Source organism: Copidosoma floridanum, unplaced genomic scaffold, assembly GCF_036245765.1.
Source record: "Copidosoma floridanum isolate Cflo_tuat_1 unplaced genomic scaffold, Cflo_Japanese_pri ptg000019l, whole genome shotgun sequence".
In the NCBI taxonomy this organism is placed as follows: domain Eukaryota; kingdom Metazoa; phylum Arthropoda; class Insecta; order Hymenoptera; family Encyrtidae; genus Copidosoma; species Copidosoma floridanum.
In genome coordinates, this window is record NW_028321896.1 from 14,499,674 (window position 1) to 14,642,398 (window position 142,725).

Genomic DNA, 142,725 nt, shown 5'->3' on the forward strand with positions numbered 1-142,725 from the left:
CGTCGCACTACGCGATCCAATTGAGCATTCGTTTCCTCACGCGCGGGGTGTGCATAACACCCCGTCACCACCTCGATCCTATACATGCAATACCCCGCAACGTACCACACGAGCTAATGCCGTTGCAGTTAACAACGTTCCTGCAGCAATGTACTCTCGGGAAATGAGCTCCCGTGACGAGTTTGGCGTCGGTGAAAAAGTACGCGCCAACGCGAACTATGCGAAGCCGAGTGGGATAACAAGATAAAATGTTTATGGGTTCCGGGAGCTTCTTCGGCTGATGCTAATAATACAACCCGACCGTTTCAGCGCTCGGCTCGAGATGATCGATTTTTCACCGCTTGGACGTATATACATATACATATGGTTTTCATCCTCGAACATTAGCCTAATTAATACTGGTCGAGTGTGTACTCAGGGGCGGGGGGAGTAAGTCTTGTACAAGCCGGCGAGAGCCTCAACCTCTGACGCTTCGAAACTATGGAGTGGTGCAGGCTAATTGAAGTTGGAAAGGGTGCGGGCACGTTGGTGGTACGTAAGTACACGATCGATGATGGGATTCTTAAGTGTGTAATATTACATGATTTCAAAGTGTTGGTAAGGAAGGAATATCCATTTGATCGTCCATCGATTGATGTTAAAATGATCGAGGAGTCGTGGAGACGGGGTGTATTATTTTCTACTTTTAGTCCAATTGTTTCCATCCTGTGTCAATGAATCCATATGGACACGTGCGATTAATCCCATTGAACGTACATACATGTATACATTTCAAAAATATGGGTGGAATATTACAATATTATTGGGCTGAACGAAGAATTTTTCACTTGATACATCGTAGTATATTTTTTGTTCATCCGAAAGCATAGAAAGCATTTGTGTTGTAGTTGAAAAATTTTTTACCGTCGTTTGCTCGCATAATGCAGGCAATCACATTAAAGGTGGATGAGATACAGCTCACTTTCGAACAGAGAAAATGTATACGATGAAAACGGGTAGACGTATGCGGCGAAGAATGTAATTTGCAAATGGTCGCGTAACGTCGACGTTGTGATGTAACTCTGTTAATATTAAAAAAAAAGGGCAGTACGCTATGTTTATTTATTTTTTTTCTTGCACTTTTTATGGAAAACAAACAAACCATGTCATTACAATCGAGTTGTTATTTATACGATGGATTTTTTAAGTCACCAAGTTGTTGTAGATGTTTGTTTTTAAGAGAAAAAAAAAATTAATGATCGGAGTCTCGTATTATTTGCTCCGATGTTTTTCAAACAGAGACAGAATACAAGTACGCGCAACGACAATGATTGACCGTACCTTGAAGGTGTTTGTCGAAGGTTTTGGTGCGCAATATATGCACAGCATTGTGTAAAACAACGTTTTGTACTTGAACATTCTGTAGTTGGCGCTAAAACGCAACTAACCATTTCATCTATTTTAATCTTTGATCAGCTTTCCAATATCAAACAGTTGAATCCATTTTCATCAGTTGGCCAAACGCGGCTAAAAACAACAGTAGTAAGTCAGCAGTGCACGAGAAGCCAAAAGCTCCGATCGATTTATCGCTCGACTAACGTTATCAGCGTTCATCGTAAGCTCTCTTTTGTAAACTCAAAGTTGATTCCGTACCGAAGTGCAAAAAAAGGGCTCAACAAGCGAAAATAATACCTGTACCTCGAGCCACGGGCCTCACTTCGCATTCGAATGGAAAGTCATCCCGGAGGGATCGCATACCAACGTAAAGGGCTGCACAGGAAGAGGAAAGAGACACACGTATACATAGCGCGTGATGCGCTCGAACGCCAAAGATATGCTTTTGAAAGACAGTCGCGCCGACAAGTAGAGCTTTTTTTTTTTTTTTTTTCAAACGACAGCTTTACACTTGACTTGTCGGTAAATTTCGGTGAAAAAATGATTTCTATAAATGTTTGAGGACTCGACGCGGGATGCATTTTTTTCTCTCCTTTTTTCTCCTTGTCAGATGCCAAGTACAATTTTACTGAATATATACTTTACACGCAAATCAGTGTACAGAACAGTGAAGAAAAAAAAAAAAAAAAGGTATTTGCGAGCACAGATTTTTATGGCACCGATGACGTTGAGGCCGGCTATAAAAGTTACACGACGCAAAAGCTAATAAAAATCTCCAACCTTAACGTACATACATGTATAGGAAACTAAGCGTACAATCGATGGGTGAGCGTAAAAACACACGGAATCATTGTTAATCGAATGACGCGCGAAGGTGGTTTGTTTGCGGGTACTATGTATACGTATACCATCGATCGTCGAGCCATTGAATTGGTTCTCGAATTGCGCGCCAGTCCCGGGCAGTACTTATCCGTTATGTATGTACATACATATACAGACGCGCTGGCCTAGAGTTTGTTATGACATACGTGTATACACACGGACGCTCCGGCTCTTTTATTGAACACGCGATCCACGCCCCGAGCTCGCAATTTTTTTTTTTCCTTCCCCTTTTACGATGATTTGAAAGCTCGCGGCGACTAAACGAGGACTGTTCAATTTTACCTCGTCTTGTTCGTTTGTTTCATTTTTCGTTTGTCCGTCCGTTTACTTGTTTGATTGTGCCCTAAGCTGGAATTCTACCTTTTTTTTTTTTTTTTTTTTTTTTTTTCAATACACGCTTATTGTTTCTAGTACAATTGCGAAAGTAAATTTACTTTGAGTGCTTGGTAAATTTAGTTCCACCTTAGTAGGCAAATTTTCAAAAATTATTAACTTTTTTGTATGTAAACTTTCAAAGTATAGTTCACCCAGTATAGGTGTAGGGGATTAGTAGCGCAGATAAACATGCGTCGTATATGTAAGAAAGGGGCGCGAGACCGACTTACTCGTGGTCGTCCAAACAATGATAGTAATAGAGCTACAGGGCTACGATAAATAGGGGTGGATTTTGCACGCGACGTAGGCGCTACACTGAGACCACAGATGCAGCACAGACCTGTGCTACACGTATTGTATGCGTATGATGTGTTACATATAAGGTACACCAAAAAACAAATAGCGAGGGAGGGAGGGAGGAAACGCGTGCGGTAAGCTAAAAGAGAGGAGGGCTCGTCGGGAGGCTGGTCTCGGCTCTCCGCTGAGGTCGAGTTGAGGGCCCGTGTCACGTAGATGCGACTGTATCCAACCCCCCGCGCGCACAGAGCAAAGTCTTCCGTTCCGTAAAATAAGTACAGCAGGACGAGGGGCTGCCTTTCCTCGAAAGAGGGATACACGTATGTATGCAGGACGATGAAAGGGAGACTGGCGCGGGACGATCGATGTGCCTGCTCGGGAGGAGGCGACCTGACCCCTCTCGGTTATCCCCCCCCCCTCCCTTCTCTCTCGCGAGAGCATTTGACGTCACGGCCGCGTTTACGTCACGAGTTCTCGTGTCGACGTAGTCCGTGTCGTCATCATCGATGCTTATAACCGCGAAGTAGGTTGGCCCGACGAGGTGAAGCGGGAGGGGCGAGCGGTGCTAGTGCGTCATTCTCTCGTGACCCCCCCATCACGGGCACAAGAATTCGATAAACGCAAATTTACAATGTATACAAGTATGTATACGCATCGTTGGAAAAATGCACTATGCATCAGTCGTCGGACAAAAGTTCAACGTCAGCTTCGTACAAGTAAATACGTATATGTTATAATATTTGGGTTTACGTGTGGATGAAACGTATCCAATTGATCTTCATCGGCGACCTATTAAGTTTGACAGTAATGCTTTCTGACGAAAAAAAAACAAAAAACGCTTATTTAGTATAGTTGGAGAATCTCAGATGGTGTCCGAACAATCTCGTCTGTTTCTACTTAGAGATTGTGACTCATCTATTCTGTACCAATCGAAATGAATCATTCTTTTCTTTTTCACTATGCAGTTAAAAGGTATCTGTCTAATTTACTGTATTATTATGAGGGATACATGCTGAAGCTGAAATTTTAACCATACTTTATCTAAATTTCCATTTGTGAGAATGTCTGAACAATCTTGTCTGTTTCTACTCTATCTAAATTTACATTTGCGAGAATGTCTTAAAAATTTCGTCTGTTTCTACTTAAACGATGTAACATCCACACTGTACACATAGAAACGTATTATTTTGAGCAATGTATACTAATGGTGAGATTTTTGACCATACTCTATCTAAATTTCCATTTGCGAGAATGTCCAAACAACCTCGTCTGTTTCTACTTAGACATTGTGCACATCTATTCTGTACCCATCGAAAGGAATCATTTTTTTCTCTTTCACTATGCAGCTACAAGATGTCTCTTTTTAATTTACTGCATTATTTTGAGGAATACATACCAAAGCTGGGGTTTTTAGCCATACTCTATCTAAATTTCCATTTAAAAGAATGTCCGAACAATCTCGTCTGTTTCTATTTAAACGATGTAACATACCTACACTTTATACATCGAAACGAAAGTATTTATTCTTTTTTTCTATTTCGCATCTTGAAAGTCTGCTGATCAGAGTTTTATTTGTACGATTTGTATTCAATTATTATTTTGTAAAATAAAGTTTTGTTGAAGAAAAGAAAAAAAAAAAAAAAAACGTCGCGTGCGACATTGAGCAGTGGCACGCGCGTTACATGGAAACATTACATAAATAGCTCGATCGATCCTTGTTGTTCTCTTTTCAAGGAAAAATGTAATCTTGCGACCCACGTTACCCAACCATCGTATTACCCGTATGACAAAAAAAATCGGGTCCCGAAGACGAAATAATTCTCTTCTTTCGCGTATTCGAAGGACATCCTTCTATCTTTCTTTGAGTTCTGTACTATTTCGAAAAAACTTATGGGCACGAATGAACTGCGAGCGAAAACAGCTCAAGAGGCGAAGAAAAAAAAACCCTCCAATCGACTCTTCTACCCTCGAGCACAGGGCTTCTTTGTGTGATCATCTCCGACGCTTTTTTTTTTTTTTTTTTTTTTAATTTCTTTTCCCTACGGAATCTTAATTAAAATCTCGGCGCTTTCTCCGTTGGCGCGACCAATCGGGTTTTTTAATCGAGTTCAGGCTCTGTTCCTCTCCAATTAACAACTCACAGGTTTCATTAGGCTATTTTGCTTAAACACCTACTTTTCGCTTGAGAAAGAAAAAAATCGCATTGTTACCCCTGTGTACGAAAAAAAAAAAAAAATTCGAGCTTTGTGATTACAACATACGCCAGCTTTTCGTCTTTTTTAGTGACGATCAAAACAACAAGACTATAGAGCTTCGATGCTCCTCGTTCTCAGATTCGCACGCTGCTGTTGGTGCACGAGTATAGAAAAAAGGCATCCCCAACATTTTTAAAAGTCAAGTGCACACTGTTGGGTACGGGATTTATCGTTCAAACATGATGAATGGCCTGGTTAAAAAAAAAGTTTTTTTTTTTTTTCTCACAAACTTTGCCACGACTTTCCAAAGAACTTGATCCGTTTCTTCTCTCCGAGTAGTATAAATTAACTACGTCCCCTTAACTACAACCCAAAACCGAGCCATCGATACGCATTTCCCCGGAAACACCTTCCCCCCGCAATGGTGTACAATCGACCTGAAACAGCGCTAAAACAGCTGCTGTGCTTGCACCTACTTCCCGGTCCTCTTTATTCTTGTTTCCTCTCGCGGATATTCACGTGTAGTACATACCAAGTTCGCGACTTTCCCCCTCCTCCTTTAATTTCTTTGTAATATTTTCGAGCCCCTTTAGTGCTGGTGGGCTTTTTTTGTCGAGGTGCCTCTGGCCTTTTAGTCCAAATAATAGAGGGGCGACGACGATAGTGGAACAACTCGGTGGCTTTTACATCCAACCAATTCTTGTGTATAGTCTCGACGTGAACCATACATTACACGATTACGCTAAAAAAAAAATTTCGTCAATCCACATAAATGTTAATTTTTTAAAAATCTTTTGGTTGTTTATTTGAACCAATCAAATATCATTTTACAAAGAAATCATTCATTTGATTCATCAAATAGTTATTTCATTCAAATAAATATTTTTTTCTGTTTGTACATTCAGATAAACGTTCATTTGGATTGACGGAATTTCGTGTTTCAGTGTGCACACGTACCGGCATCTCTCGAGTATTTATGCGGAGTATATGTAGATGCAATGCATTGCAAAACGTCTCGCTATTCACCACGAAACAATGCGTTTGCTTCAAGCGTCGCATCAAGAGCTGATGGGCCTCCATCGACACGCTATCATGAAATGTACAATCCTGTTCAATGTAGTAGGCAACAATCGCGCCCTTTCTGTCGATCGAATAAATCTTTGGTCCACCTCGTTTCTCTTCCCCCCTATTTTTTATCATTGATTGCGAGGTCGAATCTATTGTAATTACGATACTTTAAAAGGGGCGATTTAAATTCCACAAATGGTTTCAACGACAAAAGACAAACGCCACTAATTTTTCCAAAAAAGTTTAAGGTTCAGCGGAAAAATTATGTTCACGTCACACACGAGTAACTCCATCAGCCCACTTGAGCTGGCCGCGCTGTAATTTTTCAAAAAAAACTCCCCACTCAGCCAACCACTATCATCATTGGAGAATCCAAAATGAATGGAAAAAAAGGCCGAGTCATGCGTCACATGGATGATAATCGGTGATTAAGTGCCATCAAAAAATCTCTGCAGACCCACGTATATCTATAATAAACAGCTAATTTGTACGTCCATCGTTCCGGTTCTCGTAGCAATACATGACACCGAGCACGCGTAAGTACACAATAAAAATCACAAGTTATTTGAATGAGGGAGGGTCTCATCGGCCAGACTGTTTTATTATCCACGTTCCGAGAGGATTAGGGTGACGATAGTCAGGTTTCGCATTATCTCTCCGTAGCCCCGGCGTTTTCCTTCGTCTCGGCCGCGCGCGTGTGTTGCTTATCGGGGCCGTGGCCGTAATTGAGTACCAGACGGCCAGTAGATGACGATCGATCGAGTGTCCCTTACGCCTCTCCCCCACCTTCCTTCCTTCTTTTACTACTGTTTTGCTCTTTTTTTTTTTTTCTTCTGCAAATTGGGATACTCTAATTTTTCACGCTTTCCACCCGCACCCAAGCGAGGGAAGACGAGAAACGATACTGATTACTCGTCCGATTTGACAGATGTACCCCGCGTGAATGATACCGAGAAAAACAAAAGGGCCGAACGAAAACAGTAGCTTCCCCCCCCCAACCGTCGCTGTTTTCGGTCGTAACAAACGCTTTTGGAGCAGTGACACTTTTTTTGAGGTACATATTTTGGAAGATCTCCAACCGATTTTTGAATCTATGAGTGAAAAAAAAAAAAAAAAAAAAAAACAAGACACGTATTTTTTTTCCATAAACGTTCGTTTTTATCTTTTAACTCTTTTGTTCGGTAAAAAAAGCTCGCAAGCTCTCGCATATCCATCGTTGAGCGATACTCGTTGCGCGTACGAGGCTTAAAATAATTTTTGACGTGAGTTTCGTTTGAATTTACACGCTGCTGAATAAAATCGGTCGATTTCAACGAATTGTGTGACCAGAGAAATATATATTATGTATCAAGGACCAACATTAGGATGTTATTGATGGAAAAGGTTGACGGCTTCAAAGAAAAAGAATACAGGATAAGTAGATTTAAAAGCAACAGATCGTTCAAAGGACACGAACAATGGGGCTAGTCGCGCAGCCTTTTACGTAGACACGTTTTGAAAACAATCTGTTGATTTAATTAATACCTTATTTGAGATGACAGTAATTTTTTTTTTTTTTTTCATTTTCAAGAGCTCTACATATTCTACATTGCACGAAAAATCGACTTGGGCCCTTTAATATCGCGGAGCTGTTCGATCTTTCATAAAAAAAAAAAAAAAAAAATCCTAAATTGTACATTGCAAAAGAAACTCGATTTATAGTACCGTATAATTTGGTTTTTAAAAAAAAGCACAGACAATCGCTCGAACGAAAATACAAAAAGCGCGCGCTAAACTTAACGGTCAGGCAAACGAGGCGGCTACTGACGGTCAATCTAGCCGAGAAATATACATCGAAGGAATACACGTAAGAATTACTGCTGCGTAGAAGACAAACCAAGCTCTACATCGATTCTTCTCAAAAATCGTATGACGAACATTTATGCCACAAAAGAAGTTAAAATATATACAAGTATGAGTCCATTGTTTACACGAAGCACAACACGAACCTATATCTATTTATGTATACGTGCACATATATATTTATATATATGTATATATGAAACCATTCACCATTGCTCGTACGTCGGCTGCTGCTGGATGCTTCTTCTGCTGTGCTCCGAAATCCGAAATCTCGAATCTCCTTAAACAATATATATAGTCGCACAAAAATACACACCCTAGCACGAGTAATACATAAACCCCGGAAGACCGATCCACTCTGTTATCGATGTACCTGCAATTATTTACCTAAATTTCAGTCAAGCGAATGTCATTGTTTCACTCAATTATTCGCAGAGACAAACGTCACGACCGCGCATGGACAATTACAAAGCACGCGCGAGGGTTGAGGAGCACCAATTTTCGTTTCACTGACATAAAAATGTAACAAGGTTGTACATCTCGCGATCACCAAGAGCTTTTTGTTCTTTTAACGTCGGTGCACTACATTACACGAAACGACACCGAGATTCTAACGATACTCGTGCACCCGCTGTACTCCCTCCGTTTCGCTGTCAGCAGCATATCTTACAGGTGTATATTACATGTATGTATATACGATGTATTACGTGTATGTGCTCCGGTAGGAGCAAAAATGTTGCTGGCGAAGTAATTACCGAGGAAACATGCCGTGCTCCGCTCTCTCGCGGTCCGTAAGTATAGGTATGATATGTATGTGTGTGTACTTTTCGGATCCACCCGCGGGGAGGAGCACATTTTTACCCATACATAGATATATTTTGAGTGCCAGCACTGCCAGCCAACATCTCTCTCTCTTTTTCTCGCCACCCCCTTTTTCTCCGTCTTGCTCCCACATGCTGGTTATAATTTTGTACCGCTTCCCGGGATTCTTTTTCGGAGCTGTATACCAAAACCAAAGTGTATTGTATTATACACATGTATGCCAGCTGGTGGTGGTCGTTGTTGTAATACATACGAAATTGTAAACCGCGCGGGTTGAAAGCTCGTTCGGTACGGCAGCTTTCTACCCTCGTTCCTCGAATCAGGGGGTTGGCGGGGTTTGTAGGGGAAATTTGAATTTTGACAGATTCGACGAATCCCGTTGTTTTCTGGAAAGAAATTTAAGTGGTCATCACTTTGGAGCTACTGTCAGAAGCAACTAATGGCTCATTTTACATTAAACACAAAACATAATACGTAACTACGAAATTTGTACTAAAAAAAAAAATACAAAGTTTATTGCGTTAATGTATACAGTACGTTTTCAATTGAGCTTTTGAGCTATTGCTTTCATGACAAGTTTTAAGACGTGTTACTTCTCCAAAGTCTCTTCATCAAAGTTGAAAGTTGTCCCTCCATTTAAACAAATTATTTTCTTTTTCGTCTTCTTTTTGAAAGTCGTCGTTGCTCTTAGCAGTTAGTTTTTATTAACCATTTACACTACAAGCAAAATTTTCATGATGAATGTATTAATATAACAATATACAGGGTGTAGCCATAATTATTCTGGAAAACTACACACTGCGCGATTAAGCTTACCAAGATGAACCTAAAAGCACTCGTAGATTCCGAGATATGGTCAATTAAAAATTGACGAATTTTATGGTAAAAATAGGCTAAGAGAGTTTTTTCAGTATTTTTCCTAATGTGACTTTCAATTGATAGCTTTTTTGTTTGTCTTGATGAGCTTAATCGCGTAGTGTGTAGTTTTCCAGGGACCGTTTTCGATACATCCCGAACAATTTTTATAAAGAATATATTCTCTTTTGTTTTATAAATATCAACGTTTTAAAAAATTTTTTTTATTATTACTTCCGTGATGTAGATAAATATTCATTTGGTATTCGTAAATAAGAAACAATATGTATTTGATTTACCTGTTACTTATGTTTGGTCGCCAACGATTTATATTCACCTTCTCCATCAATTTTCCTACTATCATCTGTAACATCATCTGTACAAGAGGTACAGCAACCTTCATTTAATACTCGTATTCGCGTATTCGGATGGCAGAATATTCGAATGAGAAGTTTGGCAACAAGAATTTTCTTTTTTCATAGATACAAGCTGATACTTGTCAATATTTCTTCTCAAACTGCAATTGACATGGAAATTCATTAAATGTTGTTGAATATCTGAAATGAGTAGTTTAATTTTAAAAGTTGCTGCTGCCACACACATTTTTAAGCTTGGTGAAAATTTACTGGTGTAGCAATTTTTTTTCACAAGATTTCGTCCACTTTTGGTTTTTTCAATAGAATCATTGTCAAAATGCAAGCTGCACAAGTACGAAAACTTATTCTCTTTTATATCAAAGTGCTGTTTTATACTCTTCAACCAAAGTTTTTTACTTTTTCGTCAGACGGCAACCTAATAAGAATACTCACAAAACTTAATACATGCCTCGAATGTTCTCAATGTCATAATTATAAATATACTTACCGCAATCACACGAAGTATTTTATTAAATGTCGAACTCATATACATTTTAAATCTACGTTAAAAAAAAAAAAAAAAATACAAATCACCCGCTTAAAAAATCCACACGTGATAAAAGCGAGCCATCTATATATACAGCGGCTTTATCACGTGACCCATCTAAAATTATGACACTTAACCTCAAAATTTATTTTCATTTACACTCACTTGAAATAACTCAAACAGCGTCCTTCTTCATCATCGTCTTGTATCCAATAGTTCGGTCTTATGCAATTTTTTCCCATTTTCAACAATTAAACTAAAATCTCGTAATTAATGTATAACAATAACATCAAGCATCACAATGTACACAAGTACACACGGTGATCTTAAAGACATGACACTTTTTCTGCTTATTGAAAGGCTTTTCAAATAGATAAAATTATATAAAAAATCCTATAAGTACATAACTTCTGTATGAAAAATTAAACAAAAAAACAAATATCTGATGTTATGCGATGCAAAAAACTGTCACTTTTTTTCGTCTGCAGCTCATCTCTTCCGGCTCTCGCGCGCACATCTTGCGCACACTAGGACGAGGCGCGGGTTTTTTCAAAATAGTTTAATTTGCTCACAGATTACAGAAGATATTCTATTCAAGGCATCATGTTATTATGCAAAAGGATAGTGGCAAAAATAGAGCCCAATTAAATAATTTCGTTTTTTTTTTATTATTAGTTTTAAAAACCATTGAGTATTTGTTTTTAACACTGTCGCAATAGTCGATGATTCGCGCCTTAATGTTAGAAAATTGATTGGGAGGTTGTGTATTTTGTGGATCTTCAAGATTAAACTGATAAAAATTGCAACAAATGAACTTGGTATTTCCTTTATTATCGGTACATTTAAAAAAAGTACAAAAAACTCGAGTTTCAAATGCTGAAAACGTTCGCAGCAAGTGTCGTCGTTCGTTATGCCGGAAGGCCATGCACATAATATGTATATAAATAGCATGCGATAAAAAAAAATGTAAATGGTAAAACGTATTGGGGTGACATCGTCACACCATACACATACTCGCGACATTTTATGACAGTAGGTATACAATATGATGTAGTGTAAGTATACGAGAATATTGAGAAAAATTGGCACTATGACGGAGGAATAAAGTCGTCATGATCATCATATAATTACGTTATATTATAATATCACCTGCGTAAATATACTAGAAATAGAAAGTAAAATAAATATTACATGTAAAAACGATTTTCACAGAAAATATCATACCGATGATAGCGTATAAGTTAAAGGCGTCGTATAAACGCGTTTATTATCTCAAAAAGGACAACTGGAGTCGCGTCTCGTCCTGCGGGGTCAAATTACCCATGTTGACGACCCCAGCGATCACCGTGCATATCTCGTTGACGTACGGCAAGATCCTCCACGTGATTTTGCTTTGTACTACCTTGAAGGTCCTGAATCGGCGTAAGGCGCGTTGAACGTGGAGTCGAGCGGTGCACACGTTCTTCGCGAGCTCCAAATCACTCGCGTCTATGATCCCGTCCTTGTCGAGCCTCGGCAGCTTTATCAAGCTTATGTTGCGCTCGGCGCACTCCACCTCGATGTCCAAGCTCCCGTCGGTCATTATCGCTTCTCTGCCCGGGTCCAAGCACCCCAGTATGTTGGTCTGCGTGAATATCGAGCCATTCGATCTTTGGCCCTTGAACACGTTGCTCTTGAATATTATCGAGCCCCCAGGGGACACGCCCAGCACGAGCTTGACCGTCTCGCATCCACCCTTTCCATGACTAGTATCAATCTCACTGTTGGCATCGTTACCCAAGCTCCGGCACTTTGGACACCTCAGCTTGTCAATGTCCATCTCCATGCAGCTCAGCAGGGCCCTGGTCTGCTTGAAAGCCTGAAACTGGACGGGCAGGCCTTTGCTCAGCTCCTCGGCTCTCGGCCAATTGATCGTTTTCTCCATTAATACTGCTAAGGTGCGCGTCATCGTGAAAAAACAATTGGCGAGGACCTGCTGCCTGAGCCCGAACAGCCTGGCCAGACAGCCAAACGACAGATTGGTCCGCAGCTTACAGAGACACATGACCACCCGGTCCCTGGCGCCCTCGAATCGCTTGAACGCCAAGTGGTTGCCCTCGTACAGCCCGACGAGCTTTGTCAGCTTGTCGAGGCTCTCAAAGCTCGTCAGACCCGTGAACGCCTCGAGTTCCCTGTCGCTGGCCAACAGGTCCATCAAGTGGACGGACTCGCCGCGGAGCGTCCTCTCGCAGATCTCCAGGCCCTTCCTCACGAGTATCGAGTGCTCGATCGCGTCCGTGGGTTCGACGCTCTGGAGCTCGAGCAGCGTCTGCGCGGCCAGGGTCTCCGGGTTCTTGGTCCTCACTAACTCCCCGTCCAGCCGGTCCACCTCCTCGATCTTGCAGTGCTGGCCGCACTCGGAGCACAGGCTCAACGCTGCGACGCCTTGCTTCAGGGGAACTACGATCTCCGGCTTGGCTTTCCGGTGGATGATGAAGTTCCTGCCGCTGCCGTTTCGCTTGATCACCATGTTCACGCGCTCGGACTTTTTCACGACCACCTTGCCGTGGCCGCTGTCGTCTTGGTCGCTGCCGGTCCTTTTGGCCGCGCTTGTCTCGTCCTTTGCCTCACCGGGCCGATGATCCGTGGAGCGCCCGACACTCGGTGGGTCGGCCGCGTTGCCGTTCTGCTGGTTGTGGTTGTCCTCGAACAGGTCGAGGTTGTTGTCGAGGTCCTCGTTCAGCTGCTGGGCGATGACGATGCTGCTGTCCAGGTAGTTGTCGGGCAGGTCCTTGGAATCCTCGGTGAAGTTCTCGATGAAGTTTATCAGGTCGTTGGCGTTGCTGGCCGTGTAGATGATCGTGTCTGCTTTCTCATGGGTGGTGATCCTGGACAAAATTTTAAGAGGGCGGTTTTAATGAACGAAACCACGACAATAACAACAGTTAGGGACAATTTGTGCTTTCGTCGGTTGGCCGGCGAAGGTAATGTTATACTTTGGCTCCTGAATCTTGAGCTTTTCCTTCGCGTCGTTGCTTCGCGGTTGGGCCGATCTGTGGATGTTCGATGATATGTTTAGCGATGGAACGGCTTGAGACTTTAAGATCGGCTTGTTCGTTTCTGGACCTGTTTCGATCGGTAACACATCAATAATTACTTTTATGGTATTTCTGTTACACGCGACACACGTTTTAAAAGTGAATAAATAATGATTTCGTTCGCACAATACTACGGATATTGGCCATACCTATCAAGTAATCGTTGGGCTGAAAATGCATGCTGCAGACGGACATGTAAGGTTTTACTTTTTCGTTCAGGCCACAAATGTCCATCCACTGTTGCCTGATTTTGTTGTTTTGCGGGAAGTAATGGTAGAACCTGTCGTCGTTTGGTTTTTCCATGCAGTGCGGTATGTAGCATTTTCTTCTGATACCTGTAAACATTTTTTTTTCTTTTTTATACTTTTGGGCAAGTTATATTCAGAATGAAAAAAAAAAAAAAAAAAAACAACTGAGTTCTACCAATAATATGGTTTACATAATTTTTCATACACTAACAGACTTTTTTTTTGCAATATAATTTTTTTGCTAAAATGGTAGCCTCTTATTTACGTTGAAAAAATAATTTATAAATAAAGAAAAGAGTCAAAGCGCTGTGCAAAAAATTATTGTACTAACCTGACGGAAAAAAAAACTTTTCTCAATAATGTATGGTGAAAAGTGATGAATAAATAATTTTTTTCAGCAAAAAAATGCACATTAATCATTTAAAAAAAAAATTTCCTGACAAGCGTTTTAAATCCATAAAATAATTGTACATTGAGAGCCAAAGGTAATATAATTAAAACATCACACTGACGGATATAGATTTATAAGTAGTTGATATAACGTTAGTCACCATTTTCCGGAAAAGTAGCAGGGACGGGGACCTCCTCTTCCTTGTCGTGAACCATTGATCTCAAAATATTCGCTATTTCATTATGAAACGGGTCGTTGATTCTTTTTCTCTTGACACCGGCAACTAAAAAAAAAAAAAAAAAAAAAAATCACAAACTTGATTCACACCGAATACGACGATTTTCAAAAAAACCACATTTATTTTCAACACAACGAACTCAACTGGTTGGTAATTTACATGGCACCAATTTCGGAATGTCCTTGGGTAGATTTTGACTAGGTGTAGTTCCTTTTTTGAGTCTTTGTACTTTGGCATCTAAATCTGAAATGGGACGAATTACAATTGCCATTGGAAACACACATTAAATATTTGATAGGACAGAAAAGAAAAAAAAAAAAAAAAAAACAACGCAACACTCAATTGACGTGCGAACCGGCGTTTAATCTCGTTAAAAGTACAAATTCGGCATAAATACCTGAAACGTAGTCCTCCTGCTTGAAATGCCTGCTGCATACAAACATGTGCACCGTTATGTCCTTTGTGATCTTGCAGGCGCTTTTCCATCTGACCTTCGCCTCGTCATCCTTGGGAAAGCGGTGAAAAATTAGGGGCTCGGCGTCGCTGCACTTACACTCGGGCACGCTACAGTAGCGCTTCTTTTTTCGCTCACTTTCCCCCATTTTTCCGCCGAGCATCTACCTTTTGCCGAATTTTCGCTGATTTGAAAATTATATTTTCGCTCACGATGCTGGCTGGTGTTGAAATTTTGACGTTGGAGCCCCGCCCGGCTGTGTTTACGTTCGCGTTCCTCTGGATGCAATATTGTGTAGGTATATATATATATATATATATAGGGTGGGCAGAGCTCTCCCCCTCTCTCTCTCGCTCTCTATTCCTGCGTCTCTTTTGTGATGCTGCAGGCAGCTGGCACGACGGGGAAGGGGTTGATTATATATATATATACCCACCTTTTATTCTTTTTTTTTTTTTTTTTTTTTTTTTTTTTTTGTAATAAATGTACCCCCTCAACTATACGTTGGCACGCAGGCGCTATTGTCGTGTAATACCCGCGAAATCGCAAAATACGTTTTCGTTCCGGTTAGCGGTACTTGTAGAATTTTATCTTATTATTCAAAAAAGGTGTGTTAACGTAAAAATCACGTGATTTCGTTGTTCCCTAGTTTTGTGAGAGAAAAACGAAGGAAATAAAAAAATCGGTTGACGAGTTTTGCGAAGACGATAAATTAAGTAACGTAAAGTAGAATCATTAAATGGGTTTGGGTTTCCATCATTCAACATACAATACTCCAACAAATATTAAATGTAATTATAAAAAAATATTAAAAGTAGCAGAACTAAAATATTTCATTTAACGTAAGTCAAGCGTTTATTCGATTCATACTTCAATTAACAATTCAATTCAATTCTTAATAACCTTTTAATTCAGAATTTTTATATAACTGTTACATTTCTTATTAAAAAAAATATTGTAAGTGCAAAAAATTAAAAAATTAGTGTTTCAATAAGTGCAACAGGATAAGTACGTATAAGTAATTGATAAAAAAAAAAAAAATTTGAAGTGAGGTTTGAACCAAAAACGCAAAACAATAGGTGACGTGCGAGCTTTTAACTCTGACCACGCCACCGTCTATGTGTAGGATCCGAAATAGTTCAATAAGCTTAAGTAGAACGTGTAGCCATGTACTGCGTGTAGTGCCCGTTTCCGAAATTATCCCGTACGTTTTAGTGGGAAACTACCCTGAACCGACTTGTTATTGAAATTAAACTTAACAGTAAGTTAATTATGGAATAATTTGCATGCTCCAGACTTCGATTTAAACACAGAAAATGCATGTTTCGAACACTTTCCTTCAAAAACATTATAGTGAGCTTTATTAAGGTATTAAAAACGTAATTAGTTGCACGTTTTCTGTCTTCAAAATCTATAAGTTATGTATGCTTAAAGCACAAATTACTTTGAACATTATGATTGTTTAAATTACTGTTTTTTTTTCTGTATTTTAATGCATTATATTAGTAATAAGTAATTTCTTTTTTTACAACACCAGCATATGTTCTTGTATTAATCGGAAAATTATATTTTTAACAGTAACACTTAAGTTTTTGTTTTGTTATTTGTTTAAGAGACTAGTTGTTATTCTTGCTGTTTAGGGGTAATAACAACAATCGCTTAACGATATCACCGGCGTCTCCTGGAGTTTTCGTAAAATTCGTTGTATAATCGTTCCAAACTCGTTACCCGGGGTTTCTTTAGGGTTACTTAACACAAATATTGCGACAAAAATCGTCCCCAAGGTACCTGGTGCCCAGAGTGAAACGTATCACCGTCGTCTCCTGGAGTTCTCAGGAAATTTATCAGATAATTGGTCCAAACTCATTGTTCGGGGTTTTTGGGATGACTGAACACACATATCACGACAGAATTCATCTTAAAGATACCTGGTGCCAAGGGTGAAAGGTATTAACGTCGTCTCCTGGAATTTTCAGGAAATTCGTATTATAATCGGTCCAGACTTATGGATAGGGGGTTTTTGGGGTTACTGAATACAACTGTGGCAACAAAAGTTGTCCCCGAGGTACCTGGTGCCCAGGGCGAAAGGCACTAACGTCATCTCCTGGAGTTTTCAGAATATTCGTTCTATAATCGGTCCAGACTCATGGGTAGGGGGTTTTTGGGGTTACTGAATACAACTATGGCAACAAAAGTTGTCCCCGAGGTACCTGGTGCCCAGGGCGAAAGCCACTAACGTCATCTCCTGGAGTTTTCAGAATATTCGTTCTATAATCGGTCCGGGACTCATGGGTAGGGGGTTTTTGGGGTCACTGAACACGAATTTCGCAACAAAAGTTGTCCCCGAGGTACCTGGTGCCCAGGGCGAAAGGCACTAACGTCATCTCCTGGAGTTTTCAGAATATTCGTTCTATAATCGGTCCGGGACTCATGGGTAGGGGGTTTTTGGGGTCACTGAACACGAATTTCGCAACAAAAGCTGTCCCCGAGGTACCTGGTGCCAAGGGTGAACATTTCACACCTCATCTCCTGGAGTTTTTGGAGAAATCTATTAACAATTTAAAACAATGTAGATTCTGATGGTGCAGTAGTAGTCAAGTATCTACGAACCAACTGCAGTACGCATTTGATGTATTAGAACAAGTTTCGCAGGTTACGCTTATACGCGTACCGATGTGGTACATCATATTAGCGATTCCACTGCTTACTGAGTGTGGTAAAGAGTACTTAGTACTCAAGGGAAGAGGGTTTAATGTTTAATTATATTGTGTGGGCCGATCCTTGCGGTACTGCAATGCATGGCCGACCCGTGGCAGGACCGGAGCAAGCCCCAGACGTCCCGCCTGTTTTCAAAAATCAGTTCGATATTCTGGTCCCCCAATGGGGGACGTATCAGATATCAAGCTGATAAGAACAGATTAGACGTTTATTTAAGTTAAAGACTTCCTGTCATGGACAGGTACAGTTGTTATTTGTATGTTGTGTCAGTGTGTAGGTGTAAACTTTATACATATATATAATGATTATAGTATCACGTATATTTTCAGTCTTTTGCTTCATTATTATTATTATCACTTTTCATTCTTTCCCCTTTCTCTTTCTTTTTTCGTTATAGTATAGTAAAATATAATAAGTATAAATAGATAAAATAAATATATTAAAATATTACGATGTTAGGATATTAAAATATTAAATATAGCGTTTACACTAATTGCACTTTTCTTACTTAAATTTAAATCACAGCACTTGACACTTATCCTTGCTTTGGTATACAGTATAATTTGAACCTGTTATTAGGTTGTGTTTAGTTCGTCACTTGTTATTATTTATAAAACTATTTTAGAATATCGCTAGGCCTACGTTGCTGTTTTACTTTCACCGTTAGATACATAACAGTAGACACTTAACACCGATTCACCAGTACGGCCACAACGGCGCCAGCGACACAGCATCACTCCTGGTATTGCCGCACCCCGGACATATGCTCCACGTATATGTCTCTGGACCACCGGACGGTGTCGCTCACCATGAATCGTCGCATCATCCCGGCGTACCATCTGCCTATGCGGAGCAACTTGAGTACCCTCTCGTTGCGCCCGTCCCAGGCTCCGAGTGCACCAACAACGAAGGCCTCCACCTCGACGTGGTACCCCCTCGCCGTCAGCTCGTCGACAATCGGCTGGTACTTGGAGACCTTTTCCTGTCTCGCACGGGTAAACGCCTCCTTCCGATTTTCAAATGGCACGCACACGTCCACGATGGTAACTCGGCGGGCCGCCTCGTCGCGCACGACGATGTCCGGTCTGAGCGCGGCCGCTCGCCCGCGGGACCCCGTGACGGTCTTATTCACGGCGATGACTCCCGCGCAGCGCGCGGCCCTGACGAGGCGATTTTGGAGGCTGTCGTGGCGCCGCCGCCTCGCCGTCGAATGCGGCCCACAATGACACAGAACATGCGGGAGCGACTCAAGTCCCGCGCCGCACCGCCGGCATCTCTTATCCAGCCCCTGTATGCCTCGGATCGCAGCGTTGACAGGCAGCACGTTGAGGCGGGCTCGATGTATGAAGCGCCACTCGCAGAAGCGGGTGTTCCTGCCAGTCCTGAGGAAGTGGTTGGACGCTGCGCTCCTCCTCGTCACCTCAAACACCTTGCCCTGGTCCCTTTTGGCTTCCAGGACGCCAGCATAGTACATCCCGAGACTCGCTCGTAGGGCATGGATGACGCCGTTCTTATCTTCCGGCAGCAACGGCCCAGCCCGTCCGCTCACAATCAGACCCATCGAACCACTCTCTGGGTACCACCTCCAGGACAAACCCAGCCTTGCACTCAACCTTCCGGTGGAAGCTCTTACCTTCGACCAATACGACGAGCCCGCGCCAGATAATGGGACCCCCATATCTCCGGACAGGTAGCGCGCGATGTCGCTCTCGTTCGCGCGCTTACGGAGTCGCTCCGAGGCGGCTTTCTGTAGGAGTTCCATGGCCAGTCCACTCACAATGGGGTCTTTGGCATAAAGAAGCCTGTAGCTATGTGCCACTGTAAGTATATCGTAAAGGTCCGCCAAGGGCAGCAGACCGCCACCACCCTGTCTCGGGGCGATGTGTATGGCTGGATCTCGCCAGTGCCTTCGACTCCGTCCCCCATTCTTCCATCTATCGGGCGCTCGAGGGCCATGGACTCCCGCTCAAGGTGAGGCGTGTCATTGGTTCGCTGTACTCGGGCCTTACCACCACGGTGCGAGTGGCGGATGGCACCACGGCCCCCATCGAGATCATGGCGGGTGTGAGGCAGGGATGCCCATTGAGCCCGGACGTATTTAACCTGACCCTGGAAGTCCTTCTTCGGAATATAGCGACATCAGAAGAGGGATACACGCTGAGGGGTAAAAGATTCAACAACCTCTTTTATGCCGACGACGGGGCCTTGGTTGCCGATTCACCGGAGGGGATGGCGTCGCTGCTGAGGGCTGCGGAGAGGGCGGCGACGGCGATAGGCATAGCATTCAACCCAACTAAGTGTGCGACCCTACACGTCATCGGGGGACGCAACGGAGGTGTGCGGCCGACTGTTTTCGAACTACAGGGGGCGAGCATGCCCGCGCTGGAGCGTGAGGAGGCCTACGAACACCTAGGCATACCAACCGGTTATCAGGTGCGTCAAACACCGGTCTCGGGAATCAGAGACCTTGTGGCCGACGCTTGCAAGATCAACGAATCTCTGCTGGCACCGTGGCAGAAGCTGGATGCGGTGGGGACGTTCCTGCTGCCGAGACTGGACTTCATTATGCAGGGTGCCAGCATCGAGAAGGAGTACCTCGGAACGGCGGACAAGGAGATCAAGAGGATGGCCAAGGCGTGGATGGGATTACCCCAGCGAGCGAGCGCCGAGATCGTACACATCGCCCCGAGACAGGGTGGCGGCGGACTGCTGCCCTTGGCGGATCTCTACGATATACTTACAGTGGCACATAGCTACAGGCTTCTTTATGCCAAAGACCCCATTGTGAGTGGACTAGCCATGGAACTCCTACAGAAAGCCGCCTCGGAGCGACTCCGTAAGCGCGCAAACGAGAGCGACATCGCGCGCTACCTGTCCGGAGATAGGGAGGTCCCATTATCTGGCGCGGGCTCGTCGTATTGGTCGAAGGTAAGAGCTTCCACCGGAAGGTTGAGTGCAAGGCTGGGTTTGTCCTGGAGGTGGTACCCAGAGAGTGGTTCGATGGGTCTGATTGTGAGCGGACGGGCTGGGCCGTTGCTGCCGGAAGATAAGAACGGCGTCATCCATGCCCTACGAGCGAGTCTCGGGATGTACTATGCTGGCGTCCTGGAAGCCAAAAGGGACCAGGGCAAGGTGTTTGAGGTGACGAGGAGGAGCGCAGCGTCCAACCACTTCCTCAGGACTGGCAGGAACACCCGCTTCTGCGAGTGGCGCTTCATACATCGAGCCCGCCTCAACGTGCTGCCTGTCAACGCTGCGATCCGAGGCATACAGGGGCTGGATAAGAGATGCCGGCGGTGCGGCGCGGGACTTGAGTCGCTCCCGCATGTTCTGTGTCATTGTGGGCCGCATTCGACGGCGAGGCGGCGGCGCCACGACAGCCTCCAAAATCGCCTCGTCAGGGCCGCGCGCTGCGCGGGAGTCATCGCCGTGAATAAGACCGTCACGGGGTCCCGCGGGCGAGCGGCCGCGCTCAGACCGGACATCGTCGTGCGCGACGAGGCGGCCCGCCGAGTTACCATCGTGGACGTGTGCGTGCCATTTGAAAATCGGAAGGAGGCGTTTACCCGTGCGAGACAGGAAAAGGTCTCCAAGTACCAGCCGATTGTCGACGAGCTGACGGCGAGGGGGTACCACGTCGAGGTGGAGGCCTTCGTTGTCGGTACACTCGGAGCCTGGGACGGGCGCAACGAGAGAGTTCTCAAGTTGCTCCGCATAGGCAGGTGGTATGCCGGGATGATGCGCCGATTTATGGTGAGCGACACCGTCCGGTGGTCCAGAGACATATACGTGGAGCATATGTCCGGGGTGCGGCAATACCAGGAGTGATGCTGTGTCGCTGGCGCCGTTGTGGCCGTACTTGTGATCAGCGGCCGCTAGGATCGACTGCACAGCCCGCTTTCTGTTGTTTCTGTAGAGGCGTTGCAGGTTCGTGGCCGCCTGTATCCTTTCCACGCATTCCTGAGCCCGTGGCTGCCTCCTCACTCTCTCCCTCTCCGTCGGGCCGTTCCGCCTTTTAAATCTGCCCAGAAAGGTATTGATTCTCGGCATTAGATCGATAAGCTGCTGTTTGTTTTGAATTTGCACGAGGGCGTTTTTGACCTCCAACTGCTCGGGCTCCGGCCGTCGCCGCGCTCGCCTTTGACTTTCCAACGCTCCCGCGTCTCTCTCGGTGTTATTGAGTCTCTCTCGCTGCGTGCCCCCTGGGATTTCCACGGCCCGACCAGTACTGGTGCTGTTGTTATTGTTTGTGTTGTGCCACATTGCCGCTTCTCCCGCCGCATCGACTGGAGTCGACTCAGGCTCAGCAGAGACAGCACTCGCAGAAGCGGGAGACGGAGCAGGCCTATCGTCGTCGCTATTTGCAGTGGTGTTGACTGTGTGTGCCGGGCTTATTGCTGTCGGCGTAGCGAACGACGACGCACTCGATGTGCTCGGCGAACCGTCGCTGGAGGCCGGCGTATGTGTGGGTGTCGTTACGATACCTGCCTCCGGACTCCGCTCCCTCTGCGGGGGACTGTGCTCCATCTCTCCCCGCGGTTGATGCCGCCGCAGCCGCGCAGGTCGCCGCTGCTGCCGTCGCTGATGCCCCTCGTCCTCCGCAGCCGCCCTCGGCTCGGCCACCGGCAGCAAGGCACGTCTTATGCCGGCGCGTCTTGCCACGTCTACCGCACCCGATCTCACACCTTCGAACTCGGTGACACACTCCGCACAGTGGTCAGACACTATTTTTCGCGGGTAGCGCTTGTCCACCGGAGCCACGAAACCACAGTTCCAGCACTTGTAATTGTAGGGCACACCCTCGTGATGTTGTTTTGCATGGCGGATGTAGTTCTCGATTTTCCGCGCACCTTTGTATATGCACCCCACACACAAAGAACACTGTAGTGTTTCCATCTCCCTGATGGGCAGGAGAATGACGAGCCCGTTGTCCTCGTGTGACACCTTCCTGTCGGGTTCAACGGCAGCCGCAGCCGCCATGGCGATTTTTGATGGATTGATCAGCTGCCGCACGCACCGTCGGCACCAGCACCCGCGTGGTAGATTGCTTTTTCACACGCGTACCTGCCGCCGACTCTCGCGCTTGTCTCGTCCTTTGCCTCACCGGGCATTTTCGTAGCATTTTCTTCTGATACCTGTAAACATTTTTTTTTCTTTTTTATACTTTTGGGCAAGTTATATTCAGAATGAAAAAAAAAAAAAAAAAAAACAACTGAGTTCTACCAATAATATGGTTTACATAATTTTTCATACACTAACAGACTTTTTTTTTGCAATATAATTTTTTTGCTTAAATAGTAGCCTCTTATTTACGTTGAAAAAATAATTTATAAATAAAGAAAAGAGTCAAAGCGCTGTGCAAAAAATTATTGTACTAACCTGACGGAAAAAAAAACTTTTCTCAATAATGTATGGTGAAAAGTGATGAATATGACCGCATCCAGCTTCTGCCACGGTGCCAGCAGAGATTCGTTGATCTTGCCAGCGTCGGCCACGAGGTCTCTGATTCCCGAGACCGGTGTTTGACGCACCTGGTAACCGGTTGGTATGCCTAGGTGTTCGTAGGCCTCCTCACGCTCCAGCGCGGGCATGCTCGCCCCCTGTAGTTCGAAAACAGTCGGCCGCACACCTCCGTTGCGTCCCCCGATGACGTGTAGGGTCGCACACTTGGTTGGGTTGAATGCTATGCCTATCGCCGTCGCAGCCCTCTCCGCAGCCCTCAGCAGCGACGCCATCCCCTCCGGTGAGTCGGCAACCAAGGCCCCGTCGTCGGCATAAAAGAGGTTGTTGAATCTTTTACCCCTCAGCGTGTATCCCTCTTCTGATGTCGCTATATTCCGAAGAAGGACCTCCAGGGTCAGGTTAAATACGTCCGGGCTCAATGGGCATCCCTGTCTCACACCCGCCATGATCTCGATGGGGGCCGTGGTGCCATCCGCCACTCGCACAGTGGTGGTAAGGCCCGAGTACAGCGAACCAATGACACGCCTCACCTTGAGCGGGAGTCCATGGCCCTCGAGTGCCCGATAGATGGAAGAGTGGGGGACGGAGTCGAAGGCACTGGCGAGATCCAGCCATGCCACAACCAACTCACCGCCCCGCGTCTTGACGTCCCTCAGCAGCTCTCCCAGCACAAAATTGTGCTCAAAGCAACCCTCGAAGTTCAAGAAGCCCTTCTGCGACGCGCTAAAGCGAGCGTTGTCGGTGCCCCATCTCTTTACTCTCTCGGAGAGCAGCGCTGTGAAGAGCTTCGGCGTTGTGTTGCCGAGAGCAATCGGCCGCCAGTTGCGGAGGTCGTCCCTGTCGCCCTTCTTATGCAGGAGGATGGTCTCCGAAGCTCCCCACTCAGCAGGGACCCCCTCAGTTCTCCATATCGCGTTGTACAGCTCCGTGAGCACCAGCGCACCCGGATCAGCTCTCCTCAAGTTGTCATAGGTGATGCCATCCGGGCCTGGCGCGGTGTTGGTGCGGCGCCTCAGGCACCCGTTCACCTCCTCCTCTGTGAACGGTGCACACAGGGTGTCATTGCTGCTTCGCGTCGGGGGGTCCCTTTGAAACACATCCGGCCACTCCTCCCCGCCATCCCTACGTGCCGCCTGCCGCCGAAAGTGATCCTCCACTCTCTCCTTGCTAATCTCACAACGGTGATCAGCGGCCGCTAGGATCGACTGCACAGCCCGCTTTCTGTTGTTTCTGTAGAGGCGTTGCAGGTTCGTGGCCGCCTGTATCCTGTCCACGCATTCCTGAGCCCGTGGCTGCCTCCTCACTCTCTCCCTCTCCGTCGGGCCGTTCCGCCTTTTAAATCTGCCCAGAAAGGTATTGATTCTCGGCATTAGATCGATAAGCTGCTGTTTGTTTTGAATTTGCACGAGGGCGTTTTTGACCTCCAACTGCTCGGGCTCCGGCCGTCGCCGCGCTCGCCTTTGACTTTCCAACGCTCCCGCGTCTCTTTCGGTGTTATTGAGCCTCTCCCGCTGCGTGCCCCCTGGGATTTCCACGGCCCGACCAGTACTGGTGCTGTTGTTATTGTTTGTGTTGTGCCACATTGCCGCTTCTCCCGCCGCATCGACTGGGGACGACTCAGGCTCAACAGAGACAGCACATGGTGAAAAGTGATGAATAAATAATTTTTTTCAGCAAAAAAATGCACATTAATCATTTAAAAAAAAAATTTCCTACTTGTAGAATTTTATCTTATTATTCAAAAAAGGTGTGTTAACGTAAAAATCACGTGATTTCGTTGTTCCCTAGTTTTGTGAGAGAAAAACGAAGGAAATAAAAAAATCGGTTGACGAGTTTTGCGAAGACGATAAATTAAGTAACGTAAAGTAGAATCATTAAATGGGTTTGGGTTTCCATCATTCAACATACAATACTCCAACAAATATTAAATGTAATTATAAAAAAATATTAAAAGTAGCAGAACTAAAATATTTCATTTAACGTAAGTCAAGCGTTTATTCGATTCATACTTCAATTAACAATTCAATTCAATTCTTAATAACCTTTTAATTCAGAATTTTTATATAACTGTTACATTTCTTATTAAAAAAAATATTGTAAGTGCAAAAAATTAAAAAATTAGTGTTTCAATGAGTGCAACAGGATAAGAACGTATAATTGATAAAAAAAAAAAAAATTTGAAGTGAGGTTTGAACCAAAAACGCAAAACAATAGGTGACGTGCGAGCTTTTAACTCTGACCACGCCACCGTCTATGTGTAGGATCCGAGAAAGTTCAATAAGCATAAGTAGAACGTGTAGCCATGTACTGCGTGTAGTGCCCGTTTCCGAAATTATCCCGTACGTTTTAGTGAACACGAATTTCGCAACAAAAGTTGTCCCCGAGGTACCTGGTGCCCAGGGCGAAAGGCACTAACGTCATCTCCTGGAGTTTTCAGAATATTCGTTCTATAATCGGTCCGGGACTCATGGGTAGGGGGTTTTTGGGGTCACTGAACACGAATTTCGCAACAAAAGTTGTCCCCGAGGTACCTGGTGCCCAGGGCGAAAGGCACTAACGTCATCTCCTGGAGTTTTCAGAATATTCGTTCTATAATCGGTCCGGGACTCATGGGTAGGGGGTTTTTGGGGTCACTGAACACGAATTTCGCAACAAAAGTTGTCCCCGAGGTACCTGGTGCCCAGGGCGAAAGGCACTAACGTCATCTCCTGGAGTTTTCAGAATATTCGTTCTATAATCGGTCCGGGACTCATGGGTAGGGGGTTTTTGGGGTCACTGAACACGAATTTCGCAACAAAAGTTGTCCCCGAGGTACCTGGTGCCAAGGGTGAACATTTCACACCTCATCTCCTGGAGTTTTTGGAGAAATCTATTAACAATTTAAAACAATGTAGATTCTGATGGTGCAGTAGTAGTCAAGTATCTACGAACCAACTGCAGTACGCATTTGATGTATTAGAACAAGTTTCGCAGGTTACGCTTATACGCGTACCGATGTGGTACATCATATTAGCGATTCCACTGCTTACTGAGTGTGGTAAAGAGTACTTAGTACTCAAGGGAAGAGGGTTTAATGTTTAATTATATTGTGTGGGCCGATCCTTGCGGTACTGCAATGCATGGCCGACCCGTGGCAGGACCGGAGCAAGCCCCAGACGTCCCGCCTGTTTTCAAAAATCAGTTCGATATTCTGGTCCCCCAATGGGGGACGTATCAGATATCAAGCTGATAAGAACAGATACTACACTTTGATCTTAGCCAAAAGGCCGAGAAGCGATGCTAAACGAACGTTTTTTGTCGACTTTATAAAGCTAGTTCTTGCATAACACTTGCGAGCAGTGCAAAATCGCTGCGGGCGAAGCGTAGCGGTGGACGTCGGCGGCTAGCGGCTCGGTCCTCTCCCATTCTGGCGCCTATATTCAAATGAAATTAACACCTCAGTACTCACATTCAACACTGTTACTACATACTTTACTTTAAAATGAAAATTTATATCGACAAAACACGAATTCGACGAAAAAAAATTTTTTTTTTCATTTGTTCGGTCAATTATCAATAAGAATACAATAACGTGGCATTATCCTCTGTTGCAGTATATTCTTATTATTTACTTACTACGCCAAACAATAAACACTTTATTTAAAATAAGATTTATTAATAAAAAGTACAAATTTTTTGAAATTTTTACTAATGCGATAAGCATAAGTGATTTTTTTTTACATTCATTACTGAACGGTTTTATTGTATATTCAAATTGTTTATAGTATAATCTAATTGTTTACTTAATGCAGCAAACAATGTAAACTTTATGTGAGATTTAATGATAGTAAACAAATTTTTACTAATGCGATAAACTTACGACCATAAGTGTTTTTTTATATTCATACGCTGAACGGTTTTATTGTTCAAATATTTAAAGTGTATTAGAAATGTTTACTTCTCACGTACAATATTCTAAACTTTATTCAATGTATAATTTAGTAAGAGTAAACACAAATTTTTACTAATGCGATGACCTTACGAACGATTTTATTGTATAAATGTTTGAAGTATATTCCAATTGTTTACTTAATACCTCAAACAATGTAAACTTTATTTTACATAAGTTTAATAATAATAAACACAAATGTATAACCTTATAAAAATAAGTGTTAACGTCTAAACCGTTTTATTATATAATAATTTAAAGTTCCATATTCTAATTGTTTACTCAATACATCAAATAACGTAGATTTTATTTTATATAAGTTTTCATGATAATAAACAAAAATTTGTAACCTTACAACAATAGGTGTTTTTTTGCATTCATACGCTTAAACGTTATAATGTATAATTATTTAATGTTCCAATTCTAATTGTTTACTCAATACAACAAATAATGTAAACTATAGTTAATACAAGATTTAGTATTAATAAACAAAAATTTCTATTGTGATGCATAGACCGTATGACCGTAAGTGTTTTTTTACATCAATACGTTGAGCGTTTTTGTCGTATAAACATGCACTAATATCCCTTAATTTGTTAACGTTGCAGTAATAAAGTTCCCTAATAATTTTCTATTACATCTAGTTATTATTTATATTTAATTATATTACTTTTAACACACAATGTCATGATCAAGAATATTGGTTATTAATTAGTAAAAGAGATTTACGTTCTGAAATTTATAAATGAAACAATTAATACTTAGGAATTCCGAAACGAGATGATACATTAGTCTGTTTATATGACGATATGGCTTTCGTGATACTCTTCATATTTACATTAAAGTATACCCTCACTAGTCATGGTTTGTAGAAATAGAATCAGGTAGTAATGAGAAATATCGTATTAAAAAGACTGTTGCTATTTTATATGAATTAATTATTACTGAACAAATTATGAAGAAATGAGTAATTTGCGTATGGTTACACTTTTTTTGTGATAATAGTATACATAAGGTTGTTCTGACGAGTAGTGACCAATAAACCTGTTTTCTCATATTTCACCTGGAGTAGAAAACAAGTTCGTTGTATGTATGTTTATGTTACTAGCATGGTAATATCATTTTTTTTTTAATTTAAGATGATAACGATGAGCTACATACAAAGTATTTATTATAATCTATGAAACCCAAAACGTATAGAGAAAATCGGATAGGCTACCAGTTCTACAGGCGATAAAAATATTGTGAACAAAGTTTGTTTACTTAATGTTATTTTTTTTATTTATTTATTTTTTTTAATTTTTCAAAAATACTTATACCCATACGCTTATAATACGTGTATTATCGAAATGCGAACCTATTGCCGATCTCGATTGCCACATCCTACCGTTTGTCGATGAGTAAGTATTGATTACGTACTGGCAATCGGTAAGGGGCTATAGCGAATACTTGTTAGTAAAAACTTCAAAGTTAACTATTTAGATGACGCGGGTGCAAAACAGAAAGAGAGAGAAATAAAGAGTAGGAAGATTGGTAAGAAAAAAAAGTGCATCAGCAACAACAACAACAATCGGCTACAGCCTGGATTACACATTAAATCTCGCACGGTGAATACAAAACAACGCCAACATATTATCGCTGTGTCACGAAAATCGTTATTGAAACGTGAAAAAAAAAAATTAAAAAAAAGTAACAACAAAAGTCAGAAATAAAGAAGGCAAAAATCACAAAAGAAGTGCGGGCGAGGGTAGTTAAATGTCATCGTTAATGCCATCTGCAGATTGGCGCGTGATAAATTTGATGTAACATCGCGACCCTGACGCTCTTTTACCACCCAACTGCTGCTTGTTGTGTACACAGCTCGCGTGTGCGCGAATTTGTTCATGCATATGTGTATTTATCTACGTAATACGTGCACACTCAACATCCGTTCGCGAAAAAATATACAGGAGCTCATGAGGTGTGCAGTTTTTTTTTTTTTTTTTGTTTTTTTTCCTTTTTTCTTTTTCATCATTTAAAAACCAGCGTTTTTATGTGCTGTCTACTCCGTGCGTGCAGGGAGTTGCGTGATTTTACAAGTCCCCTGGGTCTCTGAGAGTTTTCTCTCCGAGAGGGATAATAACATAAGTCCGGTGGTGTTGTGGTGGTGGTGGTGCAGCAGCGCATGTAACCATGAAGTGTTCAGGACTGGGAGGGCTTGGCTAGTCCTCAAAAGATTCGTGGACCTGGAGATGCTCTGCACTTGGGAGATAGAAATTGAGACGATGAACGAGTGAGTGCTCCTTTTTCCTTCGTACATTTTTAAAATACTCTCTTTCATCTCGTTTTTGGGCTTAACATTTTTACAAAAGGTTTTTTTTTTCATACTCACGAGTTACTTTTGAAACACTTTGCATCGACTTCACTTATTTTATCGTACACAGTTTTGGCGAATAGTGTTACTTATGGCGTTCATTTATTTATTTAAAGTAGTTAATTATTGAAACCATCAGAATCCGTCATACATCGTAAAATGTCACTATATTCCCATCGACATAATATTATTAATATTGTAGTATAAATTACACTATGCGACGCAAATAATTTTTGTAATATCAACACGCAATATGTGTGTTATCGAAAAAAAATAAAATATATATATATACATACATGTAGATTGTTTAAAACCAAGATTGATGTAAATATGGTGAGATAATCCTTTGAATGCTTTTGACAAGCCGGTTTAATGATTTATCATTGCATGAAAGGAGAGCAAAATTATCACTGAGATTAACGATAATGGTTATTATTGTCCTGTCAAGTGGCCATAAAAATTTGCTGACACTGTGATGGGTTTGTCAGTGATTGCAACGATATGGATCATCACCTGGTGCTGTTTGCTGAAGGGATTCGATTTGGCCCCTCAGATGTCAGCCAAGCAAATGCCCTGCGACAAGACCAGAAAAGTCTTTGCCGAGTCTTGGGGCGTCATAAGCGATGGGCCCAAAGGGGCCAATTACACTCAGGACTCTCACTGCGAATGGCTTATCAAAGGTATTTTATTTCAAGCTCTTTTGCACGAGCGTTATATTTATTATCTAAATGAGTTTATGACTTTAAACCCCCGAGTTCAGACCTACGGGATTGCAAGTGCGTATTATCTGACACGCACAGTTGGACATCATTGTTTGCAATTAATGCATTCTGATAATCAACCAAACCAGTTATTTTTTTAAATGCCAACCCAATCTACCTTTCGATCGGTGTAAGGTGTAATTTTTTTTTTTTTTTAATGTAATTTTTCGGTCATTTTGTTGAGTTTATTATAAGTAAAAATATCTAAAGTTGATTGTTTGATTACTTTTGTAGAGACTTAACAAATTCTGCTACTGAAATTTCTCTTTTTGACCCTAATATCGTTAGTGTCGCGTTGACGTGGGAAGAAAATTTCATTGCAATTTTTTGTAAACCCTTCACACTTGTAAATTAAATCTATATTTGATATTAATTATAACACGATTGTAGCGCTTTCCCCAGTCAGTTTTTGAGTCCACGGTAAACTGAATTATTATTATTTTTTTTTCCAATCCAATGTTGTGCATAGTATCTCAATTTTTCGTCACACAACATTTGTAATTTCAATTCTCGAATCAGTTAAAAGTCTAAATAAAAAATTTTCTTCTGAATTTCATCAATTATAACGTGTTACCCGTTGCTAGTCCTTTGTTCGGATAAATATGAAAATGTATCGGTATCTAATGAGTCAAAATATGTGTACGTCTTATTTACGTTATTTTTTTTCATTCAAGCACCGTTAGCGAGTAATATTTATCAAACAACTTGTATCAATGAAATCTGAATGAATTTACACTTTGGTAATATTTTAGCCAACAACAGCCGTCAATTCATAACTTTGAATTTTCGGACTATGGGCACGGAATGCAGTTACGACTACATATTCGTTTACGACGGGGATTCCTTCAGATCCACACTTTTGGGAAGCTTCAGCGGCAAAACGGAGCCACAACTGGTAACAGCCTCGTCCGGACACGTTAGTATTGTTTTATTTATTTATTTTTTTTTTTCAATTGCCTCTCTTTGTAGATTAATGATATTGCTTGTGGCACCCATTAACCGAATCAACAAACCATCGTTCTCGCAGATGCTGATTCTCCTGTACAGTGACACGAATTACGTTCTGGATGGTTTTCACGCAGAATTTTCCGTTAACGATTGTCCAAACAACTGCACGGGACGCGGAAAGTGCATAAACAACACGTGCTTTTGCGAAAACGACTGGGGAGGCAAGGACTGTTCCAGAACACTGTGCCCGAACAATTGTGGGATCGGAGGTGTCTGCGGATTGAAACACTGCCAGTGCCACAGCGGGTACTCCGGGCAGTCATGCTCACTCCACAAAAGCCGCCCGGAAGGAAACAAGTTAGTCTTTCATGTTTTGCAACAAACGTTGCATACAAAGTGCGGGTATAATAATGTGTCATTGTTGCAGGTGGCATTGGCTGTCGCACTCCGAGGGGGGCATGACTCCCAGGGCTGCCCACACTGTCGTTTACGTCAGCGAGACCGACTCGCTGTACGTTTTCGGAGGCTACAATCTCAACTACGTGTTAAGCGAACTGGAGACTTACCGTTTCTCGACGAGTCAATGGGAAGACGAGTACGGCAACGTGTTGGGTACTATAGAACCGCTAAAAAAGTCCAAGCTTGTCTCGACGAAAAGGACACCTGAGAGAAAAAATGTGTACAATTTTGACGCAGAAGCCGTATCGTCGGTCGAATACGTGGACCCGATGCTGATAGCCAGCGAATTGGAGAACATGGGAGTGGGCGCCAACAAACAGGACGAGCTGCCGGCCTCGATATTTTGGAAGTCGCTGATAGGCTTCAAGGAGAACAACACGTCGTCGTTGCGGGAGAGGGGAAACATTGAGGGCACCCGCCACGTGCTGCGAGAGCCAAAAATCTCGGAGCACCGAGAGCGAGCCAGGAAAAACCAGCACGTTACCGCGTCCAACGACACCAGCGACGGCGATGACAAAAAGAAGCACACCAGGAGAATCCGACCAGCGAACGCTCGGTACGGCTCGATGTAATTTACGATTGCTGGAGAGGTAATAATACCCCGTTGTGGTTTTTAGGCACCGTAGGAGCCCCTTGGATGCTTCTCCTTTCAAGGGAGTCGCCGGCATGGACGGTCCCCCCTGGGAAGAGAGCGTCGTGGAGACTAGAGTCGACGACAACCCGTTTCTCCAGGACATCTTGGAGCCGGTGACCACTCGGCTGCCAACCAACGACGAAGCATCGAGCACAAAAGACACGTCCAAGCCCGCTCCTCGGTACGGACACGCGGCGTGCAAATACGAAGGTAGGGAAGGAAGTTTTTTTTTTTTTTTTTCCTCACATCCACCACGTGCAAAGCAGAGCAACCACCTCCATTATGGATGACGGTGATTTATTTTCTTTAGGAGGCTTTGTCATTTACGGGGGCAAACTGGAGGACGGATCTCTCTCGGACGAACTCTGGTACTACGACGTGAGGAGGAGTTTGTGGAGCTTGCGGTCCAGGAACGCGCCGTTTTACCCGCCCAAATTGACTCGGCACACGCTCACGTTGGCTGAGGATGGCCACGTTTACTTGTTCGGTGGTAGTACAGCGGACGGCGAGTTCTCCTCGGGCCTGTACAGGATAAAATTGAGCCTCGGTGAGTACACGATCGATATTTGCCGATCGGTCAAAGGATCGAGAGTCAGTAACGCGTGGTGTTTGAACAGCGGATCAAACGGCGAGGGCGGAACAGTGGCAGGAAGTGCGACCGAGGGGCGGTAAGGAGCTCGACGTGCGAGTCGTGGCCCACTGCGCGGTTTACCACCGAGCCACGAACTCGCTGCTCGTCTACGGCGGCGTGGTCGCCAGCGTGGCCCGTTTCAGCAAATTGTCCGACCGGATCTCTGTCTTTCAGCTGGACAGGAGGGTGTGGTCGGAGATTCATTATCCGCGCGCTGATCTGCGCGATACCTACGTGCCGCGCGAGCGAGCGTTTCACACGTGCAACGTCATCGGTGAGTATGTTGCGCAACGACGCGCGCGGCTCCACACAAATTGCTATTTTTTTCTTTCTTTAATTTTTCAACGAGAGGCTAACGATGACAATCGAATGCTTTCAGGAAATTATTTAGTGGTGTTCGGAGGTTACTCCCACAGGCACAACAAGGAGGAGATTTGTTACGATAATCAGATGTACCTGTATCACCTTGGTTGTCACGCTTGGGTGAGCCATGACGTTTTGAACACCAGTGACAAAGGTAATGCTGTTTTATTTTCAATCCAATTACGAAATGAAACATAAAACAAAAAAGCTATGTTTTTCTCACTAGACTCGCAGTATCCGAAACAACAAGGTGTATTCGCCCACGCTTCCGACGTGAGGTACGGCAGCACGTTGTTACTCGTAGGTGGTTATCATGGCAACGTCAACGCGGATCTATTGGCTTATACCCTGCCGTCGACGCTTGCCCCTGCCGAGGGGGATCCCCTGGAGCCCGAACAATACTGTTCCAGACACAAGAGCCTCCTCGAGTGCTCCGCCAACCCGGAATGCGGCTGGTGTTCGGCTGACGAGGTACTCCTTTACAAAACGATGACTCGTCGTTCAATGTATGAATTCCGCCCTGTTTTTTTTAGAACTGTTACGGTAGGACGGTGGTGATCAACTGCACGACCAATCTCCAGACGACCCGTTGTCCCGGAGTTTGTCCAGCCTTGGAGGATTGCCACTCGTGTCTGATACACGGTCAACCGGGGGGTGGTTGGGGCACCAACGCTCGCGGCCGCAGCTCTGCATCCAACAAGTTCAACCTGGGCACGTGCACCTGGTGCGTGCAGAACGCCCTCTGCCATCACAGGGACGACAACTACGGGGTGTGCGGGCTGCGGGACGACACGCTCAGCCAGATACCCGGCTGGTGGGGCATGAAGGGCACGGAAATCGCGCGGGTCGAGGAGTGCCGGGAAATGGACAAGCGGCCGGGCTTGACGTTCCTCAAGTACAAGCCACCGGTGAACTTCAGCCAGCCGGATTCCGTGATGATCGTCAACGCGACTACGGTGGATTTTAGCGTGCCGTCGATGCAGGGCGCCAAAACCGAGTCCGGACTTGGCGGTGAGATGATCGCCAGGCTCATTGGGTTCCTGAGACTGCCACATATGATATGGGACGGAAAACTCGAATCCATGAAGATCTGCGTCAGCTACAACAGTGCCACCTTGCGGGTCTCCCAAAACAACGATACCCAGGATCTGGTGGGTGTTTCTCTTATCTTTGGTACAATATCGGTTGTCAAGGATCGGTGATATGATAAAATTCGTACACTTGTGATTTAATAGATGGTCGTGGCAAATTTGACCGCGGAAACGTCCCAGTGTATACCAATGCGGGCGTCGAGCGAGGCATTCAACGCCATCTCCTTCTCGCCAGGCCGCTACCTTTTGGACTTTGAATCCAAGAGAATGGTGACCACTAGCCAATCGCAGAGCAGCAAGATGGAGATCATCCACAACCGGGTGGACGAGAATCCGAAGGTTTTCACCTTCGAGTACCTCGAGCCGTACCAGAACGGCTCGTGCGGCCAATACAAAAATTGCATGCACTGTCTGGTGGACTCGGCTTGCGGCTGGTGCAACGTCAACAACGAGTGCCTGCCCCGCTCGGTCGATGAATCCGAGAGCTGTGTCGTCGACACGCTGGACGAGAACAATCATCCCACCCGAGAGTGGCACTACCTCACCATCAATCCCTCGATGTGCGCCAATTGTTCCAACTACATATCTTGCGAGTCTTGCGTCGGGACGACTATTTGCGAATGGTGAGTCGACAATGATACCTGATTATGGTCCTAAATCACACGTGTCTCATGTATAATATACTCTCAACTGGCTCACAGGTGGACGGAGGACGCGCGGTGCACCCGTATAGGTCGACTGCCGAACGCTGTGGTGAGCCTGGACCAGTGTCCCGTACCGTGTACACGGCGCTCAAATTGTACCCAATGCCTGGACGAGCGCGGCCGGTGCGTGTGGTGCGAGGCGACCAAAGAGTGCTTCTCCTTCTCCGTGTACACGTCCGAATACCAGTTTGGCCTCTGTCGCGAATGGACCGACCAAGCTGGCCTGATGGGCATCACCTCCAGAAGCAGCAGCAGCAGCAGCAGTTTGGCGCTCAGCGGCAACGACCAGTGCAAAAGCTGTAGCCGGCACACCAATTGCTCCAACTGCCTGCACTCGTTGAGCTGCGGCTGGTGCTACAGCCTCGAGAATCCCATTCTCGGTGTCTGCGTGCAGGGTGACTTTAACCGGGCGCACGTCAATTGCAGCCAGGTCATACGCGACCGTCAACTGCAAAACGACACCACGATCGCGGTAATTCCGGGAGTCGAGCTGACGGCCGGTTGGGCGTACGCCCAGTGCCCGGACGTGGACGAGTGCGATCTTGGGTTGCACGACTGCCACCAGAACGCCGTGTGCACAAACACCCACGGGAGCTACAGTTGCCAGTGCAAGCGGGGTTTCAACGGCGACGGCAGGGAGAACTGCACCAAAACGTGTTACGAAAAGTGCGTCAACGGTTACTGTAGCGAGGCACCCGACTACAAGTGCGAGTGCCACCTAGGCTGGACCGGGCCCGATTGTCGCACCAATTGCGGGTGTCACAACCACTCGACCTGCGTTCATGGCCCTGGAGTGTGCGACAAGTGCCAAAACTGGACGGAGGGTAGGTACTGCGACGCGTGCCAAGTGGGCAGCTACGGCAACGCGACCACCGGTCTCGGTTGTCGGGTGTGCGATTGCAACCAGCACAGCGATTTGGGGATCTGCGACGGCCAGACCGGCATCTGTTTCTGCAAGGACAACACCGAGGGCGACCACTGCGAGATTTGTAAGAAGGGCTATTACGGGGACCCGAGGAACGGGGGTATGTGCTACTACGGGTGCATGTCGAGGGGAATGCTCGAGGGAGAGGGCAGCGACAAGCAGGGCCTGGGTAGCCGGCACTCGCAGCTCAGTCTGTGGGAGAGTCATCTCGGTGGCTCGCTGACCAGAGAGTGCCTTTGGATTGTCAGCCCCGAAAAAGGTATTTTTTTTTTTTTTTTCTTTCCTTTTTTTTGTTGGTAAAAAAAAATTGGATTCGAAAATTTTATTCTTGCAGGTCTCTCGTCCGACACGATGACCCCGAGTATCCAGAGCGTGATCCAGTTCACCATACACGACGACATAAACGTCAGCTGCCAAGAGAACAGTGTCTACGTGTACGACGGGTTGCCGGCTTTCGTGTCGACCACGACGAGCCATCAGAGCCAATTGCTCGGGGTGTATTGCACCGAGAGTACCGATTACCCCGTGACCGTAGAGGCCAAATCTGGCTTTTTGACCGTACACTACAAACAATTGGACGAAGTCGAGGGCTTCAACGCCAGCTACGTCGTCATGACGTGCAACAATTGCCCGTCTAACCGGGAGTGCCGCAACGGCAATTGTCTCTGCAAGGCCGGCTTCGTTGGCATCAATTGCGACATCGAGCTGTGCCCGAAAAATTGCTCCTCCAACAAGAAGCAAGGGGTGTGCGACAAGGCTTACGGGCACTGCGTTTGCACGCCGGGCTTTGGAGGACGCGATTGCTCTATTTTCATCAAGGTAAGTAATACCTACTTCTCCAAATTCTCTTTCAATAACATTGACGAGGAGAGAACAATAATCGTTCCACCGTGATTTTTTAGGACAACCAGCTGGTATTCACGGAGCTCTTCAACAGCGAGTACCTTGCCGATCAACTGGACCATTTGCGCAAAACCCTACCGCGTTTCGGTCACAGCCTAGTGGCGGATCGTCGCGGCAGTTTGTGGATGTTTGGCGGCTACTCGCTCAGCCACGGGCCCCTCAACGACATCCGGCTGTTCGACACGAAAAACAGCACGTGGATGCCCGTCACCGTTGAATCGACGTCGGAGGCTTCGATGCCCCAGGGCCGTTACTTCCACGCCGCGGAGATCGTGCACAGCCGCCAACAGATCTACGTGTACGGTGGTCTGTCCATGAAAGAGGAGGGCATCCAGGGCCTGTCGAACAACACGCTCAACGACTTTTGGAAGTTTAGCCTGCAACAGCAGCGTTGGAGTCAAATAGTCGACAGGTCGGCCGCCCAGAAGGAGCCACCACCCCTGGCTGGACACACCCTCACGCTGTACCGGGATCACGGCGAGTCCGAGAGTTTGGTGCTCATTGGCGGATTCAGCCCTAGGTACGGCTACTTGGACACTGTGTGGGAGTTCAACCTCGAGAGGAAAACTTGGGATACGGTAACCACCAATGGAAACGGACCTCTGGGCGTTTACGGGCATTCCACCGTTTTTCACGACAAATCAAACAGCTTTTACGTGTTTGGAGGCTACACGTACGCCATCAACCGAACATTCATATCGAACAAGCTTTACGCGCTGAATTACAAGACAAAGACGTGGTCCGTGTTGCCACCGTTCGAAGACGACGCGTCTGATGGGACGGTAAGCATATACATACGTATTATTGTTGGATAGAGGATATAAAAAAAAAGTAGGTACAAAGTTGTATTTTCCAAATTTGTAGCCACAAGCGCGTTTCCTTCACTCCGCCGTAACGACGGACGATTACATGGTGATATTTGGAGGCCGGCAAAACCCTCACAACACCACGGACTCGCTGATAGCGCACCAGTACTCGTGCAACTTGTGGATCCGGCTGATAACCAAGGACATGGAGATAATAGGCAACCCACCGCCACCGGCTTACGCCCACGCTATGACACACGCCGATCCCGAGAGCAACGCCATTTACGTGGTCGGGGGTTTCGACGGGGGAATCAAAAGCCACGTCACCCTCATCCACGTTCCCGAAGACTTGTGCAACTTGTGGACGGACAAGATCACCTGTCGGAAATATTACGGCTGCTCCTTTTGCTCGGTCACCACCGTCACCGGGGCAAATGCCTCGTACTGTTTCTCAAACGAGGAGTCGTTGCACCGGGACGACAAGTGCGACGTGAACGTTACCAAGGCCCATCGTTCCAACGGCATATTCTGCAACTCCGAGTGGATGTCCAACCGCAAGTGCGAAAACTTCAAAACTTGCACGGATTGTTTGGCCGAGTGGCCGTACTACCGGGAGAAGGAGCCGGTTTGCAAATGGTGCGTCGATTGCCACGGCAAGTGCATACCCGCGGACAAGGATTGCGACGAGCAAAACAAGTGCAAGCATTGGCAAAAATCCGTCAACGACGTCAACCAGTGCGGCGAAAGGCTGTGTCCAGCCAGTGACTGCGAGAAATGCAAAAACTGCCAAGGAAACTGCGTATGGACCAGACAAGTCTTGAAGACGTGTAAGACTATATCTTCCAAACAATTTTTCCGCCACTTATCCACGTGATTCGTCATTTCCGATTAATGTTCCCTTAAATGTAGCCGAACTCGGACTGAAGTTGACGGCCGAACCGGTGTACGATTGGAACTGCGTGCCGGAGGACATATTCAACAGGTCCAGCATCAAGATGACAAGCACGCAGTGCGAAAAAAGATGCTCCGAGCATCAAGACTGCAAGAGCTGTTTGAGGAGCACGGGTGCCGAGGGTGGCTGGAGGGAGTGCCGTTGGTCAACGAGACTGAACGAAGTATGCGACGACACTTTATACAGTTTGTGTGTCCTAACAATGAGTCCCAAGTAAGCGCTGTAACGATGAAACTTCTCGCAGTGTATATCCCCGTCGTATCAGCCGCTCTACTGTGCCGGTGGAGTCTGCGGCTTGGTTTTGCGCAACACGGACATCGAGTATTGTCCCGAGCCTTGCTCAACCTTTAAGCAATGCAGCACCTGTTTGAAGCACTCCCATTGCGGCTGGTGCTCCCTGGACTCGACCAGCGTGACCGGACAAGGTATATGCACCGAGGGATCTCTGGAAGCCCCGCCAGGTTTCGACCACCCAGCCGACGGTACCTGCGAAATGCTCTTCTACCAGCAGTATCCGACGACCAATCTCTGTAAGCCACTCCACGATCACTGAATACTTTGTCGTTGGTTCTTTTTTTTTTTTTTTTTGCTATACTTAACGTGAAAAATAATATTGCGCAAGCTCTTACGTCCGACGAGTCGAAGCATCACGTGAGCGACGCTTTAGCCGATTCGCCGAGGTTGCCCTTGAAATTCTCGTGGCATTACGTTCGCTGTCCCCCGGAGAACGAGTGTGAAAACAGTCACCACACGTGCTCGCCGAAGAGCGAAAAATGCTTCGATCTGGACGAAGGTTTCGAGTGCATGTGTGGCGAAGGATACAAAACTGAATTGTAAGTACTTCATCGAAACACCCACATTTGATGAATCACTGATTCTGTACATAATACAAAAGGATGTTGTGTTTTCAGGACGCACTCTTACAACGAATACGGGAGGTGGGCACGACATCTATATATACTTACTTCGGGGGGGTGGATGATTGAAATCGATGAGGAAAAAAAAATGTCCTTTTTTTCAGAAAAACGTGCGTACCAATGTGTACTCAGGGTTGCGTTCGAGGTACCTGCGTCGAACCGGACGTCTGTCGCTGTGATTTTGGCTACGTCGGTCGCAACTGCTCGATCCAGTGCCAGTGTAACGGGCACAGCAACTGCGCGGGTCCGGATAAGCTCGACGAATGCCTCGAGTGTCACAACAACACCATGGGATCGCAGTGCGAAAAGTGCAAGCCACTGTACGTCGGCAATCCAGCTGATAACGGGCAATGCGTACCTTGTCTGGAGTACTGCAACGGCCACACTCGCATTTGTATCAACGAAAGCATGACTGTACCCGTAAGTAAACCAATAAATTATCTCATATACCTCGTTTATTTTTTTATGAAAATTAAATCTTTCAGGATCCCAATTCCATTGACAAAATGTCGATCGAACGGTTGACCAAACAATTGGTCGAGGGTCCTGTCGCAAAAGCCAAGTGCGTGAATTGTGCCAATAATACAAGGGGCGATAAATGCGGCGAGTGCGTTACAGGATACTTCAGAGGAACGGAAGATTTGCGCGACGTGTGCAGACCGTGAGTCATTAATGATCCAAATTCGACATTGAACAAAGACTAATCTGATATATTATAAAACTCATGGTCAAACGTTACAGGTGCGAATGCCACGGTCATGGCTTGACTTGTGACCCAGTGACGGGTGAGCAGTGCGATTGTCGCAACAACACGGAAAGCGAGACGTCCTGCGTTAGTGGGCCTTCTAAGGGTGGTAACTCGGGATTGACTCCTTGTTGGATGGTCCAGTGCAGCAAGTGCCGGGAAAATTATTCCGGCAAGCCGGTGATGGGCCATCAGTGCTACAAAACTGTCACCGTGGACAACAAAATGTGCTTCGATTACAAGCTCATAGGTATGCCGATGTTTAAAACATTGGACCATACAATCGCAGACTCGTTCACTATCAGTCATTTCGATTACAACTATTCTAAACGTTTTTTATTAAAAAAAAAAAAAAAAAAAAAAAAATCCGTATTGACATAGAACTCAATACCGCGTCCTTTTCTCTCACGCTCTCATACTCATATCGTATCATACACTGCAATTCGCTTGTAAGTGGATATAAATATGAGATTCTTACTTGATTGTTTTTGTCGCGTGCCCAATTCTTTGGAGGACCCTACGGTTTGTACTCCTTGGCTAACTTATAGGTGTTCATCAAATATTGTTTGTACCTTCCATCGATTTGTTTCCCTGATTTAGACGAATGCAAGGTCAAGCCGAGACCACTGAACCCCGGACAGACGGTATTCTACATGGTACAGCCGCGCTTCATGAACGTGGACATCAGGATATTGGTCGACGTCACTCAGGGTGCCCTTGACCTCTTTCTGAGTCCGAGAGACGACACCTTTGTCGTGAACGTCAACTCGTCCACCGGTTTTCAAGAGGTAACTGCAATATTTGCCAAATCCTCGTCATATATATATATATGTATATTTATGGACTCATTCAAAGAATAATGATACTCTTCAGATCGAGTTGGACGAGAAGATAAAGTGGCGCAAGGACTACGAGAAAGTCTGGCCGGACGACATCGGTGGCGGTAGTTACCGTGGCCGCGACCGCAAGGTCGACTACTACCCGTACAGTTCCTATCATTTCTCGGCCAACGGGAGCGAATCCCAGTGGAACCCGAGCATCGAGTACACGGTGATGGAACGCCGTGCCGAGGGTCTGGCGACCTATGTCACTATAAACGAGCGCTTCACCTTCCTGTTTGTGCGCAACCTAACGAACCGGCTGGTGCTCACTTTGCCCCAGGACAAGCACGAGCTCGGGCAAACCAAGTTCCACATAGCCTTGAGGGCAGTCGAGCCGCCGGCCGGCGAGTTCACCCGCGCCGCCTACGGCATGATATTCTTCCGGCAGGACCAGCTGCACATCGACCTCTTTGTCTTCTTTTCGGTGTTTTTCTCGTGCTTTTTCCTCTTTCTCGCTGCCTGCGTCGTCGCCTGGAAGACCAAACAAGCAGCCGACGTCAGAAGAGCCAGGCGACGCCACGTCGTCGAGATGCTCCACATGGCCAAGCGGCCTTTCGCCTCTGCGACTATTCTCTACGACCGCGAGGTAAATATATACATGCTTTGGCTCATACGAGAGCTGTAAAACACGCTCATGGGAAGGATTTATTACTTGCCTCAAGGCGAATCACTCATTCAAGAGTAGTTTTCAACTACAAATGAATCGGTTAAGAAATCCTTGGACAAGTATGGGCATTGGTAATCCTTTCCATCGGCGTAGTACTTGATGATCCGTTGCAATAAATATTGTGAAAATTAAAAAATACGTGTCTCGATTGCAGAGCAACTTGTCGAGCCAGTGCAGTCCGAGTTCGCCGCAGCGAAAGGGCAAGCGCAACAAGATCGTCAATTTCCACAGCGACGTGAGACCGGTGGCCGTCGAGCCGACCGATGACGGAGCAGCGGCCGTTGTCACGGTATTCATAAAGCTACCCGGTGGCGTTCAAGCGCCCGTTAAACTCGCCCTCGGCAGTTCGCTCATCTTCCTCACGCGAGTCTATCCGGCCAACAGCCGCGTGTTCCTCAGGCGACGCAACAGCCACGCTCTGAGCTAAACTGCTTTCATCTTTTGGCTCTGCGATCGGTTGTACGTGTTGCGGGTGATCGGTATCGGTGCTAATATTGGAGTTGAATCTTATGGGTAAACAGACGCCGAGACGTGTCGATTTGAGTGATTTTTTATTTTAATGCGAATCTTTTTTTTTAAATTATTTTTAAGTGGCGTAGTAAAACGGCGTAATGTACACGTGTGGGGTTCTCCGTTTTCGAGAATGTCGATTTACACGCACACTCGTACACATGTTTTCATCGTAACGTGTGAAATAACAATGGTTGTATCTTTTGATAAGAAATTTAATGCATTTGTAATTAATGAGTGAGTTCGCAAAATCAAAAACGATCATTGATGAAGTATACGTATTGGTGATAATTTTATATCGATTGAGCAACAACTACGCGAAGGATGTTTTTTTCTCTTTCAAGCGTAGAAAGATATTGCAATGACTGCGGTGTAAATAAAATCGAAAGAAACGTAACGTAGCTTTTGTATTAGGGTAAGTACATGAGTGTATTACCTGAAGAATATGTCGGACGGTGAAAGCGAGTGTAACGTGAAATTTGACGAACACCCCGTGATCGTCTTACACACCATTCCATGACACAAGACTGTCCGAAGCTATACGTGACGGATGAACGAAAATGAAAGCTGTATACGATCCCCTTGCGTTTACCGATACACTTGTGCAATAATGAAAAAAAAAAAAAAAAAAAAAAAAATCGCTCATCTTTTAATCGTGTAGTTACCGCATGGATATGTCCATATGTATTTCACGTGTTGCACCATCACAGACTCGGTTACTCTCTCCAATACCCGTTTGGGTGTTCATCGACTGTCACTTATACGTCGCGCACATTAATTTTAGACTTGATACCACATGGAGAAAAAATACGAGTTCGTATGAATACAGTATGCGAGAGAAAAAAAAAGGTTCGCGTCGAGCACACGCGACACCTAATTGTAATATTCTTCAAGCCAACAGTATTAGAAAAGTATTCTCGTTTATGCATCGCGCGGAAAAGCCGCTCTGATGGTTTTTACATTTAATGCGTGCACCGGTTTATCAAACGAGACAATATTTACTCGCGTGTACGAGGGCAAGCTGCAATTCATCGACGATAAGAAGCGCCCGACAATTATGTGCAATAAAATTCAGTCAATAAACTAGAAGAGGCAAAAAATGTTTAAAATATACATTAGTAGGTAGGTGTACCTAGTGTTGTTTCTTTTTGTACAATTGAGCTTTTCTTCACTAGTTAAAAGTCGCACGACAACTCACACGATTTATTGCTACTCTCACACTCTCGTTTCACCCAAGCGCGCGATTTTACATTCCGTCAGTCAACGATGCACGAATGAGAGTACTCGATTGTGATGCTTAACAATCACAAATTAACTATAAAAAAAATTAAAAAAACAATAATTATAATAATTATAAAAACAATATTAGTAATAACAGTGTAGTATCGATTGATGATAAAATTGAGAAACCACGTGGATGGTTCCTATGGATAAAATTTTCGTTGTGGGAGGAAAAGCGCCACATTTGTCAGTTTTATGAGCACTGAAACCTCGCTATTTTAATCTCAAAATTAAAGTAGATGTAGTTCGTTATGGAAACGATATTCTTAATTTACTAATTATAGAAGGGAAAAAATATTTTTTAAAAGTCCCTCTGTTTGATTCGAAGTGTTGAATTTGTTGATTAGTAATCGTCGGCTAACTATTTAGTATCGACTAAGTGATTACATGAATAAAGGAGGAAACAATAGCGTTAATTCTTACAGTCTAATATAGCTCCGAGAATTTATGATACTTTATTAGGTATTTTTAGCGCGATTTGTTGAAGTTTCTCGTACTTTAGCGACGAAACAAAATGTGTTCAGATTAAAAATAAGGATCGTTGGCGTTTTGTGTTAACTAACAAGGATTTGAGGGTGATTTTTCAATGTTTCTTTCAACCAGTAGTTAGATTTCATATTATTTTTTTTATACATAAATGTAGTTACGTGTAATTATTGCGTACACTTGTAAAATGTATATATTATTAATTAAGATTATACTTGACAAAGTATCTTTGTTTCAGAAAATTATAAGAGCAATATAATATCGTATACTTTATGTAATACAAGACGTCCATTGTTGTGTTATGTACTATTGAGCGATTGTTATTCTTAATTATTTCATACAAATTCGGTCTCGATTCCCGTAAAAAATCGCGTAAGATTAAATGAAATCCAAATCAATGTTTTCAACGACGAATGAGAGCTGGTAAAGCATTGAAAAATTCGGTTTGTAACGGAAATATATTTTTATAAATTTTACGAGTTTTCGAAAATTTGTTGTGTAATTCTGAAGGCTTTTTAATGTAAATTGGTAAATATCACGAATGCTCCAGTTTAAACTATCACTTGTTTAAAAATAATGCCAAAAAAACTGTGAAAATTATCCAAACAAGTAAATGAGATGTAAAATATTTTTTCTGAATTACGTTACAGATTTACTTGCCAATAACAATAATAAAAAACTGTACATACATATATTTTATAACAGTTCCCTAACTGTTCGTCGGATAAAATATATTTCTCACTCAAGCCAATTTTTTGAAAATTTCACCTTTTCCGTTAGTATATACAACCGAATAACCGATTTATTTCCATCCATATACCCTTTGGGGATACTAATTATTCATGGTGCTGTTTGTAGTGCGGTAAAGTTGTACAAATAAAAATTAAACAAAAGTTTTTTAAAATGAAGAAATAAAGAAGCTTATACTGTATACAAGCGTGAAACTTTTTTTTCGCAATTATTCATAGTGAAGAAAAAAAAAAGTAACTAATGTACATGCAAAAAACGCGCAATCAAGTAACGCAGATTCGAAGAAAAAAAAAGAATATAAACACATGATGTACATGACGCAAATTGTCATTTGTACAGATTCCACAATGTTAATTTAAATTTTGTATGTACTATTAAGTATTACTGAGATTCTCAAAAAGCTAAAAATCTTCCAACACTGGCAGCTACATAGCATTGAAAAAAAAGGGGGTGAGATACGTGTATTACAGTGGCATTCAGGTTTTTCGTTTAACGCTAAAATACCTGTGTTACGGAGCTGTTAAAGGTTGCAAAGTTGCAACAAGTCCTGCGCAGAGGGTAATGTTTGTCTCTATCCTAAAAAAAAAAACTGTGTATAAAACAGAAATGATACAATAAACGTGGAAAAAGGAAGGAAAATAAACTTGAGTGCTCCTTTATTTTAACAACTCATCAACGTATCCCCATAATCGATCGAAAAAATCATAGTTTCACCATCAAAAATAATCTCATACGTAAGTATGTATATTGTGTACATTCAAATTGTTTTGAAGCAGCAGTTGCTACGGAAACGAAACGTTTCGGCTGTACGAACGTGCAGCACAACCAACAGTTAGGAAAAACAGAACTGTGTTTCCACGCTGCTGGATGAAATAACGTCGGAAAAGATGAGGTTCAAAATATCCCAAAAGGGCCCAAATTGCCACAGAAAAATGGTCACCTGCGTCACCTGGAGCGCATCCGATGAAATTTTCTCCTGCGGGTCAGTACTCACCAATTTCTATAAAAGGAAAAGAAAAAAAATCTCGCCAACATTGACACCTTTGACAAGCATAGCGACGACCACCAGCTGATCTGCTGGAAGTTCGAGGGTGGAGTCGTGAGCGCCAAAGTGATCGCCGAGTTTCCCGACGACTTTTACCCCACGGGCATGCAGTGGCACCCCCGACCGAGCCAACCGACCAGCTCGGGAGCCCTGAAAAAGCAATCGATGGACGTGCTGCTCATCACCACGGACGACGGCAAGTTTCACCTGGTCAACCGTACCGGGAGGATCGAGAAAACCGTGGCGGCCCACTCGGGTGCCACCCTAGCCGGCAAGTGGAGCTACGACGGGACTGCTCTCTACACAGGTACTCCTCCCGTCCCTCCTTTACAAACCCAAAACTCGAAAATCATGTCCCAACACTCGCGCAGCTGGCGAGGACGGCCAAGTGAAGGTGTGGTCGCGCAGCGGCATGCTACGTTCCACCGTCATCCGGGACACCGAGCCCGTCCACGCGTCAGCCTGGAGTCCCGACAACTCGGCCATCCTGTACTCCCAGGGACCCTTTTTGCTCATCCAATCGCTCACCACCAGCTCAAAGCCCCACAAGGTAAGAAGAAGCCATACAGTAGTTATAGGTGTATTCCCTGTCCACTAAGAGCGTGTATCCACCGACTCGTTCCTTTCTCGCCAGTGGCACGCCCACGAGGGCCTGGTGCTCGTCGCCTGCTGGAACCAGTTCCACGGACTCATCGTATCCGGCGGCGAGGACTGCCGGCACAAGGTAACGAAACCCCAGATACTCCAATCGACCCCGTGCACGGTGCCCACAAACGAGCATAAAATACACATTATAATGCTACGATGCAGGTGTGGGACCCGAGTGGCAACCTCGTGTACGCGAGCGCGGTCGGCGAGCAGCCCGTCACCTCGGTCAGCTGGTGTTTCTCAGGCGGCTGCTTCGCCGTCGGTTCCTTCGACACCCTCAAACTCTGCGACAAGACCGGCGTAAGGATATTCACCCTTTGCTCTGCTCTATTCCGTGGCCTCTGTAACTCATCGTTTGTTGGTCGTTGTTTGCATGCGTAGTGGTCTCACTCCCTGGAGAAGGTCCGGTCGGGCAGCGTGTACGACATTGGCTGGTCGAGCGACGGTACCCAGGTGGCGCTCGCCTGCAGCAACGGGGCCGTCCTCGTTGCCCACACGATCGAAAAGTAAGGATTCACCTGTCCCTCCCTCTCTACTCTGTAATAATGTGGTTTCGGCGAATGTGGCAGGAAAGTCGAGTACAACCGGTACGAGGCGAGCCTGGTGAAGAGGAAGGCCGTGCGCGTTGTCGAGCTGGGCAGCGAGGTCAGCGAGGTCCTCGAGATCGCCGACCGGGTGATACAGCTCGAGTTTGGCTTCGAGCACCTGGTCGTGGTCACGCCGAGCCAGTGCCACGTGTACTCGGTGGCCAACTGGAACACCCCTGCCATCTTCGAGCTGAAGAACGGCTCGGTCTCGGCGGTCCTCATGGCCGAAAAGTAAAACGTCTATATATACCCCTCGTCCAAACCGACCGACCGTACTCTTCTGTGTGCTTGTGTGGCTTTTATAGGCACTTTCTGCTGGTCGAGTGGAGCTTGCTGTCGCTGTACAGCTACCAGGGTAGGTCCCTGGGCGTGCCAAAGTGGAAGGGCATGACCTCCGAGCCTCTGTACCCGCCTTGCACGTCCCTCTGCTCGGACACCCTCGTCGTTCGCGACCAGAGCAACCGCAAACGTAATTTTATCGTAATAGCGTCCATTGTGATTGTACGCGTGTATGTGCTTGATCGAGTTGTCCCTTTAGTTGTCCACGTCTTGGAAATATCTACGAAGAAGCCCATCGCCGAGGCTCAGCCGTACACCCACGTGCAGGACGTCACGGTGCTGGCTTTGAACTACATTGGCGGCCCCAATGACCGGCAGCTCGCTCTGATCGACGCAAACAGGGACCTGTTTTTGGTGTCCATCAGATCGTCGGGATTCGGACGCGTTTGCAAAATAGGTGGGTTCATCCGCACTTTGCGTATTTTACGGTGACTGCAAAAACCCTGGTAGGAAAAGACAACTAAACTCAAAAGTTCTCCCTCAGCTGGCATGGGCCACAACATTGCCTGGGCCATTGACGCCAACGTCCTGGCTGGTATGCTGGACTCGACCCTGTCGGTTTGGCTATGTCCGAATTGCGTGCACTACAGCGACCGTAAGATCATTCGGAAAACTCGCATCGACAAGGACAGCAGGTAAAGTATTATTGGGGTTGAAAAAAAAAGGGGGGGAGCTGGGGTGTTTATAATCATTCGTTTGTTTCAGCGAGTACGGCAAGCATCCGTCGATCGTCAGAGTGGAGAGCGGCAGAGTGACGGTGAGACGAGGCGACGGGGCCCTTGTAGTCTCGTCGTTCTACACGTTCTTCATCAACTTGCACAGGCACGTGCTGAACGGCAAGTGGGAAGAGGCCGTGTCGCTCTGTAGGGTTGTCCAGGTGAGGCGTGCCCGTCAAACGTGTTGAAATCTGACGAATTTCTTCACTCCAATTATTACCGCGCTAATTTAAAAGGGTGTATAATTTTGGAAATAGTTGTTTTCGTATTTGGTGACGCGTCTCCTCCAGGACAATCACCAGCCTCTGGCACTTTTCCTGGTTGGATGCGCACCAGGTGCGAATGCTATATTTTTCCTAACAAGGGTGAAGTTGAACTTTTTATCGGTAATCGTTAACTTGCAGAACGAAACCTTGTGGACGTGCATGGCGGTGATGGCGATCGACAGCAAACAGCTCGACATCGCCGAGGAAGCTTGCGCGGCCATCGGCAGGTACGACAAGGTGGACTACATCAAACACATAAAGGTATAAACGCGTCGGATCGTTTGAAATTGTGTTATATTTACAATAGACGCGCAAGATATGTAAAAGTGAGCCCTCTGGGAGTTTTTTTCGTTCACTCCGTATTCACATTTAAATGTACAAACTCCACTTTAGTCACGTTGTTCTTTCCCACGCGAGCGCAGAAGATAACCGACGAAATCGGCAAGCTCAGCGAGACGTACGCCCTAATGGGCGACCTGCAGAGCGCCGAGGGCCTATTGCTCCAGAACGGCCGCATCCCCGAGGCCATCAAGATGAACGTGGCGACGTACCGTTGGAGCCGAGCGCTGGAGCTGGCGATAAAGCACAAGAGGATGCTCGAGGAGGTACTCGACGAGCGCAAGCGGTACCTCGGGGTTCTCGGGAAGCCGGAGACCAGCGCGGATTTCCGGGCGGCGCTGCATGGCGGCAGCAAAGAGGCCAAAAAGGTTGGAAAGTGGGAAATAATCGGCAAAGGAGGTTTTACTACCCTTTTTTTTTTTGCAGGAGGCGCGAGAAAAAGAACGGGAGGCCAGAGAGAGGGAAAAGGAAGAGAAAAGAATCGCGCTGGAGGAGCAGAAGAAAAAGGAGGAGGAAGAGAGGAGAGAACAGGCCGTGGAGAAGTTGGAAGAGGTGGCCGCGAAGGGGTTGGACGACGCGCAGGAAGTAGGAAGAAGCGAAGAAGTGGCGAGGGTGCTGGAGGGCAAAGGGGAGGAGGAGAGGGATGTTGGCAGCGAGCCGAGGAAGCACGAGGGGATCAGGCGAGAAAGAGGTAAGAGCGAGGAGAAGGAAGTCAGGGCCAAGGAGAGGAAGGTGCGAGAGAGGAAGGCTAGGGATGGCGAGAAGGGTGAGGATAGCCACCCGGTGAAAGTAGAAGAGAAGAAGGCGAGGAGGAAGGTGGAGGTCAAGGAGGAAAGGGAGCGCAAGAGGGAGAGGCCGAGGGAGGAGCGGCTGAAGGAGAAGAAGGACGAGGCTGCCGCCAAGGAGCGGAGAAAAGAGCTGAGGGAGAAAAAGGAAAGGAGCGAGCGGCGAGCCGTGGATGGACGGGCGAAGGAAAAAGTCAGAAGGCAGGCTTCGAACGACCGAACTACCAGTCGGAAGTCAACTACTCCTAATTGAGCGTATAGCGCGAGTCGGTTCAGCGTATGTCTATAATTTTTGTAAATAATATGGTATACCTACCGTGTGAAACACTTGTTATTCGATGTGATTTAATTATATTTCAATGTACTTGATTATCGTATGGGAGCAAAGTATATGCATTCCTGACTCTTGACAAACATGAGGGGTTTTTAAGTTCAACTAGGCAGATCCGGTACCCTTTGCCCAATTATTGTTACAATATTTTTTAATGGTACATACTGACAGACTAGTCAATTGTTTTTTTTTTTTTCATTTCGTTTGGTACGTTGTATTTTATCTTGCTAAAAAAATATACTGTGCACAATGTCCTAAATCTATACATTTTACTTAATGTCCCAACCAAGGATAATTTTATTACATTTTGTTGAAAAAAAAAAAAAAAAAACGATTTTAGGTAATGATTAAAAAATGGATTGAAAAGGTAAAGTGTAAATGTTAATATTTGTACATATATAAAATTGTTTCAATAAACATGTATATAACTTAAATACGCATTTTATTTCTGAAAAATAAAAATAAAAAAATAGTAATTACACTTAACAAAAATTTTTTTCAACACTTACATTGTTTTATTCGTAACTTTATACACTATATACAATAAATAATGAAATTTGATAAACGTAGAAAAAGGACTCATCACAGTAAATATAACCTGATAGCGACCGAGATTATGCCCACGAACAATGTTGTAGCGGCTATGAATAATACCATCGTGTTGATTTGCCATTCCATTTGATTCGTCGTCGCTGGTCTATATCGCATTGCAAAGGCACTCTGTAATCATGAAAAATAACAATTAGAAAAGTATTATGTACAGACACTGAGGTACTCGATGGACTATTTATCGATGAGGAATACTATTGCACTTGGATTTTCAACAGTAAAAAATGGCACCATTTCACGTGTTACGCAAAAAGGGCTGTACTCTGGTTTTTTTACTTGAAACACGCGTTACCTTGCAGATGTTAAAATTCCCAAAAACTTGCAGACGTTACCCTTTTTGCACCAAAATGAAAATGGCCCCATGTACCAATCGAACGTCCGCGTGTTTTTATTCAAAACAAAAACCAACCCATCCACCGTTGGCCTGAATCCAAGCAGCCAAATCGTCCTGTAGCACCACAGTCATGGCCCTCTGAATAACAGGTAGAAAGTCCCTCTTGCCCTGCCTGACGCAATCGACGGCCATTCCTCCGGCCACCGCGTACAAAGCCACGACCTTCGACCAGGTGCACTCGCCACTTCTGAGGACCTCGCGCGCCACGTCCGTCAACGCCTCGACGATCCTTTGCTCCGTGTCGAAGCTGCCACAACCGATCTGCCTGCCGATCTTCTCGAACAAGTGCGGCTGGAGCTTTTCGAGCTCGGCGCCCACGGCCGACAGGTCGTGCTGCACCTCGTTCACCAGGGCCATGTCGCTGCCCAGGAGTTTGGCGCTGCCCATGCGCTTCAGGCCGGATTTACGCTGGAATATGCCCGACCGCTTCAACCGATGCCGTATGTACTGGGCACACAGCTGAGAGCCCTGGGGACACGCGTTAATGTTGCCACTGTTATTTTTATCATTCCGGAACTATTGTAGGTGCTCAAAGGCACAGAGTTTTTTCATTCCAATTTTATTTTTCGAAGATCAGAATAAGCTCGGGGTTCTGTATGATTCAACGGCACATCATTAGAGAATTTCAAGTTTCAAGAACTTTTTTCATTCATTCGCAGTTTCTTCAAAATACGTTGTACGTCTGTATATTTTGTCGATCGCACAACTTTTTACGGTCAGTCGAAATATGTTCTACCAAACTGTCGATTGAACAAAGTACGTACGTTTGAAATTATTAAAATCTCTATATAGGCTTAACCGAAAGCATGACAAATAATAATCATAACAATAGTACTTGGCATCGCGTTCAAACCAACGCTAATCCGAGTATACCTCGACTCCGGCTTCCGTGTGCACATATACCTGTACAAAAGGCCCAGCTGTCTCCAAGCCGTTGTTTGTTTACCTTTAGAGATTCGAATCGTTTGATTTCAAAATCACATCGACCGTTAAGTATCCACACATGCTTACAAACATTCTCGAACGAAGATTTTCCGCACTTACACAAACAGGACACACCACGCAAACTCCAAAGTGTAAAATAAGTAAACAGACGAGAGCCCAGCTCGGAGCTCATTCGACCGCGGGACGCCAGCGGAGCTGTATACGCGACCTGTACACATACAAAAAAAAAAAACAAAAACAAAAAAACAAAAAACAAAAAAAAAATACACATCGAGGATGGACGAGTTGACGCGCACCGGATTCGTACAGGTATTTCGTTAATTTGTAAAAAATTACCATCGAAAATCAACATTCGCGACGAGCGATTAAACCCCGAGTTTCCTCCCCAGCAACATCAACTCTACCAGCAGCAGCGGCAAAACATCGAGCTGGAAAAGATAATGCAAGCGATGATAGACGCGTTGTTGGCCCAGCAACTGGCAGCGCGACAAGCGACCGGCAACAACAACCTGACACCGGTTGCTCCGACTTCGCCGATATCCCCTGGCGCAATACAACCACCAACGACCAGCTCGACCGCCCGCGCCCTACGCATAATCATGGACCACAACAAGCACAAGGCCAGCAACGCCGCTGCCCCGTGTCCTTGCGGCAGCAGCGGCTCGTGCTTTTTTCACCGCGAGAGCAACGAGAGCCGCGAAGCCCTCAACATCTACAACAACGTTGCCAGAGCGGCCTACCTCGAGGAGTACGCGGCCGCCCACAACAAACCAGCCCCGGTTCTCCAACAGCACATGAGCCGCGGCGGGGTTTGCTTTCCAGTGGATGGACTCAGGCCTTTTTGCCAGTGCAACTACCGGAGGGTCTGGCTACCCCGTGACGTAAAGTCCTACCAGGTACCACGATATGTGTTGACAATACATATAATTATATGTATACAGAGACGGGACACAATATAATGTATACGATGACACGCATGAAATAGGTGGACGAGCGGTGCGAGCGCTACTTCAACTGCATGAGCATGACGTACGAGCTGAGAAAGTACTACGAGCACCGGTTCAACGCCCTCGGCCAGCCGAACATGTTCAAGCTGAACATCTTCATAGACGACAAAGGCAACCTGTACGGGCTCGTCGAGAGGAACAACGCGCTGCCGTTGCGCGGCTTGGAGCTCAAGTTCCATTTGATCATTCGGAACACGGACAGCAACGAGTTTATATCGCACGAGGGACTGGTGAGGCCTTTCATTCTATTACATTTCAATGCGAATTCGAGGGTTTTTTTTTTTTTTTTTTTTTCTTCTTTCTTTTTGAATGACGATAGGTTTGAACCGTTTTTCTTGCAGGCACTGCCCGCGACCGAAAAGCAGTACCACTTTGCGTTTCGCGTCGAGCGGCCGCTGTTCGATTCCTACTTTGTCGAGCGCAAGCTCATCCGAGGGAAGTTGATATCCTGCAGTCTGATCGTCGAGCGGTTTACCGCGCACTTTGCGCCGTACTGTCCGAGCAAGAGGTACTTCAAGTGAGACATCGATGATCACGCGTATTTTCTTTTCTTCGCGCGCCTACATCATACTTTTTTTTTTTTTTTTTTCATTCAACGGCTCAATTTACTCGTTTTTTATTAATTTATGGATTGTAGGTATAATATTACCGTATGCGATCATGATGATGCGTCAAGTGCGAGAAGACGAGCATGGAATTAACACTTTTTCTTTTATTCATGTTTTAACGGGATGATTAAGTCGTTCGATGTACAGTTGTTTGGGAGTGTGGTGTTTATGTTACTGTGAAACTTAATTCGGGGAATCGAAAATTACCGTCGCTTGTACGCTCCAATGTGTGATTATTATATATATGTATACGATCATGTAAAGCCCTTGTTGTTTGAAAAACGGGCGAGTTTAACTAGAAAAGGAAAAAAAAAAAAACAAAAAAAAAAACAAATTGTAAATCAAAGTTGTTTTGATTTTCTGTGCGAGTATCGTAAAAATAAAGAGAAAAATGTAAAAAAAACAATGCGAATCATCAGTTTGCTTCCTTGGGTTCAGAGTGGAATCACCACTGTAAGTATTGTTTCCCTACATCCTCGGAAGATCAGTGCACAGAGAAACAACACGAATAAAAGAGTTTTTCGAGTCACAAAAAAAAAAAAAAAAAAAAAAAAAAAAAAAGAACAACGAAACACCCATCGATACATAAGGAAAACTAAATCACCTGATTAACCGTATTCTCAACGGAGACGGAGTTGGGCCGCCAGCCGATGGTGCGCGATATTTTTCTCGAGAAGACGTCACCTACGTTGCTGAGTCTGCGCCGGGCGACGTCAAAAGCGTCCGGGTGCCCTGTGGTGAGGTTGATGAAGTGCAGCGTGGCCGCGAGACTGCCCCGCCGGTAGCTCTTGGCCGCGTTGGCCGCCGCGGTCACGGTGGCCGCCTCGTCGGACGACAGCCGCAGTTGTACCCCCGACGCCGACGACATCCCAGAGCTGGTCGGCGTTGCGCGCCTCCTGCAGCTGCTCTGGTACTCCAGGCAACAGGTGCACCGGCGCCGTCTGTGGATTCGTTTGTACCTTTTTTTTCTGTTCGTTTTTTTTTTTTTTTTTTTTCACGATTAAAAAATACTTTCTTTCGTTAATTACACGAACGTTGGGGTTAAAGAAATGCAGACTGGGTGGGCACTGAAAAAAGTGAATCGTAAAAATCATTGTGTCTTGGCACTGTAAACAACCGGTGGCTTGAACAGGAATTTTTATCTTCAACTTAATAAAAATTACTGTTTGAGGTATCAATAAAAAAAAAAAAAAAAAAAAAAAAAAAAAAGGATATATTACAAAGTCAGGAGAGTGTGTAGTGCCAATCTTGGCGTTGTACCGCGAGATAAGACAGTGAAGATTTACCGGTCGTGATTTGAAAAATAATAAAAACTCGCACGAATTATCGGGAGCGTGTGTACAACGCGTATATATTATGTGTATACCTATATGTACAGATAAGACATAAAGAGACAGCACGTGTGTGCCTATTGTTTATTCGGAACGCGTCTACCGACACACGCGCTGCTACATACTCATGTCGCTTAACGCGAGACGCTCGATAATAATTTTAAAAAACTACATTATTTTTATTTTTTGTCTCCTTCCTTGTGCTTCTTCGAAATAGTTATTTTCGTTGCATCGCGTCGATAACAATAGAAGCGCAGGTACTTATTCTTTTTTTCTTTTTTTTTTTTTTTTTTTTTTTTTATCAATCTCAAATTCCAAGAAATTGAATGATTCGCAAATTCTTAACCAGCGAGACATTAAAAACAGCGTCAAAAAAGGAGCAATGAAAACCTTTGGTCTTTTATTTGTTTTTACAAATACCGATCGTAATAGCGTATTTATCACCGTAGACATTTTTTTCCCCACTCACCAGCAAAGGCTTTCAATGTTCATCAAAAACTCGCGATATTATCCGATGATAATTAGATAAGCATATCGACATGTACAAAAAAAAAAAAAAAAAAACGCAAATAACCAGTCCCCTGAAATGTTCGCACCTACAATATGTCTTACTACAGATGCACTTCAACTTCCCTTCCTCTAACTGGAGAATTAACAAAGCCCCAAACAATCGACTTACTACTAAAGAAAAAAAAAAAAAAACAAAAAAAAAAAAACAATACCAATAAGCACATGTAAGACATCACGTAAGCGAGAAAAAAATGGCAACACCTCGGTAGAAAAGACGTCTTCTCCATGACGAGCGCGTGCTTGCGTGCGTTTGTTTGTAGCGCAAAAAAGAACGACGACACTTGCACTGCACCACCGGACTACACTCGCGACTGCAAATTTATAAATGAAACACGTCGGCGCGTTGGCTCGTTTTGCAATTATCTCACCTACTACCGGCTTCAGTTCTATCGACAGCTGCTTATCCTATTTGACAGATAAGCTGGCGCCCATCTGATTGTGTCCTATCCCTCTTCGAATAATGTTTATTAAAATCGGGCGTTATTAGTTTGTAACAATTTTTAGCAGCTATAAGCAGGCTGGACTATAATTTTAATACAATTATAATTATAAATATTGTATTTGTGGCACTATTATTTTATTAGGTATCGAACATTTGCTATTATAATATAATACATAGTCAGACTTGGGAACGAATACTTTTTTTTTTCTTCATTTTTTTGAAATGTAATTATATGCTGAAAGTGTGGCGCTATATTTATAGTAAAAAAAAATTTTTATCACTATGATTAAAGAGAAAAAAAAAAACAACAGCCAAAGAAGGTATTTGATACAGTATTTAAATATTTAATTTTAAATATAATTTAGAATAAAGTTTAATGTATGAAATGTAGTGTGCTTACTTACTTGATAGAAAAAAAAAAAAATTCTAATCATTGTATGATACACGGTGATGTATAAAAAATATTTTTCAAGAAAAATAATGTATATTAATTAAATTTTTTTTTGTAAACAATTAATAAAATAATTGTGCCAACGTCTGCATATTTATTAATTTATCTGACCAGAGTATACAATGCAAAACAATAGCAACGATATTGCAATTGTAATCCTGCAATATAATATTTATCTTTTTTTTTTCAACATATCTGATGGCTGCCGATAATCGATTACCCGTCCTCCATTCGTTGAGACTCAACGCCGTACATACTGATATATAGCCGGTGAGGTGATGTACAATGTGGGCGAGTGTGTTCTGTCTGAGGCAAGGCCTCACGTCGGTGGTTTTCGCTCTCGACCTTTGTACTGTACGCATATACACACGCATTCTCCTGTGAGTTAAGTATTTGCTGGAGCTTGTTGTTAGGGGATTTTTTGAAAATATAGAATCGCTTTAAACTCGTGCCGTGTATACTTATTCGTACTGCTATGCTTATTTGGAAGAATAATTAGCTACACGCGCTTTTATCTATTTACTAGAGGAAATTTTTTACCATACGAAATTAAAGTATTTTAAAAATATTTTACAAATACATTTTTTTTAAGGAGGAACAATCGAAGCAAATTTTTTAATTGTTTTTCCAAAATCCATGCACAGGAGTTTTAGTTGATAGTTTATTTTTATGAAACTTTTACCAAATATTTTTGGTAATAAACTACTTGATTTTTATAAAATTAAGAATAAACATGGATCATTGGTTTCTAAAAATTTTTTTCCGTCTTTACCACGATTTAACCTTTGTAAATAATAATGTATCAAAATATTTTTGTTGGCAAATATTGTAAGTTCAAAGTTTGTTGATAGTATATCCTTAATTATGCATTTAGAAATGTAACTTTATATTTATAAACATTATTTTGAAAAACAATGTTAAGAAAATTATGTACAATTATATGAAGTCATGAGTAACGAGACAAAATTCTTTTGTCAGCTTTTAATGTATATCATTCCAAAATGTTAACACCCACGTGCGTTGCACAATATATTTTATTAAAAAACAGAAAAACGATTTATTTGGTTTAGCTAAAAAAAAAGAAAAAAAAAAAGAAAGTCAAATTAATCTTCTGTGAAATAAAAGTGCGCAGGAAGTGTACGAAAATCCCCAAACAACAAGCGTCACATTGCGCATAATACGCACGTGCGATAATTCAGTAGGCCGTCAATGTATGCGTCAAATGACAATGCCAAACTGACAATGAAGAAAAAGTGTCGGTTGCTCGCGTGCGCGCCGAAATACGGTGATCTTTTCTTTGGCAAGACGTTTGATGTTGCATTGAAAAAAAAAAAAAAAAAAAAAAAAACCTGTACTTAAGATGCGTGACGAAAAAATTAGTAAGCGTAGAATAGCTGTGTTTGTATTGGAGGCTTGCAATTTAGCATATATAATTTTCGTACAGCTTATCAAGTCTACGTTAGATCAAAAATTAATTTTATATAATTTGGTCGCAAAATTTGAATGAACGTGGATCATCGCTACGTTGGCATAATTTCTGACACAGTGATCGTCGAAAAAGAAAAAAAAATGTTAATGAACGAGCGCTTTTTTTATCGCAGCATCAACCGTAGTTGAAGTGTGAGAAAAAGACCAAAAAAAATCGAAAGAACTCGCGCTCCCTGATATTTAAGCATCTTTATTTCACAAGATCGGCGCGTAAACTCGTATCAATTGTACTGGCAACTCGATTTTTAGTCGATCGACCATCTCCTTTTTTTCTTTTCTTTTTTTTGTTTGTTTACCACAATATGCGGCCTCGGCACAGCGATAAAACTTTTTCTGTGCAATCCTTGGGACTATTACTGCCCGAAAAAAATGTTTACATACACTTGTGCTCCAAAGTGTCATTTTCATCATAACGTGGGCTTTAAAATGTATAATGTTCGGACCCTGTCCTAATTATGTGATTTACAACTAGTGTTTCGTTTGAATTTTAACAATACTTTAAGTAGAATTTTTTATTTTTTATTTTTCAACAAGATACCTTTGACTATGTGTACGAAAAATAAAGTAGTACATTTAAACTATTAGCGAGAGTGTTTATCGAGTAAATTAACAAAAACACGCAAATACGACTAAAATACGACAACTAATCTCACTATTTCGAAGTGTACGCTTATAAAATTAACAAGTTTTCGATACATGTATGTTGATAATTTTAAAACTCTTGAAAAATATTTTACTTTCGAGTCGAAAAAAAACTACAGCTCTACTGATAATCAAGCTCAAGGGTACAAGGCGGATAAGGTTTTCCGGCAACACTTTGCTTCATAATTTGAATTTTTTGTTATTTAAGTAGTTAACAAAAGTATTGAAAAACAATTGACGAAATGAATTTTACAAAAAAAAAAAGATGATTTTTGGTTTATTACAATTTTTAAAATTAACTAAATGATTTTATATTTATATCGTTAATTATATTGGGATCCTATCACCAAGGCATAACTACGTAGCCGTAAAAAAAAGTAAACTACATTATATACTTACGTTATAAAATTAGTGACCGTCGATTGAACTTTTCATCCGGAATAACTGCCATCGGCGCACTTTTTTCGCAATGCATAATTTTAGATAAAAAAAAATAACAAAAAATCCACTCAACCCACCACAAGCGCGAAAACCTATAGATGAAAAAATTCTTCCTTCCAAAACTTTATAGATAACCGCGAACTCAGGGGGTGGGGAGAAAAAACTCTTCGATACGGGTGGTTCGAGCGTCCTCGACCGTCTGAGGCCAACCATCCGAGGATCGGCGTTGTAGTGCCGCGATACACGCGACGCCACTGCCGCGTAATGACACTGTAAGCCCGATCACGCGTTTACACACAAGAGTCCTTTTTTTCTCTCTTTTTATTTTTACGTAGGTGCAACAAGTAGGTACATGCGTGCACGTAAAAATCACGAACTCAATATTCTCACGCCGGCCGACCGGCTTGCTTCGGGATATGGGAGTTTTTTCCAACCTGCTCTCGAACGTCGCACGCGTCACCGGCATCGGGTATTTTTCTCAATTTTTTGTTTTATTGATTGCAATATAAAAATAACCATCCAATTCTGCGTAAGGATGACGAGCGCTCCTGAATTTCATATCCAAAACTTCGCAGAAGAAAATACCATCCTGAATATCACATTTTTATTCCGTAAAGTAATATTATTGAAAAAAAAATATAATAAATACAACTTTTTTTTGCAACAAATATTACATAACAATGTATATTTCAAAATACTTGTAGGATGGCATAATTTGCTCGGGATAAATGTATTCCTTACGAATTATTTTTTGAAAAGTTTAAATGTAATTTTTTTTTTTTTTTTTTTTTTTTTTTTCAAGGATGAAAAACTTGCGTTCCGAATAGAGCCACATATAGGGTACATGTATAACCGTTAAAGTAATTTATTTGCAAAAAATGCATAGAATCGCACGACTATTGAACAGCCATCACCTCAAAGATGACTGAAAAAAAGGACGAGGCTGTGTATAATCTACCTTGTATATACGTTAAACTACATACTCGATTCCACAGAAGTATTTAGCTCAACAAATGCTGATAAACTTCAATGGGGTTTATTGACTTGTGATGAAAATTTATGCATCTTCACGGCTGCAAAAGCCATTCGGATTGCCCGACTCGAGCAAAACAGGTACATATGATTACACCCATCGGGTGATAAATCATCAGCATTTTTTAGCTCAGCAGCAGTAAAAGATGGAAAAAAACTGTTCGGTAGCCGAGCTTTTCAACCAACCTTTCCTTTATCGATAAATGTGATACGAAAAACCAGCTCGTACCGTTGAGCATAATTTTTTCCCGAGGCAGAATCGTAAGAGACATGATGCCCGAGATTCGCGGCCCACTTGTACTTTCAAAGAAGCAAGGCTTTCAGGGCCAAGCAATTGCGTGCGTATACGAGGGCCACCATAGTTTATTGGGCGTACTCGCATAAAGAGTCGCCGTCACACAAAGACTCCCTCGGCTCATTTTTCTTTCTCGCGCGGCTGTCTTTGTCCTGACGGTGAGCAGCGAGAGATTATCCACTCGACTTTGGCTCTTGTGACTAATACTCCGGGGGTCGTCATCGAGCGTGTACGCGAATTATTTGACAGGCGTGTGTAATGGAGAAGTATTTTTTGCACTTTGGACGGGCGAGTGCGAGGAAACCTTCCGACTGTAATTTTGCAACTCATCGATTTGGCTGACGATGAATTGGTGAAAAATTCGTTTTTTGTACGCCTGCCGGGCATGAGACGCGTTGTATGTGCGCTCGAGATGGTGATGATCGAATGTTTGAATTTTAAAGAGGCCGAGTATGTACACTTACGATGAGTAAAAGCTTCCTTTCAATGTTTGCTCAGACTTTTTTTTTTCATAATCGTAATTACCTGCAGTTTTTCTTAAAACATTTGTTTGGATAGAAAATGGTGTTACGCAGACTTGGGCTCACTCTTATTTTATAGATTTTTTAAGACTGAAAGTTCAATAATTTTTTTCTATATTTTTTAATACAACTGTTAACAAAAAAATAGTGCGTTTTGTTTTTGTAGGATAAAGTTTAGTGCTATGTATAAATATTTTAAGACTTTTTTTTAAAACAATTTTGTGCTTTATTTTAACTGAAGAAAATTTTTGTTCAGTACTGTGTTATAAATATGGATAAAATTTTTTTAAAATTCAGCACAAATGTATTTTAATGTTGGAAAAAAAAAAACTGTATTGCAAAGTATTTTAAATAATGCCCATCTTAAAAACTTTTCCGTATTGTAAAGTTTGACTGCTGAAAAAGAAAATTTGACAAGGTTTTGTGCCGATTTCGATTTTCTTCCTTTATTCCTTTTTGAAAGCTTTGGTATCAGGTTTTCAAAAACCATGCAAACTTGTGTGAGTATACGAGTTGTTTTTTTACCTTCCGTATCTTTTATTAAAAAAGTTGTATCCGCGGCACGTACAAGTAAATAGAGTAACGATACGTTCCAATAAGGACAAACTTGTCCATAATTCATAAAATTAATTGGACACTCAGAGTAACTGGAAACGATTTTCATGAATTAAATTTCTTGAGCTAGAAGAAATACGGAAAAGTAAACAACAACAAGTAAGCAATAACTTCCGCTACAGATGAACATTGCAAGGCCGTATAAGAAAACGAGCAATTTGCACCCAAGTATCGAAAGTTTTAATAGTATTAATTATTTTACAAATTTTTTTTACCAGGTATTACTGTTATTTGCGTGTTTTTATCAGCAAACTGAGCATTTTGTAATTTTGTAAATTTCATAAATGTATAAGGTAAGGTAGTAGGAAAAATATTGTCACAAGTGGGAAGAAATAATTTAGAAAATCAAACTGGTTCGTCATGGATTATTAATATTTTTATTTATAACGTAAGGTTTATAAAATATTATTAATTACGTATATTTTTATTACACGTAAATATTAACTGAAAACTAGAAATGCGTTGAATAAATAATTTTTATTTGTAGAAACTCAAGATATATGCGTTCAATTTAAAGTCTATTATTCACGTATTGCTTGAATTTTTCTTAACATACTTCGTAAATAAATACGAAAGAGTCAATTTGACTGTTCAAAAAACTTAATACGTATACAAAACCACACTTTCAATAATAGTAAAGTCATAGACGAATCGTTAATTTAACAAGAACTGTATTTTATCGTTTTAATTTCTATATCTATGACAACGACGATGATATGACGAGATAATGTGTATTACATATTATTAATGATAATGATAATAATAATTAATAATAATCAGGCAACAACTTTGATCGAGGAAACAGTACAACTGGCAATAATATAACATATATTACACACGGAAAGCTATAAAAACATTCCATTTTTTATCTTATATATTTTTCTCCCTTCTTTTATATATATATATATATATTTAGATATACGTTTCGTGTATAATATAATACCTTTGTTGAGTGTACATCACTTTTAGAGTATAGGCTAACTTTTAATTATGTATGTTTATATGTGTGTCTCTTAAAATCCATCAAAAGTAACGTACATGTATATAGCTTCATAAACGCTTAACGCGTACAACGTATTTCGACTTTGCTTTGAAGATCAACCATGTCAATTTATAATCAAGTGGCTATCTAAAAGATATTCTAATACACGCTGCTTGGACCAAAAATATATATTTTAACTCGACTCGTTTCTTACGACTTTCAACTTTCGATTCTCTGTCACAAGTAAATTGTTTTACTGGACGCTTTACGACAAAAATTGACGAGGCAAAATGTATATCAACTACATAATTATTATTGTTTTTTTTTATCATTAAAATTTACGCGTTTTGATGATATGCGCTAGCTTCGACAATGCTTCACGATAATTCAAGATTTTCAACAGTTTGTCGATCAAAAAATTTGTGAATACTATCTTTGACTAAAGTTTCCGACTATCTTCACGCTTTTATTTTCATATCAATTTAGGTTACAAAAAGAGTCTATGCTTACAAAGATTTTTTGACACCTGATTCTGTAAGAATCTATATTTTTTTTTTTTTTTATAAGAAAAACATACATAGAAAAGGGTTATTACGACATTTGTACAAGCATCGAATTATAAATGGTGCGTACATTTTTAACAATAGCAACAAACGCAACAATATCGAAAACTGATACCGCGCCCCCTTTTTTGTAAGTATTCTATAACAATACATGGAAAAAAATCATGATAAAAAATTTCAAGTTGCATAATCGTCGCAAAAAATCTATTTTAACAACTTAATTATTATTTTTTTGGGAAAAAGTACATATATTTATAAAAAAATTATAACAAGAGTTGTGCAAGTGCTAATGAGCGATTGAAAAAAATTATAGACGTAATACCTTTTGGTGATCAACTAAAAATGCTATAATTAATGACTTTTCCAAAAAAATAACGAAAGGTATTTACAAAATTTCAGAGTAACGGTATCAGTTCTTGACTCCGAAATATTAAACTAGATAATACGAACTTTACAATAACTAATGAAGAGATTAACAATATATTAATTTAATACAATGAAAAAAAAAAACTTGTTACTTGTTGATTGTAAATAGCGCCACTAATTGCCACTCGCAGGTATGACCTAAGGATTGCTCAAATTTTATTTCTATACATTGTACAACGCTATCTTCATACATTAACAACCTTCAAAATCATGTGCTACAGTTTTTCATTTGTTTTGTCACGCCTAACTAACATCTTTATACTTAAAATTTCGAAAAATGAGAAGTAGAAAACAGCCATTGGGTGTCCTTTGTTACATTGATATTTTGTTCTGTGATATTTCGATACTTAATATTTATTAAAATGAAACAATGTTTCATAACTTAATATAAATTTTGAAATGAAATTTTTTTCAATTTTTAACACAACTTGAAAAATTATGAGTATTTGTCAACGAACAAGACAAATTTTAAATAATTTTTTTTTAATATTATTTGAGATGACCAATGATGGAAATTTTCGTACATTTCGCTACTTTAGGACTCAATAATTATTATTTTTATTTTTTTTTTCAACATTTTTATAGACTAAAATTTGTAGTAATAATACAGATAGAGGAAAGACAGAAGGAAATTTATTTCTCCTAAGGAAAGTAAAATAATAAATTCATCTCGCTAACGAAATGAATCTGATATGCATCGATACGCACGTTTCATGCTCTCTTCTATATTTTTCTCTCCTTCAGTCAATCACGTGATGTTTGTCAGGAGCAAAAGTGCTTTTTTTTCTCTTCATTTTTTTTTTTCTATATTCAGGCGCATTATATAGGTGATTTATCATCATCCATTACATTTGATATTTAAATATCTAACAGCGCATATATATATAATCTTACACAATATGCACTTTGTACATCGCGAGGGAGCAGCTCCTCGCCAACGTAAAGATATCCAATCACACGTTATGTGATTTTTTTTCTCTCCAATCATACCGAATCTTAAAACATTTCTATCTCATATAAGTATATTTGTAATGTATAATATAATAAACATCTTTGTGTACGTGTTTGCGCCTATATATATATTATGCGGGCGCGCGCGTTTTGGTAAAAATATTTCCCAAACGAAAAACTCCCTCACCACATCCTCACGTGTAAAACAAACAGATACCTACCTACTTTTACTTACAACGATCTAATTTCACCGTTTCGTTAATCATTCAACAATCAGTCAGTTTAACTCAGTTGTATATGTATAATACTGGAGTCACGTCGATTTCACTTGTTCCCGTTCCTCTCGAATACTTTGCGCGGGTAAGAAATATTTTTACCAGAGTAATTGTTATTGTTATCATTCGTTTGTATATATATATAATATATTACGTATACGTACGTCATAGCAGAAAGGAAGAAGAAAAATACATGCACACGCATCGGATGTACGCGTCGCGATTTTAATATAGTAACGTGTAAACGACAAATTTTTTTTTTTTCTTTCGTTTTTATACTTTTGTGGTGCCAGCCACTTCTGCCATCATCTGTTTTGGGTTACAGATACGTTATTAACGAGAACAAAACGCAAGCGAAAAATATCTTTTTTTTTTTTTAATTATTTATTTATTTTTTTTATTCATATCAACAGCGAAGCGTCACATTATGTTTATATTATTCATTTTTTTATTTATGATTTTCTCCACTTTAAAGCCTGGAAGGGTTGCAATAATAATTAAGACACGCGTGTCCGAATGAGTCTTACGTTCGAGCTTACGAGTCAGCACCGCTTGTAAATCGCATACCTTTTTATCGAATGAAGTTGCACCAACCATAAAAAACATTCCTACATTCGCGATACATAAGTGTATAGGTTGTAGGGAAAAAAAAAAAAAAATTTACTAGATAAAAATAGAAAGCAAACAAATTTTCGTTTCATCAGCTAAGAAAAAATTAAAGCTATAATGACAAGGCTGGAATTACAAGGCAACACACGTTTGTACAATTAATGATGCAACCTTAAAACATATAATAATATCAAAAATCGTAATTAAATCAATATGTACACGCAAGGTACGAGCCACAGCGGCACAGTCGGTTAAATGCTATACATATAGACGTTGGAAATGACGAGTAATCCTTAAAAATTTATCATCTCTGCCATTTTTATGTTAGGTGATAAGTCAGTACAAGATCCACGAAATATGATTGATGTAAAAAAAAAAAAAAAAAAAAAAAAAAATAGTTTATGTATGTCTCTACCCACACAAAATGGTTGGTGATCTTCATTTTGTTTTGAGGTCTAATGACGTTTTCCCTTTCCTTCCTCTAAAAAAAAAAAAGTAAGAAATTTGAAACTCTGGTATCCCATGGATGCTCCGTTTCTGAAGGATTATTGTCGTAAAATGTTTGTTCTTTCAGCCGCGGCGCTGATCTCGCAAGACGTGCAAGATAGTAACGGCTGTTTTGTTCACTCATTCGTTGATAAATGTATATGAAGAGAAAACAAATGTATAAATCTATGTATATATCCATATGTATATGATATAAATGTAGAAAATAGACTATATATAAATACATCATTATACTTTTGTCAAATGTATATAATGTAGGCCTCATAACAACGTGACGAATGAAAAATAAATTTTTGTTTTGTTTTTTTTCTTCTCCCACCAACTCCTTATCACATACAATTTAAAGAAAAAAATAAAATAAAGTAAGAAAAGAAAAAAGAGAGAGAGAACCATCGTAAAAAATATACATTACGATTAGTCCGGTGGACAGCGAACAAATCGAAAATCTAAACAATTATTACGAGCAACGGGGCCTATGCTACGTGTACCAATAATAATGATGATGATAATACGATGATTCGTCGATTAGGAGACTGTAAAAGGAAAAAAAAACGGATTCCGCAATTTTAATAATAATAATGTATATCTACGTGTGTATACATGCACAACAACTATACATCGGTTCGAACTTACGTAATAAAGCTTCCTCGTGGCAAGATAGAAACAACATATATAACACATACAGGAGGAGAAGGAAAGGAGGACGAGGTTAAAATAGGGCTGTCCGCGTGCTTTCTCGTTTCACCAACAATTTACGTATGCACGATAATAATAACATAACACGTTTGGGTTTGCGTGCGATTTGCAACGAGGGTTGATTCAAGACAGTCACGAGTACATACACACACGCACACACACACGCTCACATTTACAAGTTTATATACGTATGTATTAAATATATGTGTATAATATTATTAACCATAAGGTCGGTATTCTCAAAAGAAGCGCAAGCATTGAACGCAGCCTCGAAGGGACAGGAAAACACGTGATTCGTTGAACAACGACGACGACGACGGGGATGATGCGTGATTGTTGGATGGCAATGAAATGGGCCCTAAGAGAAGATATAACGAGGATACACGAGAAAGAGATAGAAAGACAGAGGGAGGGAGAGAGAGAGAGAGAGAGCGTAAATGGCAGTAGGGAAATCGAAAATACTTTGCAAAGCGTCGTCGTCGCTTTTGGCTCATTATCATCGTCTTCTTCTTTTCGTTTACGCCCCGTGGAAACCGTAAACCTCGAGGACGCGTATCTCAAAGTCACCGCTGGCGCATAGGGGCGGATTGTTGAAGGTCGAGCAGCGGTCGGTCTTGCCGTACCTAATGTTCTCGTCCATCCAAATGGCCTGGCCGTCCCTGCGCCCATCGAAACAAACCGTTGAAAGAAAAAATCAATGGGGGGGGAGGAAGGAAGGTGGGTGTATATAAGGTAGGAGGAGCAAGTGCAAAAGCATACCCGCCACCGATGGTGATCATTTTCGAGTCGGCAGCCATAAACAGCTCCGCCGAGTGGTGGACCCGGGAATCGTTGTGCGACGAGTCCATGCCGACCCAAGGGTACTTGGCTCGCTCCGGGTACAAGCTGAACAGGAAGGTCTCACCCGTCCCGAAGTACGCTTGTCTCTGGCCCTTGTCGTCCTTCATGTTTCTCTCGCACCACCTCGTCGAGCAGTACGCTCCGAATACCTGTAACGCCCAACAATGACCACACATCAACAAACACTCGGTGTACTTATAATCAATGACTATCGCAGACTCAACAGTTTATCCCGGCTTCAAGGTCAAAAAAAAAGGTCACGATCTTTTTTAACTATTTAATTAACGATTGTGTCTTCCCCCTTGATGGGTATACGAAACGTGGAACCCGAGCCAACAATGCCAATTTGCCTGCGTTCATAATAGGTACACCTAATGGATGAAAATTTAGTACGTATACATATATACCAAAACGCACTCACCTCGTTGTTGCAGGTCTTGATCATGAGGAGGGTCGGCTCGTACTTTTCGACCCGGACGTAGAAAGTCGTGAGCGAGCAGCCGTGCTCCTCGGTCGTGTAGAGCAATATCGGCTGGTACATCGTTATCCGCACGGGTAGCCACGACCAGAGCGTAAACAACTGCCCAAGACAAGCGCGCGTCCAACACACACACACAATTGTGTTATACAGAGATGTTTATTGATTGATTTTTTTTTTTTTTTTTTTTTAAGCTTATGGGTACAGATTGAAAGCCGACGGTTTCCGCGGGTGCGTTTGGCTATTATTTTTGGTGCACGGCACATGTCGCAGCATCAGGCGGGAACTCGTTAAATGCAAAAAAGAAAATATTACCGAGCCTGCCGTAATTAATTATCTGACAAACAGAAAGAAATCTCAAAGCTGTGCAAAACAAGCAAAAACTTCAGTCGGCTTTTTTGCGGGAAAATCAAAGTACCGGTTCGTTACGCGACATTTCACTATTATTTTCTTTCATTTCTTCGTGGGTATACGATACATAAAAATACTGCGCTTTTAATTATTTATTATGGCAGCCTGTTTTATGTTTTGATAACAAAATGTTAATTCATCAAGTTTATAAAACTATAACTATGGAACAGGTAAATGTGTATAAATAAATAAAATTACACTAGGTACATGTACAAATTAATAAACAAAAGAAATTTACTTTTAGTATACAATATTCCAACTACAGTACCTATGTTGAAAAAAAAAAAACAAAAAAATCTACACAAGTATTAATAACTACAACATTAAATGTGCACGTTAGAAAAATCATAGGCGTATTAATTTCTGCGGTGAAACATTAGATAATTAGTGTGAGCAACGATCAAAAAAACAGGTCATGCGGCATAACAGTTTCGCTTAAAAATTAAACAATCAAAGCCAAGCGAGTTGACGGTACACAAAAAAAAGAAGGACAATATTATATTGGGTGATTGTGCAAAGGTGACGTGGGTGAAATTTAAAAAGCAATGGCGTTACTCCAACCAAAGTCAAAGGAAGCGAGGTTCGGAGAAAGTTTCGCCATAACTGAAGGTTCTCGGCGCGCGTAAAACGCAAAAAAAGATCAAACGGTTCTTCAAACCGTGAAACATCCCAGACGCAGAAAAAAAAAGATACACACATACATACACGTCATGCATGCAAGGAAAAGCTATGATCTTCCGCGCCTCTCCTGCTCCTGAACTCTTTTGATGTACACGTGAAATTTTTTCGGAATAGCACAAACTGGCATTATAATATGCACACACCACGTGTATATATATACGTCGAAATTGTATCAACAGCGAAAATGATGATATATACATGTATTTACATCGCATGAGGCTGTGTCTACGGGGTATACGTTTGTCGCTCGAATAAAAATGGCAATTATGTAAGCGGTTCGCTAAACAACTGTAACTCTTGCGAAATCCATTTGTGCATACGAACAATACAATCTATGGGGAAGTTTCAACTGTTTATCTATACATGAATATAAATGAATAAATTAAATACATGCTACAGACATAACGCAAATAAAATGTCACCTACCAACGTAATAATAATAATATACAACGTACATGTGCGTATGTAATTGTATGATCATCGTAACAAAATTAAGAACGAAAAGTCTCTACACAAGGTATGTATATACGACAAAATCTTGTATACACATCAACATCAAAAGACAGAGAGAAAATAAAAAAAAGGGCAAGTTTGTCTATAGCCAGTCCAAAAGGTATACTTACGTCGGGTGGGTCAAGTATCTGAGAGCGTATACTCTGTATCGGGTAAATGCCCATCGAGGGGGCGCGTGGTCCAGGACTGTGCGCTCCCTTTGTTTAGTAATCATTGTTTGTCATATATTTTTTTTTTTTTGAAATAATTTTTTTTTTTTTTATTTTTTTTTATATTTCGTTTACACATGCACAACATGATCATCGTCGTCATCAGGTCGGTGCGTTGCGTGGTGAGTTTTAAAATTCCACACGGCGACAGAGAGATTATGACGGGGCAGAGGCCGGCGAGTGATGGTTAGGCAGCGCAAACACAAAGACAACATACGGAACTTGTGAAAATTCTTGGTCCAACACCAATTATTATCAATACATGTATTTGATTATGCTTTGTTTTTTTTCAATAAATCATTTATTTATTTATTATTATTTATCATTTGTTGTAAAAAAATATATATCTTGGGTACACATGTGTTACAAGCATCGACTCAGTGTGCATGAAAAAAAAAAAAACATAAAAAATTCTACAATATACCACATCCAAACGAGGCCGCAAATGTCGAAACTCGTCGTTTACTTCGATTCATGTATTGGCACTAAGACGAGCAAAAATGTTCGTAAGAAAAAAAAAATTTCTTTAATTAAAGCACAAATTACTTGGCACGCACGCGCCCGTGTATGTGCGAGTTACTCTCGGACGAAGGAGGGTAACGAACTCGAAGGAATGCGCGCGAAACTGAAGCACGTCCCCGGTGCTCCCATGGTCGAAAAATTTTTACGGATTCGCGTTAAATATTACGTGTAAGCATACACACGAATCGGAGGCCGAAATTTTAAAAAATCCACACACATGGCCTCGTATATAAACCCGATTCATCGAGTTTGCGCGAGAGCATCGTTATCTCTTGGTTTGCGAAAAAAACTTTTCGCGCCTGTCGATTTTTCGTAAACAAACGCTCCGTTACCGTAATCTTCGGAGCTCATCGCTCTAGAGAGAGAAAAAAAAATAATAATAATAAATAAATTCGAAAAATGTGAGACAAGACGCAGCATCGCGAAGAGGCACCGACTGTTTGCAAACAGATTTACCCGTCGTGGTATAATCAGCGCTCGCATTAATTAAATCTACTAGCACATGCGTATGTACGGCCGATAAAGGCGCTTTTTACAACTTCCTTTGGAAAACAAAGTCTTATCGAAAATATGACAGAACAAAAATGTGGTACATAACAACGAGTCGAGGAGAGCAAACAAAAACTTGTTGAGAAAACAATTAAAGAAAGAAAAACGAGGAGGAGGGGGTGGTGGGAAAAAAGAAAAAGAAAACAATATAAGAGAGCCCAACGCGTTCATGTGCCTTCAATAACTTATATATGTTTTGCTTTGTGTAAAATCTATTTTCGTACTGACGCACGTACACGTGTTATCTATACATGTGTACATACATATATGCGTATATGCATAACGAGCATAAGTATACAAACAACCACACGTACACCGTTTCGCTCGTTTGCATGCAGCGCAGGGTACTTATTTTCACTTTTGATACGATCCATCAAACATTTTTTGTTGATGAGAAAAAAAAAAAAAAAAAAATTAAGTATACTTAGTAACTAAAAGTTCGAGAAACCCTACTCCCATTGTCTTTTTCTATCCTACTTCATTTTATATGTACACAAAAACGTAACGTGACAAACTTTTTAGGGCTTTTTTTTTTTTGACTCTTCATCAGTCACAACTGATTTCTACAGATAAACATAACAGTGTGTGGAGCATCCATCGTACTATATATATGCGCTTAAAAAGAAAATAATCATTCGTTTTGGTACACCATCGGCATCGTTCTTCAAGATTTTCCGATGTGCCTTTGCTCATAAAATAATATGTACACACGGGAGGGAGAGAGAGGGAGAGCCACACGAGTTTCGTGCATCAGCGGCTCATTCTCGTCGCGATTGAAAATAGACGCGCGGCTTGTTTACGAATACTTTTTGCCCCCGCGGCGGGAGAAAGAGAAAACCGCGCGCGTATATAGGTACGCTCGTTGCTCTCCTCGTGCTTTTCTCTCCCACTACACTATACGGGTGAACAAACAACTTTTGCTCCTCGTCTTAATTTCATGCCCTAACGCACCGGACTTCCATTGAAAAATCCCGAGACTGTTACAAGTATAGGCGCAAACTTTCATTCGATGCAAGTGCACGAGGTGCACTGCGGCAGCTGGGAGTTGGGAAGGATTTTCATCTAGAAGTCGCAGGCACCGATAAGCAGACTCATGCAGCCAATCAATCGTTAAGATTCGAGTTAATTCATTCGATTTTCTTTTTGTTAGTGTCGTACATGAAAACTATATGGAGAGGAAAAAAAAAACCACAAGACAGTGTAGGGCCCGAATAACTGCAAGCTTGTACCAAGCCTTTTTCATAGAGCATGCGACGAGCAAAAAAATTCCATAACAAATGCATGATCGCTTCATTTCAGACGCTTTTTGTTTCCTGATTGTTTTCTTTTCTTTTTTTTTCCACGAGACTAAAATTTCAAAGACATGGACCGAGCATGGAGTATAAATATATGTGATATACAGGTGCTGCGGCATCAATTTTAGAGACTCGTATTTTGCTCCTTCCTGCATTAAATACTCAACTGACAGGAGGTTGATAGAATATGTTAATATAGCTGATGAGTGATGATGCACAAACGACAATCATCGGTAACAATGGACAATTCACATGTGCCTCGCAACAGAGATTGAGAAATGATGGACAAGTTCGTTAGAATTCGTGGTTCGATAGTCGTGTAGAGGGTGTCGTGTGTTTTTATGGAAACGTGAAAAATATAGATGCGCCAGCAAAGCATGTATATAGTTACAGAGCGTCTCGTCTCGTTGACGCTGCAAGTGCACAATGTACATAGAACATGTCTGTAAATAAAGAGTGTATACACAAGTATACGGCTTATCCCGAGCAAACATATCGTCGTCGAGTACGTATATATAATTCGTAGGCATTATAATGGTTATATATAGTCGTACGTGTATCAAGGATACGTGCAGTGGCCGCGGAAACGGTGAGTTCCCCCTCCGACAAGTGAGCTTTTGGATATTGACTCGCGAGCTCGTTTGGTACATTAAAAGAGAGTTCAGCACTCGTGGGCGTTGATTTTTTTTTTATCTTGGCTAGAAGAGCCAGTACGAGCGGGCGATAAAAGTTTCATGAACCTTACGAGCTTCTATTTTCTTCGGCAGGCAGGAGATCAAGATGTACAATGGAGAATCACTCGAGTGTCAATTGATTACGTAAAACAAGTGAAACGTGCGGTATCACGGTATTGAAACGTAATTTTTTTAAATTTAATTCGGCTGATCGTATTGAGGTTCTTTCATAATTATTAATCAAAGCACGAGAATCCATTTTTTTTTTTTTTTTTTTTTTTTTTTTTGCGAGAGTGTCAAGTAAATCTGCTATAGTTATGAATTAGGTGTGTTAAAACTAAACTCGGGGTAATCACATGTTTTTAGGGAAATTTTTTTTGTTCAAGAACTCATGATTAATGGTACACACAGAAAAAAAAAAAGGTAAAAACACTGCAATAAATTTATTAAGTGTTATCACCACTCGCTGAGAATAAACATTAAAGTAAAACATGAGAGCAGCGGTTGCATGTGTAGCATTCAAATGGTATAACAGCGATTAAAGCCGAGAGACGACGCTATACAGTGTCGCGATGAATGAGAAGGAAAGAAACAGATGTTTGATGAGCGTAAAACTCGAGTTGTAAGTTGTATTTTTTTTTTATTTTTTGATGAAGGAAGGGCAGACAATTCAGAGAAAAAAAAATGGAAGGTAGCACATGAAACGAACGGCACATTGTCCAAAAAGATAAATAATACAATACCCTGTCTTTGTACGTGTCTTCACATTCTTTCTGAAAACAAAGTGAATCATTGAAAACAATCTTTTGCAGTTTTCGGTCGATTTCAACTAATTTTAAAACAAAGTTTTCATTTAAATAAGGAACCCTCTAACTTGTCTCTTTATCGATTTACGAATGATAAAATAGTTGATGGCGTTGTTCAACGATAATACAATAGTTGTATTTATAGGTACGGCGTGTAAGTAATACACATAGAAAATGAGGTAACAAGCGTCCATAGATCTTACACAAAAACCAAGTTTGTTAAAATATGACACTTTCATTTTAAGTCATATTAACCCTGCACCATTGTTATTATTTTTTTATTTTTTTTATTTTAGAAAAAAAAGAGAAAATAGAATAGAGAAAAAGGAATAAATAAGAAAGAAATAAGGTATAAAATATAAATTGCAAGTTAAAAACATTCAATAAAAAAAAATCATATTTCCAACTTAAATTTAAACAATGTATATACTTTTCTACGTTAGTACTTGAATATTTTTACTGAAGTAACAATATAATACAAATTATAATAGTGAAAAAAAAAAATTTTAATATTACAACTACAATGAAATCACTTACCTCTCTTATCGTGAGGGTGTGGGACATCATTTGAATGTTCATCTGTGATTGACTTGTTGGTAATGTATCTGTAGATCGGGACTTGACCATTTTACTCTGTGACACTACGTTTCGACTCTTCAAGTTCATTTCGATGCTTAGGAATACTCTTGATATGTAAGCCGAACTCAAGTTGCGGATACCAAATGCAGTTCGTAAAAACTTTGCCGGTGTCACCTGTATGTAGCAAAAAAAAAACAAAAAAACACAATGTGTAACGTATGAACTTCATGATTATAAAAATTATCACAGGAAAATGTGTTTCAATTACCGGTATCGTACTGCAAAATTTTATGAAGGTATTGTCTATGCCATGTTTGGTGATTTCAGCCATCCACTCAGAATTTTGCGGTGACGAATATTTATAGAATAATAAAACTATAGCCATAGCTACCCTATAGAAGACCTGAATATGAAATGAAAAAAACATCAGTAAACAAAGTTGTGGGTGAAAATTGATTGTTCTTTTTCCTCTGCCTACCTTAATGCCTTCATGTAAAAAACAGTCCATAACTCTGACTAGATGTTGAAACGGAAGTGCTTGCAGAATCCACCAAACCCAGTCTTGGTAGATTCTTTCTGACCTCGCCACCGAACAGTGTCTGGCCAAATGAATTGCACCATTTTTCTATCGCGAAAAATAAAAGTTCTATTAAAACTACTCATCTCCTTCAAGCACTACGGTACAGCCAAACACCAACGAGTCAAATACGTACCACATACTTTCTCGTGATTTGTTCTACCGTTTTCCACGTCACTTCGTAAAGAAGTTTTGTTTGCGTGATAAACATTTTCTTCTTTGACGCCACTAAACTCTGTATGCAGTGGTAGCATTGTTCCTCTGTAACATCAAAGACTCGATTGAAAAAAGAAAAAAAAAAAAAAAAAAAAACCATTCTACGTTTAAACAGTGAATATCAGGCAACTTTGACACGCGGATGGCTTGTAATTGAAGTAACGAGGATCAACGCTCATATACGAGGGAACAAACCTGGCATGAAATGTAGAAGAATCGCAGTCACGGGGTAAAGCGTGGGGCTGTACGTAATGTCCGGGCAAGCGTAGCCCAGGACCGTGACGATTCTGTCGACGACCATTCGACCCTTGCGAGTGAGATTATACGCCAAGAGATGCGTACTGTCAACAAACGGAGGCAGCATTATCGGTTGCTCCGGCAGTTCTGCGAGAAGAGAAAAAAAAAAAAAAAAAAGAAAATTTTTATTTCAACAAATCACAAACAACAGAAGTAGAATAAGGAAGAAGAGGAAAAAAAGCTTCCTACCCGTAGTGCCCAAGACCTGGCTGACCATGTCCCAGTAGTAGCCGTCCATGGTATTGTTGCCCTTGCTGTGCTGTGCTATGAGCGCCGGCCAGAGTTGGCTCCTTATGTTGTTGTTGAACGGCCAGGCGTTCTCCCTGAGCACGATCTTGACATCCCTGAGCCTCTCCGCCTGGAGCAGGGCACTGATCTCCTTGAACGTCTTGAGGGTCTGCTTCTTGCTGGTCGGGGATTCCGGCTGCACGACGATGTTGCTCGTGTCCACGTGTGGCGGAAAAACCTCGTCAATGTCGACGACGTTGTTGCTCTCCTCGTCGGCCGTGTTGTTGTTGTTGTTGTTGTTGTTATTATTATTATTGTTGTTGCTGTTGTTGTTCGCGTTGTTGTTGTTGTTGTTGCGACCACCACCACCACCGGCGCCACCTCCAGCTCTACCGCCACCACCACTACCGCCACCACCACCACCACCGCCACTACCGGGGCCTGCAACAGTCACCGACGATCTCATGTTCGACGGCGCGCTGTTATTGTCCATGGAGCAGGGCGACTGCGTGACCAGCATGGCAGAGAGCAGCAGCAGTAGCAGCAGTAGCAGCGGCGAGCTACGGTGCAAGGGGCATTATGACGGAATAGCCGCGCGCGCTCTACCCTCGTCCGGGCGAGCCTCCTCTTTACGTTATCTCCTTGGACGTTTGAGCGCTCATCTGCAAGCATCAAAAGATCCACGTTACACATGTTATACATATACACACACGATACATATAAAAAATCGGTGTTTTAATTCCCCCCCCCCGCCAAAAAAAAAAAAAAAAAAAAAACAATTCCATTGAAAATTTTTGCTAAATATTTCAGCGATGTATAGGTACGGCGACGACGACGCGCAGTGTCGGAAAGGCCAATCCGATCGAATTAACGCTCAAACACACATATAATAATATATGTGGGTACACGTATCGCGTTGTATCCTATTCTATATGTATTGTGTCCTCCTCGTCGCGAATAGTTAAGAAGTGTGCCTGTAATGTCTATCGCATTAATTCGGAAATCAAGTCAATCAAGCCAGATAGGTATTATAAAGATATAGTGTATATCCCGCGGTAGAAACATCACGTTACATTACGACACACAATATAGGTACATCCCGACATAACTGTACCGATGTGTGTTCGCTGCGATTGTGCACTCCTCCTCGTCATGGGGTTATTATATATATATACACATATGTACCACTGCTCATTTTCAAACTGCATATATATTTTTACGATGCGCATCGGATGGACGGACAGAGATGAATCCGTCGACGAGCTCAAAGTACTGTTATTTATGCGGTTCGTTCGACCCAGGGCTATTTCACCTCGTTATGTATACAGATGCACGTGATATTTGCCCCAGACGCGCGTTATTACACCCATTTTCGACGATTTCAATTGACTCCCCTGAATCGGCACTTATCCTCATCTCTGCGCGGTATAATTATGTATATATGTATTACATAAAACGAGAGAGCGGGGTACTTTCAACGCAACGCACCACCTATATCCGTGCAAAAACAAGAGCCCCTTCTCGTACAAGATTTATCTTCTCTCTATACGGTGTTATTCCCAGTAACTATACATATATGTATATATACACGCACGTTACTCGCAAAGAAACAAAGAAAGGAATACATTTGCATAAATTATGCGCGTATACGAGCTTTGTGTTTTGAGAATTATACGAGGAGCTGTATGTACAATGAGCGAGGAGAGACATTGGCCTCGGGTCGTGGGTGATTTTTCATCCGCGAGAAGACAAGGGAGACGCATCGATGGAAGAAAAGTGTCGGCCGGAGAGATAGGAGAGCATGCGATATACATGGAGAGCATCTCTCGCGGTGTTTGACATCAGCAGCAGCGATACGAAAACAGAGAGCGAGATTTTTCTTTTTGATGCATGAATATACACCTATCATCGCACCAGCACGCGCTTGCACTCGACGGGCTCTATAAATACACGGGCGTAAGAAAGAGAGCCTTAATGCACGTGAGATGTGAGTAGAGAGACCCATACGAGAATACGGGGCATCGAGGATCGGCAATCAAACGAGCGGCGGTGGCGGCTAAATCGTTTTTCCGTGTATCCGCGGCCTGAAATCAAAGTCATTCGGGCGAACGCTCGGGAGCTTTTAGTGCCGGACTAAACTCCATCCCGCTTGCATATTGTACATGTATATATATAGCCGCACTGGAGAGTCTTGCTCTCGAAACGGCTCTCGATGGCACACTTCCAAGCCACGTGTCTTGCGTTATTTATATTATATTGTTGTGGGGAATTGTGCTCCCCCCCCCTTCCCCGTACCGGTGATCGGTAACATTTTCGCGATGAATGGGTATCGGTCGGAATGAATCTATATGGTCCACTTTGTTTACTTTTTTCCAAGTATTTGAAAGAAAAGACATAAGGCCAGCTGCACCTATACAGGTGTGTGTTAATAACTGAAAAAGGTATATTTGTACGTTAACCCGGTCTCGTCGTCATTGACGGTACTCGCCCGATCGTTAAACACATACGTATGTATACTTTGCTACAGAAAAATACAATAAATTCATGAGTCTATAAGTAGGTGCTCGGATGCGCTTGCGATGGAGGTCAGATCTATGAGACTTTTGTGCCGCGACCTACACACCGCCGTGCACGGCAATGAACATCTGTGCTTACACACGCGACATCTGTTTTTTCTAAAATATTTTTGCTCTTTGGATGATGTATGTAAGTAAAGGGAAAATGAGAATCGAGATTTTGGAGTATAATGGCACACGTCGAAAACCATGAGCAACGTAAACACACCTTCGGCCCGAGTATTCGTTGTACCATTTTGCACGCTTGAGATGCTCACGAGACTTGGAGAAAACACACATTGTACATACTTATTATCTTGTACATAATATGAACCATCTACAGTTTCAGAGACGCTCAAGTTTTTTTTTTTTTCTTTTTAGCTGTCTACTTACCGATCACACCCACAATAACCTTTTTTAAATGTGTATAAGGTGCTTTTTCGCACCACGCAGTCACAGATTCGACGGGAAAACGAGTAAAAAATTTTTCAACTCTGACCGCATACGTATATTATTTTAATCGAGGCGCGCGCTCAACTTTTCTGAATGGGGCTTGAGAAATAATGGATTCAAGATGAGATTCTTTATTTATCGAATACCGGCCGGCAAACTCGCGTACAACACTCTTGACTCGCGTCCAAAACTTACGCTAACCGAGTGGCTATTTATTATAAATAAAGTTAAAAAAATACTCGCGCGATTATTCCCTCGGTTGCTCGCGCAAGTGTAACATGTACAATCTTGTCTTCCAAACCTTAATAAATATTGAAGAAGCTCCCGTGAAACGTATAGTGTAACATGCAGGGCGCCGTGTGCATATTATGTATACGCAAGGAGTGGGTATTCTCTTTCTTCGGGTTCTCATGAATTTATTCATAATACGAATGTTTCGCGTGACCGAACGCGCGTTCCAAAGTACAAATATATATATATATTGGGGTGAGTCTCCAAGATAAGGTTATAAAATATTTATACAATGGCACCCCTATTTATAGTATAATATGTAGATGCCGAACGAGTGGTAAAAATACCGTTTTACGGCACGTCAGGTAGGTAAACCCGTACACGTATTATGCTCATTAATTAAACATTTTGCAGTGTACTTGTATCGATAAAAAAAAAAAATAAAAAAAAATAAAAAAAAAAACAAGGTTTTGGAAGTCAGTGACGCGATTCACAACACCATATTACTTATACACCTCGAATTTTCGTCCAACAAAAAAAAGTCACTGTATGTATGTAAGGTATGGTGTTTATTATGAAAAGGTACTTGTGTTTACATAAAAAGAAGGAAAAAAAAAAGATATCAATCTAGTACAAAAACGAGGGCGTGGTTGGATTATTGTAATCTCACACAAACACGTGCGTTTATATATGCTTTTGTGAGCTAAAGAGAAAAGCGAGAAAAGTACTCTACAAGGTACATAGGACGTTTTTAACGTGTATAGATCGATAAATCTGGAACTGCAGCGGAAAGAAATGTGTACTTGATCCGCACCAGACAATGAAGTAAAAAAAAAATAATAATAATAAAAATAAAAAAAATAAGCGCGTTATCGTGATTGGCAGCATTCGTGCTTGTTGCGATACAAAGACTCGTGATCCATCATCATTGAAGGATCGATTTTTATCACTTAAAAAATAAAAAATAAAGATACAAAACTCTTTTGGGATGGTGTGAGTCTACCAGCAGTAAACGTGAAAAGGGCGCAGACTTACTTAACTTTCGACCCCCGGGCGTGTAGGTAAATTGTAAAAACTTTTACGGTTCTTGCTTGAGGGAGAGCAGAGAGCATCGTCAGACGTGCCAAAGAGGAGCGAACCCCCCCGCGCACGCGTTCAAGGTATACACACGTATACAAACAAGGAGGTCCCTTAGTCAATCCTCTCTATAACTGGAAGGTATATCGTGCTGTAGAGAGAGTGCGGCTACAGCGGAGGAAAAAAAAAGAGGCGCTGGGTGGGTGGTATACGTATGAGGGAACAAGAGGAAAGCTGTGCACGGCTACCCCCACGGATCGATATTGAGCTTAACGTCGAAAAAAAATTTTTTTTCCTCCTCACCCTCCTCCCTCGTCGCGTTTGTCCTCGAGAGACGCCGAGAGGCCTAATAGCCCGAGATCGGTTGCTCAGCAGCGAGGCCCGGGAAAAAAAGCTCGAGCTTTCTTCTCCCCCTCCTTTTGGTACGTATATACGTAGGCGTTTCCCTCCTCCCGAGAAACGTATACCAAGTTGAGCCGAAGAATTTGCCTTAGGGGGGGTGGGTGGATCGGAGGGTACAGGTAGGCAAGATGGGGGGGTGGATGGCGCACACACCCCGAGGACGCTGTGGTGGACTGGTCCTCCTTCTCATTTCATGCGCGACTTGAGCCTCGTTTGTTCAAGAAACTTGGACTCTGCTTTCGCATGTGTCTTTGTTTTTTCTCGTTCGTTAAGATTGGGAGGGAGAGTCAATGGTGCGTTCATTCTGGGATGATCGAAAGCTGCAACACGAGTCCCACCCTTTACTCGATCGATCGAGATCCGTTTTTTTCTTTTTTTTTCTATTCTCTCATGATGATGAAAAAACTTGTATCACGTGGCGTTGTGATGTGGTACGACCAGTCATATTTGGTACACAAATAATGTTTTTACTACCGATTTATCCCAAGTTTAATTTTACGCGCTTTTTGAGAGATTCAAGAAGAAGAAAGAAAAAAAAAAAGAGATGAGAAATAATGAACGAGAAGCTCGTTTGAACCGCTCTTTGGAGGGACGGAGAGACACGAGAGTTAGGGTACGTTATGTACTAATGTACGGCGACGATGACTCCGGTGTCAAAGTTAAACGCCTCAAAATTATTTCATCAGATCTCTTCCGCGCTTAAGTAGACGTACTAGTTTTCCAGAGGCGTCATTAGTTACACCGAGGCAGCCGTACATGCACCACCCGGACCAGCATTGTAACAAGTGTATATACGTACACTGAAACAATAAGTATGTACGAAACGACGATCGAACGCGTCTTGTATACGGATAGACATTCGAAAGCGATTAGTTCGCACTTTATAATCGGTTTACCGGGCATTTTCCTTCCTCGGCCTTTCCCGCTCCTCGAGCTGGTGGTGCTAATATTACAAAACTCCCGGCGGTGTTTTCGTTTTAACCCAATTATTGTTTATCGAATTAAAAACCTTTTTCTTTTTTTTGCGAGGCACCAACCTAAATTTATTGTACCGCCCGAGATAATATACCATCGCGTAGTACGGCTATACTTACATCGTACACATATTTTTATACACACCCGTAAACGTACAGTGTAGGTATATGGATGTACTCGCGTATATACGTGCGATTAAATACTTACAGTACCTCCCTCTCTCCCTCCCTCTCTCTCTCTCTCTTGATCGCTCCTTTTCTCTCGCGTGATACGAAACGGAGGGAGAAGCGACACTTGTACGGCTTAAATTTGCTGTGTCGCTATAAAATAGGAGAGGAGAGATGCACACGCTTACAGACGAAAATCCACTCACACACCCACACCCCGACGTAAAGACGACAACGACGATCCTGGGCTGTTTAGTTTCGTTGCTTTTTCGAACAATCCGCTCTCACGCCGCAGTGTTTCCATTGACGTAATAACGTTATGTTTTGCATGTTACGAAATCGATGCGCGATATGATAGAGAGTGTACGTGTGTACATACGTGTGTGTGTGTTGCGGGAGGGTGTGGAGGGGAAGCCCACGCGAGCGCCGTTCAGTCGATTTAAACAAATCTCGTACTGCACGCTGTTTTCACGGGTTTACTTAATCGTGACTTTGGTGGCAAGTGTAGTATACCCTACGATCTACGGCTGCGTGTGTGGCTTATCAATCTCGAAATTTTTCAATAAAAGAAGAACAGGTCGCATCGGCGCGCTCGAATCGATAAAAGCGGCACTTGAAGCTCGCCTCCTTTGCCTCGTGATACGTATTACGGACACTTTAAATTTGTCAACTCATCTAAAAAAAAAAAAAAAAAAAAAAAAAAATATTATTACGACAAAAGTAATTTTGCGTTTTAATTCCAGGTATAAAAATAAAATTGATATCTTGCACTATTCCGCGCAATCCACGCGCGAGTATAGGTATGCATAAAACGTAGGTACTCACTGCAGCAGATCTCTGGAAGATGCGATCATCGACGAGCCGGTCTAACCGTGGAATGGCACTACTACTGCTACTACCACCGTCACAGACACCACCACCCGCACCACCGCCACGAAAACTGATGCCACAGTCCAGAGTCGAGCCCAGCTCGTTCACCCTGCAACGACCAACGTGAGATTCGCGTCTACGTCGTCCTCTTCTGCGTTTGGTAGCTGCCACGAGCAATTGCCTCTGAACCACTACCTGCGACGGCTTCTCCTGCCTAGTCACCCACAACAACAACAACTGCTTCCTCTTAGTCCCGGTCGTCGTCGTCGTCTTCGTCGTTGTTTTCCTCTTATTCGACGTTGTGTCGACGTGCATGAACTTCACACCGTTTGACAATGATAATAATAATAATAATAGAATATGTGTAGGTGCAGTGCAGTTATGCTCCTCTTTCTCCTCTAGCTTCCGTTGCTGCTGCTGTTTTCTGATTGTTCTCCTCTTCCTCGGCAGCGGCAGTGTCCCAGGGGGGCAGCGGCCTCTCCTCTTCCCGTCGGAAATTCGTCGACGGCGCGCGCCGCGCGCGCACCGACCGATCAAGCCCAGAGAACACGAGCAGAGGGAGGATGAGAGATGAAAAATCTCTCTCTCGCTCTCCCGATGTTACACGCCGATAAGGTGGGGGATACTATTTACGTGTGTGTGGGATATATAGCGCGGGTGGGTGGTTGGTGCGTGTGTGCCAATCTCTCAGCTGAGCGAGCAGCAAAAAATCTAATAGTAGGCGGTGGGTATTGATATACTTGTTCCCTCTCTTCTTGATCCTTCACTGGGACGGGGGAAACAAAAAAAAAAAAAAAAACTTCTTTTTTTGTTTTCTTCCCTCCTTTCTTTCTTTCTGACGATGGTACGTGGTACGACGGTGATGACGATTTATTTTGTCGAGAGATGATGCACTATCCGGTTTTTTTATGCACCTATAAAAAAAAAAAAGTATACAGTATATGTATATGAGAGGGTGATGCGACGATGAGATTTATATTGGAATCGGAGTCCAAGGAGAAAGAGCAGAGACGATCGAGCAGCGGCGCTGCCGCAAGCTGTACTGCGGTGGTACAACAACACTGATCTAGACTCGGCTCTCTCGTACTCTCCTGACTCTCCTCCTCTAGGCACGTGTGTGTGTGTGTGTGTGTGTGTAACAATTTGCTGGCTACGGCTTTTTGCAGGCACTGCCTAATATAAGTAAGTAGCGCATGTTGTAATGCGCGTCGTATAGAGAATATTACGGTAGGTACAGAATAGATGGTTAAATTGCGCGTGTGAGACCCACACGAAGAGATGACACTTGATCGGGTTTGACTGGCTGATGAAAATAGAGTTTTGTGAACGAGATCGCCCACCTGCATATAATATGAAGTATAATAAATGCATTTGGCACGAAAATGCAAAAAAAAAAATACATTTATCAGTATTGCACGTTAATGTGCGTACTTAACAAATACACTAAACAAACAATGCCCAGGTAGGTTCTGCAAGATGTTCACTGGATATAATATAGTAGCCTGTATTAAATAGATTCAAGTGCTGATAGTGCAGAGTAAAATACACCAAGCAAAAGCCCCATTGTTTACGTAGTCGTAATTTCTGATGTCTCCCCTCAAATAACACGGGAGTTTATAGAATTTATAAGAAATTTAAATGCATATACCTATAGGCATCACCGTCAGGAAGAGAGAGAAGGGAGAAAAATAGTGGAAAATCCCAAAGAACTAATCAAAACATGAGCTGCCTGTGCACATATAAAAAATGGTTATTTTAACCCTGTGAGTATTGCAAAGTGAGAAAGGTTCGAGACTTTCGAAAAACAGAAAATACCTTACAGTAATCAAACTTATATAAAAAGGAAATGTTAACGGATTCTGAGGTAAAATCCATCACTGCATTGTTGTATATACATAAGGTACAATGCACATCACACGAAGCGCTTTTAGATTTTTCCCTTCTGCTATCGCTCTCTCTCGTGAAGAAAGACTATATATACGTATAATATATACCTACTTACTTTGGTACCTTTGGGTAAGAAATGTCGAGGGTATAATGTATAACGTACCTATCATAAGTAGGTATACTTGCATGCATAACAGTGTGTGCTACGATCTACGATCGCATGGGTACCCACCGCTATCCTGATCATTGACCGAATACTGAACAGAAATAAAACCGACGGTATATGGAAAAAACCTTTGCTTTTAAAGTCACGTCATGCATATACATATATACGTGTAATGCGTACTATATCCTAAGTAACCTAAGTGCCTGTGAACTTTTGTATGGATGTATAGGTACATGACACATGAATCACACGATTTAGTCCCTAAACTATATAAACACTGCACTTGTTGTTTAATTAAGCCCATTGCACATACAGTAGTGTAAATTATTTGTTGGTACTTGCCTGGTAAGTACCTATTCTATTTGCAGGTTTTGCGAGTGATAGGCATTAGACGGTAAAGTGAAGTTACGAAGTACCTATATAGGCATAACTTACGTAGCGTTTTAATACTCAATATTATTCTCGTCCGTCCATTCGTTCACTTTAAACTTACCAAACACCGAATTCTTAGCACTTAGCACTGACTCGGTACATTCAACATGCTTAAATAAACTCACATTAGCACAACGAATACTTACGTTTACGTATCTCAAACAGATGCCTACTTACGATTTCACACTTCACCCTCTCTGCCATGCATGTGCAGTACTACAATAAAGGTAGGTATAGTGTGCTGTACTTACTTTCATACAATAATGTGCACACTATATGTAGTGTAATCGGCGTGGAGATTTTTTTCTTTGTAATCTCTCCCTCACCCAGTGTACTTATATTACAAGTAATCCCGAGCCAAACTCGATCGTCGAGCGTATAGTACGCCCCCGCACACGAAAAGTACTCGACAGTCTCGACACACACTTATTATCTTATCAAACAAAAGTTAGCTATACAAGTACTGTATTTTCTTTAATTCGCGCACAAGAAGGATTTCAATACAATTTAACAGGGCCGTTCTACAATTCTGCTTTCTGCTCGCACGGTGCACTGTGCACTCATGCTCACTCGATAAGTAAAAGTGAGGAGATCGCTCGAGCGGTAGTGTAGGGTAGGTTAGTAGTGTGAAAAAGCTCCGCCAGGTGGCGCTGTACAATGGCGCAAAATTTTAAAATCTAAACAAACCCACATGATTTTGAGTATCAGAGTTTTTTTTATTATGTATTAACAATAAATATTCTCTAGTGTTATTAAAATTGTGATTTTAATTCTATTCAATTTATTTCCTTATCGTTACTTTTACCTTAGGTCATAAGCTAATTATTATTATTTATTGATGTTCAACGATTTAGCCATTGAACTCATGAAAGTAAGTATACCTATTAGTCTTTTATCGACTTCCAATTTGTTCAATTAAACCAGCTTTACGTTAAAATAAATATTTTAAAAAAAGTTGTAAGTAGCGCAATCTGTTGGCAGTAAGTTTAGTACTGCGGTAAACATCCGATGGTATAGTCCATATTTTATCAGCCATCCATAAATGTTGTGAAAACTGCAAATTTTTCATTATTCAAAAGCTTGTTAAGTACATTATAAATGTTCAGAAAAAAATTCTCAAAAGCACAAAAATTCGGCGAATTATCATCTTTACTTGAAGTTTGCTGCACACAACAATTGTTAACCCAATAGCATACACGTAGTGGCTTGTCGAGATTTGCGTCGGTGGAATTTATTGCCCAACAATGAACAGCCTTCCGGCCATAAGGCACGACGATAACTACTTCAGGGCAAGGAAGCCCAAACCCGATCTTGGTGTGCTCCAAAACTTCAAGCTCTTCGTCTGGGACCCCGAGAGGAAAGCAATCCTCGACCGAACAGCCAGAGAATGGGGTTAGTCCGATTTTATCGACACCACACCTCGATTTACCGTTGCGTTTTTTCTCTTAACTAAACAAATAAATAAAAAGCCCTGATTCGATCGAAGCAGCGCGCGTGTCCTGTACACTCTATTAGCTAATTCTTCCGTATACAAGCTTGACCCACCCGTACATCTAGCCCCTATAAACCCGTGTAATCTTTTCCTTCATTAAACCGCAATAGGTCGAGATAAGAGCGATGGCCGGTTATAAATGAAGAAGCAAAGCCTAGAACCCTTATTTGTTTTCTCTTTTTCGCCAAGATAATTGCAATGAAGTTCCACTTCAAAAAAATACCCTTCTTAACGGCACGGGCCGAGATAAGAGCGATGGCCGGTTATAAATGAAGAAGCAAAGCCTCGAACCCTTATTTTTCTCTTTTTCGCCAAGATACTTACAATGAAGTTCCACTTCAAAAAAGGTACCCTTCTGCCACCCTTGTCTCAATGCCGTTGTTTCGAAACTTTATAGACCTCTGCTTCACAAAAAACCTCGCACCAAGCGACGCTACATAACTTTTTTTTTTAGCCGTTAAAGTTTTTTTTTCTTTTGTTCCATAAATTCGAAATAGTCGAAGTAGGACTATTTTACCTGTGCTTCTACGGAGTGCTGTTCTCATTCGCCGGGTTGCAGCTGTGGCTGACCTACAAGTACGTGACGATACACGACAAGCCGTACTTCCAATACAACAAACGGGAGTCAAAGTCGGGGTCGGAACCCTCGCGGGTCTTTCGCATGACATCGCTCAATATGCGCGGACCAGGTTCATCCATCGCATCATATATTCCTTTATCCGTACGTATAACGTACGTATTGTCATTAAAGTGGTTTTATCTGAATTGTTGGAAAAGGCATCGTTTTCAAACCAAACATCGGACTGGATTCGAATCCTCCGCTCATCCTGATCGACAAATCGAACGAGTTGGGTCAACCGAGGAACTACATCAAGGCCATCAACGAGACCCTGTCAGGTGAAGCGTGTAATTTCAAAGTGACGTAAATGTTTGACGTGATGTAATTGTGTTGCGCCGCAGAATACAAAGTCGATAAATCGAGGTACGATCCGCGCTGCAACGACAGAGTACTGCGCGAAGGCGGTGCCGACAAGTCCTGTTTTTTCGATCTCGCGACTCTGGGCCAGTGCTCGAGAGCGCCCTACGGATACGACGAGTCGAAGCCACAGCCTTGCGTCTACATCAAATTCAACAAGGTCTTTGCTTTTTTGTTTTTTGTTTGAGATGTAACAATTTTCATCTATACATAATGAACATTCGCTGATCAACAGAGGTTCGACTGGGTGCCCATTTTTTACAGCCAAGCCTCAGCCCTACCCGAGAACATGCCCGAGAGGCTACAGAGAGTCGTGAAAAGCACCGACAAAGTACAACCATGTTTCTTTAATTATATTTTATTATACTTAACAACGTGCTGTACGTAGGTGTACATCACAAAGGTAAAACTTATAAATTATCCATTTTCAACCTCGGGATATAAATGGGAATTGACATCAGCTTGTGCAAACCTTCTTTTTTTTTATTACTTCATCATGAGAATGTAAGGATTGAAAAGCACAAGACTTTGGTAAAAAAAAATACATCGGGTGTTGTGAGCACCTGTCAAAGTGGGTGCCAATTGACAAATCTTTGATAAATTTTTGAAATAAGCATGTCTCGTAGTTGTTGTCTTGGTCATCATGCGAAAGCTCAAAACTGCAACCTATACGATGATCTAACGTCCATTTTCCCGTGCGCAACGAGAGGTGATTAAATAAGAAACACGTGGCACCTGCTGTTTAAAAAAACAATTGAAGCCAGTAAATTTTTCCAAGACCTGTCCAGAGACTAGATATTGAAAAAACAGGAAAAAATCACGCCACGGAGTGTAAATGAACTTAATCACCTCGTACCCTCCGCAGAACCAATTATACAGAGACGACTCGTGCTCGTGGGAACCCCCCCCCCCCCCAAAGTGGTCGTCGTAACTTGTTCCCCGTGTTTTTGGTCACCCCGGCAAGTTCAACGTCCCTCGCACATATAGCCCAGTCCACCCCTTATCAATAACAAAAAAAAAAAACAAAAAAAAAAAACGTACACTTTCATCGATTGGCATAGCCCATCACATATAAAGCAGTCTCTCATCGCGTTAATAATCATCGACCGGTCCCGCTTTAGTTCCACGTGTGGCTGTCCTGCGAGGGCAAAAGCAAGGAGGACACCAAGTTGATGGGCGAGCTCGAGTACCTGCCCATATCCGGTTTCCCGGTTCAATTCTTCCCGTACTCCGGCCAGTCGGACTACCTGTCGCCCGTCGTTGCCTTGCGCTTCAAAAATCTAACAGGTGGGTGTGGGTGTGTGTATCGGCGGTATATGTAAGTACTGTTTTTTTTTTTTTTTTTTTTTTTTTTTTCTTCTTCCCAATAAGTTTCCACGGAATATATAGTTAGCTGTGCTGTTTATAGGAAAAATTGGTGAGGGGTTATTTCTTCATGCCACCGCTCTAGCACTGAGGCAAGTGCTACAATTGTTACTTTTTTTTTTTTTTTTAAGGTGGGACCGAGTTTTCTTTAAGCGAGCTTTTTTCATTGCATGGTTAGTTCCAACAAGTCAAAATATGACAGTGTACGTATACACGTAAATGTGTGGCGAGTTTTCGGAGTGATTCAACAAAATTTTTTTTGTCACTTTTTTCTACGCAGAAATATCGATTGAAAAACAGAGGTATACATAGAATGTCAATGAAAAGTCGGTCATGATCATTATATGGACATGTGTTTTTTTCTTTTTCTTTTATTTTGTTCTTTTATTTTTTCGAGCAATCACCGACGCGAGTTTTGATTGCGTAATGGGTATTGGATAACGGAGAACTACGTGTAGGCATTGTTTGGCGCTTTTTTTTCTCGTTTCAGCCGTATGATAATTAGGTAAAAAAACTTCTTTAAGATAGTACGATATGTTTGTGTAACATTTTTTGTAAGCGACTGATAAGAGAAATCGTTGAAATACGATGGAAAGAAGATAAATGTGACACGAAAAAGTAGTTTTTGTCTTACCGCGTACTTGAATATTGTCAATTTCAAAAAAATGTATCAACTCTTCTTCATCATCCCGGGTTTTGTTCCTTGTACTACTTGAGATGATATCATCTTGCAAAACAATATAAATCCAGGTATTTTTATAGATTTTTAAACAAAAATCAACTAGCAACCGTTTACTTTGAAAATATCGTGCAAGTGAATAACTTACGTACGCATGATACAGTCTTCTTACTGATTAACGGAATTCATGTAACTTGCAATGTTTGCAATGTATATAATTACTTGTTCATTACAAGCTATACATTCTGCTTTATCCTCGTTGCTTCGGATAAACCTTGTATTAATAAAGGCAAAACTAAGAACCATGTGATTTTTTCAAATAAAAAAAAATAAAAATTGCACATCTATTTACTGTATTAAAACTAAACTATAGATTGCACAGATAAGTAGTAAACGAAATTCGATGATCCAAAAACTTTTGTGATCTTTGCCGAGTATGGAGATAATGATTATTGTAATTTTTTTCTTTCATTTTAGAGGACCACCTGGTGAAGATCGAATGCAAGACGTGGGCTCATAATATTGACAACGAGAATCGTTACAATTTGAATTTTCGAGTGATGATCAAGAACCGAGGGAGATAACCCAGTTGTACGAGCTGATAGTAATATACCCTTGTATTTGTAAAGAGTATGATTGTTTGTTCGATAGTAAAACCATTAAACTTTCCTTTAATAATAAACGTCACGTCCAATCGATTTTACAGCACAGCATCATTTGTACGATTTTTTAGCTTTAAAAATAAATTCGTGGCAGTTATCCACTTTGCAGTGGAGCTTTTCAAATTTATACGTATCGTACTCTCCTGTAGTTCCAAGATGGACCAAAAAATCACACGTATCTATAATATGCGTTGATCCTCATTTTCTATGAATAGCACGTACGTAAGGTTTTCTGCTACAAAATCTAAATCCCAAGTAGTGCAAGAATAGTAGAAATATTTCCGTTTTACAGTTGTAAGTACTAGGGTCAATCGTGCATTTTTATACTGCGTCATTGAATATTACGTTCGATCCTTGGATACAATTGTTTGCCTTATTACTTTCTCGAAAAAAAAGGTCTATAACTAGGAATTGGAAAATTTCTACCACTCCAAAGTGAAATATTACCTGATTTAAATTTTTCATACAATTGTATGTACTTGTGATGTATTGATTTATAAAAACGAATCTCTTTGTAACAGAACATGGACAATAGGTGTATTGGATGTTGTTGGAGCTAACAACTGTCATCCGTTATCTCTCAGAGATATGAGATCGTACAAAACACGACGAGAAGAAGTCGTAAAAGAAAAAAGAAAAAAAAAAAAAAAAAAAACAATAAATAGCCAAACAAACAAAAACAATGTCCGTAAGCAAACGAATCGGATTCAGTTATTCGATCTAACGGTCATTGTCGCGCGCTTGGGTGTTCATTACACCGCATTACCACGACGACCCGGTATAATCCGGACAGCGAAGCTGCAGGGGGAAAAAAAAATCATCCGGCTGCAAATAAAAAGAGCAATCAGAGAGCGAAAAAAAAAAAGAAAAAATTAACTCCGTCAGCTGTTTCGTGGATTTCGCGGATGATACACTTTTACGGGTATCACATTGTGCGCACTGTGTGTTTTAAAAAAAGCTCATCAAGAATGTGTTTTTTCAAAAGCATTCTTACGTATCCTTATGTATAACTTGTTACAAAACATTATCTAAATTTTGCGAGTGTCATCCATCCGGATGAAATTCCATGACGCAGTTATACACGATAGGTGTCGCTTCCTCGAGGATGGTCACCGCAAAAATCCCGGACATAATGTCCCCTTTGTCACGTCCGAAACGGCTTCGGAGAACTGGCGATGACGCTGCATCTGTAGGGAATGAAGTAGCGGCCGATCTACTCATAGAGGGGGCCCAAGCAGGTAGAGAAACAACTCGCAAGGCCCATCGAAGGTAAGGCGCACGAGATAAACTACTCGCGGAGCTGGAACAAGTATATAAATAAGGGGAGACGGAAGCAGGGCGATAAAGGAGCAAAATCTCTCTCTCTCTCATTCTCTAGTTTTGCAAAGCTATTACAGTGCAGCGTTGCCATCGCGCACCGAGACACTGCTGTTGCTTCACTTAAATTTCTCTCTCTATATATCTTCCTGCGCGTAAGTACGAATATATTATTTTATGTTTAAAAATGAAGTTGCAGGTATACATCACCCGAGGGCGTGTATACCCACGCGTGCAGAGTTGCGTGGCTTTGTCCCTTTGAAATTCAAATCAATTCATCTTGCATCCGGATCGCTCCGGATCAGATTTCATCCGCACAGGCTTTCTCTCTCTTTTGGGCCCTACGCGATTATTATGTACATCGTGGGTGTACGTGAGATGTTCATGTCCGCGCTAATGCGTTTGATTTGGTAATTTGTAGTAATATACGGTAGGTATACTGTGGGAGACCCAAATGAATCGGGGTACACACACACACATATACCTCTTGTGTAGATTACGCGATAGAGGATGAGAGAAAGAAGCGCAGCGAACGGTAGGTATATACCCTTTGGTCCGAGTACGCGTGTGACAAAAGTTGAGTTTGCGGGGCGATAAATTAATAGCATGATAAATCGTCGGAATTAAGTACTCGCTTGCGCGTCTTTATCATAATAGTAGTACGTGTATGTGGCTAAGGAAGCTTCCTCCGCCTCTCTTTCTCTTGTACTTGCTCTCTTCCTCGTTGTCATCGTCATTGTTGTTGTTGTTGTTGTTGTTGTTGTTGTTGTTATTGGGGGGTCCCAAGTGCTGATACATGCGTGTGTGCGCCAACTCGATACAATTTTTCCTTCTTCTTCTTTTTACTCTCCTCCAACAAAGTACATCATTCAATTACGGGCCGGCGGGCTCGTTCGCGCGAATCACATTACACTTTCACGATTGTTAGTGTTACTCGTGTAATCAATTGTTTTTTTTTTTTTTTACTTTTTTTTGTTCGCACGATTCTGCTCTCGATGGGAATCGGATTGGTCCAAAATGTAGGTACGGTCGGTATCGGTTCGAAAACCGATTTTTTTGCGTGTTAAATCAAACAACCCCGTCCCCGAAACCGATTTCCCCGCTAACTGCGAATGAAAAACCCGCGCGAGTGCACAAGTGCGTGGCATATATAGATCGATTGAGTCGTGCGCGCGTGATCGGTATGCATACACAAATAACAGTCTTGTAGATCGACGAGGTATATTTAGCCGCGAGTAAAAAAAAAAAAAAAAAAAAAAAAAACCTTATACCTAACCGGATCGTCGAGACATTTTCAACCCTCGCGAAATCGAGGCAAGTCTAAAAATCGGCATTCGCCATACGTAACGTACAACACCGATAAGTACGGAATATTTCGATCGCCCATCAATCTACAAAATAAATATACATGTACAGCCAAGGTCACACGTACACGATATACACACCTACGAAACTCACCCCCTCGAGCGCGAGCTTTCCATCTTTATCAGAACCCCCCCCCCTGCACCCTGTGGCGTATAATACACATACACGCATCCATATACTCGGCGATCGGCACCACGGCAACCACGCTCCGATCCATCTATAACGTAAGTACTCGCTTTCGTTTTTGTTTGCCTTCGCAAGAGTGAGAGCGAAACTCGTCCGCTCCCCTCTGGTACCCCTTCGGTTCCCATATCACGTTTATGTGAGCGCGCACACACACACACACACACACATTCTTGACAAAAGTATATATAACCTATCCGCACGCACACACCGACAGCGTAAGTACATATGTATATACACGTAGGTTTGTACACGAGCTCCCGATTTCCGATATATTATATATATACGTGTACACATTTACGCACGGTCTTCTCTCCCCGCGAGTGTACGTAAGTATATATACGCACGGGCACGGCAAAGGCAGTACGCGCTCGGCGTTCACCGACGAAACTCGCATTAGAGCGATACGCCGATCTTGCGCCGAGTGATAACATTAATAATATTACATCCACACCTGTTTGGAAGAGATAGTAGTGGTGCAGGGGTATATCGTGCGATTTGTTGAATTTTTCAGGCCGTATGCGAACACGGCTCGTTGAATGAGTTGAGAATTGTCAAAATTTTGCTCACCCCCTTCCGATAACGCGTTGAATTAAAAACATACATATATATATACGAGTGAAGGTATATATATATACATTGCGAGGAGATGGGCTCGCCGGTGAAAGAGACGAAGGACGAGTACGAGGTTAGCAGCCGCAGACCGGACACCAGGACCAAGTGGCAGGCGTTCAAGAACGCGATATACAATCCCGAGGAGAAAACCTTATTAGGGCGCGACAAAAAAAAATGGGGTAGGTTTATACAATTTTTTTTTTTTTTCTTTTACAAGGTATATATATCAATTGTTTATTTGTCATCATATGGAATATACGGGGTGGTGGGTTGCGGGCAAAAACTCGAGATTTTATTTTTCACCGATGTTACTCGCGCCGTGCACGCTTGATGATATGACGGGCGCGTGCCGGCCAAAATTAGCTCGGTGGTTGCGGAAAAAGCTCGGCGAAGAAAGAGGAGTAGGCAAGGTTGCCTGCACTGTGTAACGGGTGGCTATGACAAACATTCGTCCGATCCGTGATTTTTTACACGTATTTTCAATCTAATAAATCGATGGATAAAGTTTTTAAAAAAAAATAATACTTATGAAGGAAAAATTCATTAGTTTAGCGTACATTGGAAAATTATGGGCATTGACTCTGCAGTGATATTGTCATACTTTTTTTATTGTCTCGAAACGAGTTGGGTTTTTAGCAAAATTTTTCGGCATTAATTTCGGACCAAGGTGTACGAGGGGGGGGGAGCTACGCGGCTCGCAATATAGGAAGTTCTGACGTTTCTACAACTACCTCGTACTTTGCGCGATAAAAGCGGTCTGTTGGCACTGTGCTATCAGTCGACTTATCTAAAATAGGATGCATTCGGCACTAATTGCTTTTATGCCTCTCGTTGAGAGAGCAATGCCTCTGTTTTTTTTTTTTTTAATTTACGGCGTCTGTGGCATTATTTTTATTTATTTTTTTATCAGCAATGTTTTGACTTTTCTCAATGATGATAAGCATACACAATAATTGCTTAGTAAGCGCTTTCAAGATGTGTTAATGAAACAATAATAATTTTTTTTTTTTTTTTTTTATCTGTGTCGATTCACTTAACCTCTCCATTTTTAACTTTTGTTATCGTTGACTTATTTCGAAGCTGACAGTATGTTACAGGGTATATTCTAATCCACTTATAAGTAGATAACGAACAAAGGTACGCTTTTTCTGTCAAACCGTTATCTCTCGGATCTTGCGATTATATCGGGCGATAATGAACTTAAAATTGCTTGGAAGTAATCGATAAATTGATTTCCACATGAAAAGTTGGTTAATTTAAATGACGGAAAATCATTTGATGAATGATAGGATACAGCTCGATAAAAAATTTAAAAGGTTAATTTTTAGGTACGATCTTATTAATACTAATTTTATCATGTGTAGTAGGTCGATGTATCTTCAAAGACTCGTGACGTGGGTTATTTACTTTACACCAGCTTTCAACAAAAGTACTCGCCCGTTTTTTCAATGATAATATATATAAGTACATACTTCACAAAAATCTTTTCCACGTATCATTTTTTTTTAAATTTATTACTTCATCAATGTCACCCACATTTCCTCGAACAACTCTCAGTCCGGATGTGATAAGAAATTGTTAGAGTACCGAGATGAATAAAGAAAAGTTAATGATCTTGTTTTCATACTTTTACTAATATAAACAAATTGCAATAAAATCGATGATACGTAAGTCAGTGCGTAATACTCTGCCAACTGCTGTTTCACACTTATTTCATTTGAATCAGATATAATATTATCTTTGATTATAATTTACCAGTTTGATATATACTTAGCTTTTAATGACTACGTCGATGAAATACGAATTTTTGAAATCGATTTCATTTTAAGCTAATGAGTTGAAAAAATTAAATGCATTGATCAACAGTCATAATTTATCGGTGCTACGAAGTACTCGTCAATGAACAGATAAGATGAATATTATATGTATTCGTGATATGGATATTTCATTGAAGATAATGTATGTAGAGCATTTGTCGTTCCTTTACTTGTTTTTAAAATTGTATTGGACTTTAATATTTGTATTGTGTAATTTATAAAACATATCAATTGCAACTTATAAAGTTGACATATTATTGATACTAAACTTTAAAAAAAATTATATTAATTGGTTTTTTTAACTTTCACATTTGTTAACACTCAATTTCCTAGACCATCACTCAGTAAAATTTTTAATATGTATTTATATTGGCAAACAAATTCAAAGTTATAAAGTGAGTAAAAAAACTATGGAAAATAGTCAGTGAATATTTTTTCGGGAAACTTATGAATAAAACGAGTTATGATTGTTTCAAAATGAAAGTACTTTTTGTTAAAAACATCTGATGAAAATTTAAGTGATAACATTTTTGACCAAAGATAAATGGTTCACAAACTTCTCTGTAGAAATTAAAAAAATCAAAACAAGTCATGAATAGCAAAAAAAAACGTTGTCTCTGATTTACTAGGAGAGAGAGAAAAATTTTTGAATACCCCAAACATTTAAACCGGTTGAGGGGATCCGGAGCAGGGATCCCAAAATTAGCATAATGACCGGTCACGCGAGAGCCAACCAGAGTAGTAACGTGACTGGTCACCATAAGACTTGGAAATCCCTGATCCGAAGATAGGACTGATTGCATAATTACACACTCAGAAAATATCCCTATGACATTTGTAAACAGAGATGAATCTTTTTTTGAAGACGTATCTCGATGTACGACGTATGTTTCTGATACATTTTTAAGAAAAATTTACATACAATCGACACAAAGCTTTACAAGTTGATGAAATTATGATTAAATTTGACTAACAATCACGTTTATATAGCCCAATTACGTATATTTTAATCAGACGCAAAACTAAAAACAATCATAATCTGTAGAATTACTAATTACTAATTTTACGTCTGTATAACTATTGTCTATGAGTGTTAAGAAAATAAAAAAATATTTGTATTTAACGTACCATCGAGACGTAAATGAATATCATTTATTAATATTAACTGAAGTTTTTAACAAGTTGTTGATATAAGCTATAAGTAGTTTAAAAAACATGTTATTTGTCGTGACTATAGTATAAAAAACAAAACCTATTCTTTAAAAATTTTGAATAACTTTTTTATATTTTAGCCACTCAAATTTTTTTTAATAAGAAAATATTTTAAAAAATTATGTTGAAAATGACATGCCCTTCCTAGCTCATCAAATTAAATAATTAGAAGTTTTAATGCACCGTACATACGTGGACATTGTTTAAAGTATTTATTTTACTCTATCATGTACATTTAAAAAGCTTCATTTCACTCTTTCCATTTTTATGCAGAAAAAATTGTTATTTAAACATTAAGAAGAGACTGATAATTTTTTTTTTTTTTTTTTTTTCATAATAACTGTAACAAAAATGGTTAATGCATGTTAACAGAGTTCACGTATAACTTCAATTGTTTATTATCATTATTATTAAATATAGTCAAAAGTTCTGGCACTAAACGCATGCATCATTATCTATTGATTTTCCTTTGGCTGCGTCTTTGATTTATTACGGATAAAATAAAATTCCTTTCGATTGTGTAAACTGGTAGATAATATCCCTACTCATAATTTGGTTATTAATTGACAGAATATTAACGTTTAATAATTTTTTTAAATTGTACAAACACCCTAACCTACCTAGCAGATCATTATAGTCATTTTTGTGAGGGATAAAAATTGTTTGAAACCAATAAGAACCTCTAAATTATTATTATTATTTTACATGAGTTGTAACATGTTCCAATTTAATTAACAATAATATTATTAACATGTAAAAAATGAAATTAGTAATTAATTTGTACAAAGCATTTTTGAAACATATTCCAGCACAGTCTTTGTGCTACATATACTTACACGCACCCTCGTGTATCTATTCAACTCAGAGACCCCAAAATACAGACTGCGACAGGCTAAAAGAGCCCTAGGGAAAAACCAGAAAAATCCAGTTTGCGATCAATATTTTAGTAAGCGTACAAAATCAACTCTTCGTGTTCGACTCTGCAGGACTAAAGTAAAATAAGTTGGAACAAGACAATAAGCTTATGCTTAATCATTTATACTCACAATCCAACCATATAGTAACCTGCAAAAATTTTGACTTTGACATCAAGTGAACTCGTTTTTTAATTAATCATATATTGACTGTGATTTTTATCATCCACATAATTATCATCAAAGGTGGTAATGTGAAACATACATTTTGTCGTTTCAAGCGCATTTGCTGACCGATCAAGTGACTATCTTGTAATTAAAAAAACTTGCTCGCTACAATTGTATACATTAGAACAGTGGGAAAAGCCGGTATCCAAGTTCCTTTATTGTCGATAGAAAAAAAGGCAAATATTAAAAATGAAAAAGCTTCCTTCTCTCTTATTCTTACGCATCAGTAACGTTAAAAATTAGTATATTTCCTTCTCCTACTTCTTTTTTGTATTCAGTTATGCTTCTTAGTTACAAAAAAAACATATTGCCTTCGTAAACTCTTGCATTACGACTTCGATGCTAATAAATACAAGGTTTCTCTAAAACTCAAGCAATGTGGGAGCTATGCTTGTACCATAGGTATGTCTTCATAAAAATCTATTTTATCTTGAGGAACGTGTGTAACTAAAAATTAATTGGCCTGAGACTTTCTCAGACTCTCATATTACCCACTGTTTTTTGAACACTTTGTTGAAAATACTTGTTATGTTTTTTCGATTTATAAAATAAACCCAAAATTACCTCTTGTGCTGTAACATTGAAATTTAGTGTTAAAATATCACTACATAAAAGATTACATGATTTTTCAACAATCTTAAAAATCGATTCAGCCCTCACTGAAATACGAACAAAAATTAAAATTGTTCAAACATTAAAAATAACAAAATATATTTTAAAGATTTAAATTAACATTCACACTCATACGTACTCACAAAAGGACGTCTTGGTATTGTAAATGATCAATTTTGGTTATTTGTAGTGGGCAAAATGTTTTTAAAACTTACTCAAAAGAATTTCATTTCCTTGGAGTAATTTTTTTTTTTATAAAAACAACTTGATCCAGTGTGTTATCAAGTATGAGACTCAGGAAAATCCAAATTAAAAATTACTTTATACTATCAACTATTTGACATCTGCAATGTGATCAAGTTTTTTATTTCAATTAAAAAACCCGCTTCTAAGCAGTAAATTTAATTGAGTTAATCCAAAGTGGAATAACATCATTAAATATAATATAACGCTTGCGAGCAATATAAAGCAATATAAATTAAACTAGCCAGTTAAACGCGCGCATCTCGAGCACACGATCGTAGACAATCCCAAGAAGCCCGAGCATTAAAACCGTTTCGCTATCATTGTCTCTAAAGTATAATTTTAACTTCCGCTTTGCTATTCCCTAGGCAGGATGAAGGAAAAACGGAGATAATTTTCTCTTCGTGAGTTATTGGTTTCTTGCATGGATTTTTCAAATAACTCGCGTTTGCGTGGAGAAACACTGTAACTTTAATAAAACGCTGAGCAAGGGCCGGAGAAAGCCTATAGGCTTCTCGGTGTATTTTCGTACGAGAGATTTCTACTTACTCTCTAGCTTCACCCACCTCATTCAGTTGTCAACGCATACTTGTGATCTCTCTCTTTCTTTTTTTTTTTTTTGCCCTCGGATATTCACTGAAAAATGTGAAATCTAAATTAAATTTGCATCAAATTTAAAGATCACTTTTAGTTTTAATAAAATCACACAGGCGTGATTGTGCATTTACCGATTTACGTGTTGCGTGTTTCAGGTATCGTTACTGTATTTTACATGGTATTCTACAGCGTTTTAGCTGTGCTATGCGCTATTTGTTACATGGGATTGATGGTCACGATAGACGAGAACAGGCCTAAATATACCCTGGATAGCAGCATCATCGGAACTAATCCTGGTAAGGCGATACAACTTTTTGTACACTCTTTCGCAATTGTTCATGGCCAATGATAAACTACTATGTATTACCACTACCAATATACCTTAACCATAAAACAAAATTATTCAACATTTTAGTAAAACATCTTATATTAAATACTCCACAATTTTCGAAAGAAATAATGATATGTGCGCTCGACACACTTCTCATTCGTCTATACGCTTACGAAGACTATTTTTGACTCGGGTTCTGGTGCGATAAATCAAACCTTCTGGTGATTACTACGGCGCATTATTGCATTCTGGCAAAAACTATAACTACTCTCTGTACTCCAAAGAAGATTATAATTCCTTATTCGAGATTGAATTATAATAATATAAACTCCAGAGAATGCGTATTTATTGCAACAAAAATTATCGCTTATATTTATTGTTTGAAACATTTTTATTTTACCTAGAAATTCAATATTAATTGTTATTTTTCATCATGTATAAAGTAATAGGTATAGATCAGTGAGTAAAAATAATTTTATGACGTAAATCTACCACTGGCATTAGTTAAATGAAAATGTTGGAAACACTGAGTCCACTAGTTTTTGCTGTAATATTAGTCGCTCTATAGTATTTGCCAGAGCATAGATATGCATCGGACGATATGTTTCCTTATAATTATATGTACGCCAACAACTTTTTTTTCCATATCTCAGCATTATTTTCTTGAACTCTTGTATAATATTAGTTAATAACAGATATTTCGGTTATCTTTTTTTAAAATGTACACATGTCTTTGAAGTTCAAGAAAAGAGCCCTTCTATCTTTATAACAGACATTTATACTTTAAATAATAATAAATGTCAGATACCATAATTAATACAACTTTTTTTTTATCACCCACGACTTAGGATAGAATAATATACGTGAAAAATCAAGCAAATGATGTTACGGGCAATTTTTTTACATCTCATCTCTTAAAAATCATTATCATGGCAGAGCGCGCGTGACATATCACTCAAAAAGAAAAAGAGAGGGAGTATAAAGGAAAAAAAAGTCGCACTATATAGGTATAAATGCATCGGTTATTCAAACAGGTGGGTGCACTATACTCGTGGATGTCCAGGCGTACAAGTGGTACATTCGTGTATTACAATATAAAAAAAAAAAAAAAGAAGAATCTTTTCTATGTTACAAAAACTTTTCCCCGTCACCATAAGCATGTCCCCAATAAAATAAAACAATTGTTTGTTTCCAGGTATGGGCTTTAGGCCACTACCAAATTTCGAACACGGATCCACAATCTCGTACACGTTGTCAAATTATTCGCACATAGCCGAATGGACGGCGCGTATCGATCAATTTCTCGAAAGTAAGTCCTACGAATCATCATTGCTTCTTTTTATACCTTAATTTATTTATTTATTTATTTATTTATTTTTTTTTTCTCAACAACATTGAAACGACGAAATTTTAGTGTACATGGACAAGACGAAGCTGCCGAACGGAGGCCGCAATCAGATGATCTGTAACTACTCAAGGCCGATGGAACCCGGCAAGGTGTGCGAGGTCGACGTAAGGAAGCTCGGAAATTGCTCGAAAGCCATGGACTACGGCTACAGAAATTCCTCGCCCTGCGTTTTCATCAAACTAAACAGGGTAAATAAATAAATAAATATAAATATACGAACATGCACCCACACGTACATATTGTGTCTTGTTCATGCGTCACGCTTGTTAGTTCTATTTCTGGACTGTCTCTTGTGAGACTTGGGTACACATTGTGTGCGCGTTCGAAGGAAAAAAATCGATACGACTGTCTCCTCGTCCTTTTCTATTCGACGGGTAATCGTCTCTTCCAACCCCCTAGAATCGACATCCACGTTCATTTCGAATAGTTCGATGGCTCCTGTTTTTCTTTTCTATATTCGTCACTTCATAACTATGTATAAAACCACCTCAAAAGTTTTATTTAAAATTGTACTTTTTTTAACAGCACTTGACATTCGCCTGCGTTTATTTGACTATACATGTATTTCCACATGATGAAATCCAATTATTGATGGCTCATCAAGTTATTGCCTAATAATTTTAATAAATGTAGAATAATTTAGGTGTTGACTTGACGTGCTCGTCCTAGCTGATCAAGAGCCTCGATAGCTCAGTCATGGCTCAAAGTCACATGTATGGGCTATCATGCATCCATAGTGTGCTCATTTAAAAAAAAAAATTATTTACTATTTTTGACACGTAGGTACGTGAGTGAAAAAGTTGTGCGGATACAATATCCTAAGGAGATACTACATTTTAGTGAGGCTTATGGCTGAATTAATTGGTCTCGAGGCTCTAATCACAATAAGTACTTTTAGTTCTGTTAACTGCGGTTATATTTTATAAGTTCTCTGAATAATTACGCTGACTAGTAATAGAATTTCTACAGGGTCAGGGTATACGTATGGGAAATTTGTAGCTCTAAGGGAACTTCTTCATGATACTGACAAGGTTATTGGAACTTTCTTCAGAACCGCGTACCTACAGATTAAAAACAATAGAGTGGAGATTAGAGTGTTTTTTTTTTTTTTTTTTTTTTTTTTTTTTTTTTTTTTTTATACAAAAATAAGAATAAGTACTTAATATAAGTAGTAGATTTTGTTATCGGTGTACATTATTCGTATACATCAGTGTAACAAATGATATTTTTTTCTATCAAGGACGCAGCAAACGTCCAAAATAACATATAGTATTAATTTATACATGAGATCAGTATCTTTTGAATAATTTGTTGGGTATTGTTGAGTAATTTTACGTACAATTTGGCTATTTTGGCACTTATGCCTCAATTTATGGTCGTACAATTATTTATAATTGTAGTAATTATTTAATACATTTTTCAGAATAATTTTAGATGATTTTGTATCAATAAGAACAAAGTAGTTCTTCTTCGTAATAACTTCTTATGTTGATCGGTGCTAAAATATTAATATTTAAGTTATTACCGTGTAAAATCCATAATAACTATTTAATAGGATACTATCGATGTATTGAATTGCAGATAATGGACTGGAAGCCGATTTTTTACAATAATCCTAAGGATCTACCACAAAGCATGAAGCAGGACCTTAAAGATTACATACTTAGATTTGGAGAAGCTGGTAAAGATAGGGTAAATAAAAAAAAATAAAATTTAAATTAATAATAATAATGTAAATTTTATATAAGTTTATTATAATTAAACCATCGTTATCTTCAGCCTTACTTTTAATATAAATTTTTAATAACTAAACTAACTTTTAATTAAAATTCACAGTTAAATACCATCTGGGTGTCGTGCAACGGTGAAAGTCCGACCGACATTTCAAATATGGGCCGTCTGGAGTATTACCCCTACCAAGGCTTCCCCGGTTACTACTACCCGTACGAAAATGCACCAGATTACCTAAGTCCAGTCGTAGCTGTTCGATTCACGCGACCTAAAAGTAAGTCATCTAATTTACCTAATCATCAGTATTTAATAATTATATGAAACTGAATTAATTTTTTTTTTTTTTAATTATAATTGTACTTGACTTCCAAAATATCTGTACATATTTATATATGTTTTGGCTTTCAGTAAACGTGACTATAAACGTCGAGTGCAAGGCTTGGGCTAAAAACATTAAATACTCCTCGCACCGGGGAGAGAAGGTCGGTTCGGTTCATTTCGAGCTGCTGATAAAGGAATAACAGCAATCAATACTGTCACAGATTCTGCGGTTGAAGAATAAAATAAACAAGTGTCCACTTTTGCTTCAGTGCCTATGCACACACTTTCGTCAGCTACCATCGAATAAACACAACAACGGCATTGATTGCTGACACCCGTGTTTATTTATACATATATATATATACACATATATATCTTTGATATTGTCCTTTTGTCTTACCAACTGCGTCAATTTGGCGAAATTTTTTACTGAAAATTCATTTTTGAGTACAGTATGATAATCAGTGTCACTGTACGGTAAAACGAGATATTAGGTGGCGTCCTGCAACGATGTTAAACGTCAATTCATTGGATTTTTGAGCATTTGTAAGAAAAAAAAAAAAATAATTTTCTAATGTGAAAAACGTATTTTTGTGATATTTTTATTGCACAAGTGTACATGTAATTGTATGTGTTTTATCATGTTTGTATATAAGTAGATCCTAAGGAAATTTTTGCAAATGCTTCGTTTCGACTTTTATCGACTAGAGAATTTTTTTTTTTTCACCCGTTCCTTTGGACATAAATTTGACCCTGACGACAACGATCCAATAGTTTTCATACCTTTTTTGCACCCATGGAAAATTTCTATTTTCATACATGCGAATGTTGGACTTATCATTTCAATATATGCTCGAATACATTAATAAACTTTGATATGGTTTTTGAGCAATTTCATTTCTTGCATTTTTTTTTGGAAATCAACTTTCAAAAAAGATGTCTCTATTGCCGGATTTATGTTAGATTATATTTATTTGGAAAACTAGTTTGTAAAATCTTATAAAGAAAATTATTATATTAATGATTAAAACTCTTGCGGTCATAAAAATATTTTTAAATATTTCGGTTCTCTTGAATTTTCCGAATCAGTGACGTTTTTTGTTTGTGTCTACTTACATATTTTTTTGGAATATAAATTGCGTTTATAAATAAATAAATAGATAAATTGTTTTTTTTTTTTTTTCTTAAAAAATATGTACTTTCGGATACGGATGCTTTTGAATAGTTAAAATTGTTTGTGAAGTAATTCCAATGTTCATTGTACTTTCTTGCACCATCACCATTGTAAGTATACGGAGCTTAAAACTCTTAAACTTAGTTTACACGTATTGTATGATAAAATGGAGATGAAGACTTGAACGCAGGACCGCTGGATTTTTACAAGTCCGTCTCTCCATCATCTAACTTAAATGTTACGGGTGATGAAAAAATCTCTAATCGATAAATGCTTGAGTTTCTTTTGTAGTGAAATTGTAAATTTAAAAAATCTGACAAAATTACGATTGTACTCATGTGTACGATAAAGATCTGAGTTTTGCACAAATGTACTTTAATCAATATTGTCAGAAAATCGATTTTTGTACGTGTTCTACACCCTTAAAGGGTTATCAAGGTAATCAACGTATTTATGGAAAGAAGGACATCATGTTAAAATTCGTTCGAAATGACACGTGCACACAACAAAGTGGGTTTCTAAGTTAATAACTACACGATCGTATGGATTTTTGAATCATCTAAAATACCCGACGTGATCATTTTGTTACGTAGATATTAATTGATTAGGTATAAATCAAATGCCAACCAAATAATGCATAATGTTTCTTGATAACATTTTATCATAGATCATTTCACGTAATCTTCAAGATTGTAACTATTATTGTAACGACTACGCTGGATTCGTAGGTGATAAAATTATGTATGTGAGCTATTGAAAATTGTATGCCCATCCACCCCGAACATCTTTTCGACCATAAATATTTATAGCAGAATGAATGTTTTTTCAAAAGCGTCGAGTATATTTTTTTGGAAAAAAAGTGTTCTCTAACTGATGTTGTGAGTTGTATTTTATTTTAATTTATAAAATATATAAGATTCTACGTACAAGTCTTATCAAACAACTGTATTGAATAATGAATTTTAAAAAATTTGTTTCGTATGTACAACGAAAATCTCTTTTGAATTTAATAAAACATTTTTATCATATTTACTTTCTGTTCTTGAGTGATTTATATGAAATATGATTTAATAAAATATTCTAAATTATTTATTAAAACTCAATATTACATTAGATTGATATTTTGTTAATAAAATAATGATTAGTTGAAATTTTGTACTTTGGATAAAGCATTATTCAAATTATTTCTTTTTTTTCGTACTGACGGTTTGCATTTTAACACATTAAAATAGCCAAAAATTCACAATAACACCAATTTTAGAGAGAAATTTTTTAACGAAGTGATTTCAATGAAACAATAGGCATAAATTATATTTCAAGAATCCTCCTAAAAGAATTTTTTAATGTTAGAAAAAAATTAAGTTACACCTTCTATAACTTTATATTGACATACCTATCGAAGATAAATAATACTCATCATAACTTTTTTATTAAATTAATGAAGTAGTTTTATTTTAAATTGTTAGGCATTGGTTGTTGTATTAATTTTAAACAAGTACGATTCATTCTTTTTGGGAATAAAAAATATTGATTTCCTGTTTATTTTTACCAAGTTTCTATATGAGAGTTTCGTTTAACTGAGATATCTCTGAAAATTACATTAATATTAATTTTGATGATGATTTTCATCTTGGTTGATGTTACGAACTTCAATATCTCAATTGATTATACGTCTCTTAGACTGCGATTATTTGATGGGTTCCATAATATTCATATAGTAAAAATATTTCGATAGTTTTAATACATCGTTTATTCACATAGTAGTAGATACAGACAGAATGTAGTATTATTAGTGTGGTTAATTTCAGGGTAAGACCACTCGGAAACTTGTTAACGCTAAAGTAGAAGCAATCTTGATTTTAGCATTTTTAAAATTAATACAATACAATTACTTTTCGCTGATTTTTTGCGGTGAATCTTTAATTTAGTATTAAAGATGTGTAATACAATAAAATAAAATAGTATAGACGCGTGGAAAAAAGGAGTTACTTGCTATCTGAAAATTCAAGTATTTGTTACTTGAGTGAATAGTAATACGGTCCCCGAGGTTTTGTCATCTTCTCAAACATTCTCGTAGCTTGTGCTACTTGAGTTATATATTTATTTATTTATTACATTTTTAAATCCTACTATCACAAGCCTATACTGTGTTTAAGAATTTGGGTTAGCGCATATTTTACAATGAAGTTAAAAGTTTCATTTTTCTAGTGTGTAACATTAATTTATTGCAACAATTTTAATAATCACTTCTTAAATTGGTAAATAGATAGAAGTATTTTCTTTGTATTGATAAGATCTAACGAAGTTAATCATATTGTACTCATTACATAACAATTCTGAGTCAATATTTTATAGATGAGTGAATTAAAATTCTTATGGTTTACAAATTTTCCTTATAAGTGTTATTTGGAACAATAAAAAGAAATTTTTGTCATTAGAAAAGCCATTTAATTTTGTACATTCTTATTTAACTTTGTTGGAATGATGATTGACTACGTTTTATTTTTCAATTATTCAAAAGACATTCCACCTGATTTCATAAAATGTTTAATTTTTCATTCTACGATTTCGAATATTCAGCATGACCATTATATATAGACAAACCTCATTTTTGTAAATGGTTTTAATAATTACATAAGCAATCATTTAAACGGCAGTAATTACTTAGAGAAATGGCAGTTTTGATTCAGACTTGAGCATAATTTTAAGACAAATGGTAGCGATTGAATGTACAATATTTAGTAAATTGTCAAAAAGTGGTACTGTTGTTGCACTAATTTTCGTCATGACACTAGTATTAGGGTAATCTTATTTATATCAACTAAATTCAGAGGCCAAATTTAGTACATCAGTTAGAAAGTATTTAATGTCGTGCGTACAAATAGCCATTCGTTTTGAAATCTGCTAAGGCACGTTTCTACAACTAATAAAAATTGTTCAATCTAATAAAGATTCTTAACAAAAACGTGAAGCTTTTATTCATGAAAGCCACAGGACTTATGATTTTTTCGTGAAATCCTTAAATTTACATTGTTTTTTTGTTTAATAAACACTTTAAAATAATGCTATGAAATATTTGAACAATTTTATAAATACGTACAAATATACGTGTATATTCAGATTTCTATAATTAATACAACTTACGAAATTTGTTTGGAGTCTTTAAAATTGTATAAAAAAGAAAGTTCACAAAAAAATGTTAATTAATGAAAGAAGAGACACAGCAACAACCACATGACGAAAAATAATTTATTAAAAATTTTATTTTTACACATTTTTCCTATACTGTGAGATTCGTTTGACCTAGTTAATTATTATGCAATTTTTTTTTTTTTTTTTTTTTTTACTAAGATATATGCAACTCCCCTAAGAGTCCTGAGCAGAAATCATCAATAAAAAAAGGTTCTTCTGGTATTTTTGCGTCATTGTTTGTGGAAGTGTTGTAAAAATCATTTCACTATTTAAAAAAAAGTTTTTTTATTGCATAAATAATTAAATGGCTGGAATCAGAATAATTGTAACTTATACTTTGATACGTTAAATTATTTTTCTTTACTTAAAATTTTCTCGTTTCTCTGTTTATTAATTTTATTATATTTTTTTTATTACATATTATATTACGTCGTAGTTGATATAACACGATACCTCAATTAAATATATCTAAGAATAAAATAAAATTTTTTTTTTTAATACTCAGCTGACAGCAGATTGAGTGTATTTTTTAAATAACATCTTTCTACTTTATTGTCAAACAATAAATTATATCAAAAAGTAATGAGAAATTTTAGTCCTACGATAAAGTAATCGTTCGAATCAAACATTTTGTCGATGATTCTTTGGGTGACAAAAGGCCACGCTTGCTAGCACAACTAATAATATTCTTCAGTGCTCGTGCAATTATTTTTTCAGACCTTGTTTATGTTTTTCGAACATTTTAAAGGCAAGCAAGTATATGTATATGTAATTACATCACAGAGAAGCCAAACTTTGAGCTGAACTTCGTCGGTGAATTAATAATATAATCATCATGTTTCCACACTCACATCAAATTCTAATCTAATAAGTTTTCATTCGTACACTGTAATTATCATTATTTTTTTTATCTTAAAAATTGGACTCTACAAATTTTTAAAAAATTACGTAAAAAACGTTTTCAAAAAGTTTATTAAAAAAAAAAAATTTTGTATAAAAATCTCCGATTCTAACAACATACGACACGAAAAAAGAACTAAAAAAAAAAATTAACAAATGTAAATAATATTCTCTTTGTTATCGTAATACATTAATTATTTATTGACGGCAAACATCTTTCCTTTTTTTTTTTCTATCTTCGACGAAAAATTGTTAACAACTATATTTACGTTCATTGGACTCTCAAGTTGTAAAATAAAGACTAAGACGAAACATACGCTTAAAAAAATTAATGATTGACTTTCTAGTTTGAAACTAACTGAAAATGGTGACGAATATGCTTCAACATTCACGTCCACGGAAGGGTCAAGTATTTTCAAATGCATTTGTATTTTAAAATATACGTGAAAAAGAAACTTTTATTTGAAAATGGCACCAGTATTTCGGATATGTATGCAATTGAAAAACCAAACTTTCTGTTTTTTTTCTAAAATGTACTTTGAGTAAACTATATTTGTCTGAAAATACAAATGCTCTTAAAAACACCAGACTGACCAATACCGCACCCATTGCACGCGTACATCAGCACTGTAACATTAATATTATAGTCCTTTACAAAATTAACATGCGCTCACAATTGAAACAAGACGAACATACACATAGTATAACACGCTAAAAATTCTACGCTGAGATTGTAGCTCCTCCTTTACTATTTGTTTTTTTTTTTCCCCTTCGTCGAGAAATAACCTATATGTGGTAATATAGATATGACGTTTAATAATAATATGTGTATAATCTACGATCAAACCTTACTACACGTGTACGCGTCTACGCAACCTATTATACGCGTTGTCTTTTTCAATAAAATGTACACGTCGCTAACATTGTATGAATTATTGTAATACTCTCTCTCTCATCATCACTTTAACTATTTGTCGATAAATATAGTGACCGACGACTCACTCAACTTCAGCGCAACGTTTGTTAATCACGATACATGAATTTACGCGTGTGGTGGAAGGTCGTTCACTTATTATAATTATGTACTTTTTGTACGGGCGATCCTTCGATACCTTCACCAAAGACAAGAGGCAACTGCTTCGGGCCCACATGAACGTGTATCGTTTGGTATTACTTTGGCGCGTGAGAGTTTGAAAAATCGAAGCGCGAAAAGCTGTTGCCGATGGCGATGCAACGGTCACAATGAGGAATAACGTATATTTGTGTAATACGCTCGCAACGAAGACGTCGAGGCTCGTTGGGTGCAACGGTGTATGGATGAAACAACACTGCTCCGCCGTGACGCAAAGAGCCCAGTGTCGCTGAGGGATGACAGGAGATGTGCTTTTATCTCGTACTCCTGGTGGGTGTAAACGGATTAGTCGATGAGAAGCTCAAAGTGCACCGAGCCTTGCCTCTCGTGACGATTGTGTATGATGTTCTTTGCCCAAGCCTTGCACTCGACGTTTATGAGGACTCCAGCTGAGGAAAAAAAAACAAAAAAAAAAAACATTTAGTCCAATTGTATACACTATAGTGGTGATGCGCGCGAAGAGGGAATCTATTCTTACTGGCTGGTCTCTCAAAGTGCACGGCCACGAGGGGGCTCAGGTATCCCTCGCTGTTCTCGAACGGGTAATAGTAGCCCGGGAAGCCCATCCTCGGGTAAAGGTTGATGGGGCCGATGTTCTCCTGATCCGCGGGATTTTCACCCTCGCACGACACCCAAATGTTGTTGCGCATCCGCGGATCCTCTATCCTTCTTATGTGGGTCTTCAGTTTGTTGGGCATCTTTTCGGGCAGCGCCGACGAATCGTTGTAGTACTCGGGTCTCCAGCCAAATATCTGCCAAAGCGTCACAACAATCGAATCGAACGGATACATTTGTACTCTCTGTACTGGTAAATTTTTGCTACGTTTATGGCACAAGTGGTTTAAGGCCATGAATAACACATGATCATTTTAATATATCGATGCGTGCGACTGGTCGGACGTACAATGTGCGTGGTATGTATTTTTTCATTGTTCAACCATCGATGTTTCGTGTACATGAAAAATCAACACTATTTCTTCTGATGGATTACTTTTTTAACTAAATCTTTACCTACAAATCGACCATCTTCTAGATTTGCAGCAAAAAGTCGTATTTATATGACAGTCGCACACATTACTACATTAAAAATAACCATATGTATTGGTAATAGGCCACCTTAAAGTTCGCAGATGAAATAAAATGATGAAAAAAGTTCTTACCTTGTTCAGCTTGAGGAATATGCAGGGCGAGGATTTGTGGTAACCGTAGTGGTTTTCGAAGGTGCAGGGTGCAAATTCTCTCGCATCGACCGAACAGACCTGTCCAGGCCCCGGAGGATGGTTGTAATCGCAGGTGTGGATGTTGGCACCGCTTCCGGGATTCTGACCGGGACGACGATACTCTGGATGGAGAGAAAAAAAACGTAGGTATCGGAAAAAAAAAAAAAAAATTATTATTATTATTTTATTTTTTTCAAATAATATGCATGTACAAGGATGTATACGTACTTCGCAGGAAATCCTCGAGCGCGCTGACCCAGTACTGGTAGTTACCCTTGTCGGTTCCCTTGTACCAGATGAGGGTGCTCTCGACGTTGACCGCTGGCGGCAGAGGTCTAAATCCCAGGCCTTGAACAACAATACAATCAGTTAGACGCAACAAACAAATTAATTCGCGTAAACCTGATTATACACACACATGTTGCATATACATGTATGTACACGTAATTCTCTCCATTCGTACGCCGACCCTAATCTCGATACTATACTGTGCTCAATTCCATTAGCAATTTCTTTCTTTTTTTTTCCCTCTCTTCTAATTGCTTAATTTTATTTTGAAATTACACCGAATGCTAAGGGTACTTTGCACACACGTGTATATCCAACATCAATCAAGAAAATAACAATAATTCACAAGACGGCCAATTGATCAATCGATTGATAATTCATCGTTGGGCGTTTTATTTTAAACGAAGGAAATTTATCGGCTCACCTGGATTTGTGCCTATGAGCGATTTTTCGAGCTGCCACCTCGGTCTCCTCACGTCGATGGTCTGTAAGAACGCGCAGAAGCAAATGGCGACCAGAGCAGCTAGGACTCCGTAAAATATCATGTAAAACAGGCCGATCCTTCCTGCAATGGAGAATCAGGGTATTAATCGGTTCGTATCGCTGGGAGAAAGAAAAATAATAATAAAATATCAAGCGATCCGTGCGTTCCGTGTGCATATAACACGGGATTTCTCGTATTTTCCAGTTTCGAGTATCGGCGTTACAAACAAGCGAAAAGGATCGGTCAAGTGGAGCAATTCAATTTGTGCCGACCCCCTGATTCAATTTTGCGAGGTCGTCTTACACTGTTGTTTTCATCGCCGGCTCAAAAGAGTCTTTCCTTCGGTTACGGAGGTGCAACCGATTTTTAAGCAGACAAATATTAAGTTCCTTCTTCGTTTAACCGATCATTAGCACTTTGTTCTAATCTTGTTCAGGGATTTTTAACATAACATCCACTGCGCATAGAAATGATGGATAGGGTGCAAATTCTTTTTCGACATTATTTGTTAAAATCACAGAAGGTTTTTTTCATGACTAAGTATACTTGTATATGAATGATTGCCAAACTTTGCTTACGAAAGTTGTGTTACAGTATATTTATCAAAATACTTTGAAATATTAAGCACTGGAATTAAAAAAAAAAAAAAAAAAAAAAACAAATAAATAATCCAAGTCTGCGCATACATAATACGGATAAATCAAGTGTTACGTGGTAATGTGTTAGCACTTGGAAAATCTATGCGCTCACTCGAGTAATTCAATAACCACTTGCGTATAAAAACAACCTCATCTCCGAGAAGATTAAATGAAAATACACCAGAGGCTGCGAGACAGAGAGATTTGAATTCATCGGTTTTGATGATTATTAAATTGACGCACTTGTCGGGAATTGGGAGTAAATCACAAAAGCGATTTTTTTTATGAGACGTGACAAAAGGGAGATCTGTAAGGCTAATCGAATCAACGTCCCGGAGATTTCGTGGGTTTTTCATCCTCTAAAATCACGATAAGTACACGAAAAAAAGGACAAAGCAATCAGCTTTTTTTTTTTTAAATGTCATTGCAATCAAATTGCAATCATTTTTTCTTCAAAGCAAACGACGTACCAAACAACCGATTTATTTTATTGAAAAATTGCACCACACGTACAGAGTCGCAGATCAAGAGGAAATTATTCGATCACAGCGTCATATGATCCATGAAAAACTTAATTTTTTATAGATCGTTAAATATTGTGTTTCATCAACATGTACACACACACGTATATTTGTTACGGTCGCTCTAATGCGACGTATGCTGCATTATCATTATACGACATTGACAATCGGTATCATTTTTTCTTGGTTGCGTTGAGATTCAAGTATACCAAACGAAGGAAAAATAACATCAGTTACATGTTACAAGGCATTTTTTAGCACGACTATTTCATATGGTTAGCCAGAGCAAAAATGTAAAATCCCTTTTTTGGACTGTGAATAAATTATGGGCAAACAATAAGTGTATTCTAAATTGACATCAAATATAGTTTATATCCCTTTGGGCTACAGTTTAGTGAATGGCTTTGTTTTTAATATCCCAAAAGCTTCACCATCCCAAAAGTACTAAAATTGGATTTACAACAAAAACGAATTGTGATTCTACGGTTAAAAGTTAAATCCAAAGTTCCAAGACTTGGAGAAACATACATTTCTTTTGTATTGTAATCCTCTACTGGGTAAAAAAGGGAACGGAAACATCAAAAGCACCTCAGATTACCGATCGCATGCAGAAATCGGCATTGCACAAGGAATCGTTAAGCCCACAAAACCACAGTAACATTGTGAATTCTTTCTCGTTGTTTTTTTTTTTGTATTTAACATTTTTCTCTCCAATGTCATCCTAACGCATTTTTTGCCGAAAAATTGTACCACACCTCAGGATGAAAAACATCGAAAAGAGTAAAATGCATGCCCCTCGTTCACCAATACACGCGTACACCCTAAACTCATTTGGCCCTACGGGTTACGCAATGCACATCAAAACTGCCCCTTTTTCTCTCCCCTGTCCGTCCTCCTCTTCTCGTTTAATGTCAATTGACCTCGTTGCGGCACACGTTCGCGCCATCGTCGTCCATATACACACATACCTATATATACAACCAAACGAATGAAACGCAACAAGCGCGACCGCCCGCACTTATAAAATATATTACACCATATTCATCTCTGATAATATACATACAAGCAAATGCCATGCACGTGTACCTACATGGACCAAGAAAGCTTGACACGATTCCCTGACCCGCGTAACCCACATATATATATACCGTATCATCGTTTTCGGGGGTTGCGCGCTTGTAGGAAAGAAAAAAAATATGCGAGAGTACGGGTACACATGAAAGGTGTATGTATATACGAGGCAAACCAGCAAAACTGTTTAGCAAAGTGTATACACCAACAATATACGTATAACGCACATCGAGGCGCGTGCAGCTTTGTGCACTTCCGCCTCTTTTATTATATACCCTTCGGACGGGTACCCTCCATTGACGGTCCGGCCTTTGCTCGCGATCTTTTGTCCAAGCACGGCTCGGGGACTCGATTTTTTTTCTCTCGCCCACCTTTGTCATGCCAACCGCAATAACTTGCGTTACATTGTCATGAGTGAATCCTCTGCTTCAAGGCTGCCGATCGAGCCTCTCGTCGTCCTGCCCGGCAACCTTTTGCGATTAAAAAATGGTCAAAATCCCATGACAAGCACTGATGTAGAAAAATCGGCAAATCACCGATGCCACTCCTCGGTGTTAACCCATGGGGTGAAAACAATCTTGGTGCGAAATGTACGCGCGGCGCGAGCCGTGATCTTGAATATTTTCCGCGCTGTCGCGGTGTATCGCGTACGAGAGCCTCCGGAGCTTGATGGACAAAGGCCGTGACGTCAAAAAGAGAGAGAGAGAGAGAGGGTTAATTACGATTTAGAAGCGATTTTCCAATTATCCTATCAGTTTGGACGGCGAGGGTCTCTCCTCGGCGGCGCTCCTCCGGCGCGATCCTACCTATACCTGTGTTACGCGGGCGCTGAAATTGCGGCGCGACGTGTAATACGTACCCGCGGCAAGAAGATTGGCCTTTCGATGAAATTTAAAATTGTCCCGCTTCTCTTGTGCAACGCGTCTGTACATTTACATGTAAGTATGCGCGTCTCTACGTGTGATAAATGTCACGTATAACTATTATGTGATGGCACGGTAAATCTGATCCACGACGAGTGTATATACATATATGTATATACGTATGGACGTAGCGATCCGTTGTGCTATGAATCTGCCACAAGGCCACTTGAAATTCGTCGGATCTGTGTCTATTTCCTTACTGTCGTGGCTGCTATTTTTCAGAGTGGCTACAATTTTAATACAACGATTTTTACGTGTACATCAATTTATTTGTCTTTAGTTCGTTAACAGATTACGTAAGTTTTAATTTTTTGTTCATACTTGACTAGCGCTTAAGGTAAACGAGACGAGGATTTTTTTGAAAATTCAACAGTCCCTATAGGAGGAAGGTATTGTTTATGGTATTACAGTAGATATTTGTACCATGGAAAAAAAAGTGTAATCGTTTGAGCAAATTAAAATTTTAAGACAAAATCAAATATTGTGTCCGTTTGTAAAATATAAAATAGTTATATATATATAAATATTTTGTCCGCTTTTCTGCACCAAATTAACGTCTTACATGAGAGATTTTTATTTTTTTCCGTGCATTTTTGTCTCAGAAGACTCTAGATCTAAAAATTATTAAGACGCTGAAATGGCACTTTTCGCTACGAAAGTGCCATCGCTTCCGGGGCTATTCTCCGGCCCGAGGGACTGTTAGGTAGTCTCGGATGGATGGCACTTATGTGACGACCACTGTTTTTTCTACCGAGAGCGCACCCGATCCTCAAAAACATCCGAGGTAGGAAAATGTAGTTTTTTTTTTTTTTGGGCCCCGTAACAAAATAAATTGTCCAATTATAGCGAAATTATCAGTAAAAAGTTGCGGATGTTTAAAAAATCATTTGTAAATTGTCTTGAAAATATTTTTACACTGTATTATTTTTTTTAAAATTCATTTGTCATGCAATTAAGCTTTTTGCTCTGGTAACGAATGTATCAGTCGTTCTCTTCTTTTTTTTTGTAAAAACTCACTGATCGGTGTTGTTGGTCTCTGGATAAAATTACGCACGTGGCGTTATCTGTCATATGTGGTGAAAATTTTATTACAAAAGAAAAAAAAAAAACCAAAAAAAGTTAGACGAATTCGATTGTAAATACTATCGCAGAAACGCATTGAATTCAAAATCGACAAATGGGCACTCATTACAGTAGGTATCTACGCCCAAATGGTAAAAAAAAAAAAAAAAAAAAAAAAACCAACAACTGAGCAACCCTAATTAATCCGATTCACCAGTTTCGCTCCACTTTCTCATCGCATTTTTCCAATTCCCCTCTTCTTCCTTTCGTCCACGTTTTATTATTTCAACAGTTCGAAATAAATTAATACAACGGCACACACGTGCCGTGGTACGAGTGTAATATCGTTATGTTTTGTTTCCGCGACGCACCAAAGATACGTACAGAAGCAGCTGCGTACATATATGAATAAATCCACAAAAAAAACCAAAATTATCCTCCGGCATGGAAAAAACAAATTTTTTTTTGTCACTCCCTTGAGGTTGGTCTTATTTTGCTAGCAACGTTATATACTTTGTGCGAAAAAGCGTCATCACGAGTTTCAATCGAGGTGACAACGTTTTTCTATAATTTACAAGAAAAGTTTCTGTGCGGTTTTTATACAGACAAGTATAAGAATTGCGTTAAAAGTTGAAAAAATTGTCAACTTAACTAAAACTCGTGTTCACGAATATTTCCACATAGTACATAAAACTGGGAACAAATAGAGTCCCGTCTCGAAGGTGCAATGTGCCTAAAAAAAATTTCTATAAAAAAACGGGGAACAAATTGAGGGTAGGAAATTTTTTGTAGATATACTCATATACGTTTTATAGCTGCGTATAACACTCTCTCTTGAACGTCGAGACAATGAATCACCTCTGCTCGACGGTGACGAGTCAAAATTACAGCTAAGAAGAGTTTTATGGCTCAAAACACATAGTACACTGTCTTTCTGGTACATAAAAATTAATTTCAAAAGATAAACTTTGCAAATATTTTTTTTTTTTCCCTTACCTTTTCCCATATTATATAAGTAAAAGCGAAAATTCAAATCGATTCGAATGAAACAAAGAATGCCGTCCACCCTGAAACCAAGTTTTAGAGAATAAAAAACATACAGCGTTATTTGTCTTTTGGATGCCCATACAATATTTAAAAGTTGTCACGTCTCGAGTCAACATAAGTCGCTAATTTGACGAGTTTGAGACACCATGTAAACGCAGCTTTAGTTTTATGGGACCGCACCCACATATATACACGCGGCTTCAAAACCTCCCGGGCAAACGCGTATAGGTACGTACGTACAAAATGACCCACATCATTTACATTGTTCGATGGTTCATCATTTACTACATACGTGTGAACTCATTTTTTTCTTCTGCATTTGAACAAACTTCGATTCGTGCTATCTGCCAATTATTCGCACACCTGGTGCTTGAATAAATAAAAAAATAATAACAATAAACCACCAACGAGTGCCACTTTAGCCAATCATTTGCAAGATCGGCACGATTTCGCATCGCAATGCAAAACACGCTGCTCCATTACAATGCAATTATTTGTGTTTGCGAAACATTCCTCAATAAACACAATACGACCTGCAGATCGATATCGCTAAAAAAAAAAAAAAAAAAAAATTCCTACGATCTAGTTCATGGTTAACAAAAAAAAGGATGTTGGTAAAATATTAAACGCTGCGAGTTCCCCCCCCCTCCCAAAGTAAAATAAACAAGAGATTCTGCTTTATGAAAGTTGATCGGTGAGCCGCGGTCCCCGTGTACGGCCCTGAGTCCTTCCCCTCCTGCGTGTCCACGGATACCTCCTCTATAACCTAACGATTTCCTCTACGCGTGCCATAAATACACGGTATATTATATTGTTGTGTGTATATTATGTACACCATAAAAATGTTTCCCATACAATTGAGCGTACATGCACTGGCTTATAAGTATATGAATGCTACATACACATGTATTTGACGTACAATATCGTCAGCATCGCTAAATCTTATGAGTCAACGCGGGATTACACGCGCTTACGATCTTTAGGCTATTCTCCACCAGTAAAATCGTAAATAATACTCGTAGTCACGACAAGTGGGTCTGTTTCAAAATGCTGTTTGACAGACCCCATAAGCGCATCGATAAGTATATAGGTACACCGGTGATCGGTAAATCGGGAAAAATCGGTCGACGATCTTGTAGATCTACGTAAGGTGTTACACTGGCATGTTTAATTTAAAAATCGGCTCAGTGGTCGTTCAGCTCAAATAATAAGTATACTATACAAGCGCCAGTCCTGCACGAGTGTGTGTATTATATTATGGGTATAACGCTTACACGGTGGACTTGTGTATACACACAACGCGCGAAGTAGCCATCAGAGTCGGACGCTCCGAGAGAAAGAGAGGACAGCGCCCTTTCCCCACTCCGAGCCGTGTTACTCACGTATGTGTACGCTTACACGTTGCGCGAAACGAAGAATGCAAAGTTTTTTTTTTTTTTTTTGTCTCATCGATGGAAAAAGTATATAGTACCGATAACGATCACACAAGAGCTCCCGAGTGGCCGTAAGATCGGTAACGTTTACGTTAAGGTTTTTTCGATCCAGAAGGATTAAAGCACGCATGTCGCGTTATATACGTACCCCAGCTACCGGCGGTCCTGCCACAGAAGGCATTGGTCTCCGGATTCCAGATGAACAGCTTGAACGCCTGTTTTTTGGTCAACTTGACGGGCCTTTTGAACTCGAGCGTCTTGAAGTCCTTGCCCGACGGCTTCCTCGCCTCCTTCTCCATGCCCATTGTGCCCCCTTTCGCGTATCAACCCTACCGTCACACTCGCCTCCAAAAAGTTACAACTGTGCACACCTGCAGTTATGTATTGTATACAAATCACGTTGTCACAGCGGCGCGGCTCCTCATTTGCTATACCGTACACGGGAACCGACCGAAAACCGCGAACCGTTTGGACGACGTGGACAGCACAACGGTCGCGATCGCCTCCTCGTCGTTGTCGATTACCGATACCGGCCGACGCGAAACGACCATACAGCCATCGAGGGGGACACGAACCAAGGAACTAACGCACGAACGAGCGTGTAAAAACCAAAGGGGGGAAACAAAAAAAAAAAAAAAAAGGAAAGAAAGTGAGACGAGGATCGTTTCAGCTTCGGCTCATCGGCAGCCGAGGCTCTCTCGGTGACTGTGCGATACGCATATACGTGTGTTATGTTATATTGTGTTCGCGAGGAAACAACCGATCGTCCGAGCGCAGCGTCGCAGGTTGACTGGTTAGCTGGCCGAGCTGGTGTAGCGTGTGCTGTATACGGTATATAGGCGTTAGCCGTGCTTGCTTCTCCAACAACGGCTCCATCTGCGTACACCTACAGGACATACACGTGTTTATATATATGTATACATAGTGGAATTTCTCCTCCGCGCCTCTTCGCCCCCACCCGCCCCTCGCCTACCGATCTTTCTTCACGCTCCCTTCCACCTGTTCCTTGTTGCCCCTCCGCTACTCCCACCCACCTACCTTTCCTAGATATATGTGTCACTCGTGATTATGTGCGTGGTGTGGGTGGGCACGCACGTATACCTACACTACTCGCGTTATGGGTGTTTTATTATACATCTGTTGATGGACACACGTTCATAAACCATCTGAACTACCCTCCTATACACCTCAAAAGGTGTAAAATTGTTGCGAGCGATCGCGGTTTCTTTCCAAGCCAAGGGTCGAATAAAACAAAAATTTTTTAAACCCATTTCAAAAGTCGTTTAAATGAACCACCGAATCGTCCCAACAGCGTGAGATTTCAAAATCGGTAACGCGATTTCGTTTGATCGAAGGAATTTTCTCCATTTATAGGGATGCATGTACAGATCTTGGGAGCTTTGGGGGGGTGGCTTTTTTTTTAACACACGAGGGATATTCCGAATGTATAGATTCGAAGCTCGACAGTCGTGTAATATACTTGCTGAAAAATCGGTCGATTATGTATACCGATGAGGCGAGATCGCAAGTGCCCGAACGCGATAGACAGTGAAATATACAACAGAACAACAGTGTAAAAAAACAACCCCCTTCCACAGTACCCCTTAATTTCAATACCTGGCCATGTCCGTCCGAGCACTCAATTTCGTTTTTCCTCCCTTCTCCAACGCACTCGTAATACATGTAGACACACCCTACTACGTGTACAAAAGTATCAGCGACGGGAGCGCGATTCCCTCCTTTGGCCCAACCCAAAACTGGCTATACGTGTACACCCACCCCCTCGATGATTCATCCGTCCACTTTCTTTTTTTAGTTTTTAGGAAACGCACGTACAGGTGGTCCAATGCACGCACCCCACGCGAGTCCGACTTGGCGTATATATACTTTTAACGTAAATTCTGTCGTATATATATACGTATATGATTATGTACTCGCAGGTGTGGCGAAGTTACATGGGTAATAGAATTTATTGTTTCGAAACGGTTAGACCCGATGGTATAACGGGAGGCCAGGTGTTTCGATGCTTGCCGGGGGTGCGTGTAAAATTTAAAAAAGGAGTTTATTGCCCAGTTTTACTCTAAAACGTGTATATGTATATATAGATATATTCACATTTTGATGCTGTGAAACACGATTTTTTTTTTTTCGGTGGCTAGTATAGCTGCAACATTTTTTTAAATTTTCGTGTCAGGCACTCCTGCAGTGCGGTCGTGCTTAGTAAAAAGAATGAAATAATCGCCTTACACATAATCCGAAATGACGAAAATGTCGTGACCCACGATATAATTGTTGGGTGTAAATATCAACCGAGACACTCTTGTCATGTATCATCACGCGTTGCTGCATAAAATCGACATGTAAATCGGTATCACTTGTGGTCGAGTGTAATTTTAATGCATAGTGCTCTGCACGTGTATACGTATGGGTGCGATGTATAACGGGCTCTGAAAAGGATCCGAGTGCCGAGGCGACAGGAGGTATAGGTAAAGCAAATGATGACGATTACGTAGTAGGTATATTACACCCGTCGCGCTACTGACTTATATACTTGCAATCGGGTGTAACATACATAAGACTGCAGACACGTATAAATGTATTCTTACGAGCATGACCAAGATAATGTAATATGATGTGAGAGGTATATAGGACTGGTGCACTGCAGTTACCTGGATCGGTGTAAAGTGCGGTTGGGCCTAGATATTACGCGTAGAACGCAGTTGCGGGTAACCAAACGTAACGTATTCCACCCGGTTAGACCCGGTTTCCATTGAATTGTTGCTTCGCCCGCAAAGTGAACGGAAGCCGAGGGGATAAAAAGTGACCCCCCCCTCCCCCCAATTGAGGGAAGAATAATAAGTAACCCTCCACGCACACGTGTATGCCCGGTGGCGGTGCGACGAGGGCGAAGAGTCGTACACGCCAGCTTCTCTTCTTCTCCTCTGGTGTGTATGTGTACATACTCAAGACTCGCGTCGTTGCGTCAAGACAATTTTGCCGAATCTCCTCTTTTTTTTGTCCCTCCACCTTACCCCCCCCCCCCCCCCGCGAGTTTATATGTTCCGTCACTTCCCGTTTCCGCTGATAATTGTTACTTTGCGCTCGGAGTTACCGCACACGTTTGTTACATATTTATACATATACCTACCCACGTCCATCTCTTTCATGCTAATTGCGCGTAATCATTCTCGGGGAAACTCCAGTCGTTATGGCTCGAAATTTGTTTCTTGTGCCCGTGTCTGGTGTTGTATCTTCCCTACATAAATTATCTCTTGTTATTGCATTGCTGAATTAAGGGAGTTTTTACACGTTGTCAATGTATATATTTCGAGACAAATTGTGGACTTGATTTTCGAGCTATACTTGTATCACGAGAGATTTTGTTGTTTGCGTACATGCTTGCGTGTATTTTTTTTTTTTTTTTTATGACAAATAATATGGTATAAAACGATCGGTGAGCCATTAAAAGAAAACAGAAGATTTTTCGGTGGATTACCGTCTCGAGTTACGTTAAAAAGCTTTACCAATAATTTTAACTCAATTTTGCACATCGTTTACATTTGAAAACAATTTTAAACCTGTAAGCAGTAAAAAATAAAACAAAGTTGCAGATCACGCGGTCCATAAAAACGATGCCAACTCGCTCCCACACTGAATAGCTCATTCAAACGAGTGGCTGAATTTATCTAAAAAAAAATTACCGTATCCATTTACTCGAGCATGGGATGTGTGTACATTAGTATGTGTTTGTTACGTGAGAGGTAAACTGTTTGCTTCCAACAACATCAAAAATTTTCCATTAGACCTATAGTGTATTTTTTTTTTTTTTTTTTTTTTTACTTTAGTTTATTTTTCATAGTTCGCATTGTAATTGTATTTCGTATATATATACGGTTGTTTTGTATTTATTAACATTATTTTAAAATATCGCATGAAAAACGATTTGTCCAATAACCAGACAACAATTTGTGCATTTGACACGATTTTTTGTAAAACTCTAGTATCTATTACCGATTTTTGTTAAACCACGTGTGTTCGGTCTAAAGTACTTGTACTCGATTTTCGAAAGAAAACCGTTTGACATAAAAAAAGGTACCATTTGAACAAGTTAGGTGTATGACACTAATATATACTTATCACGAAACGTCAATTTTGTGAATAATTTTTTTTTTCCCCTTTTCCATACAACATCACGCGGATTACGTAGACCCATCGAATCACAAAAAGGTAATTTAATTAATCTCGCGGACTGCAACGTGAGACAGTTGCCCCGAAACCAAAAGATAAAAAAAAAATAAAAAATAAAGGAACAAAGAGGAGGAAACGCGACATCGGCGTGGTGTAGGTGAAAAAAGAAAAGAGGGACGCGGAAATCGCGCATAAAGAGTTACACTTGGGTACGGGGGCAGGAGGGGGTGGGGGTGGGGAGGGGCTTTAAATTCCGCAAAATCATCGTATCCGGAGCCAAGTTTATAGACACACGCTCGAGCAAGCGTCACAATGGAGGATCGGCAAATCGGATGAATCGGCGCGCGGCGAGCTCGACACCACATAATATATATATATACACGAGGGCCGCGCGTCCTTGCCCAACGTCCGGGCTATGGTCTCTCTCTCTTGTCACTTGTTATACAGGCGAGAGGAGCCCATCATCATCAACAGCCGTCGACGCACAAATGAATTGGAGGCTAAGGTCAGCCGACAATGTACGAACACATCGCAGCATCGGGCTTTCCGGGACAAGAGAGCTTCCACGCGCTGCATCGCACGAAAACCTTCTCTTTTGTCCACGGCGACGCGCGCGCGTGTATCATACATATTATGTCTTTTCAATCGGCTCGCTCGATCGCTTCTTTCTTTTCGAATGAGTTTGGAGGCATGTGTGATAAATGCCTAACTCTTTTCACCACCTCCTGCAAGAAACTTCGTACTTTCGGAACGGTCGTCGCTTGATCGTCCAAAAATGCGGCTATCCTATGATGCGCTGTAATGGCTCTCGTTTGGAGGTCGTCCGTCTGTTATATACATATTATACATATACGTACACCTTATCCTGTTTGTGAGTACTCGTGCATGTGTGCGTGTACATTATTAGAGCCTCTATCCGAGGGTTCCAATTGACTCGAAGAGCGTCAGACACGTGCCTTGCACGAAAATTCACGGTAAGGTACAACGAATTGGGTCAGCCGGCGTATACGTATATGGGTCCTGCATATACATACCGATCTCGTTCTTGGACTACTTAATGCGTATACGTTTTTTTGGTAGAGGCGAGCCTTGCGATACTTACCTACTTTGTCGTTGAAACTCGTGTGAGAAAATATTATTACATCAGTTTTATCGCGGTCAACGGGTGCTTGACGAAATGACCGATGTCGACTGACGTTGTAGTCAGGGAAAAACGATCAACACTTTGCGTTGTACTCACTGCACATAATATATTATAACGATGACATCTAAGTACTATGACGTTGCGTCGATATTTTTTCCTTGCCCTGTGCACTGCACCGAAGTCTTCGACCACAAAAACCTAAAATGTACGGCAAACAACGGTAGGTGTACCTGAACAGCTGTAAAGGGTCATGTATATGCGCTGCTTGGAAAATACGCGTACGCACGAGGCAAAAGGTCAAATTATCGTTTAAATCAGCAACGAGGTATATACGTCTCGGCAACAGAGCTGTCGTCCACGGCAATATATGACAATCGTAACGATTAGCGGTGATAACGGAGACGGTGGCGGCAACGACGTGGATCATGATGATTACGTATATGTAGGTTACATGTACCGCGTGCGCGTGCTCATGGATACAGCCTAACGTCAAAGTGACTCATGGGCTCTTTTATTTATTTATTTATTCATTCTTTTTTTTTTTTTTTTTCAACATAGGTATAACACCTAACACGTTTACATCATATGTTATACATGTTTTATACAACATTGTGTAGCAACAATGCCTCCACGTACACGCGACACGCAAACGCTTTTATCCGAATTGGGCGCATCCTGTGCTCTGCAACAACGTATATACTTAGATCACCGCGGAGTAAGAAGAAGAGAAAAGGTAGCCATCGGCAGGTGTACAGAGCAGAGATGAGTCAGATACGTGGGACCAATAGGTATTATATTATATACGATACTTATGTGCAGGTAGAGAGCTTCGAATCATTGGTTCAAGAGAACTTGATGTACCTACATTATATCGTACATGGGTATAAATAATAATGATAAGGCTTGGATGAAAAGTAAGGGTTGAGACCCGTCGATGTAATATACATGTTTTTTCAACTTGTAACATCTAAAGATTCTCGGATATGGTTAAACTCTGCCACGACGATCTTTCCTGTACATTTTTCATGAATCGGTACTTATGTACTATATCGTTATCGCACAAAGGACATCCTACGGTCTGAAATGCCCCTACTAAGGTACAACACTCGAATGACCCTGGTACATATATGTTTCGAATATTATTTCGGAAGGTTTTGGCCTACAGAATATAGATCCACCGGGTGACGTTTTGATGACAAAGTGCAATAGGACGATGCAAAGTGATGGTAAAAAAGCTCGACCCATATTGGAGCTGCCTTACCTCTTGGTGTGGCAAGTACGAGGATGAATTTGAAAAAAAAAAAATCTCACATCAAGCAGTGCTGTAACCAATCGATACGATTTGTACGAGTGAACAGAAAACTACGCGAGTCTCGTCAAGTTTGGGCAACGTGAAAATACATACATATTTTGTACCGAGTGTGGTTCGGCTTATCCCGTAAATGGTAAATCATATAGTACAGATAACACAAATTTTTTCATCTTGATGAAATGAACCTCTCGTTATCCAGAAACCATCATAATGGAATGCCATCACCTGTTGTAATGCGGCCATTATGGGTATACCTACCAACCAAATCCTCCTGCGGTGCCATTTTTTTTTTGTTATCGGTAAAAACAGGGATGCGAAAAAATAGACCAACTCCTCCGTTAATAGCCATGATCCGCATCATCACCCCTCCCTTCAAAAAGCAACATCTATGGTGTAGTACATCGATGGCAACAAGGACAAGATTTCATCACAACCCCTTTTATACTATATATAGATATTGTTGGTGGTATCACGTGCGTATACGACAGTCGTTCCATGGGAAGAGGGGTGGCTCGAGTATACAGGCGCAAGAGTGGGGCGTCGGGGGGGGTAGGGGTGCGACCCGAAGCAACCCCCGGCCAAAGAGAATGGGGCAGGGAGGGAGGGTGGCTGCGTGGTGCATACCCACGTGCAGGCCGGTAGCATCCAGAAATATCCAGTTTTCACCGCTCGAATGCAGAGATCTCATCCCAGACGGCTCTGGTTCGAACTAGTTGCGCGCTCGATTCCTACCGCCCATGATGCCCCGCTTGCTTTACCTGCTCTGATCATTTCGCGCGTACCCTATATACCTACCCCCATCTTTGCTGCAGGTTTTCGTGGCTACTTTTTTTTTGTTTCTAGATTCACCCGGCCATTTGACGAGAGCCCGATGGAGAAAAGATGATGCGCCTGCCCCAACAGTCTCAGGATATGACTGTTTTTCTTCGTCTCTTGTTGCTTTTTCCACAGGAGTTGGCGTGCGTGTTGCGCGTGTGTCCAAGGGTTGTTGCTACTCGTCGGTTATCACAACACGGGTGTATGAACCATCATCGGCTCTATATTCCTTTGTGATCTTTTTCTTTCCATGTGATATACCCAACGACCCCATTGACGAAAACCGGAATATTATACGAGGAGACCTTATTGCGTCCCCTCCAGTTGCCTTTTTCTTGGTAGTTGGATCCTTTTGTTAGGTGCTTGAGAAAAAGTCTCGGCTTTTGTGTGTCGAGCGTAATATATACTTTTCTCCGTAAAATAAACATTTCATCCATTTTCCCATCTTTTTTCATCATTTCCAAGTGACATTGTCACTTCAACGTGCAGGTGTTGTTCTAATGTTTAATTGCATACTCCCGACTCACCCACAAAAATGGACTAAAGTGTTTTTTGGAGTTACATCGAAGAGTTGTTAGTTCTACTTGTATGGCCTTGGGTGAACTACAACCTTCCTATCTGTACGTTCAGCCAAAGGAGATTTTTTCGTGTGACAAGGCCATGCTTATACACTTTGTGCTTCGCGCAAAAGGGGAGCGAGCCATAATAGTCATGCATCAGCTACGTACCCATGTGATGTGAAATCCAAATAATGTTCATAACAATAATCTTTTGTCTAGACTATTGTAAAATTTTCATACTACGTTTTCACTTGCAATTTTCTTCGTGTATTATCAAAATAAGCGTCGTTCCTCTGCATCGTCTCTCCTTTTGTCGTCATTTATTGTACTTCTTTGTAACGATATCTACAATTTGATGCAAACGTATGATCAATAACACGGTCTTGTGGAATAATTTCCTTGATTTAGCTAAAACGTGGGATGAAAATTATGACGAGTAATTTTACAGCACTCGTGAAACTTATTTCTTGTATATTATAGCGTAATATGAATATTTCAAGTATTGGCAGCTTTTTTTTTGCTTTTTTTTTCTAAATGACCAAGCACGTATTTTTCAAGATAATCTTTAAAAAAACGATTTGATGAATTAAAACAATGACAAAACAACAAAGATGATCCATCCAGATTACCAGGAACCTTCTGATACAGGTAGGATTTATTCTGCAACAACGTTATTTGGCAAAGTGATGTATGACGTATATTATAATATGTTTTCTACTTATTGTTGTAAATAAAGATAAACAATATGATAAGTAATGAGATTCTATGCGTACATTCACTGTTAAATAAAAATAAAATAAAGTCCTAAAGAATGTTGATCCATTTTTGGCTGTATCGTACATATTTTGAAATTTTATTTCAAATGTTATATGAATTATATTACTGACACTCATAAAAATGTTTTCAGCGTGTATATTGATCATGGCTACGACATCTACTGGGTCAACAGTTAAGCCTAATGTTACTGGATTACGGTAAATCAGGGTACACTCGAAGCTACCTAAAAATTGTTGTTAGCTGCAGAACTTGTAAATTTATATCTACATCTGCTAAATACGTACTCGTATGCCATACAATGATACGTATCTCGTGAATTTTTACGTAGCTTTGTCGGTTAATAAATTATTAAAGTTTTTTCAATGCTACGATTTTCTACACTTACCAATACACCTATTTTTAAACAAACAGTAAATTTTTTAAACATTAATTTATTTTCTGCACTAAAAAAATATAATACACTTTTTTTTAGACAGAACTATAGTACAGCTTTGTACTTAGAACGTAAGTGACTACAACAAACTTGTAATCTGAAGATTTAAAAAAAAAAAATTAATTAAAATAAAACTAGACGAACGTTTGCAAATGTGAATCATTTTAGCTGGTCATATGCAGAAAAATAAAATTTGGGAGTTTGATAATTATTTTATTTTATTTTTTTATTTATAGTTTGTACGTTTAAGTACTGCAACCTTTGGTGGGAAAAGTAGCGTTCAGAACTGATGCGCTATTAGCACAATCACAGTCCCCCTCACTGTCACTTCTCGTTTATGCCACTTAATAATTTTGTTCTTTTTCTGTGAAAAAAAAAAAAAATTAGTCTGAAACACGTGTAATCGCTTTCAATACAATATCCTTGAATGTTCGGGGGAACTTGTAACTTTGTAGTTCAATCATTAATAATATCCCTTTAATTATAAATATATGGTCACCAGTTATCGATATTGATAAAAATAGACTTGAGCCAGTTCAGCATAGGCATCTTTTTTATAATATTTAGATTCTTTATGCCAATGCCGGGATTTGATCATGATTTTGCTGATGTTTCTAGACATTTTAAATAAGCTTGTGCTGTTAGATCGGTATGCATATGTTACGGTGGGTCTAATTTTTGATATAGCTTTGCATATAATAATAATTTTTGTCGTCCAATGATCAAAAATGCTTTTGGAACAAGATCGATTGATTGTATTGTAGAGGCAACATCGTTTTTTTATTTTAAAATACTAGTAGGTTTAATGATACATTTTTAATAGCTCTAGTTAAAGATTATGTGGACTATGGAACACAAATTTCAATAATATTTAAAACTATTAGATTATTCAAAGCGACATCCACCCAGAAATTTGTCTCATCATTAAGTTTATATTTTCGTTATATTATTATTACACTTTATATTATTTCACAATTTTTTGTATAAAGTAATTTATCGTAAAATTAACAAAATGAAATATAACAACGGAAGAAAAAACATGCAGTAGATGTATATACTTGCGACGAAGCAAATCTCAGAAAGGTCCACGTGGATGGTGGTATGACCGGTGACCGTTCCAAATGTGCCTCGCACTAAGGAAAAATTATACCCTCTGCTCTGCTACCCTCATTAATTTTGGCTCGTAAGGTATCTATAAAAACAAAAAAAAATTAAATAAATAAATCATCGCAGGTTGCTTGTCGATCCCATTTCGAATGCTGTACATCGTTGATACTTATTACCGAGCGGACATCAGCGGAAAGAAAAAATAAATGAACAACAGTTGACGTGCAAGTCACGAGTTACTCTATTATATTTGTACAACTTGTACGTGCTTGGTACAACATGCCCAAACACACACAAACAAACACACGCAGTTGGCCATGATGAGGCACCGAAGAAACGAGCAATGAAATAAAATGTACGAAATAAAAATAAAGCCACAAGCTCAGTTCACCCCAAGTGCATAATATATCGCATGTGTATACCGTTTCATACTCTAGTCGGTTAGTTCGGTGTAACCGATACCTTGCCGATGGATATACACCTACACACTAATATACGGGTCCCTTAACGCAATTGCGTGTAGGCACTTTGGCACTGAGTGGATGCACCGTGGGTATAATGTACTAGGGCATTTAAACGCACACACAAGCTACATACATGACAATGTAAACAGCTATGTGTGGAGGTTCTATGGTGCACCAAAGCACTTGGAGAGCAGCTTCTCCGAAGATCCTTGGATGATGGGGTAGCTCGATGGACTATACGGATTATACCTGTACCTGGCTAACTCGATTATTTCGTCGCTGCACTAGTCCAGCATGTGGATAGGTCCACCGCGTCGCGTATCTCGATGGTACAAACAGAGAAGCAAATTTTTTGCTCTTAGCCCAATAAGATAGTTGGTAGCGGGATCGCCCCCTCTGTGCCCTGTGCAGGCGCTGGCTTATTGATTCCTGCAAGCTCATGTCCATCACCCTCTGGGCTACCGCAGCGTAGCAACATATACATGCACAATTATTGCGTTGTCCAGCGACATATATACCATAGGCCTCGCGATGTACATACCTACCAAAACTGTCACTCTGGGGCACCGTCGAGCGTACATACGCTCACCCCCAAAGTCTAGGGATGCACACTATAGGCTCTAACGTCGGAGCGATGGGTCATAATTGGGCCTATACAGCATTGTCACGACCCCCCGAGTCTCCGTCCATCCGCTTGGTGCCCATCGCGACGACACAAGCAATACGACAATCGAATTAAGGTGCAACCCATTAGCGGGCGTATAATATCAGCGGTGCATTGGTTACCCAGGGTGGAGTACACGCTATGTCAAACGGCAGGGCACTTGGATTATGAGCCGAGCTTGCGACTTGCAGGCTGTATGATAACCCAATGCCCCTTTGACGTGATGATACACTACGAATCGCTGGCTCGGGTACGTAAAAGCAGTTCTAGGAAGCCAAGGATGCTGGTGGAGGGAGCTCAAGCAGAGGCTCTCCTGGTACAAAGACACGTATAAATAGTCCTGGGGATTAACCGGGAGCTCAGTCGACTGTCATCTCTTTGGCGAGGCAGAGTGCGCTCGCACGTGGAAGGGTGTTCGGTCATTGGTGGCTGCCGAGGACAAAAACGTTGGTCCGTCTTTTGGCAAACGGTACGTCTGTACAAGCTGATGATTCTTGGAATAACTTGATGGGAGCCATCGGCTGGTGTTACAAAAGAGACCGGAGCGAACGACATCGTTCCAAGTCGAGAGGTACGACGTGGTTCTAATGGGGCACGAGCGCTCGAATCCAACGCAACGAACAAAACGTAAGTCTTGTCATTTAAATTCACTAGATTGTAAAAACAAATAACGCTTGTCGAATATTAACAGAAATTAATAGAAAGGATGGTGCTTGCTAAATATTATAAACATTATTGGTTACCAAATGGCAACCGCTCTTTTACATTCAAGGAACATAATTTGAATGAAATTTAGGTAAAAATGTTTTCACTCAATGACACATTTTACCGGCTCTAATGTATGAATTGATAGTCATAGCGAATATATAACATCCGCTTTTATAACGTATGGTTATACAAGAGTTTAATTTTATAGCCATTTGTTGTGATGTACAGTTTTGAAACAGCAAAAGACAAACGTACATTAATCCACCGCGTGTCCAACATAGCAATAAAATGTTAAGTTGCCACTACCAAGAGGGAAAAAACTCGGCAGATTTCAGACAATCCAATGAAAGTAATCTGGAAACTTTTTAATTCTAAGAAGGAATCATCCATCGATATTACGCACAAGATGAGTTGATGAAACATTACGCCTTACCATTCAAGTAAAGAATAATAAGAAATTTTACTTAAATGGCAACTCGTTTGTTTTATTTAGCTATTACGCACATGGTGAATCACATTTCGTTCAAGATATTTTGTCACACGCAGAAATCAAAAGTTTTAACATAAACGAATTTTATAATAAAATTGTTACTATTTAAACGGTTCCATGCATCTAATTAGTCGAAATACTGTAAATTTATATTTGAAAAAGTGGCGACACCTTTTATTCAGTAATTTACGAAAAAACGTAGGCATCTTGTAAGAGAACACCAAGAAGAACCAGAAGTTTCTTCCAAGATTTACCTACACGATTGTAACTCTTTGAATTTTTTTTTTTTATTCCGATACTTGGATCATTTTACTAAGCAGTCACATCACGCAAAAACCTGTTTACCCCAGGAATCCACGTGTTTTTGAGATTCAGAGAAATTTGAAATATTAATTTGGACAATGTTATTTTGCACAGTATAGTGTACACTAAATATACCGCTAGTTGAAAATATTTAAATGAAATGTAAGATTATTGGAACATGAATGTATGTTGTACCTTTTTTAATCACCAAACTACCGGAAGGAGATCATTAGTTAGTTATGATAGTACGCGAAGTTGGGTCTAGTATTTTGACAATAACCGTGCAGTAAAATGTATAAGTACTCACCAAACAGTTGGAGGAAAATCTCAGGAAAAAATTGTAAGCCTTGTAACGTAAACTTTCACAATAGTATTGAAACTCTTACATTTCGTATTTGAATATTCATGCATCAATGCCAACAAAGGAAGATTTTACATGTATTTTGTAGTTGTACTTGTCGTTAACTGACGGATAATTTTAATTAGCACATTTATTGTCTTTTATCGACAAGTATCAGCTATTACGCATCCTGATGCCTCACAGGCTATTGCAGTTTCTTACAAGGACTCATCAGACTTACATATAGATACAAGTGTTTTCATTACACAATGGATTTAAAACCTTGAGATATACAGCAATTCTTTTATATCGGCAGATGTGGTGCATTTTGAATTCTTAACGAAAATCTTGAGATTGGTAAACGAATCATGTACATAAGCGTACAGAAATCATCAGCCAACACGGTGCACAAAATGCTATGAACAAAACACACGTATGTTTGTGTGTAATGTGTGTATATTAATAACTAGCAACAGATTTTTGGTATCAATGGAATCCCCTGTACGTATACTTACTTGTGATTATTTAAACAAATACTGATTATTGATTAGTATAAAATAAATCTTATAACGCGCACATCTGAACTAAAAATTGTCGAAAGAAATATATATGATTTATTTTTGACCTAACCACGTATGCCATGCACGTCAAATGAAAATTCAACGAAAAATATTGCAGCGCAACATCATTATTAGCATACGGTGTGGGATGGGGCTTTTTAGGGCGTATGCCGTGCATTTCAATTGAATGTTATATAAATTAGTTTATTACGTAAAAAAAATCCGCTAGCATACGTGGAAGTTGGTACCATATAATATGCCAATAAAAAATATAACAGTTGGCATTAATAGGCCCCGCCTCACGCAAATGCCAATAACTTTATACTCAAATATTTTTTCTATAACTTTCAATTGATGTGCGTGGCATAGGTGTAGGTGGTTGCGTAAAAAAATGTTACTTTAATTTTTTTTTTAATTTAATTTAATTCATGTTTAAAACAGATGTATTTATTTTGTCCCTTAAGGATAATTTAATTTTGTTAATCATTAATCAGTATATTTTGAAAAAAATTTAATTCTGTATGGCATAGGCTGTTCGATCGATACCAAAAATCTGTTACTGGCTGCCGGTCTAATACTCAAGTTCTTAAGTGAAAAATAATATGGAATTCCGTAGTCAAATAATACTCACTCGTTAATTTTATTCAGGTATTACCAAGATATAATAGAAATCATTCCAATTTCCCAATGATAACAAAGCAAAGGGAAAACAGCCAATTGATCTGCAACTCCATTGCTATGACACTGATTCAGTCATATATATTATTTGTTCTATCAATCTATATAATACATGCGTTGTGTATGTCAACGCACTGTTTGAAAAAATGTAAATAAATAATAGTCTGAACTCACATATCGGTACTACAAAACTTTACTAAATCGCTTTTATAATGTTTTCTACATAATGTCCAAACCTGAAAAACGAACCTTCTTGAAATGTGATGTATATGAAACAGCATGATCAGTACAAAGTTTTTGGATTTATGAAAATTTTTAACATTTGTGACAATCGAAACAATAATGTTTCGTTTAAGTACAGTTAAAGGTTACAGTTTTTCCTCCAAAAACAAGGCGCTTATCGAATTTTCATAAAAACCAATAAAAATAACAGTACTTGATAATTATGTCATAATTTTATTTGGACTATTTTGGATTTTTATGGTAAGTACCAATTAATTTAAAACATCAATTTGCTTAACAGTACTATTGCACTTAACATTATCAAAAGTATGGAATAGAAAAATCCTATGAAAATTAAATTAAAAATTGTTAGCAGCAGAATTGATCGAATAATTGGTTATTGTGATTTTTTTTTTTTTTTATAAAGCTGCACCACATTCTTCGGACCAATAAAGTTTCACACCCTAAAAATACACTTTTTTGCGATCAATGTATCTACAAACAAAGAAAAAAATGAGATCAAGAAGAAACATCGAATGGGATGAGATGTTGAAATAAATGAATAAATCGACATTTTTCGTCAGAGTAGTGTCTCTTTATTTTTCACTTCACTCATTTCGTTTGTCATTTTTATTCCCAAAAAAGCCCCCATCGAAGAGTTATTTATTTATTTTTTTCAATGTTTTCTTATTTATTTATTTATTTTTTTTTTCATTTTTCCCTTTTTTTTTATCAACTAGGCTTATACATCGGCTAACGAGTAACGGTGTTAATATCGTGCAAGAATTATGTCCTCGCTCACTTTGGAATAACGGAAACAAAAAAACAAAAAAAACGCAAACACCACATACGTAGCAAGATCACTTTATTATATTATACGCTTATCTCTTTCGCCCCATTTGCGTGCAATTTCCATTTTTCATTTCTTCCGCCGCGATATTGGTATTTACTCTACGGAACACTCATCGCTTACTTTCCCAGCTTCACCTCATGCTCGGATTTTCATTTTCAATCGGCATGTATATTTTTTGCAAATCATCTCATCCCTTTCCGCTCTGATTTTTTTAATTAACATTGTTTAACAACGTTCGATTTCCACTTATCATTAGAAATACGCAACTCATGTACTGTGGCGACGGATGAAGTACCGGATGATTTTTTTAAGTATAATAATAACTATTATTTTATTTTATTTATTTCATTTTATTATCTTAATAAGATCGTCCACTCGTAGAGTTTACAGTGAGAGTGTGTATATATATATATTTTTTTTTTCAATACATCCTTACAACGCTCAAATTGGTTTTCATCACATTTAACAAAGTCCACCTACAGATCGAGCTCTTGCTGTGCACACGTTTTACACTCTTATACGAAGATAATAATTTTTATTAATCGTATTAAGTTTTTAAATAGTCGCTACAATCAAAACTGTTTTTCTTTTTTTTTTTTTTTTTTTTTTATTCTTCTATTTAAATGACATTTGCTTATTGTGAACAATTTTCTCTCTTTCTCACTCTCCCTCACACACATACACACACACGCTCTGTTTTTGTTGTCAATGACATTTATCGCAACATATTATACTTTTCATGTTTAGTATTTTGTTTTATTTCCTCGAATCATTTGTAGCACATCTCATACTCATCGTTTTCTCACACATTTATATCAATAATGAATTTCTCGTTATATATTTATACGCACAATAATAATAATAATAATAATAATAATAATAATAATAATAATAATAATAATAGTAATGATAATAATGACCGCTTTCTAGTTTCAAATGTATAACACGAGCCCGGGTAACGCCCGGAAATAATTTTCGATCTCGAATCTCTATTTTTTTGATATCTTTCCATCTTTTTTTCCTTTTTCTTGCTTTAGTTATAATAATAATAAATATATTATGCATGTAATTAAATAATCTTAATTTACGACGACGCGCGCGACCCCTCTCTCCTCTCTCTCTTTAAGTAAAAAATCGACTGAGAACTCATTGTACAAGGATTTACTGTGCTTTAAAGTGTAACGTATAAATATGCACGACAACTTTTGCAACAAAAAAAAAAAAAAACAAAAAAAAAAAAAACAATCGCACGACGGTAACAAAAATGTTTGGTTGGCAGCCTGTGTGTGTTGCATGTACTGATGAACAATCGAAGCACGAGAGAAAAATCATCGGAGGGAGGGTCAGCCAATCGCGCTCGTCTCACAAAGCTCTATCAACCGGACTCTAAAAGTCATTGTTTGTTATTATTATTTTTTTTTCTTTTTTTTTATCTTTACGTTCTTCTTGTGGTTTTATCCTCTACACGACTGCATATGTGAACTATTACAACGGGCCCGCGCACACGCGCTTCCGTCTTTGGATGCACTTTCGTACAACAATACGCTCTTCGTCCACTATTCATCTCTGTATATCACCACCCTTGAGTGTATACCATTATTTAAAAACGCGTGTACGTGGGCGTGTGTACAACTTTTTTTTTTTTTTTTTTTTTCATACGTTTGTTTAAGCGGCACGTTTACAAGTAATATCATAAATGTACATCGTAGAATTTTTCACACCTTGATTTTCCCTTCTTTTCGTGTTTCTTGCTTACTCTTTTTGTCTCTCGTGCGCGTAACTCTCTCGCTCGTCCTTCTTTCACTCATTTTTGTTCAACTGCTGTTTATTTATTATTAACAGTTTTATTAGTTTTTAAATCGCACCGATCCACCCTCGAGAAGTAAAATTTTATCTTACATTTTATTTTTCATCGCCACGTCTACTTTTATTATTTTTTTTCTTTTTCTTTTTTTTTCTTTTTTCTCATCAATTATATGTTTAAGTAAACTGAGGACTAAACAACGAGGTATTGGCAAATCATTTTTTTTTTTTTTTTTTTTTGTTTTTTCAACTTAACATACCATCACGTATGTGATAAATAAGTACGTGTCGCTTTGTTTTTGGAACAATGAAAATTACACTCGGCTCGATCTTCGCAGCCGCTATACTTATTTCTAAATATCGCGAACACTCGTTAAATGAACAGCGTCGCCATGCGTATAAATGTAACACACATATGGACGATTAACTAAATCTGACATCTTATGCGCGTATTTTTATGTAAAAAAAGAAAATAACAATTATTATTTTGTTTTTATTTATTTACTTTTACTTTTTTTTTTCTTTTTTTTTTCTTGGCTTCCTTTATTAAGTACCGATGTATCGTTATCATTATGCACTTGTCCATCGCGCGAATTCGTTTTCCAAAATCAATGGTCTTCGACACTCGAGTGTCGAAAGGACGATGTCCTTGGAAAAAAGCGCATGCGTATGGCGTGAACACACTCACGTTTATACGAACGTATATATATAATATATATATAATTATCGAGTAAAAGCTAGTGGTGGACACATTTAAAAAAGCACGCGACGGATAACGATTTATTGTTATATTTTTTTTTTTTTCTTTTAAATCAATATTCGTGTTGCACGAATCGAACGCAAATGCCACGGAAACAAACACGAAACATTTGTCGTTCGAAGAATTTATGATCCTCGACACATTTTGCCTTTTTTTCTTTCATTTCAATGGTCAATTTGATACGAATCGGTTGTCCCTTTATAATCATCGACGAAATTGCGGTCGTCATAAGCCTACTAACGATATTATCAATCAATATGTTCAAAAACCCCCGAAAAATCTAAAGTAGGACAGGATCAGCTAAACTGAGTATTAGCGAGAATAAATTTTTCCGTTCGGGTCTACTTGTGACTATCTTATTTATTTATTTATTTTTTCTTTTGCAAGCGACGCTATCAGATTTTTTTCCCCTTCCCAAATCGCTTGATCCCCATTCAATCAAACGATCCATCGTTTTACACGAATTGCTGTTCAATTTAGTTTTATTTCGCGTGCGCTCCGACACTCTATAGGCGCCTCTTCATTAACGGAACACATCGCGACGCGGAAGTACATACGGAACACCATTGGGATGGAACAACATATTAATAAGGTACAGCGAGCAGTTTGTCTTGTTTCTCCGTATCGGGGTAAAATGAGAAAAACAAATTTCATTTTCCAACCGGAGCAGGGGATGAAGGAGGGGTGATGCGCAGCGACCCTCATCGTCGAGCGCTTCTGTATCCATGTTATGTAACACGACGCGGCCGCCTCTTACGTAACGAAGCTATAGGAATATTTTCCTCGCACTTACCCCCCATTAATTGTTTGAAACGAACAGCAGCAACACGCGCTTCGGATCGGTAAGTCGTTTGGCGAACAGATCGGCAAAAGCAAGGATTGCGTCCGGGAAAAGAGGCCGCGCTCGCGTTTTTGTGCAATGCAGTAGTATCGTCGGCCCCGCCAAGCTCCGAGGCATGCATACATACGTATAGTAGGTGGTACAATGCGCTGTAGCCAAAAGCGGCCCCGCGGATCGATTTGGCGCGTCCGTGAACTCGCTCGGGATATTCATCGGAGCGAGTGCATGTGCCGCGTATGCTGAAATCGTGCATTCTTCTTTTCGGGGGCTCGCGGTGTTGGAAAGCGCACGGATGGAGGGGCGAAAAGAGGCCGTGGGTGATGTATTTTTGATGGGTTGATTTTTTTTTTCTACGGTGAATCATGACGTCACTTGGTATGGATTGGCTAGGCGCTCGCGTGAAAATCAAGGAAAGGCTGACGGGCGGGGAGGTGGTGTTCTTGTCGTTTTTGTATCCTTTTTATCTCGTCCAAATTATCGCGATGATGATCCATTGTCATTGTTATGCTACATGTCAACGTGTCATTGAGTTTATCATTTTTTTTTTTGTTTTTTTTTTTTTTTGTTTTATTTATTATTTGTTGTCGAAAAACGCTCCGCCATAAGTGCTTCGATGATGCTGATGTTGGTGGTGGTGGTGGTGATTTGCCGCTGCTGAGGTATACAATGCGATGTGACGATGCGGTGTGTTGTTATACATATATGGGGCTGTTGTTGTTTGCTGCGTTGTTGCCTCCTTAGTCGACCATCAGCTCAAAGTGAACGGAGCCACGCCTTTCGATCCGATCGTGGATGATGTTGTGCGCCCACGCCTTGCACTCGACATTGATCAGTACACCATCTGAAGGAAATTGTTGTTAATTTTTTCTCCTTTCCCCCCCCCCCAAAGAAAAAAAAAAAAAAAAGTGAAAGTCGACCAAATCTCAATCAACACAATTGAAAAACCTCGACTTTAATGTCCCCTTTTTAATGCACCTATCCATTTACAGATAAATGCTTTATCGTGCTGAAAGTGATAAAACTCAGATTGTACGTGGTTTCAATGAATGAAAAAAAACTTAAAATATCAAATCTCTGGTCTATACGTGCTTCCAAACCCCGTGCTACGGAATAACGCGATTTCTCGTTCTTCTAAAACTACAAAAAATGAATCATCGTGATCGCGCTTTCCAGTTTGCCCCCCGCATCTATAGAGTCGGCAAATTAATTAAAAATATACAAAACAATGTTCACATCGGTCGTACGCATGATGGAAGAATATGATATAACGTGGGGCAAAACGGAGAGGAGCGAGGGAACTTACACTTGGGCTTCTCGAAGAAGACGGCGACGAGGGGCGACAGGTAGCCCGGCGTGTTCGTGAAGGGGAAGTAAAAGCCGGGAAAGCCGCGGCGCGGGATGTACTGGATGGGCCCGATGTTCTCGACGTCGGCCGGGTTCTCACCCTCGCATGACACCCACACGGTGTCGCGATTCTGCGGCTTCAGGTTGGCAATGTGGTTCTTCAGGTCATTGGGCATGTTGGCGGGCAGCTTCGACGTGTCGTTGAAGAACTGGGGTGCCCAGCCGTATATCTGCGCGTTGGTTAATAAAAGGGCTGTGGTTAATATTTGCTTCTTTCTTTTTTTTTTTTTTTTTTCCATTCAAACGTAAAGGGGGGCCAACGATGAGGGTGCATTCGAATGGATCCGTGCCTATTTGAAAAAAAGGGGGTGGGGGTGGGGGAAGGAGGGCTACTTACTTTGTTCAGCTTGAGGAATATACAGGGCGCGGACTTTTGGTAATTGTAAAAGTTTGGCTTTGTGCAGGGGTGCCAGTCTTGCACGATGACGTCGCAAACTTTGCCGGAAGGTGCCGGTTTGCCGTAGTCGCAGTAGACCCGGTTCTCCTGGTTGACGGCACCTTGGCCGGTCTTGTTGTAAGCTGCAACGGGCAAAAGTCGTAAAGATCAGCGCCAAACGGTGCGACCGTGCCTGGGCGCAAAAGGACAATAATAACATCGTAACGTACTCTGGAGGAACTTGTCGAGAGCGCGGGACCAGTGGCGGAAGTTGCCCTCGTCGCTGGCCTTGTACCAGATGAGGGTGCTCTCGACGTTGCTCTCTGGAGGCATGGGCCGGAAGCCCAGACCCGGGTTGCTGCCGATCAGCGAGCTCTCGAGCTGCCACTTGGGCTGCTTCATGTCCAGCGTTTGCCAGAACACGGCGAGCATGCCGCCGAAGAAGCCGGCCAGCACAGCGTAGAATATCAAGTAGAACAGCAGGATCTTGCCTGGGGGAAGAGGAAATTTTCACGGATTTCGTGACCATTAGATGTAACAACTTTTTTTTTTTTTTTTGTTTTTTTTTTTTTTTTTTCATCAAATGTTTCCATACAAGGTCCAAAGGGTCAGTGGGACGCAACCGTTTTTTCATTTTTCATAACCGTTGACGCTTATATACCTCAAATTACGAGTGGAGAAAAAAACCAATTATGTTGTTGAAAAATAAAACGGAATGTGTCTCAAAATAATTGCTCGTAAAACAGGGCTGTTGGAATTTTCGATGATTCGTCCAAAAACCATCTTCGCCCCTGATTAAAAAATCTAATCCAAAGCATGCGATATAAATAAAGATTGAAAAAAAAAAAAAAAAAGTCTTGAGAGCCAATGTGACGAGCTGATGCGCGTTCACGTGGTATAGAAGCTCGATGGTCGAAGGGATCGAGATGAGCTTTAAAATAGACGCACCGTGACAATTACGATGCGCCGTCTAATTGGCCCGAATTGGTAACTAGTAAGACGCCGCGATCTCCGCCTCTGCGCGGTGTTGCGTGCATCTTCTACTATACACAAGATATGCATTTTGATTTTGCCGATCTGCCGATCTCGTTTTATTTCTCATCGCGCCATGCAATCGCTGGAGATCGCGAGGATGAGCTTTTTATTGATCGAGTTTGCTTTTTCGCTCCATCGTACGGCGTCGCGTGACTCTTCGAATAAAAGATAATACTTTTGTTTATTTATTCATCGCGCGCTCTGTTTTTTTCATTTTCAAAGCATAATTCTACATAATTTTCTTGAACGGTTTCGTACAAGTATTGTTGAAAGACTTTCAATCGAATGACTCTGAAATTCCAACATAGCGACAAGGTATACCAGGTTCAATCGCATTTTTATGATAATTGGGTTGTAGACTAGCATTTAAAACATCTTTAAATCCGATGCAGTTACAATGAATTGGTCATTCATAGTTTGGACAGTTCAAATTTTGTCATCATCATTTTGTGCCTTTCTTTCAAGACACGAATATTTCTTTTAAAAAGTTTAATAATCTCGCTTTTCATTGTTTAACACTTGAATAACAGGCGAGTTAATCTTATTTCAACACTTTAATCGTGAAATGGAGCGCAGAATAAGCAGTAAAAGGGGTTAATGGGTGTTATTACCATAAAAATAATGAGATGCCGTAAAAGCATTGGGTTTACGTAAAATTAGTAATTTATAAACAATGTACATTATCTACACGGTTTAAACAAGCAGGTATCATGCTTGGACTAAAAAAAAAAAAAAAAAAAAAAATATGGTTGAGATCAAATTATTGGGAAAGAGACTCTGAGTAAACCATTTTCGGGTCGGTAATTCGTCCAAGACCAATCATCCCTCCCGCAATGTAATATACTCATAGACATGCAGTCACACGCACAGGCCTTGGCTCGCGCATCTTTGTAACAAATGAAAATTTATCACAGACTCGAGGGGGGGAGGGGGGCACGACCTTCGGATCACTCGGGAGACCTTTGAGAGAAAGAGAGATGGCCGTCACTACAGATTTGCCTCCTGCGTCTGGAAGCTCGGATTTTTTTTTTTACTTTCCCGATCGTTAATTGGCGTATATTCGTTCACCGTGGAATTAACAAATAACACCTAAAATTTAAACATTCACCGTTCATTGTGCATGAAAAAAAAAAAAAAAAAAAAAAAAAAAAAAAAAAAAAAAAAGAATTTTCACAAATCTATAAACAGCAAGGATAGCGTGCGAGGTAAGAGAGTTTATGACTTTGGTTATATTTATGTAGTTTCAGCAAAGCAGAGATTGAAGCCCAACTTCGCCGGAACGAGAATTGGCCCGAGGGAGCAAAGCCAAGCGTTGGAAAACTTTTATCCAGGCCACGATCGGCCGATGATGGCATCACCGAGAATGCAACGCAAGGTTTTAGTGCACACGAATAACTGTCCGGGTGTTTCGGTGTGGATGCGAAGAAGAGGAGAAAAAAAAAAATGAAAGTACCTACGGTTCCAATGTATACGAAGGAACAAACACCACACTTGGTACACGTGTATGTATATATATGCCTGACATATCGATCCTATATAAACTACCGGGTGCACACACACACATATATATATATACATATATCTTCCCCCCTACATATTTTCCATTTGACTTGTGTACATACGTGTACATGTCTACGGTTATCGACGTACACGCGTACCCACGTATATATATATATTATATCTACAAAATATACGTGCGAATGAACACACGACCCATGCATGTCTGTCAACGCTCGCGTGTGCATACGGATTCTTCCGCCAGTACAATGTATACACTTGTATACATTCGAGAAGAAGATACGTGTACGTACAGAACGACATCTTTTCCACCCTCTTTTTCTTACCCCCCCCCTTTCTCACTCTCTTTACAGGTGTGCATAATACATACGCTACGTGCGCGTTGCTCTCGTTTTACCTTCTTCTATACCTTACATGACCTGGCATGGAAGAAGATGACAAAGACGAGTGCCTTCGTTTCTTCGCTGCGCGCCTCCTCGCTCAAAGACTCTATTATCACCCACTGACGAGCCTATGTGCGCGCAAACTTATATGCTACCGAGTGCTAATTCGCGTTTGGGAGAGAAAAACAAAATAATGATAATAATCATCATCCATCGGTTTCATTGATCTGCGGCTGGTTTTCGTCCGCTGGCGCCAATAACCGCCACTCGAGCGCCACGGATTATGTAATTTTTCATCCCGAGCTCCTAACGTCACATGCATCGCTGTTCATCGAAAAAAAGCAAATTTATATTTCTTCGATTGCTTTGGGAGAGGACGTGCACGTAGATTCGGATGGAGATTGAAATCGCGTATCAATCCATGGCGCAGTTGAAATTTCTACAATAGTAGGGTTGAAAATGTGAACCTAACGCTATCGATCACCTCGACCGATGGACACACGTCGGACTAAAACCGCGTTTGTACCCCGCAAAAAGGATGAGTCCTCAAATTCCAAGACAACGACTATATACACGTTTCAATTTAGGAGGGAGGGAGTAGAAATAAAATATTATCCCCTTGCCCCGTGGCTCGATTGGCCGACACCCCGAAATCAATATACCCGCAACGTATTGTCAATTGGGAAAAAAAAGAAAAAAAAGAGGACTCGCTGTCAAAAAGAAAAACAATAAAGACAATAGTCGAGCATCCGCGTCTTGGCCCCCGGAAAACCAGAACGCGCTGTATACAAGTACAAGAGATGTGTACATTCGAACGCACACCCTCATCACGTCGTCGATACGTACGCCCCTGTTATGTAACCCTCGCGTCGTCTGCACACCCACCTCCTCTTTGGAACACACACACACACACATACACACACGTGGAGGGTAGCGCGTGCGCCCTTTATCTTGGACCGTAAATCAAAGTCCATCGAGAAAGACAATCAAAATTGTGATTTTTTTAATTGCACGTAATTCACGGGAAAAAAGGGCAAACTCTCCTCTGCTCTCCAGCCTCGAGCGTACACGGCCATACCCTCTTACGTTATCAAAATGTCGTCCGACCAAAGCTGCTCACTTGTATACCCTCTTTTGCGGATGAAAATTTCCCCGCTTGAATTTTTCCGATTTTTCGATACCCCGAGAGCTTTGCCGTACTCTCTCCAAGTGTGCGTATAATATGTATGGATGAGCTTTGCACATCACGTCACAGATGCCAGTGGCTATCCATTATGCAAGAAGTAACCCCCTCCCCATTTTTTTCTTTTTTTTCGCTCATCATCGCCATCGCGTATTCCCCGGTGTGTGGGATACACCTCGACGGGAGCTTTTTAGCAAGAGGAGGGTG

The 142,725-nt window shown here is 40.4% G+C and overlaps 11 protein-coding genes, 1 non-coding gene and 1 pseudogene across 14 annotated transcripts in view; 5 read left to right on the forward strand and 8 right to left on the reverse strand.

Moving 5' to 3' along the window:
- Positions 1-11,517: 11,517 nt before the first annotated feature.
- LOC149374552 (uncharacterized) lies at positions 11,518-15,257 on the reverse strand. Its single transcript, XM_089592594.1, has 6 exons — positions 14,965-15,257; positions 14,712-14,810; positions 14,490-14,612; positions 13,840-14,025; positions 13,589-13,718; positions 11,518-13,480 (listed from the first exon to the last, which is right to left on the reverse strand). The coding sequence occupies exons 1-6, from the start codon at positions 15,182-15,184 to the stop codon at positions 11,881-11,883; spliced, it is 2,358 nt and encodes a 785-aa protein (XP_089448720.1). The 5' UTR covers positions 15,185-15,257; the 3' UTR covers positions 11,518-11,880.
- Positions 15,258-17,785: 2,528 nt separating this feature from the next.
- LOC111643058 (U2 spliceosomal RNA) lies at positions 17,786-17,960 on the reverse strand (annotated as a pseudogene).
- Positions 17,961-18,472: 512 nt separating this feature from the next.
- On the reverse strand, positions 18,473-19,213 carry LOC149374553 (uncharacterized). The gene has a single exon (XM_089592595.1). It carries the CDS (start codon positions 19,211-19,213, stop codon positions 18,473-18,475), a length of 741 nt encoding a protein of 246 aa, XP_089448721.1.
- A 7,074-nt stretch (positions 19,214-26,287) lies between these two features.
- Positions 26,288-26,480, reverse strand: LOC111642921 (U2 spliceosomal RNA). Its single transcript, XR_002759611.2, has one exon. It is a non-coding gene; the product is annotated as a U2 spliceosomal RNA (small nuclear RNA).
- A 2,713-nt stretch (positions 26,481-29,193) lies between these two features.
- On the forward strand, positions 29,194-45,498 carry Megf8 (multiple EGF like domains 8). The gene is made up of 28 exons (XM_089593479.1): positions 29,194-29,402; positions 29,932-30,163; positions 30,997-31,160; positions 31,272-31,549; positions 31,620-31,804; positions 31,889-32,207; positions 32,269-32,495; positions 32,596-32,832; positions 32,903-33,190; positions 33,296-33,433; positions 33,506-33,750; positions 33,813-34,430; positions 34,515-34,993; positions 35,072-36,258; positions 36,334-36,818; positions 36,902-37,684; positions 37,767-38,535; positions 38,618-38,823; positions 38,905-39,190; positions 39,283-39,493; positions 39,572-39,598; positions 39,682-39,997; positions 40,063-40,238; positions 40,319-40,572; positions 40,836-40,844; positions 40,923-41,110; positions 41,196-41,789; positions 42,025-45,498. Exons 2-28 carry the CDS (start codon positions 29,959-29,961, stop codon positions 42,295-42,297), a joined length of 9,147 nt encoding a protein of 3,048 aa, XP_089449605.1. The 5' UTR covers positions 29,194-29,402; positions 29,932-29,958; the 3' UTR covers positions 42,298-45,498.
- Positions 45,499-45,784: 286 nt separating this feature from the next.
- On the forward strand, positions 45,785-49,875 carry Oseg5 (intraflagellar transport protein Oseg5). The gene is made up of 14 exons (XM_014348890.2): positions 45,785-45,879; positions 45,954-46,249; positions 46,314-46,492; positions 46,577-46,666; positions 46,753-46,890; positions 46,972-47,096; positions 47,160-47,408; positions 47,483-47,646; positions 47,716-47,913; positions 48,001-48,151; positions 48,222-48,393; positions 48,637-48,759; positions 48,921-49,205; positions 49,264-49,875. Exons 1-14 carry the CDS (start codon positions 45,785-45,787, stop codon positions 49,873-49,875), a joined length of 2,877 nt encoding a protein of 958 aa, XP_014204376.2.
- Positions 49,876-50,386: 511 nt separating this feature from the next.
- LOC106636574 (bcl-2-related ovarian killer protein) lies at positions 50,387-58,905 on the reverse strand. Of its 2 annotated transcripts, none has more exons than XM_014348988.2 (4): positions 58,840-58,905; positions 54,121-54,475; positions 50,972-51,424; positions 50,387-50,673 (listed from the first exon to the last, which is right to left on the reverse strand). In XM_014348988.2, the coding sequence occupies exons 2-4, from the start codon at positions 54,382-54,384 to the stop codon at positions 50,536-50,538; spliced, it is 855 nt and encodes a 284-aa protein (XP_014204474.1). In that variant the 5' UTR covers positions 54,385-54,475; positions 58,840-58,905; the 3' UTR covers positions 50,387-50,535. The 2 variants fall into 2 exon arrangements, with proteins under 2 accessions (XP_014204474.1, XP_014204470.2); XM_014348984.2 differs by lacking the exon at positions 58,840-58,905 and adding an exon at positions 55,619-55,679.
- LOC106636573 (uncharacterized) lies at positions 52,106-53,491 on the forward strand. Of its 2 annotated transcripts, none has more exons than XM_023389677.2 (4): positions 52,106-52,210; positions 52,291-52,797; positions 52,887-53,138; positions 53,250-53,491. In XM_023389677.2, exons 1-4 carry the CDS (start codon positions 52,178-52,180, stop codon positions 53,427-53,429), a joined length of 972 nt encoding a protein of 323 aa, XP_023245445.2. In that variant the 5' UTR covers positions 52,106-52,177; the 3' UTR covers positions 53,430-53,491. The 2 variants fall into 2 exon arrangements, with proteins under 2 accessions (XP_023245445.2, XP_023245444.2); XM_023389676.2 differs by having other exon boundaries at positions 52,128-52,210; positions 52,279-52,797.
- Positions 58,906-65,526: 6,621 nt separating the features above from the next.
- On the reverse strand, positions 65,527-84,933 carry sky (GTPase-activating protein skywalker). The gene is made up of 14 exons (XM_089593382.1): positions 84,695-84,933; positions 81,914-82,872; positions 75,677-75,890; positions 75,190-75,496; positions 74,899-75,087; positions 74,624-74,748; positions 74,389-74,535; positions 74,179-74,313; positions 73,869-74,084; positions 73,269-73,298; positions 69,387-69,473; positions 67,615-67,773; positions 67,113-67,342; positions 65,527-67,012 (listed from the first exon to the last, which is right to left on the reverse strand). The coding sequence occupies exons 3-14, from the start codon at positions 75,746-75,748 to the stop codon at positions 66,871-66,873; spliced, it is 1,839 nt and encodes a 612-aa protein (XP_089449508.1). The 5' UTR covers positions 75,749-75,890; positions 81,914-82,872; positions 84,695-84,933; the 3' UTR covers positions 65,527-66,870.
- A 754-nt stretch (positions 84,934-85,687) lies between these two features.
- LOC106636493 (sodium/potassium-transporting ATPase subunit beta-like) lies at positions 85,688-89,608 on the forward strand. Its single transcript, XM_014348891.2, has 7 exons — positions 85,688-85,835; positions 86,433-86,624; positions 86,713-86,832; positions 86,896-87,071; positions 87,147-87,242; positions 88,033-88,198; positions 89,433-89,608. Exons 1-7 carry the CDS (start codon positions 85,688-85,690, stop codon positions 89,537-89,539), a joined length of 1,005 nt encoding a protein of 334 aa, XP_014204377.2. The 3' UTR covers positions 89,540-89,608.
- Positions 89,609-92,860: 3,252 nt separating this feature from the next.
- LOC106636555 (sodium/potassium-transporting ATPase subunit beta-2-like) lies at positions 92,861-103,660 on the forward strand. Its single transcript, XM_014348955.2, has 7 exons — positions 92,861-93,276; positions 98,876-99,016; positions 100,247-100,360; positions 100,466-100,647; positions 102,041-102,151; positions 102,296-102,464; positions 102,599-103,660. The coding sequence occupies exons 1-7, from the start codon at positions 93,132-93,134 to the stop codon at positions 102,709-102,711; spliced, it is 975 nt and encodes a 324-aa protein (XP_014204441.2). The 5' UTR covers positions 92,861-93,131; the 3' UTR covers positions 102,712-103,660.
- A 3,394-nt stretch (positions 103,661-107,054) lies between these two features.
- Positions 107,055-118,403, reverse strand: LOC106636538 (sodium/potassium-transporting ATPase subunit beta-2). The gene is made up of 6 exons (XM_014348934.2): positions 117,745-118,403; positions 110,842-110,982; positions 110,358-110,477; positions 110,070-110,251; positions 109,388-109,661; positions 107,055-109,298 (listed from the first exon to the last, which is right to left on the reverse strand). Exons 1-6 carry the CDS (start codon positions 117,899-117,901, stop codon positions 109,195-109,197), a joined length of 978 nt encoding a protein of 325 aa, XP_014204420.2. The 5' UTR covers positions 117,902-118,403; the 3' UTR covers positions 107,055-109,194.
- Positions 118,404-137,156: 18,753 nt separating this feature from the next.
- LOC106636540 (sodium/potassium-transporting ATPase subunit beta-2) overlaps positions 137,157-142,725 on the reverse strand; it is a 6,839-nt gene continuing 1,270 nt past the window's right edge. The window contains exons 2-5 of the mRNA XM_014348938.2: positions 138,630-138,890; positions 138,361-138,542; positions 137,923-138,193; positions 137,157-137,460 (exon numbers count right to left, since the gene is read on the reverse strand). Coding sequence (XP_014204424.2) covers positions 137,357-137,460; positions 137,923-138,193; positions 138,361-138,542; positions 138,630-138,890 — 818 coding nt within the window. The 3' untranslated portion in view covers positions 137,157-137,356. The remainder of the gene's footprint in view (positions 137,461-137,922; positions 138,194-138,360; positions 138,543-138,629; positions 138,891-142,725) is intronic.

What these genes read in the sequence shown, in the direction of transcription:
- LOC106636574 (XM_014348984.2), bottom strand. Translation starts at nt 55,644, where the DNA reads ATGGAGAAGACGTCTTTTCTACCGAG. An exon ending in AAGACGTCTTTTCTACCGAG is followed by an intron (nt 54,476 to 55,618) that starts GTGTTGCCATTT and finishes CAGAAAAAAAAG; the next exon opens with GTACAAACGAATCCACAGAC. An exon ending in TTCAGGCCAACGGTGGATGG is followed by an intron (nt 50,674 to 50,971) that starts GTTGGTTTTTGT and finishes TCATGATTACAG; the next exon opens with AGTGCCTTTGCAATGCGATA.
- LOC149374553 (XM_089592595.1), bottom strand. Translation starts at nt 19,213, where the DNA reads ATGTACTATGCTGGCGTCCTGGAAGCCAAAAGGGACCAGGGCAAGGTG.
- Megf8 (XM_089593479.1), top strand. Translation starts at nt 29,959, where the DNA reads ATGGGTTTGTCAGTGATTGCAACGATATGGATCATCACCTGGTGCTGT. An exon ending in ATCCGACCAGCGAACGCTCG is followed by an intron (nt 32,208 to 32,268) that starts GTACGGCTCGAT and finishes TGTGGTTTTTAG; the next exon opens with GCACCGTAGGAGCCCCTTGG. An exon ending in TTGCGCGACGTGTGCAGACC is followed by an intron (nt 40,239 to 40,318) that starts GTGAGTCATTAA and finishes CAAACGTTACAG; the next exon opens with GTGCGAATGCCACGGTCATG.
- LOC106636493 (XM_014348891.2), top strand. Translation starts at nt 85,688, where the DNA reads ATGAACAGCCTTCCGGCCATAAGGCACGACGATAACTACTTCAGGGCA. An exon ending in CCGAACAGCCAGAGAATGGG is followed by an intron (nt 85,836 to 86,432) that starts GTTAGTCCGATT and finishes AATTCGAAATAG; the next exon opens with TCGAAGTAGGACTATTTTAC. An exon ending in TCTACATCAAATTCAACAAG is followed by an intron (nt 87,072 to 87,146) that starts GTCTTTGCTTTT and finishes GCTGATCAACAG; the next exon opens with AGGTTCGACTGGGTGCCCAT.
- LOC106636555 (XM_014348955.2), top strand. Translation starts at nt 93,132, where the DNA reads ATGGGCTCGCCGGTGAAAGAGACGAAGGACGAGTACGAGGTTAGCAGC. An exon ending in GCGCGACAAAAAAAAATGGG is followed by an intron (nt 93,277 to 98,875) that starts GTAGGTTTATAC and finishes TGCGTGTTTCAG; the next exon opens with GTATCGTTACTGTATTTTAC. An exon ending in CATCATCGGAACTAATCCTG is followed by an intron (nt 99,017 to 100,246) that starts GTAAGGCGATAC and finishes GTTTGTTTCCAG; the next exon opens with GTATGGGCTTTAGGCCACTA.
- sky (XM_089593382.1), bottom strand. Translation starts at nt 75,748, where the DNA reads ATGCTGGTCACGCAGTCGCCCTGCTCCATGGACAATAACAGCGCGCCG. An exon ending in TTTTACATGAAGGCATTAAG is followed by an intron (nt 74,314 to 74,388) that starts GTAGGCAGAGGA and finishes TTTCATATTCAG; the next exon opens with GTCTTCTATAGGGTAGCTAT. An exon ending in AAGACACGTACAAAGACAGG is followed by an intron (nt 69,474 to 73,268) that starts GTATTGTATTAT and finishes TACTAAACAAAG; the next exon opens with GGAGCGCACAGTCCTGGACC.
- Oseg5 (XM_014348890.2), top strand. Translation starts at nt 45,785, where the DNA reads ATGAGGTTCAAAATATCCCAAAAGGGCCCAAATTGCCACAGAAAAATG. An exon ending in GTTGCCCACACGATCGAAAA is followed by an intron (nt 47,097 to 47,159) that starts GTAAGGATTCAC and finishes CGAATGTGGCAG; the next exon opens with GAAAGTCGAGTACAACCGGT. An exon ending in CGCTCTGTAGGGTTGTCCAG is followed by an intron (nt 48,394 to 48,636) that starts GTGAGGCGTGCC and finishes GTTAACTTGCAG; the next exon opens with AACGAAACCTTGTGGACGTG.
- LOC149374552 (XM_089592594.1), bottom strand. Translation starts at nt 15,184, where the DNA reads ATGCTCGGCGGAAAAATGGGGGAAAGTGAGCGAAAAAAGAAGCGCTAC. An exon ending in GCAGGAGGACTACGTTTCAG is followed by an intron (nt 14,811 to 14,964) that starts GTATTTATGCCG and finishes GTCCCATTTCAG; the next exon opens with ATTTAGATGCCAAAGTACAA. An exon ending in TGCTACTTTTCCGGAAAATG is followed by an intron (nt 14,026 to 14,489) that starts GTGACTAACGTT and finishes AAATGTTTACAG; the next exon opens with GTATCAGAAGAAAATGCTAC.
- LOC106636573 (XM_023389676.2), top strand. Translation starts at nt 52,178, where the DNA reads ATGGACGAGTTGACGCGCACCGGATTCGTACAG. An exon ending in CGCGCACCGGATTCGTACAG is followed by an intron (nt 52,211 to 52,278) that starts GTATTTCGTTAA and finishes TTAAACCCCGAG; the next exon opens with TTTCCTCCCCAGCAACATCA. An exon ending in GTGACGTAAAGTCCTACCAG is followed by an intron (nt 52,798 to 52,886) that starts GTACCACGATAT and finishes CGCATGAAATAG; the next exon opens with GTGGACGAGCGGTGCGAGCG.
- LOC106636538 (XM_014348934.2), bottom strand. Translation starts at nt 117,901, where the DNA reads ATGGGCATGGAGAAGGAGGCGAGGAAGCCGTCGGGCAAGGACTTCAAG. An exon ending in GCTCATAGGCACAAATCCAG is followed by an intron (nt 110,478 to 110,841) that starts GTGAGCCGATAA and finishes TTGTTGTTCAAG; the next exon opens with GCCTGGGATTTAGACCTCTG. An exon ending in TATTCCTCAAGCTGAACAAG is followed by an intron (nt 109,662 to 110,069) that starts GTAAGAACTTTT and finishes ACGCTTTGGCAG; the next exon opens with ATATTTGGCTGGAGACCCGA.